Genomic DNA, 105,834 nt, shown 5'->3' with positions numbered 1-105,834 from the left:
ACTCAGGTTTTTACCCTTCAATAGTTCAGTCATGAACTCTACAAAAAAAGAGAATTTTGCCACAACCATCAGTCAGTTCATGAAGATAAGCAAAGCTTACCAGCTAAAGTAAATTCCCTTCTCTGTATCTAGTTATTCCTTAAGTTCACCTACTAATATCTCCTTAAAGTCATTCACTTCTCTTCTGAGTTTCAACTCTTCATGTGTTTTTCATTCTAAACAACCATTCGAAAGCTTGGTAATGAATCCGATTGCAAGTCAGTATATTCATCAGTTTTGACCTTGCACATCTTTATCTACTTTACCATTTCCAGTTCCATCATTCCCCATTTTCAGATCTGCATTTCCTACTAAAAATACCTTCAGACTTCTTCGTAAAACGTGATTTCGACCTTCTGGCAATCTGCATTGGAAATGCTGATAATTTAGAAGTTTAGACCTTAAGACCATAAGACATTGGAGCAGAATTAGGCCATACAGCCCACCAAGCCTGCTCTGCCATTTGATTATGGCTGATCCATTTCTCTTTCAACCCCATTCTCCTACCTTTTCCCCGTAATCTTTCATGCCCTGTTTAATGGTACCATAGTTTCTAAGTTCTCTGGGTTAAATTGCACAATAAAATTAATGTTACTAATGATTCAGCACCATGAAACACATAAAATAAAATACTTCAGAACAGGTTACAACATCGTTTTCTTGTGTAAAGTGGCAATAGAATGACTTTCAGCAGTCTATATTGGAAACATTGATAATTTGTTAGTTTCATGATACAATTGGTTCTAACTTTTCAGGGTTAAACTGTATGGAAAAAAAAAACAATGTTAGCGAGCAATTACGAGGAATTCTGCAGATGCTGGAAATTCAAGCAACACACATCAAAGTTGCTGGTGAACGCAGCAGGCCAGGCAGCATCTCTAGGAAGAGGTACAGTCGACGTTTCAGGCCGAGACCCTTCGTCAGGACTAACTGAAGGAAGAGTGAGTCAGTTAGTCCTGACGAAGGGTCTCGGCCTGAAACGTCGACTGTACCTCTTCCTAAAGATGCTGCCTGGTCTGCTGCGTTCACTAGCAACTTTGATGTGTGTTGCTTAGCAAGCAATTCATCACAATGAAATGCACAAAATGCGTAAAATAAGTTACTATATAGTTTTCTTGTAGAAAGTGGCAATGGAATCAACATTCGGTAGTCTATATTGGAAACAGTGATAGTTTGTTAGATTTGTGATACAATCGGCTCTAACTTCTCAAGGTTACGCTATTCAGAAAAACTAATGTTAACAAACAATTCAGCACTTTGAAATACATAAAATACTTTAAGACAAGTTACTACATAATTGTCTTGAAGAATGTGGCAATGGAATGACTTCATACAGTCTTCATTGGAAACAAGGATTAAGCCAATTTGGAAGTTACGTGACACCATTGCCTGTAAGAGTTAAGTTCTCAGGTTAAGTCAACTCATTCTCAGGGTTAAGTTGAACAATAAAATAAATGTTACCAAATGATTCAGCACAACAAAATACATAAAATAAGGTAGTTCAGAACATGTTACAACACAAACACAGTGGCCACTTAATTAGGTAGATCGCTACACCTGCTTGTTAATGCAAATATCTAATCAGCCAATGGTGTAATAGTAATACATAAAAGAATGAAAACATAGTCAAGAGGTTCAGTTGTTGTTCAGACCAAACATCAGAAAGGGGAAGAAATGTGATCTAAGTGACTTTGCCCATGGGATGACTGTTGGTGCCAGATGGGGCGGTTTGAGTATCTCAGAAACTGCTGATCTCCTGGGATTTTCACACACAACAGTCTCCAGAGTTTACAGAGAAGGATGTGAAAAACAAAACAAAAAAAATCCAGTGAGCAGCTGTTCTGAAGATAAACACACTTTGTTAATGAAAGAGGTCAGAGGAGAACAGCCAGACTGGTTCAAGCTGACAGGAAGGCAACAGTAACTCAAATAACCACACATTACCACAATGGTGTGCAGAGGAGCATCTCTGAATGCACAGCTTGTTGAGCCTTGATGTGGATGGGCCACAGTAGCAAAAGACCATGAGCATAAACTCAGTGGCCACCTTACTAGGTGTAGGAGGTGCATAAGGTACATTAGGTACAGTAGGTGACCACTGAGTGTAGATTTACTATAGAAAATGGCAATGGAATGATTTTTGGCATTCTGTATTGCAAACACTGACAATTTGGAAGATCTGTAATAAAATAGGCTCCAGCTTCTTTGGTTTATGTTGCACAATCAAACTCAATGCAGCTCTTCTAGATTATATATGTTCTCTGCTTCCATTCCAGCACCTTTGACCAATTATGGGCTTCCTTCTGCACTTCCTCGAACTCTTTATTTTTGTGGGCCATTTAGTGAGCTGCTTTCTGAAACTACCTCCTGAATATAGATGAGCCTAAACCATGCTTTGTACATTGAAAAGACTGCAATACTTAATTATAGGCACTTCTGCTCATCACCTATAACTTCTTTCCTACCTCTGTTTGATACACCAATCTCAATTAAAGCATCCATAGAAGTAAAACTGGCCACAAGTCCGGAATTCTTTCTGTTACAACAACAGGTTTTAAAGTCACTAATTGGTAAATTGGATATTATGATTGTCACATGTATCAAGGTGCAGTTAAAATTTGGTCTTACGTACTGTATATACAGATCAATTCACTGCAATAGTGCATTGAAAAGGTGTAAGGCAAAACAATAACAGTGCAGGATAAGTACAAGGCAGGTAGACAACAAGGTAGATTGTGAGGTACACCATACTTGGACTACCAAAATGCAGCTGGTATCTATTATGAAAAGAATATGCTGAGGAGATATGAAGAATTACAATGGAACTGAACGGTCAGGAAATGAAATTCTCACTAGTGCCATCGGAAGGAGGTTTGGGAACCTTTAGTCCCACATGAACAGGTTCGGAAACTGTTATTATCCCTCAAAAATGAGGCTCCTGAACCAATGTAGGTAACGTCACTCACCTCAACACTGAACCAATTCCACAACCTGTGGCCTCACTTTCAAGGGCTTTACAACTCATGTTCTCATCAGTATTTACTTTCCGATTATTATTTTTTACGTCTTTTTGTTGCATTTGCAGTTTGTCTTCCTGTGCACATTGACTGTTTGTCTGTCTTTGTGTACAGTTTTCCCACTGATTCTATTGTATTTATTTGTTTTACTGTGAATGCCCACAAGAAAATGAATCTCAGAGTGGTATACGGTGACAATACATGAATTTACTTCGAGCTTTGAACTTCAAGTTATTCTATGGACTTATTCAATGCAACCTATTGAACTGGACTTACTAATCAGTTACATCAGTCATGCTGAATAGCACGAAAGAGGATTGGACATAGCTGTTGCATAGTGTTAGCAGATAAAGTTCCTGAGATACCAGTACTCAGGAATGCACTATTATCAAGAAGCATATCTGATTGCTGGTATCAGGAGTGGAAGCAAACTGACCTTCGCCTTCAGCTTGCCTTTTTCCCAAGAAGTTAAAATGTTGAATCAGCTTTGATAATACTCACTTTGAAGAAGCCAAAGGGAGCCGGGAGAAAGAGTGCTTGGCTGGTAATAACCAGATGTGAACTCATCAGACTACATTCCAGTCTCACTGACTTAAGGATAAGAATGTTTCCACAAAGGTGAAATCAGAATTGGTGTTCCATTAACATGTATCATTTTTGCTCTGATGTACATAATCATGTTTTTGTTATTTTTAATTACACAACAGGCCCTTTCTAATCTCTGAAATTACTAAAAAAAAACATTCTTCACCTTTCAAGTCGTTTATTGAAATAACTACATCATTTTTGTGTGACTGCAATTTATTGATAACTTATATGTGGCTTTTGTTGTATATGACTTTTGGCAGTGTGTCTTGCACCTTGGGCCTGTAATCATGTATGATTGAGTGACACTTAAAATTGAACTTGAATTTATTATAAAACTCTCAGATATGATTTTATTTCCTATATACAGTAGATTCACTTCACTTCCTATAATTTTAAGAGAGGCATTTTGCCATTGCCATGCCTTCAACATCGAGCGATAATATTTCATTCTGAATTTCCAGTGATCTTGGTGCTGGTCTGTTGTTAGAAAAGTTACCTTTGGGGGTTGAGTTTGTAGAGTCTAGTATACTATTCAACCTGGGGGACACTGGGCAACATGAACACGGACCTTTTTATTCAGGGTGACAACCGAGCCAGTAAACATTGAAAAGCTGGCCTGATTCATGGTGAATTGTGGTCCTGGACGAGCAGATGTAAGTACGTCCATTTGGGAGCCAGGGTTTAACCAAACTTAAACTTAATATCAAACTAAATGACAAAGAGCTACCCAACGATCCACATCCAAAGTACTTAGGAGTCTCACTAGATCTAACGGTCATACAAGATCCACCTTCAAAATGTTGCAAAGAAGCTAAAATCCAGAATGGCCATGATCAGGACGATAGCAGGAAACAAATGAGGTGCTAACCAGTCAGTCCTACAAACATGTAGCCAGCACTGTTTCTCAGTTGCTGAATTTTGCACACCCAGCTGGGAGAGAAGTGCTCACACAAACAACATTAATACACAGTTCCTTACTTCCATGACAGTAATCTCAGGAGCCCAAAAATCCACACCTGTCCAATGGCTCGCAGCTATGAACTGAATAGTACCCCTGGAGATGTATAGAAGAACAGCTTCAGCAAAGTTCTACAAGCATATCCAAAACATGCCCAACAATATTCCAGTCATAAACTAATTGAAAATGCTCCACACACAAGGAAATCTGCAGATGCTAGAAATTGAAGCAACACACACACAAAAAATGCTGGTGAATGCAGCAGGCCAGAGAGCATCTATAAGAAGAGGTACAGTTGACGTTTCGGGCCGAGACTCTTCGTCAGGACTAACTGAAAGAAGAGCTAGTAAGAGATTTGAAAGTGGGAGGGTGAGATCCGAAATGATGGGAGAAGACAGGAGGGGGAGGGATGGAGCTAAGAGCTGGAAAGTTGATTGGCAAAGAATCTCTTACTATCTCTTCTTTCAATTAGTCCTGACGAAGGGTCTTGGCCCGAAGCGTCGACTGTACCTCTTCCTATAGATACTGCCTGGCCTGCTGCGTTCATCACCATTTTTTTGTGTGTGTTACTTGAAAATCCTCTGCCAACTTCCCGACTCAAATCCAGTACACCTTTTTAAAACTTGAAAAAACTTCAACTCCTATAACGAACACGGTGAATGGCACCAATACTGGCACACAAACAAACCACCCCCCCCCCCCGGCAGAGAACTGCTCGACGACCCCAACTCACTCTTCCCAGGCTTTACTACAGCTACCAGAGAAAAATTGATAGCCACAAATAGACTCAGAAGTCGACATGCAATGGGTGTACTCTGAAGCCAACTGTCCAGTGTTACGCCTTGTATCAGAGGGATAGGAAGGTAGGTAGAGGGGGTAGAGGGGGTGGCATGTCTCTGCTGGGAAAGAATGGCATTAAATCAATAGAAAGATGTTGAATCCGTGTGGGTTGAGTTAAGAAACTGCAAGGGTAAAAGGACCCAGATGGCATTTATACACAGGCCTCCGATATGAACCACAGATTACATAGCTGCGATATGAACCACAGATTTTGACAGGAAAGAGAAAGGCATGTCAAAAGGGCAATGTTATGATAGACATGGGAGATTTCAACATGCAGCTCAATTAGGAAAATCAGATTGGTAATGGGTCTCAAGAGAGAGTTTGTTGAATGCCTACGAGATGGCTTTTAGAGCAATTTGTCATTGAGACTACTAGGGGATCAGCTATTTGGTGTTATGTAATAAATCAGAAGCAATTAGGGAGCTTAAGGTAAAAGAGCCCTTAAAAGCTAGTGATCATAATATAATTGAGTGAGTTCAATTTGAAATTGATAGTGAGAAAGTGAAGTCTGATGTAGCAGTATTTCAGTGGAGTAAAGGAAATTAGTGGTATGAGAGGAGTTGGCCAAAGTAAGTTGGAAGGAGCTGCTGGCTTGAGTTTCTGTGAAAAATGAGGAAGGTTCAGGACAGATGTATTCCAAAAATGAAGAAATAGTACAACCGTGGCTGATAAGGGAAGTCAAAACTAATGTAAAAACAAAAGCGAGGGCATACAACAAAAGCAAAAATTAGCTGGAAGATAGAGTGTTAGGAAACTTTTAAGAACCTACAGAGAGCAACTAAAAGAATCATTAGAAGGAAGAGATGAAATATGAAAACAAGCCAGCAAACAATATCAAGGTGATAGCAAAAGCTTTTTCAAGTATGTAAAAAATAAGAGATGAGAGTGGATATAGGACTGGTAGAAAATGAGGCCAGAGAAATAATAATGGGGGACAAGGAGATGGAAAATTAACTCAATGAGTATCTTGCATCAGTTTTCACTGTTGAAGACAAGCAGTGTGCCAGATGTTATAAGTTTGTGAAGGAATGAGAGAGTGCAGTTACTATTACAAAGGAGAAGATGTTCAAAAAACTGAAAGACCTAACGGTACAAAAATCACCCGGACCAGATGAGCTGCACCCTAGGGTTCTGAAAGAGATAGCAGTCGAGATTGTGGAGGCATTAAACCAACCCTTAGAGCTTGAGCATGAATTAGGTTGGTTTGCCAGTGCAGCAGGCTATCAAGAAGCCAAATGGAATGTTAACCTTCATTGCTAGAGAGACTGAATTTAAGAGCAGGGAGGTTATGCTGCAACTGTACAGGGAACTGGTGAGGCCACACCCAGAGTATTGTGTGCAGTTCTGGTCTCCTTCCTTGAGGAAATTTGTTTGGTAAAATTACCACAGGCAGCTGTGGAAGGCAGGTTGCTGGGTGTATTTAAGGCAGAGCTTGCTAGGTTCTTGATTGGATACAGCATCAAAGGTTACAGGGCCAGGGAGTGGGGCTGAGGAGGCGGTTTTAAAAAAAAAGGATCAGCCATGATTGAATGGTGGAGCCGACCAAATTGCCTAATTTTGCTCTCATGTCTTAGTCTTATGCCAAAACAGCACAAACACCACCAATGGGGCACCTGAAAAACCCCAGCTTCCCCCTGTGGTGACCCAGCCCACAACGTCCTCTACTTGGTCCAAACATGCCCTATCACCAAGATCCAAGATGGCTTTGCCGCAGTCCATCGGTGTAGCCGCAAGCTGGAGGAATGGCTTAACAAAAACATTTAGAAGTGTGAAGAGAAGAACACCTGCCATATGAAACAACAACTTCCTATAATCACCTTTATTTACATTTGTTAGCAACACTTTTGTTGTGAATCTAATTTTCCCATTGAGTCTCATCAAAATCGGAGCGGGAAGCTGCTTCCATGCTTCCCACGTCATCTTTGATAAAATTCTCTAATGTATCCACTCACCTGCTCATATGATACAGTCCTAAAAAGGCTGATGTGCGATTGGTACTCAGTCCATTTCATAATTCAGAAATGCATGAATGGATGGGGGCATATTTTAGATTAAGTAAACAGAGGAGATCTGTAGAGCTTGAATATAATCAGGTTAATTTATAGAATTAGATCTTTACAACAGTAGCACATCGCAACGTGGAACCTCATTGAATATTCATTATTGGTATCTGTTACAAACGCATCAGAGTGCAAACTCCAGACACCCAAAATATGCACAAAATAACATTAGTGTTGAGCGATGGCTTCGTGAATACACAACGATTCAGAACAGAAGATTAAGTGAAAAAAAAACAGAACTGTCCTGAACTGTGTCTTAAGTGGCAGGGATATGCTTTTAACAGGGTGGCAAAGTGGAGATACGTCTCTACCAAAGGTGGTGCGAGGCACTCTTTCACTCCGCTAGGCTGCAGGTCACCCTTGGGCAAGGTGTAGTACCTGATTTACACCCCGCATGCGCCCTCCTCCCCCAACCAATCAGCGTCACATGAAGCCGTGGGAGCAGGTAATGGATGGTGGCATGAGCAGCTGGTACATATCACAAGTCCTGGTTATGCGACGAATGATGCCAGGCAGATAATTTCTGAAGAGTATTGATGATGCTGGGGTCTCCCATCTTGTAAAGATGCTGCCCAGAAGGCAGCAATGGCAAACTACTTCTGTAGGAAAATTTGCCAAGAACAATCATATTCATGGGACCATGATCGCCCATGTATTACGACACAGTGATGATGAAGATGATAGTAACACCTATAACAATGTGCCAACAGCAGGAACATTCATCTGTTGTCTTCTCCTGTGAAGTTTTACTGGGACAGAATCAGAATGTCCCACACCCAATCATTGAACTTCTGTTACTCTGTGGCTTCTGTTACCTTCTGTTACTCTGAAACCAATTATATACAGATAAAATGCTGGTGGAACTCAGCAGGCCAGGCTGCATCTGTGGAAAAGAGTACACGGTCGATCTTTCAGGCTAACACTCACAACACGTTTTGGGCTGGAACCCTTCGTCAGGACTGAAGAGGGGAGGGGCAGAGGCCCTATAAAGAAGTGGGGGGGGAGGTACCTCTAAATATTGACCGATCATTTCAACGGATGCTGCCCGATCTGCTGAGTTTCTCCAGCGTGTTGTGAGTGTTGCTTTGACCCCAGCACCTGCAGATTATTTTGTGTTTACAATGTTTCAGGCTGAAACCTTTCATTAGGAAAGGAAGGGGAGAAGTCCTTGTGAAGAGTCTTTGTCTGAAACATCGACCGTTTACTCTTTTTCATAGATGCTGCCTGGCCTGCTGAGTTCCTCCAGTAGATTGTGTGTGCGTGTTGCTTTGGATTTTCAGCATATGCAGATTTCCCCCTGCTTGTCAATTATGTACAAATTTTACTTCCTGAAGACTGGCTCTCATTTAAGTTAACCCATAATTTCATTACCCCAGAATGATCCTTAAAGTCTTCCTGGAACAAAGGAGGATATGTTAAGGATAAGCAGGGTAGTGAAAAAGTCCTTCACTGAGGACCCCCCTCCCAATTACTCACTACTATGTTTGTACATCTATGCTATCATTCCTATCATTCTCTTCTTGGATACATACTCTTAATTTAAAGAAGTCTTTAAAATGCAGCTTTGTCGTTCATAAACTTTGCTTGTTGCCTCTTTCCCTGTTGGACAACTGTGGTATACATCATATCCAATTTTTGCCCATTCAGTTTATGATAACTGAAACTATCAGATATAGTGTCACAAAGAGAAAATCTGCAGATGCTGTAAGTCCAAGCAACACACACAAAATCATGGAGGAACTCAGCAGGCCGGGTAGCGTCTATGGAAAAGAGTAAACAATCGATGTTTTGGGCTGAGACCCTTCATCAGGACTGGGAAAAAAAAGATGAGGAGTCAGAGTAAGAAACTGGAGGGAGGGGAGGTGATATTTAACCTGATCCAATGTTTCCACTGGCTGCCTCACTGCTCTGTACACAGACAGAGGCTTCATTTGTCAGGAGATCCACCTTTGGTCCTACCCACCCAGAGCAAAGCCTGCCTTTTCAGGCAGCTCGCTTACCGTGACTTGGTTGCTTGGCTGTGGGAGGACCATCTTTTTTTTTCTCTCTCTCTGTCTGTCTCTCTGTCTGTGTCTCTCTCTGTCTCTCTCTCTCTCTCTGTGTCTCTCTTTGTCTGTCTCTCTATCTCTGTGTGTGTGTCTCTCTGTTTCTGTGTCTCACTGTCTCTCTCTGTCTCTCTCTCTGTCTCTCTCTGTCTGTGCGTGTCTCTCTCTGTGCCTCTCTATCTCTGTCTCTTTCTCTCTGACTCTCTCTCTCTGACTGTGTGTCTCTCTCTGTCTGTGTGTGTGTCTCTCTCTCTGTCTCTCTGTGTGTCTCTCTCTCTGTCTCTCTCTGTCACTCTGTCTCTTTCTCTCTCTCTCCGTGTCTCTCTCTGTCACTGTCTCTCCCTGTGTCTCTCTCTGTCTGTCTCTCTGTCTCTCTCTCTCTATGTCTCACTCTCTGTCTCTCTCTCTGTCTGTCTCTGTGTCTCTGACTCTGTGTGTCTCTCTCTCTCTCTGTCTCTCTCTGTCTGTCTCTGTCTGTCTCTCTCTCTGTCTGTCTCTCTGTCCCTCTCTGTCTCTGTGTGTCTCTCTCTCTGTCTCTGTGTCTCTATCTCTCTCTCTGTCACTGCGTGTCTCTGTCTGTCTCTCTCTCTCTGTCTGTCTCTCTGTCCGTCTCTGTCTCTGTCTCTCTGTGTCTCTGTCTGTGTCTGTCTCTCTCTGTCTCTCTCTCTCTGTCTCTCTCTCCATGTCTCTGTCTGTCTATGTCTCTGTCACTGTCTCTGTCTGTCTCTCTCTCTCTGTGACTCTGTGTGTCTCTGTCTGTCTGTCTCTGTCTGTGTCTCCCTCTGTCTCTCTGTGTCTCTGTCTCTCCGTGTCTGTCTCTCTTTCTGTCTCTCTTTCTCTCTCTCTGTCTCTGTCTCTGTGTGTGTCTCTCTCTGTCTCTGTATCTCTGTATCTGTCTCTGTCTCTCTCTCTGTCTCTCTCTCTGTCTGTCTGTCTCTGTCTGTGTCTCTGTGTCTCTGTCTCTCTGTCTGTGTCTCTGTGTCTCTCTTTCTCTCTGTGTCTGTGTGTGTCTCTCTCTCTGTGTCTCTCTCTGTGTATCTGTGTCTCTGTGTCTGTCTGTCTCTGTGTGTCTCTCTCCTTGTGTCTCTCTCTCAGTCTCTCTCTGTGTCTCTGTGTCCTTGTCTCTCTGTCTCTGTGTGTCTCTCTCTCTGTCTCTGCGTCTCTGTGTGTGTCTCTCTCTCTGTGTCTCTGTCTCTCTCTGTCTCTGTCTCTCTCTTTCTCTCTGTCTCTTTCTCTCTGTCTCTTTCTCTGTGTATCTGTGTCTCTGTGTCTCTGTCTCTCTGTGTGTCTCTCTCCTTGTGTCTCTCTCTCACTGTCTCTCTCTCTCTCTCTGTCTCTCTGTGTCTCTCTCTGTCTGTCTCTCTCTGTGTCTCTCTCTCTGTCTCTGCATCTCTGTGTGTGTCTCTCTCTCTGTGTCTCTGTCTCTGTGTCTCTCTGTCTCTCTCTCTCTGTGTCTCTCTCTGTCTCCCTCTGTCTCTGTGTCTCTCTCTCTCTCTCACATCAACAATACATAGTTGCTGCTTTACTCCATCCCATAATGTGTTAACTCTTGGTTATAGTGGTCTTTCACATCTCCACAGAATCTTACTAAATTGGCATCTGTTGATTCTTTCTTTATACTCACAACTTCTGTTGTCTAATGTTTTTTTTCTATTGCTCTTTGCCCTGTAATCTGCACACATTGTATTATGTCTTCAATTGTTGCTGCCTCAGCAGGCCACTGCACTACTTTTAACACCTCTCGACTGCATTGACCCCCACCTTTGGGATCTCCAGACATGATTCAATACATTGTCCTGTCTCCTGTCCTTACTTGGGGCTGCTGTCTGTTCGGAGGATCATACATGTTCATTATCCCTGTCCACTTATTTAGAGGTACAAAGCAGCCAGACCCTTCTGGCCCAATGAAACGCACCACTCAGCAACCCACCTAATTACCCCTAGCATAATCACAGTACAACTAACTATGACCAATTAACCTACTAACGAGTATATTTTATGACTGTGGGAGGAAACCAAAGCACCGAGGGAACCCTGTGCAGTCATAGAGAGAATGCCCAAACTCCGACGCCCCTAACTAATCATGTCACACTAACCACTACGCTACCACGACACCTAATAGAGCTCTTGTGTACACCCATGGGTGACATGGTTGGAGGCTGGAGCCTGCCAGATTACCTGACTGGGATGCTGTCTTCACCAACTCGATAATCTGGTCGGCAGTCAGATTGGAAAAACGGGTGGACTGCTGTAGTTTCTGCCCATTTTGGAGGGCGACTCGCACTTTCCTTCGCTTTGTAGGGCACTGCCTCCAACCATGGCCAAAGATGCCACAGCTACAATCTCATTTGCTTTATTTTTCTGTCTACTCCAGCACTCCCTTGCTAGGTGCCCCGGTTGCTGGTGCACAGAAGTCATCCTCTGTGCCTTCATGGCTGCTAGATCTACTGCAGCCACCTTATGACCTCTCTTCCCCATCCTCTGATCTATCTACCCAGCCCATGATATTATTGTCAGGTAGGTCAATCCCACTGCTATCTCCAAGTCTAAATAATCCTGATGGCTGAGTTCAGGCCTTTCTTCAGCATTTTCAAGAAGATTCGCTGGATCTGTCCAACACTGAGTTTTCCTCATACGCTCGATATTTACACTCTGTATAATCCTTGGCAGGCTCATCAGGTCTCTGAACCACTGGCTTTGTCATTCCCTGGTTACTCTCACTGCCCCCCCACCACCAGTTGCTGCCTCACTGACCCCCCCCTCCTTAAAGCAGTGATCTCTCTCTTCATTACTGGCATTCCCACAAGTAGCCCCTGTTCCACCCCCCGCAGCCCTGAGTCCATACTGTCCCATATATTCTTAGGGCAAACGAGAGAAAATCTGCAGACACTGGCAATCCAAGCAACAAACACAAAATGGTGGAGGAACTCGGCAGACCAGGCAGCACCTTTGGAGAAGGGTATAGTTGATGTTTTGGGCCAAGACCCTTCAGCAGGACAGGAGTAAAGAAAATGAGGAGGGAGAAACACAAGGCAATAGTTAAAACTGGGAGGGGGAGATAAAGAGCCGGGAAGTTGATTGGTGAAAGAGATAGAGGGCTGGAGAAGGAAGAGTCAGACAGGAGAGGACAGAAGGCCGTGGAAGAAAGAAAAAGGAGGAAGAGCACCAGAGGGAGGTGATAAGGGGAAAAGGTGTACTCCCAGGTGTTTCAAACTCATGGGAGTGCACATCTTGTTCAACATATCATGGTCTCAGAGCATATTCTATAGAATCAAGAAAGCTGACAAACGCATTTACTTGAGGTGGCTGAAGAGAGCTGGACTATACACATTACTACAGATGCACAGTGGAGAGATTCTAACATGCTGCATCACTGCATGGTATGGAAACCTCACTGCTACGGACAGGAAGTCTCTGCTACAGGGTGGTCAAAACAGCCCAGTGCATCACTGGCACCACCCTATCTGCTATCCAGTACATATACAGCAGGGTGCCAGAAACATCATGAAAGATCCTGCTCTGTGTGGATGGCTGTCCAATTCCCATCAGGGAGGAGGCTGTGTAGTGTCCATCCCAGGACTACCAGACTCAGAAACGGTCATCTTCCCCAAGTGGCAACGCTAATCAACACCTCCGCCCGTTAACCAGACCCTTCCCCACCAATACTTCATCATTTCAAAGGTACAGTTCATTGTCAAAGCATGCACGATACAACTCCGATCTTCATCTTCTGCAGATAGTCACGAAATACAAAAAAATGTGTGTTGTCAAAAGAAAAACATCAACTCCTCCTTCCCCCCCCGACATGAAAAAAAAAACAAAACTCAGACCCAAAACCCTCGATCCCCAAAGTTCCTCCCTCGCACAAAAATCTAAGATTACCCACATGGAACATGGCAGCTGGAACATCAAAAACCCCAAGACTCCAACCTCTTCCCTTCCCTCTCACAAAAAAACAGTGATGATAATATCAAAACCCCAACCCTCTCCCTTGCAGGGGGAAAAAAAAGACATTTCCTGTCACCGACACAGTACCTTATGTACAGATACTCCTGTGTCTTGCATCACTATATGGTTCTACACTCAATGTATACAAGCTATCTTATGTACTTATATTTATTGCAGTTTTTTAATTTACTGTTGTGTCCTCCCATAGTCCCAAGGCATACCTGTTAATAGATTAATCAGTCATTGTAAATTGACCATGATTAGATAAGGATTAATTAGGGGTTGCTAGGCAGCTCAGCTCTCAGCGCTGGAAGGGCCTACTCTGCTCTGTACCTCAATAAATAAACTTCAATTTCAATTGCTTTAATCACATACTTTAACATTTAGGTTATAGTCAGATTATATACAAAACTATATGTTTAACTTGGCAGCTCATCCCAACTAGCAGAACTCCCTAGAATATTTTCTATTGGTGTCTGTTCCAAAAGCCTTTGAGTACAAACTCAAGAAATACTGTATATCCACTTTGTTAGTGATGAGGATTGGATCCATGAATATACAATTAACCAGAAGATTAAGTGATAAAACAGACCCATCCTGAACTGTGCCCTAAATGACATGGATACACCTCTAACAATGTACATCCGTTATCTTTCCCTTTGTAGTTTCAATGGGATGGTATCAGAATGTCCCACACCCAATCATTGGGTTCGCCTAGTGACAAAGTATCAGCTGGAAGCTAGCAGTCCTGATGAAGCATCTCAGCCTGAAATACCAACTGTCTAAGTTCAAAACAAATGATCAATATACATATGCCGCCATACACTAACCTGAGATTCATCTTCTTGCAATTGATACAGTGAAACATCATATAGAATCAATATTAAAATAATCCACAGATGCTGCCTGACCCGAGTTCCTCCGACAATGGTGGGTGGCGAGTTGCAAGTTAAATTATGTATAGGTTTTATTCCCTGAAGATTGGTTATGTTAGTTAATCCGTACTTATCTACGCATAACCTCCTAACTCCAGAGGGATTCCAACAGCTCTGACCCAATTGCATGAGAAACAATGCAAAAATGTTTTTCTTTAAATTTTTCAGCACCAAGGAGAACAACTCCAGCTACTTTGTGTATGTACAGCTACCATATATACACACACCAGTGTATATATTGTGGCATATTCTCTATATAAGCAAATCTCCCTTTTACACTCCAAGGCCTTTACACATTTCTTTAAATGAACCATTACTATGCATTAAAATTACACCTTGTTTCAGCTGAGAATGAACCAGTGCTTTTATATTAAGGTTTTAGAACAAGTTACCCTGCTTTGAACCCCCAAATAGATAGATAAGAATTATAGAAAGTGACCAGTATTTCACACACATCTGATGAGGCAGATGATAACTGGAGAAAGGGTAGGTCCACTCAAGGATAAACAAGGGAACATGTGCTTGGAGTCCCAAGATGCAGATGGGGTACTTTGCATCTGTAGGAGGCCATGGAGTAGTGAGGTCAGTGTGGAGTATTCTAATATGCTAGGGCATCAAGATAAAGGAGGTAGTGTGGGGTCTCTTAAAGAACATTAAGGTAGATGAGTCACCAGGGCCTGATGGGACATATCCCGGGTTACAGAGAAGAGAAGATTGCTGGGGCATTGACCAAGACATTTACATCTTCTGTAGCCAATGGTAAAGTCCTGAAGACTGGTAAGTGGCTAATGTTGTTCTTTTATTCAACCTGGGGGAAATAGGGACAACCCTGGAAACTATAGACAGGCAAGTCTCGTATCTGTGGTAGGGGAGTTACTGGAGAGGATTCTTAGGAATAAAAATCTATGAACATTTGGCCATATTAGGGACAGTTGGCACAGCTTCGTGCAGAACAAGTCTCATCTAACTAACTTGATTGAGAGCATAGGACAAAGCAGATATTGACAACGTAGATTTTAGAAAGGTATTTGACAGGGTCCCTCATGTAAGCTCAGCCAGAAAATTAAGGTGCTTGGGATCTAATTAATTGGCCTTTTGGATTCAGGATTGGCTTCCCCATGAAGACAAAGGGTAGTGGTGGACAGGAATTATTCTGGCTGGAAGTCTAACTAGTGGTGTTTAACAGGGATCTGTCCTGGACTTCTGCTGTTTATGATACATATAAATAGCCTGGATGGTAGTGTAGATGAAAGGGCTAGTAAGTTTGCAGACAGTACAAAGAATGTTAGGTGTTGTGGATAGTGTAGAGCAGAGGTTCCCAACCTGGGATCCATGGACCCCCTTTCTTAATGATAATGGTCTATGGCATAAGAAAGTTTGTGAACCCCTGGTGTAGATGATTGCCAAAGGATCAGTTGTAGATGTGGGCAAAGCAATCTTAGATGGGAGTTTAATTGAGCCAAAATATGAAATATTGCATTTTGGAAGATTAAATAAAAGGGCCAGTATATAGTTAAAGGAAGGAGCCATAAGTTTTAATGTACAGAAGGATCTTTGGGTCCAAGTCCATAGCTCCCTGATGGCTGACAAGTTGATAAGGTGGTAAAGGAAGCATATGGATTGAAAAAGCATCTAGTGCTTTCCTGGAATATATGATAAATAAACTCTTCTTGGGCTACTGGCCAAGGACAAGTATTGATTTTAACCAATGATTCAATGACAAACTGCCATCTTCATCAGGGCTGATGCCTAGGCACATCTAGTCCTAGCTATCATACCTGGCCAGATAGGGCACATGGTGGAAATCTGCATCAAGGAGCATAGGATGTGTATCCATTTGGGTTTCCTGGAGAAATCAACGGTAGCAGCCAGTGGCTTCTGGGACCGCCCGGTGAAGGAAGCCATTGAAATAAAACTAGAGGAAAGGATCTTAACAAAGACGAAGGTCTCACTCTAAGAACTGGAATTCCATTGTAAACAAGGTGGGACACCAAAAACCTGATTGGATGAGGACTAACCAATCTGGAGGGACGGCCGACAGGGGCATATATACACCACCGGACTAGACGCATCTAGGCATCATCCCTGAAGATGGCAGAATTTGTCATTAAAATGTTGCTTAAAATTGATAGCTGGTACCCCGAGAAGAGTTTGTTAGTTATTAAGCCTATGGATTATTTGTCTTTGTTATTCAAGGCATTGAGTTCAAGACAGAAGCTATATTGCAGCTTTATAAAATTCTAGTTAGGCACATCTGGTGTTTTGCATTCAGTTCTGGTCCCCGTTATAGGAAGGATGTAGAGGCTCGAGAGACAGTACAGAATTGGTTTACCATACCAAGATGCTGCCTGGGCTGGAGGGCATGTGCTGCAAAGAGAGCTTGGACAAACCTGGAGTGGAGTGGATGATGGGATAGCTGATAGAGGATTAAGATTATGAAAGGAACAGATAGAACCAACAGCCAGCATCTTTTCTCCACCCACCCCCACTCCCCAGGGTCAAAATGACTAATATTAGAGGGCACTATGCAAGGTAAGAGGTGAAAAGTTCAAAGATGTATAGGTAAAGCCATTATATAAAAAGAATGGGTTCCTAGAATGTGCCAGGGGTGGTTTAAGAGACTTAGATAAGCAGATGATGGACAAGGGCACAGATCAACACCTGGAATTGTGATATTCTGGAAATTAGTGAGAGTTAGTTGCAGGAGGGGCAGGGCTGGCAGCTCAGCATTCCAGGATTCAGTTGTTTTAGATGCAACAGAATGGGAGGGATTAAAGGAGAGTGGTGTTACTAGCCTGGGAAAATGGCAGTGAGGCATTATGGGTGAAACTGAGAAATAAAAAGAGGTATGACCACATTAAGGAGGCTATGTTACAGAACACTTAACAGTCCAAGGGATTTAGAGGAACAAATTTGCAAGAAACAAGGTTATAGTAGGCGATTTTAACTTTCCACAAATTGACTGGTGCTCCCATACTATAAAGAACTATATGGGATAGAGTTTGTCAAGTGTGTTCAGAGAAGTTTCCTTACTCAGTACATAGAAGTCCCAGTGAGAGAGTGTGCAATATTTGATCTGCTATTAGAGAATAGAACAGGGCAGGTAACAGAAGTTTGTGTATGGGAACATTTTGCATTGGTTTTAGTAAATATGCTAAAATATAGGTCTGGTCCATGGTTTGAAATTCTAAGCTGGAGTAAGGCCAAATTTAATGGTATCAGAAAGGGTCTGACAAATGTAGATTGGGACAGACTGTTTTCTAGCAAAAGTGTATTTGGTGAGTGGGAGGCCTTCAAAAGTGAATTTTTGAGAGTATAAAGCTTGTATGTGCCAGCTAGAATAAAAGATAATGACAACAGGTCTAGGCAACCTTGGTTTGAGACACTGAGACCCCGGTTAAGAAAAGGGGAACGTCGACTCAGACCATGAGAGGTCTGTGTCAGGCATTTGGTTAAGAAAAACTAGGTGCATAGTACATATAAGCAGATAGGAACAAATGAGATGCTTGTGGAGTATAAAGAATACAAAAGAACACTTAAAGAAAACAAGAGGGCTAAAAGAAAGCATGAGGTTGCCCTAGCAGACAAGGTGAAGGAGAAATCAAAAGAGATTCAACAGATATATGTTTAGAGCAAAAGGATTACAAGGGACAAAACTGGTCCTCTGGAAGATCGTAATGGTAATCCTTGTGTGGAGCCAAAAGAGATGGGGAAGATGTTAAATATTTTTTTTTACATTGTGACTGGAGGCCTGTGACAAGTGGAATGTCGCAGGGATTGGTACTGGATCTGTTGTTCATCATATCAATCTCAATGATAATGTGGTTAACTGCATCAGCAAATTTGCAGATGACACTAAGATTGGGTGTAGTGGACAGGAAGGAAAGCTATCATGGCTTGCAGTGGGATCTGGATCACCTGGAAAAATAGGCTGAAAAATGACAGATGAAATTTAATGCAGCCAAGTGTGAAACATTGCACTTCAGTAGGACCAACCAAGGTAGATCTTACACAGTGAACAGTAGGGTACTGAAGAGTGTGGTAGATCAAAGGGATCTGGGAATACAGATCCTTAATTTGTTGGACAGGTAGATAGGGTTGTAAAGAAAGATCTGGCACATTGTCTTCATAAATGAAAATATTGAATACAGGAGATGGGATGTTATGAAATTGTACAAGACATTGGTGAGGCCCGATTTGGAGTCTTGTGTGCAGTTTTTGTCACTTACCTACAGGAAAGATGTAACTAAAGTTGAAAGAGTACAAGGATGTTACCATCTGGATGACTGGAGTGAAAAGGAAAGATTGAATAAGTTAAGACTTTATCAAATCTCTTCTCAATCTTCTATATTTAAGGAATAAAGGTGTACAAAATGATAAGCAGTATAGATAAGGTAAATGCAAGCAGCTTTTCCACGGAGGTAGGGTGGGACAACAACCAGAGGTGATGGGTTAAGGGTGAAAGATGAAAAGCTTAAGGAGAACATGAGGGGAAACCTCACTCAGGTTGTGAGAGTGTGGAATGAGCTGCCAGCACGTGGTGCATGCTGGCTCGATTTCAATGTTTAAAAGAGGTTTGGATTAATACATGGATGGTTGAGGCATGGAAGGCTATGGGGTCCGGTACGGGTTGGATGGGAGTAGGCAGTTTAAATAGTTCAGCATGGAGACAGCGGGAGAATTTGAAAAGTAAGCTGATTGAGAAGGGGAAGGTCATTTCTTCGGCAGTTTGAACGGGGCACAACTGCACAAGCGTGTGAAGGTCAGCCTGTGAGACAGCGGGAGAGTTTAAAAAGCGAGCAGATTAATGGAGCGGGTGACAGAGTAGCGGGAGATAGAGTAGGAAGGCTTTGGCTCGAGAGACTTTGGCGAGCAGAGGCTGAGGACGAGCTTGCACCCAGTGAGGTAAGGCCAGGTAAGTTCCTTTAATTAATCTAATTAACTTAGAAGTAGGTAATGGAGGCAGCAGTTAGGGCAGTCGAGTGCTCCATTTGCAGTATGTGGGAAGTCAGGGCGGGCACAATTGTCCGATGACTATACCTGTAAAAGGTGCATACAACTGCAGCTCCTGACAAACCGAGTTAGGGAACTGGAGCTACAGCTGGAGACTTCGGATTATTCCTGAGGCAGAAATAGGCAGGAGTTTCAGGGAGATAGTCACCTTTAAAAGTCAGGAGACAGGTAGCTGGGTGACTGTCAGGAGAGGGAAGGGGAATAGACAGAATGAGCAGAGCACCCATGGCCATTCCCATCAACAATAAGTATACCATTTTGGATACTGTTGGTGGGGACGACCTACCAGGGACAAGTTGCAGTGGTCGTGTCTCTGGCACCGAGACTGGACCCTCAGCTCAGAAGGGAAGAAGGGAAAAGAGGACAGAAGTAGTGATAGGGGATTCGATAGCAAGGGGGACAGATAAGAGGTTCTGTGGAAAAGATCGAGAATCCTGAATGGCCTGTTGCCTCCTTGGTGCCAGGGTCCGCGATATCTCGGACCAAGTTCTCAGTATTCTCAAGAGGGAGGGTGAGCAGCCAGATGTCGTGGTCCATGTAGGGACCAATGATGTGGATAGGAAGGAGGTCGTCCTGCAAAGAGAGTTTAGGGAGTTAGCTGCAGAGTTGAAGGACAGGACCTCCAGGGTTGCAATCTCAGGATTGCTACCCACACCACGTGCTAGTGTGGCTAGAAATAAGAAGATAATGCAGCTAAATACATGGCAAAGGAGTTGGTGCAGGAGGGAGGGCTTCATGTTTCTGGACAGTTGGGCCTTGTTCCAGGGAAGGTGGGACCTGTTCTGACGGGGCGGGTTGCACCTGAACTGGAGGGGAACTAATATCCTTGCAGGAAGGTTTGCTAGTACTGCTCCGGGGGGGGTTAAACTAGATTTGCAGGAGGAGGGGAACCAGTGTTAGAGCAGATAGTGAGGTGGAGGAGGATAAAGGTCATGCAAGAACTGCAAGTATAGTGCATGGAGTAAAGCCAGATCTAACATATAAAGAGGTTTTGAGGAAAGAAGCTTGAATACATACATGGAATTATGATGTAGTGGCCATTACAGAGACTTGGCTGGCACCAGGGCAGGAATGGATTCTCAATATTCCTGGATTTCAGTGCTTTAAAAGGGATGGAGGGGGGGAGGGGAGGAGGGGTGGCATTACTGGTCAGGGATACTATTACAGCTACAGAAAGGGTTGGTAATGTAGCAGGATCCTCTTTTGAGTCAGTATGGGTGGAAGTCAGGAACAGGAAGGGAGCAGTTACTATACTGGGGGTATTCTATAGGCCCCCTGGTAGCAGCAGAGATACAGAGGAGCAGATTGGGAGGCAGATTTTGGAAAGGTGCGAAAATAACAGGGTTGTTACCATGGGTGACTTTAACTTCCCAAATATTGATTGGCACCTGATTAGTTCCAATGGTTTAGTTGGGGCAGAGTTTGTTAAGTGTGTCCAGGATGGATTCCTGTCACAGCATGTTGACAGGCCGACTAGGGGGAATGCCATACTAGATCTAGTATTAGGTAATGAACCAGGTCAGGTCACAGATCTCTCAGTGGGTGAGCATCTGGGGGACAGTGACCACCGCTCCCTGGCCTTTAGCATTATCATGGAAAACGACAGAATCGGAGAGGACAGGAAAATTTTTAAATTGGGAAAGGGGAAATTATGAGGCTATAAGGCTAGAACTTGCGGGGGTGAATTGGGATGCTGTTTTTGCAGGGAAATGTACTATGGACATGTGGTCAATGTTAAAGGATCTCTTGCAGAATGTTAGGGATAAATTTGGCCCGGTGAGGAAGATAAAGAATGGTAGGTTGAAGGAACCATGGGTGACAAGAGAGGAGGAAAATCTAGTCAGGTCGAAGATGGCAGCATACATGAGGATTAGGAAGCAAGGATCAAATGGGTCTATTGAAGAATATAGGGAAGCAAGAAAGGAGCTTAAGAAGGGGTGGAGGAGAGCAAGAAGGGGGCATGAGAAGGCCTTGGCAAGTAGGGTAAAGGCATTCTTCAATTATGTGAAGAACAAAAGAATGACAGGAGTGAAGGAAGGACCGATTAGAGATAAAGGTGGGAAGATGTGCCTGGAGGCAGTGGAAGTGAGCGAGGTCCCCAATGAATTCTTCTCTTCGGTATTCACCAATGAGAGGGAACTTGATGATGATGAGGACAATACGAGTGAGGTTGATGTTCTGGAGCATGTTGATATTAAGGGAGAGGAGGTGTTGGAGTTGTCAAAACACATTAGGACAAATAAGTCCCCGGGGCCTGACTGAATATTCCCCGGGCTGCTCCATGAGGCGAGGGAAGAGATTGTTGAGCCTCTGGCTAAGATTCTTATGTCCTCATTGTCCACGGGAATGGTACTGGAGGATTGGAGGGAGGCGAATGTTGTCCCCTTGTTCAAAAAAGGTAGTAGGGATAGTCTGGGTAATTATAGACCAGGGAGCCTTACGTCTGTGGTGGGAAAGCTGTTGGAAAAGATTCTTAGAGATAGGATCTATGGGCATTTAGGGAATCATGGTCTGATCAGGGACAGTCAGTTTGGCTTTGTGAAGGGCAGATCGTGTATAACTAGCCTGATAGATTTCTTTGAGGAGGTGACCAAGCATATAGATGAGGGTAGTGTAGTGGATGTGATCTACATGGATTTTAGTAAGGCATTTGACAAGATTCCACATGGTAGGCTTATTCAGAAAGTCAGAAGGCATGGGATCCAGGGAAGTTTGGCCAGGTGGATTCAGAATTGGCTTACCTGCAGAAAGCAGAGGGTTGTGGTGGAGGAAGTACATTCAGATTGGAGGGTTGTGACTGGTGGTGTCCCACAAGGATCGGTTCTGGGACCTCTACTTTTCATGATTTTTATTAATGACTTGGATGTGGGGGTAGAAGGATGGGTTGACAAGTTTGCAGACGACACAAACGTTAGTGGTGTTGTGGATAGTGTAGAGGATTGTCGAAGGTTGCAGAGAGACATTGATAGGATGCAGAAGTGGGCTGAGAAGTGGCAGATGGAGTTCAACCCAGAGAAGTGTGAGGTGGTACACTTTAGAAGGACAAACTCCAAGGCTGAGTGCAAAGTAAATGTCAGGATACTTGGAAGTGTGGAGGAGCAGAGGGATCTGGGGATACATGTCCACAGATCCCTGAAAGTTATCCCACAGGTAGATAGGGTAGTTAAGAAAGCTTATGGGGTGTTAGCTTTCATAAGTCGAGGGATAGAGTTTAAGAGTCGCGATGTAATGATGCAGCTCTATAAAACTCTGGTTAGGCCGTACTTGGAGTACTGTGTCCAGTTCTGGTCGCCTCACTCTAGGAAGGATGTGGAAGCATTGGAAAGGGTACAGAGGAGATTTACCAGGATGCTGCCTGGTTTACAGAGTATGCATTATGATCAGAGATTAAGGGATCTAGAGCTTTACTCTTTGGATAGGAGGATGATGAGAGGAGACATGATAGAGGTATAAAAGGTATTAAGAGGAATAGATAGAGTGGATAGCCAGTGCCTCTTCCCCAGGGCACCACTGTTCAATACAAGAGGACATGGCGTTAATGTAAGGGGTGGGAAGTTCAAGGGGGATATTAGAGGAAAGTTTTTTTACTCAGAGAGTGGTTGGTGCGTGGAATACCCTGCCTGAGTCAGTGGTGGAGGCAGATACAGTAGTGAAATTTAACAGACTAAGAGACAGGTATATGGAGGAATTTAAGGTGGGGGGTTATATGGGAGGCAGGGTTTAAGGGTCAGCACAACATTGTGGGCTGAAGGGCCTGTACTGTGCTGTACTATTCCATGTTCTATGACTGGATGGGCCAAATGGCCTGTTTCTGTGCTGTACTTTTCTATGACTATGAATTTGAAGATAATGGAAGGATATGGACATTTTGTATGCAGGACAAATTAGTTAGGCATTTAATTCTTATGTTAATTTGGGATGACATCATAGGCCAAAGGACCTGTTCCCGTGCTATACTGTTCTATGTTCTAAGATTTTCCAATGAAAACGGATAATTTATTCAGAAAGACAGCAGCCTTCCAACACAAACTTTAAAAAAATTAACCACTTATTCTTTTTTCCCCCTTTGGCCAATAATTGAAATTCATTTTTCATTACAGAAGTCAAGTCACTTTTTATTGTCATTTCGACCATAGCTGCTGGTACAGTACACAGTAAAAATGAGACAACTTTTTTCAGGACCATGGTGCTACATGAACAATACAAAAACTACACTGAACTATGTAAAAAGCAACACAAAACTACACTAGACTACAGACTTACCCATAACTGCATAAAGTGCACAAAACAGTGCAAGCATTACAATAAATTATAAGAAAGATGTCAATAAAATTGAGAGAGTACAGAGGAAGTTTACTAAAATGTTGCCTGGGTTTCATCTCCTAAGTTACAGAGAAAGGTTGAACAAGTTAGGTCTTTATTCTTTGGAGCGTAGAAGGTTGAGAGGGGACTTGATAGAGGTGTTTAAAATTATGAGGGGGATTGATAGAGTTGATGTGGATAGGCTTTTTCCATCGAGAGTGGGGGGAAGATTAAAATAAGAGGATATTAGTTGAAAATTAAAGGACAAAAGTTTAGGGGTAACATGAGGGGGAACTTCTTTACTCAGAGAGTGGTAGCTGTGTGGAATGAGCTTCCAGCAGAAGTGGTTCAGGCAGGTTCGATGTTGTCGTTTAAAGTTAAATTGGATAGATATATGGACAGGAAAAGAATGGAGGGTTATGGGCTGAGTGCAGGTCGGTGGGACTAGGTGAGAATAAGAGTTTGGCACGGACTAGAAGGGCCGAGATGGCCTGTTTCCGTGCTGTAATTGTTATATGGTTATATATGGTTAAATAATAAACAAGACAATATGCATAATAGAAGGCAATAGGTTTTAATTATAAATAAATAGAGGTGTCAGTCCAGGCTCTGGGTATTGAGGAGTCTGATGACTCTGGGGAAGAAACTGTTACATCGTCTGGTCGTGAGAGTCCGAATACTTCGGTGCCTTTTGCCAGATGGCAGGAGGGAAGAGTTCGTATGAGGGATGTGTGGGGTCCTTCATAATGCTATTTGCTTTACGGATGCAGCATGTGGTCTCTAATGGAGGGAAGAGAGACCCTGATGATCTTCTCAGCTGACCTCACTATCCGCTGCAGGGTCTTGCAATCCGAGACGGTGCAATTTCCGAACCAGGCAGTGATGCAGCTGCTCAGGATGCTCTCAACACAACCTCTGTAGAATGTGGTGAGGGAGATGGACTTTCCTCAGCCTTCATGGAAAGTAGAGATGCTGCTGGGCTTTCTTTGCTATGGAGCTGGTGTTGAGGGACCAGGTGAGATTCTCCCTCAGGTGAACACCAAGAAATTTGGTGCTCTTAATGATCTCTATGGAGGAGTCATCGATGTTCAGCGGAGCGTGGTCATTCCGTGTCCTCCTGAAGTCAACAACCATCTCTTGTTTTGTTCACATCCAGAGACAGGTTGTTGGCTCTACACAGTCGGTTAGCCGCTGCACCTCCTCTCTGTATGCTGACTCATTGCTCTTGCTGATGAGACCCACCACGGTCATGTCAGTGAACTTGATAGTATCCAAACCTAGTACATTTTACAGATTTTCACCAGCATTCATTTCGGAGTTTAATTAGGTGGCTGCTGCTTCAATACTGCAAGAACTTTTCCTCAAAGATGATACAGGGTGAATTTTCTCTCCTTCAATACAGTGGTAATTCACCTAATTTTTTACTTATTAATTAGACTGGAATTAATTTCCAATGAAGATTTGGTTTTGAACTATACTTGTTATACAGGTCTATGGTATCATTCTGATATGTTAAAGTAACCTCAGGTGAAACATTGGGGGGGGGTGGTGGTGGGGGGGGAGACAGGAGTTCTCAAACCAGGGACTTTTTAAATATCCCAGCATTCAACTTTAATTACTTCAATTACTGGTTCTAGGCAGTGTGTTCATTACAGGATAATACACCAGCAGAAAGTGTAATCACTCATGATGTGGCTGAGCACTGGATGCTTAATGCAGTTTCACAATTGGATTATGGACACTGCACTGAATATACAGATCACATGGCAATCAATTCCCACAATTCATTACCAAAGATAAATCGTGAAGACAATTCAAGCTAATCATTTCTTAGACAAGGGAGCAATTACTTACTGAAGAACTAGAACTGGAAGACACAGCTGAGGGAGAAAAATTTAGTACCACCACATGCCCACATGCCTGTCCAGGGATCAGCCTGCTACCCTGAAATGAACCAGGCCAAGCTGGAAAAAATACAGCTCAAACGTATCAACTTCACACTCTCTCCCCCCACAATATTTGAGACTTACCTCTTTATTGTGACTGAAGAAATACCTCACCAGTGTCTTGGTCCTAACTTCTAAGATTTCCCATCAAAGCATTTAAGATAAAATGACAGCTTAAATGTTACCAGTGAACAATTATTTGATGAAGTGTCAGATCACATTTTCTTGTACTATTTTACCTGTATAATATTTACATGTGCAATACTTAAAATACATTCAAGCAGATAAACTGACATTCCATACTATTAACATAAATACTGCTAATACTATTACCAAATAGTTATGGTATTACTGCATACATTTAGATGCTCTTCAACAAGTGAGACAGAACTGCCACAAATAACTCTTCATAAAAATGACAACTATTCATTCTCAGGTTGTGGATAGGTGAAGGTCGACATTGGTCTCTCCTCAGTAACCAAACAGTTATGACAAGTGTTCTATAATGTAGACGCCAGCTCTTTTTGCTGCAGCAGTTTGATACAACCTATTAGACCAGTTCTGAAGAGGGGGACATACGGGCAAGTCCAAGAGACACACATACAATACAAAAGTCTTAGGAGCTTGTAAAAAAAAATCTGTAAAGCCATGATGCTTTAAGCAATAACGAAAAGTTTTTAAATATTAAAAAATTACTATCAAGAGCAGTAAATAGTAAAAGAGTAAATCAAATCAATATTTGGTGTGATCACACTTTGCCTTAAAAACTGCATCAATTCTCCAAGGTACATTGTTGTGCAGTTTCTTAGGGAATCAGCTGGTAGGTTGTTCCAAGCATCTTTGAGAACTTGCCACAGTTCTTCTGCAGACTTCAGCTGTCTCGTTTGCTTCTGTCTCTCCAGGTAATCCCAGACAGCCTCGATGATGTTGACATCAGGGCTCTGAGGAGACCATAACATCTGAAACCATAAAAAAAATCTAGGGCAACTAAGACTTTTGCACAGTACTGTATTTCTCTTAAAATATATTAAGTCAAGCATCTGTATTTTATTAATGATCTATGAACACTTCAATGGTCATTTCTGACATTAGAATACATTTTCTTAAATTCTAATTTCTCAAAAGGTCATGGCAGCTTTGAACACCTACTTATTCAATCACAGATCACACAAGATAATTGCTCAATGCTTTATTTTTATTTGTGGATCATTAGGTCAACAGAACAAGTTAAACAATGATGAGGGCAAACATCAGGTTCATGACAATGATGAACCAACAGGATTCCAGCATGAAGTACTCCAGAAAACAGCATGATTATTAACTTATTGTACTAAATTCACAAGTTACCCCCGTCCACCATGCCCCCTTAAAGGAATTCCAATTCTGTATTTATCCCTATACACCCAAAAGTAGCAAGCATGGACTACAGCACTTGTACAAGTTATCCTTCAGTGCATCACCCTACCACTCTAACCTTGCATCAACCTCATACAAGTCTGCACAATCCTTACAGAGTGTTGACAATTGAAATGTGATTTGGATGGGTATCAGCTGAAAGGAAGGAACCCTGAACTAAAACTTCCTCTAGTCTGGACAGGTTTCTGCCAAGAGGGCACCCAGGTCGAACAGCACATTAAACAAGATTGCTAATTGGTGACAAATTAGTGTAGCAAGAAATGCCAAATACACCTTTATTAATTCATTCTTCTCATTTACATTTAGGATGCACTGTTGAAATTACCTAAAGGATCTGGCAGCTGTGCTGCAGAGGACCAAAAAAGAATAAATGCTCACATTGTTCCTTCCCCTCAACTGCAACATTCCCCCCCCCCCCCCCCACAACTTCCCTACCAAATTTATGACCAACAACATGATTACCAGAGAGGAGGCCCTAGAAATCATCCAAAAGATATTTTTTTTAATTCTGATTTGGAAGACATTTGAAAGGGTACTTGATACTTTGATTTTGCCATGCATTTAGAAAGCTTTCAATACTGTAACTATACATTAAAACAAATTTTAGTTTCTCAAATAAATAACCTAATATCCCAGGTGCAAGGAAATAAAGCCAAAATAATCTATCCTCATTGTGCAGCTGAGAGCACCAGAAGAAAGTAGCTGTCACAAACAATGCAATCTCAATATAACAAGGGAGCCAAGAGTAACATTTACAAGTGCTAACATGAAACTAACATCTTCTCTTCAGGGACATAATACCCACGGTTGCTGTGAATTTCAGTTTTTAAATTATATCTCTCCTCCAAAGGTTAATTTGTTGGAGCTTTTGCTTTGCCCTGATCCTCCACTTTTTTGATTGCTGCCTGAATAGCCTGCTGGTCACCCAGAAGTTCATGATGTTTAACAGGATGAAGGCATTCGTCAAGCTCCAAGAGGACTGGGACTCCAGTGGGCAAGGTCAAATTAACTATTTCATCATCCGGGATCCCTGGAATAAAAAGATAAAAAAACAGATTATGGAGTGGAAGCATGAAAACAGATGGATCATCCCAAGAATTCCCTGAAACAAGAGGCAAGATTAGGAATTGTATAATAGTAAATCTTCTTTGCAAAGGTTCTCTATGCGAAACAAGTACAACACCAAAAAAGGCTGTCAAGTGATATAACTGAGGCTATTTTTAGCTGCTTTTCAAACTTGGCATTGATATTCTCTTGGTCTTTGTGCAATACACATCTGCAATTAGGGCCAATTGCTCATAAAAAAAATCAGCTGTTTTCAAAAACCAAGTCCAAAGTAAAAAGGGAGAAGCTTAAATGCACAAATGTTAATACTGAAATTCAATAGTTTAATAGTCACAATCAAAAATTAAACCCATTTAGTTTCAGAAATATTTTCTGTTAAAAGTAACAAAATGAAATGCAAAGATTTATTTGCAACTATTTTGTAAATTCATGCATGGCATCTTTAACATTCAAAGTATACAGTAAGACATAACTAAAGACTAGTTCATTTTGTTCCCTCTACTGATAGTGCCGTGGAGTACACATCCAGCAGGTTTTCTCCAGATTTCCAGAATTGCAATTTTGATTTTCACCTTTTGATTTGACATACATCAAGATATTAAAGTGAATATCAAAATCTGAATTAAAGAGGAAGCTTTTGATCAAAGTGTATTCACTCTCAGGTACCAGTTACTCTCCATATAAACTCCCTGAATTTTCTCAGAAATATCCTTCTCACTTGCTCATCTGTTAATCTGTTATTCTGTACCCCAGCAGCCCAATTAGATTTTTTTTTGTTTTGGGTTACATTGTCTCAATATCATGTCAAGATTCGCTGGATTCTGGGGTTTGCAAAGTTTGCTGGATCTAATTGAGGGATTTTGGAGGTTTATATATTGAATAACAGACAAACGGGAATGAGTTACAAGCTGGATTCCAATCAAGGGCTATATGGTTAGGAAACAAGTTTCAGAGAGAATTTAATCACAGAGTTTGGGGAGGGCAAGAGACAGGGAAACATGGAAGTGATCTAATGATTTATTCTCAAATTATTGAAATAAGGACAGCAAGTTCAAGAACAAGTTTTAACCTAAACAACCATCTTAGTTGTGAGTATATCATTACATCATCTTATTTTGATTTGCGTTTAAAAGCATTTGACTCCATTTAGACTGAAGGCTGAAAGTTTTAGAGGACTACCTGACGAAGGGTCTCGGCCCAAAATGTCAACTGTACCTCTTTCTAGAGATGCTGCCTGGCCTGCTGCGTTCACCAGCAACTTTTGATGTGGGTTTATTGTACAAGAGGTCTGTTCAACAGTCTGATAACAGTGGGATAAAAAAAAATGTCCTTGAGCCTAGTGGTAGGTGCTTTCAGGCATTTATTTTCTACTCAATGGAACAGAGGAGAGAGAATGACTGGGGTGGGCGAGGTCTTTGTCTATACTTCTCACTGCCTCAGTAAAGCAACCAACATAATCAGAGTCCATGGAAGGGAGATTGGTTTCTGGGAATGTGCTGAGATATGTTCACTATTTTGCAGTTTCTTGCATCATGTGTAGAGCAATTAGCATGCTAAAACGATATGTAGTAAAACTATGAAAATTCCAATGCTCATCTATCTGGCTCACCAGGGTCAGAGGTTCTCACATCTGCTCTACTCACCTGGTTCACTGAAATTTATTACACTGTAATACTGCATAGCATCTTAAAGTGAATTAGGATACTAATATAAATAACATCCAAAAATCTGGGAAAAACTTACCGAAAAAATAAAAACCCTTAGTAGATATCAGATTTTAAACTGTATGCAGGGTCCTGATGAATGGACATACTTGAGAACAATTAAGAAATCATTAAACATAAAATAGCTGAACTATTCTATTAAGCCCCTATAGGTGCTCTATCATTAAGAATAAGCTGAGTTTTTAAACCTTAAGTTACACTTTCCTGCACTAACCTCATTCCTACATCCCTTAACATCCAGAAATCTATAATATTGTGTAAAGATGACTGAATTTGTACAGCCCCATACAATGATTCTCTATCCTCTGGGTGAGGAAATTCCTCATTTGTTGTGAATAACTCACTCTTGCCTCTGGACACTAGCTGAAGAAATCAATTCTGCATCTACTAGCCAGAATCATACAGCTCCCATCCAAGTCTACATCCACCACTGAAGAACCCATTCATTTATTCTGATGCTACACCAATTCATTTTATTCTTTGCACATTGAGATGTCCAGAATTCTTCCTAGATCTGAAAATGAGATTTCCCACTCTTCCAAACTCAAAACTATAAACCCAATCAGCTGATCCTCTGTACACAGATCTGACATCTCAAAGATTAATCTGTTGAACCTTCACTGTACTCTGCAAATGTATCCAGTTTTTTTTTTTTGACAGGGAGACCAGATCTCTGCACAATATTCCATATGCAGTCTCACCAAGTCCCAGTGAAATTGGAGCACAATATCTTTATTACTCAAATATTCTTGAAGGCTGGTTCTCCTTCAAACTGCTTACTGACTAGCAAAAAAACCTTCCACACACATTAACTTGCAATATCTCACCCTACCAAAAAAAACTCCACCTTTGTATTTGTACTTTTGTTTTTACTGAACGTAGGATGCCACATTTAGAGAAGCGTAGATGCATTTGCCATTTGTGGAGCTGGGGGGGGGGGGTTATATGGAAGAGAACAATGGCAAGAATATTTTTAAGAATCAGGCAAAATAATCTTAAAATTCAAAGATTTCCAGGTTTACTGTGTGTCAGCAAATCTATAGGCAAGTATGTTGCAGATGACAGTTTTAGCACAGATCAGCTGAAACAGAAGCAGAGTTAAAGGAAAGTTATAGAAATGAAAAAGGGTAACCTGAGTAATGGTACAGATTCAAATCCATCAGCAAAGATACAATGATTGTACACAACCTCGCTGCTGCCATGTGCAGACAGAAGGATGCAGATGTGGGTCCCTGACCAGTGCTCTAAAATTTGGAGAAGTATTGGACATGCAGCTTACTTTTAACAATGATCCAGAACTAGAAATAGTAGTTGACAACTGGTATGTTTAAACATTTGTTTCTAGCAGCTTGAAGCTATAGAGTATACACTGTGAAAGGAATAAAACTACACTGCAGACAGAGCTAGATTTGGGAGCTGATTTAGAATTTAACCAGGATTAAGCTTACTTTGTATTGAAGCAAAGCTCCAAATGCACAATAGTAAAGGAACTTCGATTCCTGGTTTGAAGGTGAGTGCCAGAACAATTATTACATTAATGTCCAACATAAATGTTATGTTGCAAATTACATATTAAATTGCTACACCATTATATACTACAAGAGTCTTCTCATAACTTCATGAGCACACAAGTTACAGAATATAGAAAGCTCCAGTCCAATATGTGCACTAAATTGTATCACATTCCAATTTGTGGCTTGTCAGGTCTATCCAAGACAAACAAGCTTGATTGACATTCTCATTTCTTGTAATGAATAATCAAATTATAAAATGTTTGACAACTTTCATGTTCTCCCCAATTTCACTTCCATATCCAAGTTGACAATTATAAATGCAAAAAATGCTGCTTTCCAATTAGGCCATAGACCTCTTCAGGATTGGCCAATGAGGTATCCAGTTACCTCTGCGGATTACATATTCTTGCAGTGGGCGATGAAGTGGTTTCATCACTTTGGCAAGTGCATTGGGCCATTAAAGCTACTTAAGTATCAAAATAAAAGCTTTCACTCAACTATGTGGACAAAATATGGTACGGTTAGCAGCAATATTCTGAGTCTGACATTAATGTTTCACTCTAAGTGGGACACAAAATATATCAAAGGCCCTCAGATGGTAGAGCAGCTTGAGTACTGGGAACCAAGACATCATGTAATATCATAGCCATAGTATTTATCTGATTTAAATACAATCAGGTTTGGTTTTTGGTTAATAATAAATCAGAGCATTGATGGCAAAGGATTCAGACAACAGCAGTGAATGCCAGGATTATGTGGTTACAGACCGTTTTGAGACAGATGTCGGCTGGCATTTGAGATGGAAATACTACTTACCAATGTTAAAATATTGTTAGCCTGTTTACATGTTGAGATAGATAGTTATTTTGAAGATTTGCGAATGTAATTGAGCATTTCACAACCAACAGCAAATGTCCCCTCTTCTGATGCAATGCATGGAAGGGCAGATCATTAAGCAGCTCATAATCAGGTCTAACAATGCCCTGTGGAACATGAGCAGTGATTTCCCAAGGCAGGGAGGACTCTCCTCTCACAACAAGCATCTTTATGTGAACCACAATTTCCTTAATGCCCTCAACTTCAGTTTTGCAAATTCTCACTGATATACTCAATTAAAGGCTACATTGATGTCAAGGAGTGTATCTCTTACTCCTGAGATTCAACTCTTTGATCCATATTTGTGAACATGAAACTGAACAAAATTTCAATGAAACTCCTCTCTGTCCCAATTGCTACAAAGACTTGGGAGAAAATAATCTCATTAAAATGGTATTAGCTTGCCAGGTTTTAGAATGCAAAATAAACCTGTTTTCTTCAAACAATTGAAAGGCAACAGACTTTTGTTCTCACAAATCTGGAGAAACCACTGAAATTTCAGTGTTTTAGTCTTTAATAAAATTACATCAATGTTTGACATTTTAAGATTAGAAAATGATTGATTGAAGTAGCACCACTTATTTAGCCCTCATATTTACACAAACCAGAAAAATTATATTGGGAGCAACACTCACAAAACGCTGGAGGAACTCAGCAGGACAAGCTGCATCTATGGAAAAGAGTAAACAGTCAATACTTCAGGCCGGGACGCTTTATCAGAACTGGAGGATAAGGTACCAGACAGGTCCATTGCAGGCAGAGAAGAGAGAATTCCGGAGCTGTGGCAGTGACTGCAACAGGGACTCCGTGGTGGAAAGTGTGGCGTGTAGAATGCAGAGGGAGGAGCAGACAATTGAATGAGTGTAACTGGGTTCCTCGGTGGGTCCGAACAGAGAAGCTTGAGAACAGATCTGGAAGCCACATTGAGTCCTAATGAAGGGTTTCGGCTGAAACACTGACAGTTTACTCTTTTCCATAGATGCTGCCTGGCCTGCTGAGTTCCTCCAGTATTCTGCGTGCTGCTTTGGATTTCCTGCATCTGCAGATTTTCTTGTGCTTGAGAAGCTATTTTGGGAATTTCAGAGCAATGGATCTCTGCCAGTCAATGCTTATGCTGACATTGCAAAAGCTTAATACTGCCCTTCATAGCAAACTTGGCAGAACAAGCCAACTGCTGCAAACTATACCAAGTTTAAGCAAAAACTGTCAAGTACATAATCAAAACTAATTACTAATGCAATACTATTCACAAATTACATATCTACACATTATACCATGATGCAGCTCACCATCACATTATGTAGCTTCGTAATTTTCCAGGTTTAGAGGTTTTAATAAAGATGGGATGTGGGGAGTTAGAGGTCAGGCTGGAGTCTAGGCTTCTACTCTGCACTGAATGGCTATCCATCTGGGCATGCAATGAAGTACATCCATGGACCAATGTTGGGCCAGCAAGCACTGAGGATGAAGACCAGTGAGGGTGAAGGCTGTTGGACCCAGATGTCTGCAAGCACCGCCCCCCCCCACCCCCCAAGCTGCCAGGTCCCGGGATTAGAGGTTCATTTTAGGCTGGAAGCATGAAAGCTGGTGACCACCAAGCCATTGAGTTCAGAATTCAAAGCCTGGAGTTTGGGTTCCTGTCACCGGCAAGTCCGGAGTTGGAGCCCAGAGACACTTGTGGGCTGACCCGAACACATCCTTAGGCTGGTTGATGTCAACACAAATGACACAATCTACATTACATTTTGAATCTGAATGCCAGTTTAGTTTAATTGGCAATTTAAACTACAACCAATAATTATGCTTAAAATAATCTGCACCGTCTTCTTCCTCACACTTGTTGATAGAAAAACAGAAAGTGCAGACAATTCAGAGGCATGTCAAGTTTAATATTCTGTCACTGTAGTCTATAAAGGCAAAAGTGGGTTGAAAGGCAAGAACACCATTGGTGGCAGCAGAATACAAGTAGTTGTTCTTGCAGCAGAGAATTAATTCTATTCCATTTGAAACAGTTTTAACCTACAATGGAATCCAAAGAGGTTACAATGTACATGAACAATGCAAGCCCACATTTTGTGGCAGTTACTTTAAACATTGGAAAATCCTCCACTCCTTCATGAATGTGGAATCCCAACGTTTCAAATTAGATGAGACCTGTCACAGAACACACAAACCCATTTATTTGAATAGAGGCTCTATGGGTACAGGTTAGGGGATTAATAAAAAGTGGGTTTCAAGAAACAATTTGACATTCATGCATCCAGTAACTTCATGCTTTTTATTCAATATAAAAATTTAATTGCTGAGAACTGCAGTGGCAGGGGTTGAGCTTGTTCACAAAGCTACTGCACACTAACGACATTCAGCAGGTGTAGTTATTCACCAGCTAATGGACACTCACATGGACTTAATTACATACCTTTTCCATCTTTAAACAAAAGCAATTTCCCTCATAGCCCTACAAAGTTTAGCATCTGATTTTCCATAGGCCTTTGTCAATATTCCCCAAAGGCAGTGCATTGCTTCATCCCACTCAGTGACAGACTAATGGTGCAAACACAATTATACAAACAGTGAGGATCCAAACAGTCATTCCTCAGGCACAATCCACTGAAATTCGTGGATCTTGTTCAGTCATTTGGGGTGATATTAAAAGAAGCACCTTCCCTCAACTCCAATGCCAAGTACTTACATACATCTAGAGCAGAGCACCAGGATGATTTTTTTTTATTACTTCTTTCATCTAAGGTGTGTGTTCAATTGAAATTTCTACTCTTTGACACTATCTGAAAGCAAGTAACACAATAAACTTGCACTCACAAGTTGTGAATTAGTTGCAGGAAGAATTATTTCAGCTTTGCTGCAATTGAACGGTAAATATACTTAAATACTTCCTGTGGAACACACTGTACAATATTTCTAGAAAACTCAATCTGTCCTAGCCATTAGACGAAGGACACATTATTTCCATAAAAGGCCACAATCACTTTATTGCCTGAAATCCAGTTGGCTGTCATACTGAAGAGTCATTATGAACCAAGGTTAACCCTTGGATTGAAAATGTGATCTGATATCTTGACACAGTTGCATTGCAAGTCTTCCTACTATATTAAAAGGAAAAAGAAGTTGCTTGAAGTTTAAGATTTTTATCATCGTAAATCAAAGTTCAAGACACAAATATTACATTTTTTAAAACTATCAGCTATTCCCATTATGGACTAATTTTACCAAAACTACTAGACAAAAACAAATTGAGCATTTTTAAAAAAAAAGACACAAGGAAGAGCAAGAGAATAAAGCCTAACTTTTTTTTCCAAAGCCAAATGGCCATGTAATGCAAACACATGGATTATAATTTTACTGTTTTTCTATTATGAAGTCTTTGTTGCATTTATTCCCAGAATATGTTAATACTGAGACTCAATGCCGGCTCCTAGTAACTCATTCATTTAGAGCAAAGAGAAATATGATTATGTATTTGACTAGTAGAAACATTTGCATTCTAAGTGAATTGCTTCTTTGACAGAAAATACTGAAGTGTAGCAAGAAAGACTATTGTACCAGTCATGACTATGGAATCAATCCAAAATTACTTCAAACTCATCTATCTTAAAGTAGAATGCTTATTTTGTTGTAAAGATATACATCAGAAATTGGCCCAAAAAAATCAATAGGGCAACCCAAATAACTGTAAATTCAAAAGTTTTAAATATGAACAGCAAGTGCTAGAAAGTCTCTCAGGCAGCACCTGAGATGAGCTCAGTAAACATTGCGACAATCAAAACAAAGAAAATCAATTCTAACTTGATCAAGGAACACTGGTATATTGTAGAATACTCATGTTGTTCACATTATGTGGAACCAAACATCCAAGGTTTACATTTCATCCAAAATTTTTAACATTCAGCAATAAGTGAGATTAGGGGTTTCTAACCTTTATGCCATGGAGCCTTAACATTAACCAGTGTCTGTGGACCCCAGGATTGGAACCCAGTAGCGTTCATAAGTCTTTGCATCAAGACCAGACCCCAAAATCTTCTTGCCCAAGAAGCAACTGGGCTACTATGATTTGCTGGAACAAAGGAGTCAAAAATCATCCAGGCAGCCAAGTAGCAGTCATCACCATAACTAGAAATATTCTCTTCAGTTGGGAAGGTGGTTGGACTGTCAGAGTTATTCATTCCTGTCCTCTAGTCAGGCAAGCATTCAGGCTCCTCCATGTCTGTACTACCAAGTTGTAGGAGAGAGTCCCTCAAAGTACAGGTGGGAGAACTAAAATAGATCAAAGGGCACTGAACCACAATTTAGACCAAGGATCATGAATGATAATCAAATTATTTCAGTCACAAAGCTCTCATTAAGAATACTTGATGTTTCTATTATTAAGAATCTTAGAATCGAGAGCTCTGCAGTTTATTAAATCCTAACAGAGGCTACACTAGCATTAGAACATGCTCACTAGAATCGTGCAGAATGCAGCTAGCTGACTCATTGCTACAACACCATTTAGTAAGAAACCATGTTAGCCAAGCTCACTTTCCAGTCCATTTTCTTTGGCAACAGTGAGAGATCAGGATTTAGCACCCTCACTCCAAACATCTGTTCTATGGTGGAGAGAATGGAATCTTATTAAACAGACTGATTTTAACAGTCTCCAATTTAAACTATATACTTGATCATCCAAGCAATGGTTTTCACTGTAACCTAAAATGTCTATTTAATACTGAAGACCATCTCAGGGGTTGTGAGTATCTCAGCAGCAATGGCAACTTTCACTCTTGGAGTATTTCAGCCTCTTGTTTCTCCAGAGGGGTAACCACAACAGAACAAAGGGAGCAGTCACTTTCCAGGACAATACTCTTCATTCATTGAGTAAAGACTATATTGTCCTCATCAATGAAGGCAAGGCATTTCTTTATTACAGAACACCTCTCAATAATACACAATTTACTTTTTCAAAAAAAAGTTTCTTGTAGTTCAGGACAATAAAAACTAACTGTGGAAATACTCTGTCACCCTCTGGTGGCAGACACTGGATCGTTTTCATCCCACTCCCACAACATTGGCCAAGACCCAAAGAGCCTCAATTCATCCTACATTCATGACCAGCTTCTGATTTGAGTTGTTGAGATTTTCATCCCCTGGACTTCTACCCATTTAAAATACTTTGTAATTGAAAAAAAATACAGAAACAGGCAAATAAAAGACAAGTATAATGTTGCAATCTCTTCAAATAGTTGACACACCCACATTTCCTTCCTTCAACTGTACAAAAGGCAAGCTCGGGATATTTGCGTTAGACTAAATATTTTCATGCTAGCCTTTTTAAATAATAAACCAAGTTGAAATGCTGCAAAACCCCTCATTCTGATGGCCGACTTGTATATTCTGAATTAAAGGACAATGCCAACGCTAGGACCGGCAACAACAGTTATTTGTATTCATAGTTTAAGCATTAAAATATCTTTGCTCAAATATTATAAGATCAACAGCTATGGCAATTATAAATTAGCAAGGGATATGCCATCTTTTCTACAACTGGTAAAGACTTTGGGTATAAAAGAGACATACCATATCCTTAAACTATGATGAATATTTTAAACAACAACAGTCCTGACGAAGGGTCTCGGCCTGAAACGTCGACTGTACCTCTTCCTAGAGATGCTGCCTGGCCTGCTGCGTTCACCAGCAACTTTGATGTGTGTTGCATGAATATTTTAAAACCAGCCTTTAGTACACCTGCTACATACTACACATTAACAATACTGAAACAAACTGTTGAACAGGTAGCAGGGATACACAGGATGGAGAATTAGATAGAATGGCAATGCAAAGCAGTGTAAAGTAATTCAGGTTGTGAAGATGTGAGGAAGCACACAAACTGAATGGTTTCATTTTGAAGAGGCTATGGAAACACAGGAATTTACAGAAAATCTTCAAAGATTAATAAAACTGCAATGCTTAGCTTATAACTAATAAAATTATACAACGCGAAGTTGATCACTTGTTGGGTTTAAGGAAGGATGCAAAGTTAATGTAGAAGAATACCAGGAAAGTTTTACTAAGCAAAGATTTAGTGAGGTATTTAAAAACCTGAGGCTGCGACAGTACATGAGCAACTGTTTTTATTGGCAGCAGGGTCAATAACTAATCTCAGCATATTTGGAATGCATTGCCTTAAAGGGTGGAAGCAGATTTGATATATTACTGTGAAAAGAAAGATCTAAAGACACCTGGAAGAAGAAATATTTGCAGTGCCAAGAGTAGAGAAGCAAGATTAAGTAGAACTTTTTTGTTTTTCTCCCTCTTACAGGGATGATAGGTTTCCTACATCATGGAATAAAAGACAGCTCACACTTGTGCAATATTTTCAATTACTTGACATCCTACAGAGAAGATAGTGAACACAAAGTTTCTGAAAACAGGAGGATAAAATAATTTGAGATTCATTTCACTTTGCTTGATCTACTGACATTAAAAATACACAAAACTGACTCTCATCCGTACCCCAACATTTTACTGTTTGGAAAGTGTAGTGCTGGCAAAATAGCGACAGATGGTACATTCCATCTTAAGAGAGAGTGCGAACAAGAGAAAAAATGCATTATTTAGATTATGAAGACACACAGTCCTCTTTTATTGTCATTTAGTAATGCATGCATTAAGAAATGACAAAATATTTCCTCTGGTGTGATATCACAAAACACAGGACAGACCAAGACTGAAAAAACTGACAAAACCACATAATTATAACATATAGTTACAACAGTGCAACAATACCATAACTTGATGAAGAAGTCCATGAGCACAGTAAAAGTTCAAAGTCTCTCAAATGTCCCACATCTCACGCAGTCGGGAGAGGGAAGAAAAACTCTCCCTGCCATGCTGACCACAATCCGACTCTGAGTCATCTGAAAACTTCGAGCTCTGATCAGCTCTCCGACACAGAGTACTGAGCTCCATCTCTGTCCGAACGATCCGACCTCCTTCTCAGTCGCTAAAAGCAGGCAAGGCTGGGGATTTTGAGGCCTACCCTCCAGAAGATTCTCAACCACGCAGTAACAACAGCAGCGAACGAGCGTTTCAGAAATTTCTCCAGATGTTTCTCTGTGCTTTCACGTCCATTCTCCATCAAATCAGAATTGTCCACGGCCCCTATTTAACAGATACGATATCATTTTTCACCGGAGGGCTGCGCACGCGCAGGCACGCCACCATCTTCTCCTAATATTTGAAATTACTAGGCAAAGATGCACATCTCACAGGATTCAATTCACACCTAGCCCATTGATTCAAACTGAGCAATGTCTACTGAATCATCATTATATAGTGCATAATGAAGACACCACACCTGTAATTGCTTGATCACACTACTCTTCATTCCCCGCGCCCCCCCCCCACCCCACACAATGGCTGGGACAGAATTTGCAATACAAACCTGCAATCCCACCTCTATAAATGACAGCAAACATTGCATCTCATCTAACATTTTCTGCAGCCCTGATTCAAAGCTGTTCAATGCGAGCTATAATAAATGATGCATCAAGTACAGAGATGCAAAAGCAGAGGGAAAATGAGGACCAAAAATTAACTCGACATATTGTGCACAGAACCTTTCAACATGCTGCAACCAACATTCCACAACCCACATATATGATTTGAAAACAAAGGTAGTTTCAGACAAACAAAATCATAACACCAGAGTCCACTGGGCCAATCACAGCCAGTCTATTCACGTTTACCACTGTTGCCTATTATGATACATTAAACACTGTACAACCCTTCCCCAGAACAGTCAACAGGATCTGCCCATTTAACAAATAAGCCACTCCATATTAGGCTTTAAAGAACAATCTCCTACCCCTCTTCAGGCAAAATAGTTGACAACACTGGTTCTTTAAAGATATGTGTTTATTTAACAGTATCCAAGTATTACTGACATTTCCAGAACTTAATATCTAAAAAGGACTGGGGAGTGAAGGGTGGGGTGAGCTGCTTTCTTGAAGCACTGCAATCCCAATCTTAAGAGCCAATTGTAAGGAAAGGAAAGAGTTAAATGCAATTCCTTCTTGGTAAATGCCAAAATAAAATGCATCTTAGAAAGACAAAATAGTGTCAGTTTGGAACGTGATAATGGTCTGTTTTCCCCTTTATTGACCACTGTTTTGTCTGTTTTGAATGCACGTCATTAAGATTAGATACCAGTAAAGAGTCTTTTCTCCCTTACATACCTGCTGTCTCTATACTTGAGTTGTGTGTCTAGGCTAAAGGTTGTGAGAGATAAAAGAGGTCTTAAAGAGTATAGAAAGGGCAATTTCTTTGTATGGGGGGGCGGGGAAGAATCTTCTCGGGCTAAGTCATGACTAGTATTGTGAGAGAGGGTCAAGGACGCTGAAAGAGAGAGCTGCGGAGTGGTTGTCAGTTCGGAGGTTCCTCTCGGGCATTGTGCGGATCAGCTCATTAAGTGAATGATAAGTATGACGTTTTCTGCACGACTACTTCCGCAATCATTTGTTTTTCCTTTCTACATTACATTTTTGCTAATTTTAATAAAGTGATATCGTGTGGCCTTCAATAAGTGTGCAGGGCATCCCTTTGTTCGCGAATACGTATGCAAATATACTGAGCCAAATTTAAAAAACACAGACAACAGGAATTCTGCAGGTGCTGGAAATTCAAGCAACACACATCAAAGTTGCTGGTGAACACAGCAGGCCAGGCAGCATCTCTAGGAAGAGGTACAGTTGACGTTTCAGGCCGAGACCCTTCATCAGGACACACAGAACACATTTTAAATTAATTTTCATTACACCAATACAGGTTCTTATGGCATCTCTATGAAAGTTTGGCAAATTGAGTGGTGTCCCACATTGGAAATGGCCACTTAACATTCACATCAATTCAACCTTATTATAAATAGCAGGGTAGGTTATTTTTTTTTTCCCTAAAATGTATAATATTTGTTCTTTTCCACCTCCCCTTCTTTCTTACACCAATATTACATTGCACAGAACCTTTGGCTTTTGATTCACTCTAATGAAGGTGAGGGCATGCTCAAGTATATACAGGGGAAAGACACTAGATACAGAAAAAATATCTGAAGTTTCTGGAAATTCATAGTAAGCTCATCAGGACAAAAATAAAAGCATTGAACTGTGATTTTAATTTTTTTTAAGAAGGAAAATCAAGTTGCTGATTTTGGATCATGAGAAAATTTGTAGAATGCCTACAAGATGGGTTTTTAGTGCAGCTTGTGGTTGAGCCCACTAAAGGATAAGCTACTCTGCATTGGGTGTTGTGCAGTGAACCGGATTTGATTAGGCAAGTTAAGGTAAAGGAACTCTTTGGAGGCAGTGATTATAATATGATAGAATTCACCCTGCAATTTGAGACAGAGAAGATAAAGTCAGATATATCAATGTTACAGTGGAGTAAAAGGAATTACAGAGACACGAGACAGGAGCTGGCCTGAGTTGATTGGCAGGGGCACTAGTAGGAATGACAGAAGAACAGCAGTGGCTGAAGTTTTGGGAGCAATTTGGAAGGCACAGGGTAGATAAATCCCAAAGTAGTACTTGCATTCTAAAGTAAGGATGGTGCAGCTCTGGCTGACAAGGCAAGTCAAAACCAACACAAGAGCAAAAGAGGGCATATAACAGAGCAAATATGTGGAAAGTTAGAGGATTGGAAACCTTTTAACAATCAACAGAAGGCAACTAAAAAGTCACAAGGGAAAAGATGAAATGCGAAGGTAAGCTAGCCAATAATATCAAAGAGGATGCCAAAAGTTTCTTCAGATATATGAAAAGTAAAGGGAAGCAACACTCACAACACGCTGGAGGAACTCAGCAGATTGGGCAGCATCCGTGAAAACGATGAGTCGACGTTTTGGGCCGGAACCCTTCGTCAGGACTGTAGAGGAAAGGGGCAGAGGCCCTATAAAGAAGGTGGGGGGAGGGTGGGAAGGCGAAGGCTGGTAGGTTCCAGCTGAAGAACCAGTAAGGGGAAAGATAAAGTGGTGGGGGAGGGGAAGCAGGGAGGTGATGGGCAGGAAAGGTGAAGAAAGAATAGGGGAAAACACAATGGGTAGGAGGAGGAGGCGGGACCATGATGGAGGTGGTAAGCAGCTGGGGGAGGAGGCAGAGTGACATAGGGATAGGGGACCTGGCACTTATCCCTGTAAGCACAAGTGCTACACCTGTCCCTACACCTCCTCTCTTGCCACCAGTCAGGGCCCCAAACAGTACTTCCAAGTGAGGCAACACTTCACTTGAGAGTCGGCTGGGGTCATCTATTGCATCTGGTGTTCCCGGTGCGGCCCCCTCTACATCGGTGAAACCCGACGCAGATTGGGGGACCGCTTTGTCGATCACCTATGCTCTGTCCGCCAAAACAGACAGGATCTCCCAGTAGCCACCCACTTCAACTCTGCTTCCCACTCCCATTCAGATATGTCCATACATGGCCTCCTCTACTGCCATAATGAGGCTAAACTCAGGTTGGAGGAGCAATACCTCATATACCGTCTGGGTAGTCTCCAGCCCCTTGGTATGAACATAGAATTCTCCAACTTCCAGTAATTTCCTCCCCCTCCCTTCCCCTATCCCTATGTCACTCTGCCCCCTCCCCCAGCTGCCTACCACCTCCCTCATGGTCCCACCTCCTTCAACTACCCATCGTGTTTTCCCCTATTCTTTCTTCACCTTTCCTGCCCATCACCTCCCTGCTTCCCCTCCCCCACCACTTTATCTTTCCCCTTACTGGTTTTTCACCTGGAACCTACCAGCCTTCTCCTTCCCACCCTCCCCCCACCTTCTTTATAGGGCCTCTGCCCCTTCCCCCTACAGTCCTGACGAAGGGTTCCGGCCCGAAACGTCGACTCATTGTTTCCACGGATGCTGCCCGACCTGCTGAGTTCCTCCAGCGTGTTGTGAGTGTTGCTTTGACCCCAGCATCTGCAGATTATTTTGTGTTTAAGTAAAGGGAAGCAACAGTAGATATCAGACCAGTGTAGAGGTAGCAATGGGGGACAAACAAATGGCGGATAAACTTAATAAATAGGGTGCATCAGTCTTCACTGTGGAAGACATTAACAGTATGTCAGAAGCTCAAGAGTGACAAGGGGGCAGAAGTGAGCACAGTTGCTATTACTAGGGAGGTGGTGCTTGGGAAGCTGAAAGGTCACAAGGTAGACAAGTCACCTGGACCAGATGTTGTACATCCCAGGGTTTTTAAAGAGGTGGTTGAAGATATTGTGAAGACAATAATCTTTCAAGAATCTGGACTGGAAAATTGCAAATGTCACTCCACTCTGCAAGGGAGAGAGGCAGAAGATAGGCCATTATAAGCCAGTTATTCTGACCTCAATGATTGGGAAGATGTTGGAGTTGATTAAGGATGAGGTTTCAGATTACATTGTGGCACATAATAAAACAGGCTGAAGTCAGCATGATTTCCTTAAGGAAAAATCTTGCTTGACAAATTGTTGGAATTCTTTGAGGAAATAACAAGCAGGATAGACAAAGGAAAGTCAGTGGATATTTACTTGGATTTTCAGAAGCAGATTTGACAAGGTGCACACATGAAGCTGCTTAGCAAGACAAGAACCCATGGTATTATAGGAAAGAATCTAGCATGGATAGAGCATTGCCTGTTTGGCAGGAGGCAAAGACTGGGGATAAAGGGAGCCTTTTCCAGAGGTTGGTGTTGGGACCATTTCTTTTTACATTGTATGTCAATGATTTGGATGATGAATGGATGGCTTTGTGACCAAGTATACAGAAAATATGAAGACAGGCAGATGGACAGGTAGTGTTGAGGAAGCAGGAAGTCTGAAGAACTTGGACAGATTCAGAGAATGGGCGAAGAAGTGGTAGTGTCAGGAAGTGCATGGTCAAGTACCTTGGTAGAAGGAATAACAGTGCAGACTATTTTCTAAATGGAGAGAAAATTTAAAAAATGGTGCAAAGGGACTTGGGACCCCTCCTGGAGGACTAAATAAGGTTAATTTGCAGGTATGAGTCAGTGGTGAGGAAGGTGAAGGCAAATGCAATGTTAGCATTTATTTCAAGAGGACTGGCAATATATACACAAGTATGCAATACTGAGGCTTTATAAGGCACTGGTGAGGCCTCACTTGGAGTTCTGTGAGCAGTTTTTGGCCCATCTGAGAAAGGATGTGCTGACATTGGACAGGGTTCAAAGGAAGCTCATGAAAGTGATTCCGGGAATGAAAAGCTTTATCACGAGGAGCGTTTGATGGCTCTGGGCCTGTATTCACTGGAATTAAAAATGGTGTGGGGTAATCTCACTGAAACCTATGAATATTGAAATGCCTACATAGAATGCATGTAGATCTGATGTTTCCTATAGCAGGGGAATCTAGGACCAGGGGGCACATCCTCAGAATAGAGGGAATGTCCATGTAGGAGATGAGGAGGAATTTCTCCTCAATGAAGTTGTGATTCTGTGGAATTATTTGCCACAGGTGGCTGTGGAGTCCAAGTCTTTAGGTGTATTTAAGGTGGCATCTGATAGATTCTTCATTAGTCAGGGTGTGACAGTTATGGGAAGACAGGAGAATGGGATCCAAGGAAATGGATCAGCCATGATGTGATGGGCCAAATAGCCTAATTGTGCTCCTACATCTTAAGGTCTTATGGCAACTGTGTCCAAATCAGCCACTCCAAAGGAAGAATTTAAATCATTCTCAAACAGAGATAATCACACAGCTTAATTCTAAATTTCATGCAGTACTATGTTTAAGTACAAGGAGAATCTGAGGTGGAACTTCTTTATTCAGTGGATGGTGCAGCTGCAGATAAGAGATGCCAGCAGGAGTGATAAGATGTGGTTTCAGTTACAGCATTTAAGAGAAGTTTGGAGAGGTTCATGGATGAGTGTGATAGGGAGGGCCATGATGTAGGTGCAGGTAGAAAAACAAGTTGGCATGGACTAGACAGGCTGAAGGACCCATTTGTGCTGTAGTACTCTACGAATCCATGTCCTTTAAACACTATGCAGATATGATGGACATTGATCCTGAAGCTCAAAATGCCCAAAAAGGGAATCATTAAAGAGCAGCTTTAAATAACCTTATCCCATCAGACTGCAACAAAATCATTTTAATCAATGTGGTACCATTGACAGTCAAAGTTTTTGTTTAAAATGCTAATGTGTCATTTCTCACAACAGCTTATAATAAAGTTTTGCTTTATTCGAAAAAAAGCAAAAGCAGTTCTCAGCCTAATCTAATCTTAGATTTATCGGCCTTTTTCTCATAGCAGTTAACTGCACTCTTACACTGATCTATTAATAAAAGGTTAAGCAAGCATAGTTTTGGATGCACGGCCATCTCTAAATGTCAAAGTTCATTTCACTTTAATCAGCTGTATGGAATATCCAAATGTTAAAATAAACACTTCAGCAATCTGTTTTGCACTCCAGATTAATACCATAGGGTTACAGGAAACTACTGACATAAACCAAAAACAATGAAATTGTGAAATACAAACTTATACAGAATTTTTTTGTTCAATTATGGTCTACATTGATTCAGCTAACCTCCATATCAATGGAAATTGATTAAGTGTTCCTGACCCAGCAGCAGAAAAAACATCCAACAGATCTGACTTTGGTTGAAAAGGGTGAATGTTAGTACACAGGTGTAAATTGAGAGTTTAATGCCTTCATATCTCCTAACTATAGAACACTCAACTATTCAAACTAATTCCACAGTCCCTTTATTCATAAAGCCATGATGGTCAATATAGATACCAGTGTCAAGCAATAACTTAAAATGATATTTGCAATATCCATTACTACCCTCCAGCCACCAGCACTACCAGAACTTTATGTGACATCTTTAGTATGATCAAACATCAAGGCATTCAGTTTTACAATATTTAACAAACTGCACTACAAGATTATCAGGAAAGATGATCAAGTCAATGCGGCAAGTTTTAAGAACCATCACAAAAGGAGAAAAATCTCAAACACTAGAAAATCTGCAGAAGCCATCTTGTGTATTACAAAAGAGACAGATTGCCTGAAGGAGTTTTAAGAGCTTTGATCTAAAACATCAAAGATCAATGGTAAACACAAGGAAATCTGCAGATGCTGGAATTTCAAGCAACACACATAAAAATTGCTGGTGAACACAGCAGGCAGGCAGCATCTCTAGGAAGAGGTACAGTCGACATTTCGGGCCGAGACCCTTCGTCAGGACCAACTGAAAGAAGAGCTAGTAAGAAATTTGAAAGTGAGAGGGGGAGGGGCAGATCCGAAATGAATCCAGGAGGGGGAGGGATGGAGCCAAGAGCTGGACAGTTGATTGGCAAAAGGGATATGAGAGGTTCATGGGACAGAAGGCCTAGGGAGAAAGAAGGGCGGGGGGGGGGGGGGGAGAGCCCAGAGGATGAGCAAGGAGTATAGTGAGAGGGACAGAGGGGAAAAAAAGAAAAAAAAACAATATTAAATAAATAACAGATGGGGTATGAAGGGGAGGTGGGGCCTTAGCGGAAGTTAGAGAAGTCAATGTTCATGCCATCAGGTTGGAGGCTACCCAGACGGAATATAAGGTGTTGTTCCTCCAACCTGAGTGTGGCTTCATCTTGATAGTAGAGGCGGCCATGGATAGACATATCAGAATGGGAATGGGACGTGGAATTAAAACGTGTGGCCACTGGGAGATCCTGCTTTCTCTGGCAAACAGATCAATGGTATCAATGGCAAAGCAATTAAAACCTGGAAAAGCAAAGACCAGAATTAGACGAACACAAATCTACCAGATGAAGGTTTGGACGCAGTGCAGTGATCAACTTGGGATGTTTGGGGTTGGAGAAGATCCTAAACTATTAAATGTAATTACGTACACGCAAGTACAAAGTGTGAAGATAAATTGGCACAAGATACATGCAGAACAACCTTGAGCAAATGTTTATAGGGTGATAGATCTGAGGCTGATCAGCAATAGAACAGCCAACTCTAAAGGTAGACTCTGTCTACCTTTCTGGTCAAAATAGCACCTGCATATAATGCTTTTTCAGTCGACATTTCCTGGACAGATCATGAAATCATATTTCACTCTCTTGTCTTTTACGTTTGTTTTCTGTCTTGGGTGTGATTCTAGAACTGTTGGAGCCTGTGAATTGCTGTTTGGAGATAGTTTACATGTTTCAGCACTCTGCAGCCTTCAAGAGAGCTCTGGGAGGCAGAGGCAGAATGTGGGAATCTCATGGCAGGCAGGCTGTGACCCAATGATCAACTCCACTTCACCGATTAAATCTTTCACTCCTCGCCAATTAATGCAACAAAGGAGATTGAAACATTGTGACGAATGCAGAAGTTTGGAGATCGTTTGGGTGCTACTGCAGTCTCTGAGGGAGACAGACAACATGCAAGACCCAAGGAGTGAAGCCTGTGGGAACCGGGTGCAAGCCATTGTTCGACTCCATTTCACTGATTAAAGCTTCCATTGCTCACCGATTAAAGCATCGAGGCGAGTGCAGAGGGTGAGCGCCAGCTGCCTGTCTTTTGATGGCTCTGCTACAGAGGGAAAGGTCTACCGCTGGGCCCAGAGAGTGTTCCCCAGGTTTTCTGTGTTTCTGATGTGGACTTGGACGAGGGAGTCTTTTTGTGCGAGGAGGGCGGTTTTTGGGGTTGATGATCATGCTGCCTTTTTCTTTTCCCTCTTGGTTTCATGGTTACCTGGAGTAGAAAAATCTCAAGTTGCATACTTTGATAATAAGTGAACCTTTGAAATAAGGGGGCTCATCAGTACAAGCAGAGGCGCCGCAGTGGAGCCAAGTGATGGAAACGTGGAGTTTTAGTGAAGGGACAAACATGGACAAAAAAAGTATCATAAAAGTTCATAACTTTGTTATCTAGCTTGGTATCAGAGATAATTCCCCAGAAAAAAAAAGATAAGTAGCCATGGAACAGTTTCTTGAACAGATGACATTTTCTCCATATAATGCATAGTTGAAGAAACTTTGTGTTCCCCGACATGGATTGTCAGATAAGGATGGTGCGTTTTTTTTTAAAGATTATGAGGACACTGATTAATGCAGTGGAAGAGACTTAGAATAGCTATGTGACAATCATGAAGAAAATATGGTGATATCATTAACACTAGAGATTCTGCTGATGTTGGAGATTGAGTATAATACATAAACTGCTGAAAGAACTCAGCAGGTCAGGCATCATCTATAGAGAGGGATAAACAGGCAATGCCTCAGGCTAAGAACATTCACCAGAACTGGAAAGAAAGGGGAAGAAGCCAGAATAAGGGAGGGGTTGGTGTATAAGCTAGCAGGTGATAGGTGAAACCAGGTGAGGTGGGAAGGTGGGCAGATACAGGAGGGTGGGATGAAGTGAGAAGTTGAGAGGCAATAGCCGAAAAAGGCAATAGGCTAAAGGAGTCTGAGGACAGAAGAGCAGACCGCAGGAGAAAGGCGAGGAGGGTAGTAGAAGGAAGTGATGAGGAAGAGAGAAAGGGTTACAATAGGCAGAATGGAGAATAGTAAAAGAGAAAAGGTGGAGGGGAGGTCAGGCATTTGGAAAGTAATTGTTGATGATATAACTGAAAGTGTATCGAAAAGTAGAAGGTTGATAAGAGTGTCAAGAACTGATCCTGGATTAACATGCACAGAGAAACCATTATGGGTGACTCCGTGACCAAGTCTAGACAAAAGCAGAACCAGGAAAAAAAAAACCATCCAGATGAATATAGAGAAGACTTGAGGAAATATGAGGTGACAAACTATGAAGGTGGCAAGTTGTTCAAGAATTATGAGGATAATTTTTTTAAATAATTGATGTTACAAAGAATATTATTTGGAATTTTTGTACTATAGCAGGGCCAAAAACCAGATTGGAGACTTTGAAACAGAATTTAAGAAAACTTGGCATAGATTTAGCAGTAGCACTGCATTTCTGAAATTTTAGATAAGAAAAAGGCTGAAGACAAGCAGTAATTTAACTTCTCTAGAGCAAACAGAACAGAGCAGGATTAAGTGAAGAGGTGAGCTACATGCAAAAGTTAGATAGAATAAGGAAAAATATCTTTTTAGGGACTGGGTAGAAATAAATACTCGGGGATGCCCAAGAAACTACAGATGCTGGACCCTGAATCAAAAAAGGCAACAAACTGCCAGAGGAACTCAGCAAGTCCGGCAGCATCTCTGGAGTCAGAGGAATATTAGACATTTTAGAAACATAGAAAACCTATAGCACAATACAGGCTCTTCGGCCCACAAAGCTGTGCTGAATATGTCCCTACCTTAACTACTAGGCTTACCCATAGCCCTCTGTTTTTCTAAGCTTCATGTACCTATCCAAAAGTCTCTCAAAAGACCCTATCGTATCCGGCTCCACCACCATTACCGGCAGCCCATTCCACACACTCACCACTCTGAGTAAAAAACTTATCCCTGACATCTCCTCTGTACCTACTCTCCAGCACCTTAAACCTGTGTCCTCTTGTGGCAACCATTTCAGCTCTGGGAAAAAGCCTCCGACTGTTCACACGATCAATGCCTCATCATCTTACACACCTCTATCAGGTCACCTCTCATCCTCCACTCCAAGGAGGGAAAACTGAGTTCACTCAACCTGTTTTCATAATGCATGCTCCCAATCTAGGCAACATCCTTGTAAATCTCCTCTGCACCCTTTCTATGGCTTCTATATCGTTCCTGTAGTGAGGCGACCAGAACTGAGCACAGTACTCCAAATGGGGTCTGACCAGGGTCCAATATAGCTGGTTGAAACCCTGCATCAGGACTTCTTTTCCTGTGGCCTCTCTTCCATCTTTTAACTCCAATATCTGGAAGCTTCATCCTGCTGAGTAAAGAGAAGGGAGGGAAGTGGAAGACGTAGATGAATGGAAAATCCCGATACTAAAGCCAAGAAAAATCTAACAAACTCCTCCTACGGACACGGATAATTTAAGGTTACAGACTATGATAAAAGTCTGGGATTATCATTCCATTAAAAACAGAAGATACTAGACTGTAAACAAGAGAAGAACTGCAGATGCTGGAAATCCGAGTAACGCACACACACAAAATGCTGGAGGAACTCAGCAAGCCAGGCAGCATCTTGGAGAAGAGTACAAGGCAATATTTCAGCCCAAAACATCGACTGTCTTTTCCTATATGCTGCCTGGCCTGCTGAGATATTAGATTGTATTCACTAGGTCAGACAATACCAACTGAGGAGAAAAACACTTCAGGTCAATGACTTTCAGAACATCCCACACTACATTTTTGATATTTAGCAATAATCATTTTTGGTGATGGATACCAGAAGCAAACAAGTCCAGCCAAAACATCTAATGCAAGCAATTTTCTGCTAAAGACATTCTAGTCTAAAATCTGAGTTTAAAGGTTTAGATTTTAGGGGATCAGGATCAGAAAAGGGTTAAGGATCTCAGTAAATTAAGACTAATCAAAAGTGCCATGAAGGGTGTGAATTATCAAATCAGTAGCTGCTGAGCTGTCATGGACAGTAGACTAAATACTAGAAGCTGGAAATTTGAATATGTAACAGGAATTCAAGTGAACTTTATTCCTTAAATGGGAAATGAAAGCAGAGCACAAAGAAGAAAATGTGGATGAAGAGCAAGGCAAAAAAGAATTTAAAGTGCCCCATCTGTAATGATTACAACCAGAATGGAAAGGTCAAGTGAAATAGTAAGGGGCAAGGGCAGTGAGAGAACAAGGGGGTCAAATAAAAAGCAGCAAATTTAGAAAACTTGATCTTAAGGTTTGAACCAAACGCTTAGAGAAAAATTAGAAAAATTTTGAAAGTTGGGAATGATGTGGCTGTAGACAGGAAAAATAGATCAAACATTGTGTAAGTATTTTTGCAAAGATCTCCGCATCATACCTATAGCTGAAAACTTGAGAAGATGATGCTCAGGCCTGTGTGGCTGCTAATCCACATCACTGTGCACATTCAGGGAGCATGTAACATTTGATTCAGAGGTCCTGGAAGAAAATTTATCAACCTTGTGTAATTCACAGCTCACCCAAAACTGCCATATTTTAGTTTTCATTGAAATCAAAAGCAACACGAAGCAGTTTCTAGGCAGAAAAGTTCATATGGGAAGGAAATGAAATAGACAGACTGTCTGAGGTACAGAACAAGACACCAAATTTATGACTTAGGGATAAGGGTACATCATAGTGGTGGTTGATTAGGCCAGTAGTAGAAAATGAAATAAAAACACCTAACAGGGGACCTTTATAAGGAGAGAAAATAAATCAGATAATAAGGTCAAGGTGGCAAAGTAATGCTCCATGCATGGATGGCAATATTTTTTTGAATGACGATTTTAGGTCTGCTCCACTCTTCCTTTTGGTTCGTTAAGGTTGCTACAGTTGGGGGGGGGGGGTGACAGTGGGGATAAGCTCCCACTACCTATTAAATGCTCAAAATGTCACGCATCTCATATAGCCTCCGACAACCAAGTCCAGCTCCTGGTCTTCACGTTTCTACTGACAGGAGAAAAGGCAAGGGCCTTAAAACCATTCACTTTGGGCAGACGGGGCTCATCAGCTACAGCTGACAGCTCAACTAGGAGAAGGAAGACTCTGCTCTCAAACATCCTTTACCTTACAGCTATACCCACTCATGGAGGGGGCTTTGGCAGTTGGCCCAGAAGACATTTGAAGCTGGAATCCCCAAGTCGTTCTACGTTGAGTTCAACGCTAAATGGCAACTCCAGTGATAACACTGGTGGCAAACTGCACCAGTCTCTGCCATTCCTCTGGATTTATCAGCTGCATGGACGGGAAGCCGCTTGGTCTCCATATCATACTGCCCCGGCTTACGTATCACGTAAACAGCTGAGATGCCACGTCCATGGTCGACCCTGACCAAGGGAGGGCCTCACTCTTCCTTTTGATTAAACTAGATAGCTCATAAAGTCTCCACCTAAGTCAGAAGCAGAATCCGGTTTAATATCATCAGCATATGTCGCGAAACTTGTTGACTTGACAGCAGTGGTACAATGAAATACATGTTAAGTATAGAGAGAAAAACTGAATTACAGTAATAATATGTATTAACTAGTTAAGTTAAAATAAATAGTGCAAAAAAGCAGTGAGGTAGTGTTCACAGGTTCAACGTCCATTTAGGAATCGGATGGCAGAGGGGAAGAAGCTGTCCCTGAATCACTGAGTGTGTGCCTTCAGGCTTCTGTACCTCCTAAGTTGTTATTAGTTAAGACAAGCCACTCATGTTTCCTGATATTACCACATGCAGAAAACAGGGAAATAAAATCTGTGTCAGAATTCATTGCTACAGGAAGCACCCATACCAATTTCTCACATGGCTGGTCTTCCACCTGGAAATGGATGCAAACACTACAAAATGGACAATTACAAATTTTGATCCATGTATCTTCCAGAACCCCTACATTTCATTGGTCTGAGTAACTATAGATCCCTAAAACTTAGAGTACTGTACTTTTAAGCTTGCTTTCCATCTATTCCATCACTTGCCCAAATTCCACATACTTTGATCCGTTTCAGAAGTTTACTTTGATGTACTTATTTAATGGCCAGCTGAAAAACCATAGCATCCACTTATTACATTATTGCCACAGATGCTAGGGAACCCAGAGAAATTAATAGTGGGGTCTTGAAGAGAGTCCATGTTACAGAAAAGGTGGTGCTGGAGGTTCCAAAACGCAGATAATCTCCAGGGCCTGACCAAGTGTATCCTAGGACACTATGAGAAGCCAAGGAAGAACTTGCAGGGCTCCTCCTACGACTATTTATATTATTGATAATGACAGATGAGATGTCAGAATACCAAAAGGTGACTAATGTTGTGCCTTAATGGAAGACTGCAAGGAAAAGCCTGGGAACTACAGATTGGTGGGTCTAGCTTCAGTGGTGGGCAAGTTATTGGAAAGGATCCTGAAAGACAGGATCCACCTGCAATGGAAAGGTGAGGCTCAATAGCGACAACTAGCATGGCTTTGTGCATGGGAAATAATGTCTCACGCATTTGTTCGATTTTGTTTTTGAAGAGGTGACCAGAAAGCCCTGGATACCAAACAATCTAAATTTCTGGACTAATCTACTTTAGCAAGGAACAATCTGGTAGACTATTCCAGAAATTTAGATTGCTTGGTATCCAGGGCAAATGAGCCAGGAGGGTATAAAATTGGCTTAACTGTAGAATATGGAGATCCAAGGTGGGAGGCTGTTTCTCAGACTAGAGTCTTGTGATCAGAAATGTGCTGTAGAGATTGGTGCTGAGCTGGGCCTGCTGATGTTCATCATTTATATTAACAGCTTGGAAGAGAATATAGGTGACATGGTTAGCAAATGACACTAAAATTGGTAGTGTAGAGGACAGTGAAGGACATTATCCAAAATTACAATGGGATCTTAATTACACTTGGTGAGTAGGGAGAGGAACAACAGATTGAGCTTAATTCAGAAAATAGTGTGTCTTAAGATAAACCAGGGCAGATAAATATCCTGGGGATTGTTGTACGAGAGTTACCAAGGAGTGCAACTCCACAGCTCCTTAAAAATAGTGAGAGGTAGACATGATGAAGGCAGTTTGACTTCAGTCACAATAGAGTACAAGAATTGGGCATGATGTTACAGCTGTACTAGATGTTGTTAAGGCTACATTTGAGGCAGTACTACAGGAAGGAGAATATCATTAAACCACAGAATGCAAGAAAAGTTTTGACCACGTTACAACTGAAAGGCTTTGATTACAAGGACAGGCTGGGTGCCACTGCAGCACAGCAGTTAGCATGGGGTGTCCAGAGTTCAATTCCAGCACTGTTCTGTAAGAAGTCTGTACGATCTCCCCTGGAATGCGTGAATTTTCCCTGGGTGCTCCTGTTTTCTCCCACAGTACAAAGAGGCACTGGGTAGGTTAACTGGTTATAGTATATTGTCCCATGATTAGGTTAGGGTTAATCTGTTTTGTCAGGGGTTGTGCAGTGTGGCTCGAAGAGCTGGAAGGGCCAACTCTGCACTATATAACTAAATAAATAATTTTTCCCCTGGCTCATTCCAGGCCCTGGGTTTTTCTTTAAAAGCAGTATACCATGAAAGGCATAGGCAAGTTGGATGTGCAAAGTGTTTTCCCTGGCATAGGGCAGCCTAAAACTAGGTTGCAAGAGAGGAGGAAGACTTGAGATGCCCAAGGGGCATCCTCCCTTCCTCCTCTCCCACCCCCCTCCCCACCCACACAGAGGATCGCCAGTTGTAGACACGAGTACAGTTATGACATTTAAAATTACATAGATAGGAAAAGTTAAAAATTAAGTGGGCAAATGGACCTTGCTCAGTCATAATCTGGCCAGTGTAGACAAGTTGGGTGAGTTGGTCAAAGGGCCAGTTTCTGTGCTGTAACTATGAATTTCTTCTCATCTATTTATCAAGGAATTTAAAAGAGTTGTCCAAATGGTACATTAAATATTTTGTTTGCAATACTACAAGCTAGTAGAAAATAAGGAAAATTAAAGTTTAGAACTTCAGAAATATTTGACTCAAAAATTTCTTCATTTATTTGGCAAAATAAAAACCCGAGACTGGGTAAAATACATTTACAGAAAGCTAAGAGAGATGGAGGTTTAGCATTACCTAACTTTAGATTCTACTATTGGGTAATTAATATTCGACATATGAAATTTTGGTTACTTGACCAGGATATACTATCCATTCCTAAATGGGTAGCATTGGAATTACAATCTGTTCAGGGCTATACACTTGGCTCTATTTTAGGTTCCTCTCTTCCTTTTGATTTGAAATGCCTCAAACAGGTCTCTAACCCGATAGTTAAATATACCCTATGTATTTGGTTTCAATTCAGAAAATTTTTTGATCTTAACCAATTTGGCCTATTTTAGGTAACATATTTTTTTCCTCCCTCTTTTACGGATCGTGCTTTTCAAATTTGGAAGACTAAGGGTATTTCACGGTTTTTGGATTTATTTTTAGATGGTTCCCTTATGTCTTTTGAACAATTATCTAATAAATATAATTTATCAAGAATACATTTTTTTAGATATCTACAAGTTAGAAATTTCCTAAGTACTATACTTTCTTCCTTTCCAATGCTTCCTCCTACATATATTTTAGATACTACAATTAACCTTAATCCACGTCAGAAAGGTGCATCAGCTATGATTTATAATATTATTATGAAACTTAGGAAAGCTCCATTTGATAAGATTAGGGCAGATTGGGAACAGGAATTGGGTTCTATCATTTCCGTGGATGACTGGGGGCAGATTTTACAATTAGTCAATACTTCCTCTATCTGTGCTAAACATTCCCTAATTCAATTTAAAGTTGTTCATAGAGCACATATGTCCAAAGATAAATTAGCTCACTTTTATTCTCATATTAATCCTTTTTGTGATAGATTTCCGGGGCAGATAGCCTCTTTAACTCATATGTTTTGGTCTTGTCCTACTCTGGAAACTTTTTGGAGAGACATTTTTTAATATTATCTCAAAGGTATTGAATATAGATATCTTTCCTCACCCTATTACTGCTATCTTTGGACTACCTAAAATTTCCAGTAATCTTTCTCCTTCAGCCCGTAGAATGATTGAATTTCTTACTTTAATGGCGAAAAGATGTATCTTACAACATTGGAAAGAGCTTAATGCTCCAACTACCTTTTTTTGGTTTTCTCAGACGATATTATGCTTGAATTTGAAGAAAATTAGAAGCAATCTTTATGATTCCTCACTTAAATTGAACAGACCTGGAGATCTTTTATTCAATATTTTCATTTAATGTAATTTTTTTTCTTCTCTTTTTTGCTCCATATTTATATACCCTTCTTGGTTTTTTTTACTGTTTTTAATGGAGGTCGGGTTTGAGGACGTGATTTTAAGTTCTTTAACTCTACTTGGTTCCAAGTTAGCCCATTGCTTTGCTTTTAGTTTAGTTGCACGGTGGGTTTTTTTGGGGTTTTTTTTTCCCTTTTCTCTATTGATATATTTAAAAATTAGTATGCTATTATGTTACCTTAGTATGTTATGTTTAAATTACATTGTTTGTATCTTTTTTTTTCTGTATTAATATCTCCTGTAATTTTATTATATTCTAACAGTGTATTAGCTTCATCTTTACAGTAGAGGAGGCCGTGGATAGACATGTCAGAATGGGAATGGGATGTGGAATTAAAATGTGTGGCCACTGGGAGATCCTGCTTTCTCTGGCGGACAGAGCGTAGATGCCTGGCCTGCTGCGTTCACCAGCAACTTTGATGTGTGTTGCTTGAATTTCCAGCATCTGCAGAATTCCTGTTGTTTGCATTTAAATTCACTACTGCGAAGCCTCTTCCGATGATGCCTACACCGAAGAAGTTTAGATCCTCTCTTCGACGGGAGCTCAGTGAAACCATCTCTCACTGCTCCCCATCTGTAATTTCTTCGGCTCTTCAACTTTTCGACCACACTTTGACTCAGACTCGCTATCACAGCCATATATCCTTTCTTGGAACGTGCCTCCGTCGCCAACTTATTTGGACCTTCTGAGGATCCCAGGTACTCACATTTTATTGACTCTGCCTCTCGCTGCTTCTCCCGTCAAGCTCTGAAGGCGACTCTCTCCGCCATGAGGAGGTACTTGGTGTCCCTATCCCAGACCCTTCCACACCTTCGGGCATCTACGCTCTGTCCGCCAGAGAAAGCAGGATCTCCCAGTGGCCACACATTTTAATCCACATCCCATTCCCATTCTGACATGTCTATCCACGGCCTCCTCTACTGTAAAGGTGAAGCCACTCAGGTTGGAGGAACAACACCTTATATTCCGCCTGGGTAGCCGCCAACCTGATGGCATGAACATCGACTTCTCTAACTTCCGCTAAGGCCCCACCTCCCCCTCGTACCCCATCTGTTACTTATTTTTATGCACACATTCTTTCTCTCACTCTCTTTTTTCTCCCTCTGTCCCTCTGAATATACTTCTTGCCCATCCTCTGGGTCCCCCCCCCCCATCTTTCTTCCCAGACCTCCTGTCCCATGATCCTCTCGTATCCCCTTTTGCCTATCACCTGTCCAGCTCTTGGCTCCATCCCTCCCCCTCCTGTCTTCTCCTATCATTTTGGATCTCCCCCTCCCCCTGCCACTTTCAAATCCCTTACTCACTCTTCCTTCAGTTAGTCCTGACGAAGGGTCTCGGCCTGAAACGTCAACTGCACCTCTTCCTACAGATGCTGCCTGGCCTGCTGCGTTCACCAGCAACTTTGATGTGTGTTGCTTGAATTTCCAGCATCTGCGGAATTCCTGTTGTTTGGCTTACCTTTTTGTATACTTATTCAATAAAAAGATTTAAAAAGGAAAAGAAGAAATATACTTCTGTGTCACTTCATACAGCAGGGATTTTTCCCTTTGTTCGTCCTTTGCTTCAAATAGCAAGCTCATTCAATGAACAATTACCAAGGAACAGGCTGGCACTCAAGAGGAAAACAAGTAGATAAAATTCTAGAACAATCAATTTTGAACAAGTGCAAGCACTCAACCTAGAGATAAAAAGTAAAAAGGCAAGGAAATCAAATCATTCAAACTAATCTTTAGAATTTTAGCATTTTATTTCTGTTTACTCACACTCTCCAGTTTCTTCATGATAACTGGAATTCTCCATAGCATCAGAGAAGTTAGAAATACAGCTAAATTTTCAGCAATCTCTTGAGGATTCGCTCCACACTCCTGTATACCCAATAATACAATTAACTCCAACACATTTGATCTCAGCAATTGTTTTGAAACTAAATTTTTGTACAGCATTTTTTTGACTGTCGCGGTAAAATTCCCAGAACACATTACCTTGCTTGTTTCTCTTACCCATGTGGCCCACTTGATCACGGAGGCCAATGGAAAAGTGGTGCAGCCTATTCTTTTCAAGGTAGGAGCTCGCCAGTTGTAAGAAAGCAATCAATGAGCCTACTTCATTCCAACATTCCATGCCAAAGCACAACAGATATTGTGATGCACAAATAAAAATACATTTTAAAAATTGCAATTTTACCTTCCAGGTGTTTGAGCAGAGCCCTGGCACTGTTTCCATGAGCAGATATTAGGATGCATTTCCCCTTTTTTACTTCTGGAGCAATCACTTCATTCCAATACGGTAGCAATCTATCAAGAACCTCTTTCAAACTCTCAGTTTTCGGTAGCTTGTCTTTCGGAACATCACAAAAATTGTATCTTCGGTCATTGTAAATTTCATGGTAGGAAGGATGTGATTCATCAATAGGAGGAGGGGTGACATCGTAACTTCTTCTCCAAAGTCTAACTTTTTCTTCTCCATGAATCGCGGCTAACTCTGCCCGGTTAAGACCTATCAATGCACCATAATGACGCTCATTGAGACGCCACGAACTTTCTATCTGTACCCATTCTTGCTCCATTTCATGCAACACATGCCATGCAGTTTGAATAGATCTGCTCAAAATGGATGTAAGTACAAGATCAAATTTAAATCCTGCTTCTTTCAGAACTTTTCCACATGTTTGGGCTTCTTTTATGCCATTTTCCGTCAATTTCTGATCAACCCAACTGCAAAACCGGTTTTCTTTATTCCAGGCACTTTCACCATGCCTTAACAATACAAGCTTGAATGTCATGTTGATCCAAAGGTCTCAAATTCAGTGCACAAATTCAAAGATCTCTGCAAAATAGGGACAATAAAACTGTTAGAGATACTGCAACACTTAAATATCTTGGATTTTAATCTTGCACAGAACTGTAATCATTATAGGTTGGATACACATCTTAATGTATTAAAATCCCAGCAAGTTTAAGACACAGAGAGCCTTCCTTATGGGGAGAATATGAGATAGCTATTTTTGCATCAGCAAATACCTTAAGTCACTATACTATATTTAAATAGTTTGCTATTTTAAATCTAGTTAAAAAAGATCAAAATTCATTCTGGTACAGATATCTAGTGCCCTAGTAGCTTAGTGAATTAAAACTCATACACTCATCCCACAATGCACTTCTCCAATTGCACTTCTCCAATTTGGTCCCCCCACAAACTTTTCCACAAAGTTATGTTACAAAGTAATTGCCAGGAAATTGAACAGAGGAAAAAAAAATGCAAAGACACAAAGGCTGCAAGTTCTGAAATCTGGGACAACGATCTGTTGGGAGAACTCAATAGATCAAGCAGCATCTGTAGAGGGTGAGGTAGAGAAATGAATTGTCAATGTTTCAGGTCATAACCTTGCATCAGATGTTGCTCAACCCATCAAATTCCTCCAGCAAATTGCTCACTACTGCTAACTTGGCCGAAAAGGTATTGGAAATAGGATACTAAAATGTGACCTGCACCATTTCCTTCTTGACCCACCTGCTCTAGTTAACTGCGCATCAATACGAGGATCTCAGCCTTTAAACACACACTTGCCTCATAGCGGCAAAACACACAGGACCACGGCAGAAGAGAGTAAGGGACAGGAGGTCCCAGATTCACTCAAAGGGACTTGGAAATCCTCAAGAGGTATGTGAGGAGTCATTGATAACTTTGTGGCCTGAGGTAGAAGGAGTCAATTTTAGAAAACCTAGCACATTTATTTTTCAACAGTCCCCTCCTACACGTACACACTTAAAGTCCAGCGGTCGTGGACCATACAGATCCCTTCTTTGTAGAAGTGGTCCATAGCAGGGGTGATTGATAAGTTTGTGGCCTAATGTAGAAGGAGATGAGTTATACAGCTCTCATCTTATGCATGTGCAGTTCAACTCTGAGTGAAAATGCAGAAAGTTTGAAGTGTTTCCTCATCTCCACTTCTGGAGGTCCAAGATGCTGACTTCTACAAAGAAGGGATCCGAATGCTCCACGACCACTGGACTAAGTGTGCAAATGTATGAAAAATAAATGTTCTAGGTTTTCTAAAATTGACTCCTTCTATCTTGGGCCACGAACTTATGAATCACCCCTCATATAGCACACACCAGGATGAAGTGTCTGTACACCAATGTGACCTTCAGACCTGGCAGTGTAATCATATTAAGAGCTGGACAAGTAATAGACACAGAACATCTGATGCCCCTTGCAACTCAGTACTTCGTCCAAATAATGTCCAATATTAAGGACCACCAATTCAGTTTCCTTATTGATATTTGACTAAATCACATGGATTAAAAAAAAGTCCAGACAGTAAACTATTATGTCACCATATCTGGTGGGGCTGTCTTGCTGAGACTGATGCCACCCAGGCATTGCAAGGGAAAACTGGGATACTGGCTGAAAAATATAATTCTGTGACACTAGCCATCATGCTATTGATTATGGTAGACCTCCCCAAATTATGCTCATCCCCAAAACATAAAAAAAAACAAAATTTACTAAATTTAAACTGAGATTACTAGCTGAAGCATTAGCATTATTAGCATTCCCAGTCAGCTGTTTAATTTAAATACACCATTTGAAAATGCAAAAATGTTACATTTGAGGTTTTGTCTTTCAAAACAAATCAGCATTCTCTACAACCATGACAAGATAACCCCCTCATTATTATAGAATAAAACTCAAACTGATAAAACAAAGTTAAATGGCACTGAGCCAACAGATAGAAAATGGTAACCTCTTCAATTTACAAGTTGATTGATAGATTTATTTTTAAAAGAGTGGAGATAATGAAGGTATATGGAGTTAATACAGGAAAATAGCAGTGGGAAACGATCAGTCATGACCTTTACAAGCAATAATTACAATTAACAACAAATTGCAAAATTACCACTTCTAGAGGAGTTATTCATTTTGTCCCATTATGAATACCGGGACAAAAAAATAAGAACTGCTTTAGAGTAAATCCCATTATTACAAGGAAAATTAGTACCTTTGATTTTATTGACACATATGCAGAAGGAACAATGTTAATAAAGAAATAGAAATGCACTAATAATGCACTAGGTCACAACTTGAGTTCTACAGAATTAAGCACTAAGAATAACAGACAAAAATAAGTTGCCAGGGAGAAGGATGGGTGTGAAGGTCAGTCAAAGGGATGAAGAGCAAGAAACAAAACATGACAAAATTTATTATCAAAATACACATATGTCACCATACACAGCTCTAAGATTCATTTTCTTGTGTACATACTCAATAATCCATAATAGAATAATAGCCATAACAGAATCAATGAAACACCACATCAACTTGGGCATTCAACCAGAGCTCAAAAATAAGAAAGAAAGAAAGAAATAATAACGAATAAGCAATAAATATAGATAACATGAAACAAAGAATCATTAAAACTGAGTCCATTGGTTGCAGGAACATTTTAATGATGGGGAAAGTGAAGTTATCCTCTTTGGCTCAAAAGCCTAATGGTTGAGGGGTAGTAACTTTTCCTAAACCTAGTTGTGAAAGTCCTGAGGCTCCTATACCTTCTCCCTGATGGTAGGAGCAAGAAGAAAGCATGACCTGGGTGGCAGGGGATACCTGCTAACAAGTGCTGCTTTCTTGAAACAACATTTTGTATAGATGTGCTCAGTGATGGGGAGAACCTATGATGGACTGGGCCATATCCACCACTTTTTTATAAGATTTCCATTCAAGGCCCCAGCATTGAAATGTTTCGATACCAAGATGTGATACAGCCAGTCAATATACTCTCCACCACACATATATAGAAGTTTATCAAAGTTTCAGAAGGCATACCAAATCTTCACAGACTCTTAAGGAAGTGGAAACACTGCTATGCTTTCTTCAACATTGCATTTACATGCTAGGCCCAATACAGGCCCTCCAAAATGATAGCACCAAAGAATTTAAAGTTGTCAACCCTCTCCACCTCTGCTCCTCCAATGAGGACTAGCTCACAAATAAATTATATTTATTATGACAATATAGTAATAGGGAGTTTACAGTAACAATATAGAAACAGGGAGAATGCAATGTTCTTAACTGAAATTTATAAGGCGATCATGCAAATAGAAAGCAAACGTTAATATATGAAAGAATAAAAGCAATGGCAGAACTGCAAGATGGATAAACTGTATCAACACATCAGCTTACTAGACCCTATCCTATCATCAATATTTCCGGTTGTTCTCTTCACCCTTCCTTCCCCCTACAAGGTAAAACACACTCACTTTCTAAATTTCCTCAGCTTGATGAAAGGATATAGAACTGAGATTAAGTAGTTTTTCTCTCCACATATCACTACCTGACAATGGGTATTTCAAGCATTTTTATTTTGTTTTATTTCAGAGTTCCAGCATTAGTATTTTGCTTTTCAATTTTAAAAAAATATTTCAACATTAAAAATAACTGTCCTTTTCTCAAAACTTAAACAGACATTGAGAAAATCGGAAACATTTTTTGGAAATTATATAAGTTTATAACATGGAATGCATACATGGAACATATTTCCCAGTTTTCACTTCTACCCCACAAGCGCTACCCTCACGCCCATCCCACCCTACCCCTTCCCCTTATTGCCATACCTCCTTCCCACCCTCATTTCCCGATTTATTTTCTCTTCCCATACCCCTTTCCTCCTCCCACCTATAAACCGCAGACTTACATGCACGTCCCTGTTTACAAGAACCTGTCCACTGTCTGGCCACCCGATCGACACTGTACTACGCACGCGCAGTCGCCGCTGCTTCTGCCACTTCTTCTACTCCAGTTTCCGTATCCCAGCAACCAGCGCAGCCAATCAGAGCTCTCTGCTCAATATTCTCCAAGCGAACCAATCAGGATGCACGTCACGTCTCGTCGTTTGCCAACTAATAAAGGTGGCTTCATTTGAAATAAATGGTGGGTGGACTGTACAGGATAAAACTGCAAATGCTGGAAATGTAAAATAAAAGTAGGAAAAGTACTGGAAATTCTCAGCAAAAAAGGCAGCACTGTGGAGAGAACCTTCGTATGATAGTTCATATCTTGAACTTGTTTTCAACATTTTCTGTTTCTAAAATGGCAAGAGCTTGTGAAGAAATAAGTGCGAGTGTGCATGATTGATGAAATATTACAGATAATTATTTATATACAATTATTATATACATAGAACAAAATGTATATAAAACAAATATAAGTATATATTGTAATTTAAAACATTTACTTGCTTTGTTTCTGACATTTTAACTTGGTAATAAGTGCATCAGGCAAATGTCACAGTTACCAGAGATCTGGACCCATCAATCTGCATGCACCATCTACATTCCCCAGTAGTTCTCTTCATGTGGCACATTTAAAAACCTGGGCAAGTGCAAGGAGGTCCCAGGAATGCTTCATTTGGATAATATTTGAGCAGGACTGACAATGAAAACTCACTGCAAGTCCACATTCTCTTGCAGTAACTTTGTATTGGACACTTTACAGCCGACATATAAATGGAAAGCACGTTTCATTTGGTGCCAGTATGGAAGTAAAATTGGTTTATCATTGTCACATGCCTGCAGGTACAGTGAAAAGCTTCTTTTGCATGCTGTGCATAGAGATCAAATCTTTACACAGTGCATTGAAGTAGGACAAGGTAAAACAATACAATACTGAATAAAGTGCAGCAGCTACAGGGAAAGTGCTATGCAGGTAAACAGTAAGGTGTAGAAACATAATAAGGTAGATTGAGGTCAAAAGTCCACCTCATGATATGGGAATCATTTTATAGTCTTATAACGGTGGGACAGAAGTTGTCCCTGAGCCTGGTAGTACGTGCTTTCAGGCTTTTGTATCATCTACCTGATGTACAAGAGGAGAAGAAAAGTGAGTGGAGACTTTGATCATGCTGGTTGCTTTTCTGTGCTGGTGAGAACTATAGATAGAGTTCAAGGAGGGGAGGCTGGTTTCTCTGATGTGCTGGGCTATGTCCACAACTCTGAAGTTTCTTGCGGTCATGTGCAGAGCAGGTGCTATGCAAAGCCATCGTGTATCCAGATAGAGTGCTTACTGTGGTGTATCAACTAAACAAGGGTAAGCGTTCATGAGGACATGCAGAATTCCTTTAGCTTCCTGAGGAAGTAGGGTCATTGGTGGGCTTTCTAGGCCACTGCATCTCAATGTAACGGATAAGAATGCTCGGAGAACTCCATTGACTTGATGGGCCAAATAGCAAGAGAAGTATTATAGTGGTGGCTGGTAATAACCATCACTGAATGAGAACTTGATGTGTTGTCAATGCTCCTGTCTATATCAATAGTGCTGAGGTAAAGAGGGTTAAGAGTCATAGAAAAGTGCAACACAGAAACAGCCCCTTCGGCCCATCTAGTCCATGCCAAAACATTTAAACAGCCTCCTCCCATCAACCTGCACTGAGACCATAGCCCACAAATACCCCTATCATCCATGTACCTATCAAAACTTTGATTAAATGTTGAAATCAAGTTCGCATGCACCACGTTCCACACTCTCATGACCCTCTGAGTGAAGAAGTTTCCCCTCATGTTCCCATTAAACTTTTCACATTACACCCTTAACCCATGACCTCTGGTTGTAGTCCCTACCATCCTCAGTAGTTGCATTTACCCTACATATACCCTCATAATAAATTTATATACCGCTATCAAATCTCCTCTCAATCTTCTATGTTCTAAGGAATAAAGTCTTAACCTATTCAAACTTCCCTTATAACTCAGGTTCTCCAGACCCGTCAACATCCTTGTAAACGCAAACATGAGGAATTCTGCAGATGCTGGAAATTCAAGCAACACACATCAAAGTTGCTGGTGAACGCAGCAGGCCAGGCATCATCTCTAGGAAGAGGTACAGTCGACGTTTTGGGCTGAGATCCTTCGTCAGGACTACCTGAAGGAAGAGCTAGTAAGAGATTTGAAAGTGGGAGGGGGAGGGGGAGATCCAAAATGATAGGAGAAGACAGGAGGGGGAGGGATGGAGTCAAAACCTGGACAGGTGATTGGCAAAAGGGATATGAGAGGATCATGGGACAGGAGCCCAGGGAGAAGGAAAGGGGGGGGAACCCAGAGGATGGGCAAGGAGTATAGTCAGAGGGACAGAGGGAGAAAAAGGAGAGAAAGAGAGAAAGAATGTGCGTATATAAATAAATAACGGATGGGGTATGAGGGGGAGGTGGGGCATTAGCAGAAGTTAGAGAAGTCAATGTTCATGCCATCAGGTTGGAGGCTACCCAGACGGAATATAAGGTGTTGTTCCTCCAACCTGAGTGTGGCTTCATCTTTACAGTAGAGGAGGCCGTAGATAGACGTATCAGAATGGAAATTAAAATGTGTGGCCACTGGGAGATCCTGCTTTCTCTGGCGGACAGAGTGTAGGTGTTCAGCAAAACGATCTCCCAGCCATTGGGTCTTGCCAATATATAAAAGGCCACATCGGGAACACCGGACACAGTATATCACCCCAGCTGACTCACAGGTGAAGTGTTGCCTCACCCGGAAGGACTGTCTGGGGCCCTGAATGGTGGTAAGGGAGGAAGTGTAAGGGCATGTGTAGCACTTGTTCCGCTTACAAGGATAAGTGCCAGGAGGGAGACCAGTGGGGAGGGATGGGGGGGGGGGGGACAAATGGACAAGGGAGTCACGTAGGGAGCGATCCCTGCGGAAAGCGGTGGGGGGGAGGGAAAGATGTGCTTAGTGGTGGGAACCCGTTGGAGGTGGCGGAAGTTGCGGAGAATAATATATTGGACCCGGAGGCTGGTGGGGTGGTAGGTGAGGACCAGGGGAACCCTATTCCTAGTGGGGTGGCGGGAGGATCCTTGTAAATTTTCTCTGCAGTCTTTTAACATTATTTGCATCTTTTCTGGTAGATAACCAAAACTCCACACAATGCTCCAAGTTAGGCCTCACCAGCGTCTTATACAACTTCAACATAACGTCCTAGCTCCTGTACTCAGTACTTTCATCTATGAAGGCCAATGTGCCAAAGGCTTTCTTTACAACCCTGTCTACCTGTGACACCACTTTCAATGAATTATGGACCTGTATTTCCAGATTCCTTTGGATTAGACATTGGCTTTGTGGAAGAAGCCAGATAACGGTAGTAGATGGTTGTCTCTCTGAATGGAGGACTGTGACAAGTGGAGGTTCGCAGGGATCAGTGATGTGTCCGTTGTTGTTTGTAAATTAGAACAATGATCCAGATGATAATGTGGTTAACTGGATCCGAAAAATTGCAGGTGACACCAAGATTAGTCCTACCGCAGATTGCTTCCAGTAGATCATTTCTGCCTTCCAACAGTATTCAAAATGGCATGCTTGTTATTGAGGGGAATGACAACAGGGGCGCTCTATACCAGCTGCCTATTTCCCTTTCCTCTCTTGACAGTCACCCATTCACCTGCCTCCTGCAAGCTAGAGGTAACCACCTCCCTGTAGCTCCCATCTATCACCTCCTCAGTTTCCCTTATGAGCCAATGGCTGTTAAGTTGCAGCTCCAGTTCCTTAACACGTTCTCTGGGGAGATGCTGTTCGGAGCACCTGGTGCAGATGTGGTTACCTGAGAGGCTGAAGGTCTCCCAGAATTCTTACATCTCACACAAAGGACAAAACACATCCCCTGTAGCCAGTCTTACTGCCCTAACTATATTCTCACAGATGAAGAATGAGCAAGAAAAAGCTTACCAGATACTTACGTCAGCCACACCAGTTATCACCCTAGCCTGTTGAGCCAAATCTAAAAGTCTCCCACAACACTGTCCTACTCACACAATGGTCGCCCTGCCTCATATTTATTGGACCTTGCTAATGAATCCCAAACTCCAAATGATCACTGTTCAAGCTCTGATAAAACACCCATGAAGCATTCATTTTTAAAGCCCTCTCCTTGACCTGGGTGTAGACACCACTACATTTTGCCTCCAAAGTCCGACTGGTTGCTGTTCAAGCTTTAAAACTGGATACAAAATGCTGATATTTAACGCTCTCTCCTCAACCTGGGTTAAGACACTTTTCCTTTTCACCTCAGTATTCTGATTGGCCGCTGTTCAAGCTGGGTGTAGCACTGAAATACATAGGCACTAAGTGTCAGAAAATGTTGAGGTTCTAACTGTTCATGGTGTAGCAAAGGGTGGGCCTGGGTTCATTGCTATTCAGTGTCTCCTTTAATTGCCCAACCGTTTGTGTACTGTGCATTTGCAAACAAAGTTCTGAAAAGGATGCAGGTGTCCAATGTCTGTGTACCAGAGGACATCCTGATCTACAGCCTGTTCCCAGGGGTGCAAACCAAGACAAACACGAAGTACTGCTGAAAGACCATCACTGCTTCCATAATTTTGCTGATGATTGAGAGTAGACTGATCAGACAGTTAAGAGGTGGGATTTCAGAGGCTATTTCTGGAAAGAACATAGCTGTGCAATTTTCTAGTTTGTTATATAATGGCAGAATAACAATTGTAGTGTAAAACCTGAATAGAAGCACATCTAATTTTGAGGCATACTAGGCTAATTTTGAGGCATACTGACTTCATAGCTTTTGCTGTCTCAGGTACACCCAGTTGCTTCCTGAATTCACATGCAGAGAGTTGAATTAGTTGTTTTTTTTTAAAATGATGGTGGCAACTAAAGGAGGAAGTATGGATAGATATTCCACTGTGGAGACAGCCTTTATGTGACGAAGCTCTGAACTTGAAATCAGACCTACTGAATGTTTTCAAATCTTTTCCTTTTCTAAAATAAATGACAAGACCTTGTGAAGAAATCAGCATAAGTCTGCATGATTAATTAGATAGTAGATAATTACATAATTATGACATACATAATATAATGTACATAAAATATATAAAATATACAGTATATGATATAATAAAAAGCTATTATACAGCTTCAAAACTGCAAGCCATAGTAGATAGCCTTCTTCGGTGTCCACAACACTCCCAGTCTTGGTGTCATGCGCAAATTTGTTGATCCAGTTAATGACATTATCATCCAAGTCATTGACGTAGATAACAAACAATAATTGACTCAGCACCAATCCCTGTGGCACTCCACTAATCACAGGCCTCCAGTCAGAGAGGCAATCATCTACTACCACTCTCTGGCTTCTCACACAAAGCCGATGTCTAATCCAGAGGGATCTGGGAATACAGGTCCATAATTCATTGAAAGTGGTGTCACAGGTAGACAGGGTCATAAAGAAAGCTTTTGGCACATTGGCCTTCATAACTGAAAGTGTGAGTACAGGAGATGAGATGTTATGTTGAAGTTGTACAAGAAATTGGTGAGGATTAATTTGGAGATTTATGTGCAATTTTGGTCACCTGCCAGCAGGAAAGAGGTAATAAGGTTGAATGAGTACATAGAAACTTTACATGGATGTTGCCAGGTCTGGATGACCTGAGTTATAAAGAAAGATTAAATAGGTTAGGACTCCATTCCTTGGAACATAGAAGATTGAGAGGATATTTGATAAAGGTATATAAAATTATGAGGGGTGTAGATAGGGTAAATGCAAGTGGCTTGTTCCACTGAGGCTGGGTGGGTTTTTTGACTAGAAGTCATGGGCTAAGGGTGAAAGGTGGAAAGTTTAAGGGGAACATCTGGAGAAACTTCTTCACTCAGAGGGTCCTGAGAGAGTGGAACATGCTGCCAAAACAAGTGATGCATGCAAACAAAATGCTGGAGGAAGTCGGCAGGCCAGGGAGCATCTATGGAAAAAAATACAGTCGACGTTTTGGGCCGAAACCCTTTGGCAGGAAACTTCGACTGTCCTTTTTTCCATAGATGCTGCCTGGCCTGCTGAGTTCCTCCAGTATTTTGTGTGTGTTGCTCAGATTTCCAGCATCTGCAGATTTTCTCTTGTTTGTGATGCATTCAAACTCCACTTCAATGTTTAATAGAAGTTTGGATATGGTTTCGGTGCAGGTTGATGGGAGTAGGTGGTTTAACTGGTTCGGCACAGAGTAGATGAGCCAAAGGACTTGTTTCTGTGCTGTATTTTTGATGACTTTATGACTAAAGATTTAATTTCATTTTTTACCTGCAGAGGTTCAACTCCTCCCCTGCCTACCTGTCTGTTCTTTTGATAGATTGTATATCCTTGGATATTAAGCCCCCAACTACAATCACCTTTCAGCCATGTCTCCGTGATACCCATAACGTCATACCTCCTAATCGCTAACTGTGCTACAGGATTATCTGCCTTATTTCGCGTACCGCATGCATTCAAATACAGCACCTTCAGGTTGTATTTGTCACCCTTTCCAATGTTGGCCCCCTTTTACTCTACAACTAATCCTACTGACTGCAATTTTCCCTGTCGTCTGCCTGTCCTTCCTGAAGGTCTCACTATACACAACCTCTGCTTGTAAACCAACATCCCTATTCTCAGCGCTATCACTCCAACACCCAACCACCTACCAAATTAGTTAAAACCTTCCCCAACAGCTCTAGCGAACCAGCCCACAAGGATATTGGACCCGGTCGATTTTAGTTGTAGCCAGTCCGTTTGTACATGTCATACCTTCCCCAGAAGATATCCATAAATCTGAAACCCTGCCCCCCCCCACACCTGTTCCTCAGCCATGCATTCACCTTCTAAATCATCCGATTCTTGCCCTCACTGACAAGTGGTACAGGCAGCTATCCAGAGATTGTTATCCTGGAGGTCCTGCTCTTCAACTTTCAACCTAGCTCTCTAAATTCTCTCTTTAGGACCTCCTCTCTTTTCCTTCCTACGTCATTAGTACCAATATTTACCAAGATGTCTGGCTGCTCACTCCGTGGCACCTGGGAGGCAACATGTCATCTGGGTCTTCTATCACGTCCACAGACTCTCCTGTCTACTCCTCTACCTATGGGATCTCTTATTACCATTGCATCCCTCCTCTGGCCACTTCTCTTCTGAGCCACAGCACTAGACCTCAGAGCCAAAGACTGGCTGATTGTGTCTCCCCCTGGTAGGTTGTTCACACCCCCACCCCAACAGTGTCAAAATGGTATGCTTGTTATTGAGGGGAATGGCCACATGGCTGCTCTATACCAGCTGCCTATTTCCCTTTCCTCTCCTGAGAGTCACCCATTCGCCTGCCTCCTACAAGCCAAGGGTGACCATCCCCCTGTAGCTTCTATCATCAACTCCTCTGTTTCCCTCATGAGCCGACGGTCATCAAGTTGCTGCTCCCATTCTTGAACACATTCTCTGAGGAGCTGCAGCCCAGCAGATGTGATTATCTAGGCATCTGAAGGTCTCCCAGAATTGCCACATCTCACACAAAGAACAAAACACATTCCCTGCAGCCATTCTTACTGCCCTAATTATACGCTAAGAGATGGAGAATTAGCAAAGAAAAGCCCACCAGATACTTATGTTGCCCACACCTGCCATCACCCTAGCCTGTTGAGCCAAACCCAAAAGTCTCCCCACTCTATCACTGTCCCACTCATACAATAGCCGCTCCGTTTGCCCCTTTGGACCTTGCCAATGAATCTCGAACTCCAATTTGCCTCTGTTCAAGCTCCAATAAAACAGATACGAAGCATTGATATTTAAAGCTCTTTCCTTGAACTGGGTGAAGACACTTTTACTTTTCGCCTCCGTACTCCAATGTTCAGGCTGGGTGTAGAACTGAGGTACATAGGCACTGAGTGTCACTACATGTTGATGTTCTACCTGTGCATGGTGTAGCAAAGAGTGTCCCTGGACTCATTGCTATTCAGTGCTTCATTTAATTGCCAATCCTTTGTGTACTGTGCATTTGCAAACGAAGTTCTGAAAAGGATGCAGGTGTCTTATGTCTGCATAACAGAGGGCACTCTGATCTATAGCCTGTTCCCAGGGATGCAAAACAAGACAAACATAAAATGCTGCTGGAAGACCATCACTGCTTCCAAGATTTTGCTGATGATTGAGAGTAGACTGAGCAGACAGTGACTAGGTTGGATTTCAGTCGCTATTTCTGGAAAGAACATAGCTGTGCAATTTTCCAGTTTGTTGTATAATGGCAGAATTACAATTGTAGTGTAAAACCTGAATAGAAGCACATCTAATTTTGAAGGACACTGGGATGATGTCTGATTCCATAGTTTTTGCTGTCTCAAATATGCTCAGCTGCTTCTTGAATTCACATGAAGAGAGTTGAATTAGTTGTTTTTTTATGATGGTGGGAATTAAAGGAGGAAGCAGAGACAGATATTCCACTTCAGATTTCTAATTGAATACGCAACAGTTTGATAAGTGCAGATAACTTTAACTATTTGCTGCCTAAGGTATGTATCAGCTTTCTTGTGTTAGCAATTCATTTGTCAGTCAGCTGGTGATGCTAATCCATATTATGGTGGGAACCCCATCCATATTCCTCACTGAACCATAGTTAGTTGCCTGACTTGAATGAAGGATGTAGTCAGTCTTGAGAGTACACACTGAAGCAAGGGTTCCCACCCTTTTTAATGCCAAAGAGCCTTACCATTAACCGTGGGATCAACGGACAACAGGTTGGGAACTCCTGCGCTAAATCAAAGTTGACTAAAATTCCTATAGTGTATGCTGTGAGGAAACAAGAGTTCTGTAAAATGGCCCGTGGGAAATGTTCATCATACAAACATAAACAGAATGGACAATCTGTGTTGTCCACTGATTTACGATGGTGTGACTATTAGCGGTTTACAAGTCTACACAGTGTCACGTGATCGGCAACAATGAGTATATCAATCGAGTCAGATTTTATAAAAACTATCAAATATTTTTTAAACTCTGCTCAATATATTAAAAAAAAATCGAAAATCTTAACTGGAAGTAAACTGCTATGCGGCCATTTAACAAACCACCACTCACTACTAGTTCTTAAAGCAATAAATGCGAAAACAGTTCTTAAAGTGGTAAATTCAAAAACAGTTCTTAGAACGGTAAATTCGAAAGTCCAAGAGATTTATACAGTCAATTAGGAGAGACTTTCCTGAAGTAAAGAATTCCTCAAAGACACAATGTCACTGCCAATCCCAGCTGGATCCTGCCTTGTCCGCAGGATTCACGACAACGGAAATAAAACGGTTTAAAGGCACTGACCTTTCCCTCTGGATACTAGATACTGCACAGCCTTTTCTGCTGCTTTTAACAGAGGCTATCTCATGCAGATCACTCTTTCTTGAACGAATTCAATAACGGTTGATCCTATCCAACTGCTGAATGACTCCTTCAGGTTCTCGTCTTCACTCTCCAATACTACTGAAAAGATACATCACAAACCTGGCAGCAATTGGTTAAACTGCTGGCCGAACACTTTTGTACCTTACAATAGAACGTAAAACTCCATTTTAAATCAAAACTGCGTCATAAGGCAAATACGCAGCGGAGTGGAGTATCTGGCTGATGTTCTAACTGGAAAACTAACTGCATCACCTTTTATACCCGCAGTGAACATGTCATCACGTGACCTCCTTTTATACCCGCAGTGCACATGTCATCACATGACCTCACATCGGCGGGAAAATTACATCAGGTGACCTCCAAAAGACCATTACATCATGCTCATCAGCTACTCAATTACATCATGGTCATAAGACAGTCACAAGATATCCATGAGGTATGTAATAATAGAAGTTCCAAGTCTGGAGTTGTGTCCATCAGCTTTTGAAAATGGTGAACCTCAGGAACAACAATAGCATAAAACCTTTTACAAAATCTCTCAGAATATATTCTGGCTGTGCCTTGCTGAAATACCTTTATTGTGCTGGTGGTTCCAGAGCAAGTGACATTTCATCAGAGGATCATTGATTTGAAGTAGTAACTCGGTCCCTCTCCAAAAGATGCTGATTGTCCTGCTGAGTATTTCCAGCATTTTCTGCTTTTATTCTAAGTGCTTATTATTTAACGCTGATTGTCTCTGACTGATATAGACTGGGGCAGAAGATTTGCAAGTTTTTCTGAGTCATCTTACTGATGCCTGCCATGATGGTTTGAGCCTAATTTAAGCACTTCCATTATATCCTTATTAGCACTGTGGCCCAAGATATATGGTTCTTAGGTAAACACAAGAAATCTGCAGATGCTGGAATTTCAAGCAACACACATAAAAGTTGCTGGTGAACGCAGCAGGCCAGGCAGCATCTCTTGGAAGAGGTACAGTCAACGTTTCAGGCCGAGACTCTTCGTCAGGACTAACTGAAGGAAAAGTTAGTAAGAGATTTGAAAGTGGGGGGGGGGGGAGGGGGAGATCCAAAATGATAGGAGAAGACAGGAGGGGGAAGGATGGAGCCAAGAGCTGGACAGGTGATTGGCAAAAAGAATATGAGAGGATCATGGGACAGGAGGCCTAGAGAGAAAGAAAAGGGGGAAGGGGGGAGAAAACCCAGAGGATAGGCAAGGGGTATAGGGAGTGGGACAGAGGGAGAAAAAGGAGAGAGAAAAAGAATGTGTGTATATAAATAAATAACGGATGGGGTACGAGGGGAAGGTGGGGCATTAGCGGAAGTTTGAGAAGTCAATATTCATGCCACCATTATTTATTTATATACACATATTCTTTTTCTCTCTCTCCTTTTTCTCCCTCTGTCCCCCTCACTATACCCCTTGCCCATCCTCTGTTTTCCCCCCTCCCCCTTTTCTTTTTCCCTAGGCCTCCTGTCCCATGATCCTCTCATATCCCTTTTGCCAATCAATTGTCCAGCTCTTGGCTCCATCCCTCCCCCTCCTGTTTTCTCCTATCATTTTGGATCTCCTCCTCCACCTCCCACTTTCAAATCTCTTACTAGCTCTTCTTTCAGTTAGTCCTGACGAAGGGTCTCAGTCCAAAATGTCGACTGTACCTCTTCCTAGAGATACTGCCTGGCCTGCTGCGTTCACCAGCAACTTTTATGTCTGTTGCTTGGTTCTTAGGTACTTGTGCCAGGATAACAGTCAATACCATAAAATTATTGAGGTCAGAATTCCTATGAAAAAGATTTTCTTTCGAACAAAAAAGGCAATGAAAATGTTAATGTGCACACAGTACACTTTTATTAAAAGAGAACAACTGTACACGTTTAAATAAATAGTAGAATTTTGTTTTTTGTTGAGATAATCTAGCTACAACAATTAACATTTACAATGAATTTCTGAATCATGGTGGTGAAATATCATCATTACTTGGTTGTAAGTTAAACACAAATTGCAATGCATTGCAATATTCCACAAATGTTTGAATTTCTTTCAGGAGACCAAAGTAACTGCTGATTTCACAATACTCTTTACACTCTGATACTAATTCATCATGAACCTTCGAAATATTACCATATATCAGTCATTATTTTTAAAGGCAGTGGATTTTTGATATTTCTCTAACATTAGGTCATTTCTCAGTGCAAAGCTACATGTTAACTTCTATGAAAGTCAAAGCATACCTATCTTCAAAATTGAAAAAGTCTTTATGCAGGGGGGAGTTAAAACCTCCTACTGTAGTCTTTCATGAATTCCGATACAGTGTCTCATTCAGTAACTCTTCTAGTTGAATATGTCTTTCACCCTCATGTATGGCATTCCATCTCAATTGGACTCTTGTCTTTCAGGTATGCTTCTCATAATGTCCACCTTCCAAAATGATCTTGAATGAAAGAGATTGCCACATTTTAGATTTATTGTAATAAATTGTGTATTATAGCTACCTATTCCAGCTCTTGTGGAATAAATGGTGTCAATACTATTTGCTGGCAAAATGTGATGCAGTTGCAGAATCAATCAGCTTTTGTTATGTAATGGCATCTGTACATATAGTAGACACAGTCACAGTAAATACTAACTTGTATCTCTTTCTTTCATTGTTCTGACAGAGAACCTCAGACTCGAAGCATGATTGTTGTTCAACAGATGCTATGTTATCCGTGTAGTTTTCCAGCATTTTAGGCTTTTATTTTCAATATCTTTAAGCCTATGCCAGTCCTGATGAAAATACAGTGGCATTATTTCCATTGCTGGGTTGGTGCAATTGCAATTGTTTTGCATCCTTGTAGAATTGACACATTTCTGGACAATTACTTAATACATGTGATGCAAAAGCCAAAAGTGTCTTATATTTCTCTATCTGAAAATACATCTGTAAAATATATCAGAGTTATAGTGAGGAATCATATGAAAAATAAGGTAAGCAGATTATAATGGTAACATCTAACCACGAATGAGAGAGAAATACATTCATCCTGTAGCGTAGGGTTTATGTAGTTAGTAGTTGTCATCAAGTCTTTCAGCAAGTTCTGACAAAGGATCTTCAACCTGAAACATTAACTCTGTTTGTTTCCTCTCAGATGCTGCCTGATCTGTTTAGCATTTCCACTATTTTCTGCTTTTTTCATTTCAGGTCTGTAACCCAGATCACCTTAGAGTCTAGAATATCACTTTCTAAGTAAGTGGTCAAACTCCAGTTGTGTTGAATTTTTAAGGGCAATATCTAGAAAAAACCTCTTCAAAATTCTACAAAGACCTTTAGAATTCCAATCAAGAGTATAGTGTTCTACAATAATATCTGGAATGAAGTTCTATGCAAATGAAAAGGAATTGTAAGACAGGTCTTCTGTAGATCTCCCAGCCATTCACAATGTGATTGCTTTGGTTTGCATTGCTCCTTGTCTCAAAGCACAGTCAGTTGGTGGATGAGAAGGAATTTGTGGCTGACTAGCCCACTAACTATGGTAAAAATGACATGACACACAGCACAGTACAAAAATTGTGATGCATGCAGCAGGATTAAACCAAAGGAAGTGTTTCAAAATCAATATTCAAAATTTTCAATTTGGTTTTACAAGTTACTTAAAATAATTTCAGTCTTGAAAACTGAGGGAATGAAGAAATTAACTTACAGATCACAAAATCATGGGGCTATAGGGGACGAATAAAAGAGTATGGCTAATTTGATACTTATTTATTCATATGACATAAAAATCGGCCATTAGTCTCATCGAGTTAATGCCAACTCTCAGAGCATCCTCATCAGTCTGATTCTTTGTACTTCCACTTAACTTGCTTTCTCATACATGTCCATCAACACCCTGATTCTCCTGCCATCTATCTACAGTCAGGGTAATTTACACCACTCAATAACCTTCCTTTGATATATGGGAGAAATCCAGATCACAGGGCGAACATGCAACCATTACTAAATGACCAAGAGTACACAAAATACTGAATATATTGCAAGGAAGAGGACCATATATTTAGTTCAAAGGTTCAAAGGTTCATTTATTATCGAAGTATACAACTCTGAAATTCTTCCTCCTGATCAGTTGTTCAATGAGATGCTTTTAGTGTATGTGTAAGGGCCTGATTTGATCTTCAGAATGTGTCCAGAGCTGGAAAAACTGGGAAAAAGGAGTAGGAATCACCTTGCACTCAAACTGTGAATTCCCAGAGAGCAAATGTTCTTTCCTTTACCCTCTTCCACTATTTCCTCTTGTTGGGACTGATGATCAGTAATGAATGGGTTGGTTGACTATGCCTTTGGTAATAATGAATTGAGGCAGCCCTCCAGTACCGGGTTGATCCAGCAAGAGAGCACAGTTAGCTATTGGATCTTTTCCAGGAATGGCATCATGTATCATTCCATGTGCCCTTTGCATAGAGTACTGAGAAGGGAGTCTCAGATACCTAGCTGGCATTGCTATTCTGAAAACTAACAGCCTCATGCAGATGAATTCCAGCCACTGCCATTACAGCAGGCATGGATAGTACATTAACCAATTAGCAGATTAGCTTCTACAAAAATGCTGGCACACTCCTGCATTTCTGCTGGTATTTGCAAGGTAGAATGAAGAAAATGAATTCAATTTGATCATTAATATCATCCAGCTGTCTGTTTATGTACCTCAGACCGAGTAACCACCCATCTATATTAACAGCCGGACTATTATGAAAAAGTAATTCCTGCAGATTCTCTTGCAGATGCCTTGTCCTTTATTGAGACCATTTGTCAAAAAAAGGCATCGCCGATTTTACTGCAGCAGTCTGTGTTTGCATAACCTTGGAGACTGAGCCCAGAGGAACAATGGAATTTGTGCCCAGTCACCTGCACTATGTGCATCTATAAATTGTAATGTTTGTTGATTCTGTCTCTGGAACCTGGCTCTATTCAAGTCAGTGGTACCAAACATTGGAAACAGAGCCCATTGCATAAGGGCCATTACATGGCACTTTTAACTCTGTGACTGAGAAAATCGTCTATGCTCTTTGAGTGTTAGTTAGTGTAGTTTGCAACAGTAGTTGTACTTCTAAACCATTTGATCAACTATAGCCATCTTTGGGATGTCCTGAGGATTATGAATATCATGATTGAATTGAAATTGATTTTTTCACACTTTCCGAGTCATCCTTTTGATGAGGAACTCTTGATCATACATATGACTCTGATGTAATGCAAGCCTATTTCTTGATGGGAAAGGAATGCAGTTCATTAATCTCTCTGGCCTGTGAAGTACCTCATGCCACATACCAATCTTCTATTTCCTATGGGTGAGAGTAATGAACCAATTGCATTGAAGTGTAAAGATAAATGATGCAGGGATGTCATTGTGAAGTGTGGGGCGGTTCCATGTTCTGCAGATTATACATACTGATCCTCATCATTTCCCTTTCATAGTAAAGAAGATAAATTCTCTCTTTCCCCCACTCATTTTCTACACCAATAGGGTATTTTTTCCCTTTCCACCATGAGAAACATCTTCATCACCATCATTATCCTCCATCGACTCGCTCTGCATTTGTTCTTCAGGAAAAGCATATACAAACTAAGGGGGCAACAGCATTAACAACTAGAACTGGAAAGCTAGAGAAAAATGTGGAGATTTTTCACATTAGACATGGTTCAGCTACTGTTTTGTGTGTAACCTGCCTGATCACCAGACTCAACTCTGTATCTACATGGCCTGTTTTTTTATGCTATATTGCAGAGTGTTAAGTTCCCGCTGATACTTCCAACATTCCCTGCATTTGGCCCTCACTGAGAGTGTGTATATTTTTACAGAGTGGAAGCAAGGCATTTGCACAGAGGGTGGTGGGTTAATGAAACAAGCTGCCAGAGGAAATGTCATAGGCAGCTACAATCACAATTTTTAAAGAGACTTGGACAGATTCATGGATAGAAAAGGTTTGAAAGGCTATAGGCCAAATACAAGCAAATGGAATTACATCTTGAGGGCATCTTAGTCATCATGGAAGAGTTGGGCCAAGTGGCCTGTTTCTCTGCTGTATAACTCTATCACTCTACCTGTTATTGAGATGGAGCACCAGTATCAAATTTTTTCTTTCTTCCTTCCATACCAGACATTGCTTCTACATTCTTCCGCCAGTCATGGACTCCAACCTGTTTGTGTTCCTTCAGATAGAATAGAACATATATAGTAAATTAAATTTCACGTCACAAATGCAAATAACTATGCCCATTTTTAAGCTGAATGCATGACTTGGGTCATGTGTACATGTGATTTCTTGAAATATCAGAAACATGAATAAAAATGGTAAATGCATTATTTACTATAATATTGGACATGATAGATATTCTTCATGGGTGTCTTTTACCATATTGGAGATTGAGCAGGCAGAATCACTCTGGGAGAGACCCAGAGCTGAATGGCTATAAAAAGCACCAAGTTTTCACCTTGTGGCATTCTACTGGGGCCTTTAGTCACAGGAGGTAGGCCTCACAGAAATGGACTAGTTGCCCCAGCACATCAATGCCAACCTCTGTCCCATCTACATGAACCCCATTTTCATGTGTTAGGGTTGCATTCTTCTTGGACAGTGACTTTGTACACTTCTTTGTCTTGCCTATTTAAGTGCATGGCTAAATGTCTCTTAAGTGTAGACATTTTATCTAATTCCACCGCCCTTTCTGGTAGAAAATTCCAGATAGCATACACTCACTGTATACATAAATTTTTGCCTCAAATCTCCTTTCAGATTCCTTCCTCTCATTTTAAAGTATGCCTTCTTGGGGAAAAAAAAAGATTCTGCTTATCTACCTTGTCTATACCTCTTATAATTTGATATATTTTTTAACCTCCTCAGACACCTTCATTCTTGGACAAATAAAGCCAACCTATCTAACCTCTCCCCAGAATTAAAATCTATCAATCCTAGACAATATTCTGGTGAATCTCAAACACAAGAAATTCTGCAGATGGTGGAAATCCCAAGCAACATATGCAAAATAACGGAGGAAATCAGCAGGTCAGGCAGCATCTATGGAATGAACATTTGACACTTTGGTCCAAGGCTCTTCTTTGGGACCTTCTCCTGAAATACCTGACCTGCTGAATTCCTCCAGGATTTTGTCTATGTTGCTCTTGGCAAATCTCTTAATGATTGAAAGTGTACAGAGAAAATTTACATGGTTGTTGCAAGGACTTGAGGACCTAAGTTATAGAGAAAGGTTAGGATTTTATTCCCTAGAGCCTAGGAGAATGAGGGGAGATTTGATAGAGGTATAAAAAATTATGAGGGGTATAAATAGAGTAAAGGCAAGCAAGCTTTTTCCACTGTGGTTTGGTGAGACTAGAACTAAAGGTCATGGGTTAAGGCTGAAAGGTAAAATGTTTGAGAGAAATATGAGAGGGAACTTCTTCACTTAGAGGGTGGTGAGAGTGCAGAATGATCTGCCAGCAGAAGTGGTGGATGTCGATTTGATTTCAACATTTACATAGGATGGGAGGGGTATTTAGGGCTATGGTCTGGGTGCAAGTCGATGGAACTAGGCAGAATAATTGTTTAGCACAGTCTGTTTCTGTGCTGTCATGTACTATCATTCTATTCCATGACCTATAAAAAAGAAGATGAATACAAATGGAAGTGAAATGAGGCTGTGAAAAGAAATTTCCTGATAATAGATGACTGTATACTTCTTTTAAATACTGATGGAATCTGTAACCATTTTTTTCAACACAATTAACCTGTAGGCAAAATATAGAAAGCATAAAATAAAACAGTCTTACCAAAACTAGCACACAAAATGTAACTTGAGCAATATTTTTCTGTAACATTACAAAAGGAGATAACAATCTTACCAGCATAAAAATAAACTAAATAAAGAGTAACCAGAAGAATGAGGAAATAAAAATATTAACGACTATTGCGCTCTATGGTAATATCGTACCTTTTCATCCTCCTTTTTCACTGATTTTAAATTTGACCTCAAATCCATTGAAGTTTTGTAAGAGGTCTCTGCTAGGGCATCCAACATTTCATCAGCAGATACTCTGACTCGACGTAGGGTGGGGCGTTTGAATTTGCCTTTGAGATCTAAGACTTTCTGGGTTAAGCCTTGGATCTAAATAAAATGAAACATATTGTGAACCATACTGTGATAACTTACACCTCCAGTTTTCTTCAGTAAAGTGAGAACTAACTAATTTACCTCTCTGGCATTTTTAGATACTTTAACTTCAATGTCATAGCGCTCTGCGTCAACACCATCGATCATCTGGTGAAATTTCTTGCACATATTCTGAAATATTCCAAAACAACATGAACAGGAAGGTGAGAAACATAAAAGAGTCCATGGAACTAACTCAAAGAAATCCAGTGGAACTATCCTGGACAATACTTAGCTCTCAACCTACAACACATGGACAAAGGTATGATTTTGTTAATATTACTTTTTTTTGTGGGAGATAGCTATGTGCAATTTGTGGGCTGTGTTTCTCACACAACAATTCAAAAATAATTCACTGGCTGTAAAACACTTGCAGTATGAACGGATCTAGTCTTCACTTCTTTATCCTTGAAAAGAATTAATTGTTAGGCCAGTTCAGAGAACAGTTAACTGTCTTGTTAGATGCACAGATTCATTTGTGAATGAGAATTCTATATTTTTATTTTCATTAACTGATGCTTTCGTATAGAATTAGCAATTAATTCAAACCACCAGATTATTAATTCACCTCATGCTTCTTCTCTGAGCATTCAAACTACTAAAGGCAGATTGCAGAAGGTCATCACTTCTAATGTTAATTTGGAAAGCAGGAATGCAGATCCAAATCTCTTAGACATTTCTGATCCCAGTGGTATCATTAACTTGCCTCTGCTCAATTTGTCATGAAGAGGCATTGGCTCATGAGGGAAGAGGACTGCAATGAGCAGTTAGTTTCCTTTAAAAGTGGACATTTAATGCATTTGTTTTAAGACTTTTAGTTTGCACTTAATTGGCCAAGCTGTGCATTTGACCACCCAATATCTGTTGTAAATCCTACGACCCGAGGACCTCGCTGTCACCGTCCCAGCTTGCTAGGCTATGGCAGATGAACCCCGGGTGTAAAGGGTGGGGCCAGTACCGCGCACACTGCACTCCACCTAAAATACCATTGCGCAGGCCGAAGGACACGCTCACGTCTACGACCTTTCCCTTGCAACTGCTGTAGCCCGACCTGCCTGTCCCGTATTGGCCTCGTCAGCCACCAGCGAGCCTGCAGAAGACGTGGGCAGCCCCCTTCCTAAACCTTCATTCGCGAAGCCAAGCCATGATGATGATCTGCTGTGTTCAGGCATTTCATTCACATGTACAAAGTCTGTTCAGTGGTGTCCAGATGTGGCAGTCAAGAACCCAAGTTATCAATGTGACCTGAATGGGCCATGCAACCAGAAAAGGTTTGCTTCACCTCATGGCACCAAGTGGCCACTGGCATGCAAATAATTTGTCCTGCTTCCTCAGCCCTAGGGGTAATGGTGAGTGGCTTCCATGCAACTCCAGCACAGCTTTATCAGAACAACCCACCAGTCAGTTCGCAAAACAAAGGTGGATCGAGTTCTCAATGGGAATCCTCTGTTGTCTTTTCTGAAAGGGAACCACGACAAAGAAGGAAGCAAGAAATGGAGTAACAGATGATCAAGTAGCTGGTAGGTCCATACTAAATGGAAGATTTCTACAAATCTTCTACAAATGGAAGATTTCTAAAAATCTAGGATAAATACTTTACAGCTCTAAAAAGACACATATACGTGTCTTTTTAGAGCTGTAAAGTATTTATCCTAGATTTTTGATGTTTATTTTCACTCAACCCTTAGTTTGGTGTATAAGGGTGAGATTACTGCTCACCAAATGATCCAAAATAATTTTGATTTGGATCTCGAAGTCATCATGTTGCATCATTTGCACCAACATCTATGATGTTCTGGGGGCAGTCTGTAAGTGTTTCTGCACTTCTGACGCCAACATGGCATGACCACTGCTTACCACCTGTAACTGTATGTCTGTGGAATGTGGAATCAAACTGGAGCACCCAAAGAAACCCACACAGTCACAGGGAGAACGTACAAACTCTGTAAAGACAGGTCTGGGAATCGAACCCTGAGTAGTGATCACAGGCACTGCAAAGCAATGCACTAACCGCTAATCTAATGTGCTGCCGTTCATTATGTGAGCCTCGTACAAAAGTAATTTCAATGTGGACTGAACACAACAGCAGGAAAGGTATAAAAGTGAGAATTATTTGTTGGAAAATGTAAAGCAACATTTTCTAAATTCAGGAAGTCCATCCTACACTATTTGAAAGTAGATTATTCTTGGATGTTGGCAGTGTAACTGACTGACTGATTCCAGAGATTCCAGCTATTCAACTGTTTATATGTTTGTATTGTTTGCAGTTTTCACTGAATAATAATTCATAATTTACTTGCAATTCTTGAACTGACAGGCTCGACGTGTTAAGTTGCAGCACAATCTCCTTAAGCACACGACTTCTCTCAGTATCTCTTTCACTCTTCTCTTTTTCCAGTTTCTTGGATGCATGTGCAAGCATCAGACTCTAATAGAAAATACAGAAATTTTAAATCTTTAAATCTTAGAACTTTAAGTACCGGTTCATAATTCTGACTGAATAAAAAAAACAGACGATTCTCAACCGCTTTAGGGAAATGATTTCTTAATCTGATTTGTCACTAGTAAGTTTGTGTCTGAAAAGCTATTGCCTGCTTGGGAACCATTGACATTGGTTTCCAAAGCAGATCGAAGATTTAAAGTGGTCAATAATATGGATACTTTATATAACTATATAGAACCATATATATAACCATATAACAATTACAGCACGGAAACAGGCCATGTCGGCCCTTCTAGTCCATGCCGAACTCTTACCCTATCCTAGTCCCACTGACCTGTACTCAGCCCATAACCCTCCATTCCTTTCCTGTCCATATATCTATCCAATTTAACTTTAAACGACAACATAGAACCTGCCTCAACCACTTCTGCTGGAAGCTCATTCCACACAGCTACCACTCTCTGAGTATAGAAGTTCCCCCTCATGTTACCCCTAAACTTTTGTCGTCTAATTCTCAACCCATGTCCTCTTGTTTGAATATTCCCCATTCTCAATGGAAAAAGCCTATCCACGTCAACTCTATTAATCCCCCTCATAATTTTAAACACCTCTATCAGGTCCCCCCTCAACCTTCTACGCTCCAAAGAATAAAGACCTAACTTGTTCAACCTTCCTCTGTAACTTAGGAGATGAAACCCAGGCAACATTTTAGTAAACCTCCTCTGTACTCTCTCAATTTTATTGACATCTTTCCTATAATTCGGTGACCAGAACTGTACACAATACTCCAGATTTGACCTTACCAATGCCTTATACAATTTCAACAATACATCCCAACTCCCATACTCAATGCTCTGATTAATAAAGGCCAGCAAACCAAAAGCTTTCTCCACCACCCTATCCACATGAGATTCCATCTTCAGGGAACTATGCACCATTATTCCTAGATCGCTCTGTTCTAAAGCATTCTTTAATGCCCTACCATTTACCATGTATGTCCTATTTTGATTAGTTCTACCAAAATGTAGCACTTCACATTTTTCAGCATTCAACTCCATCTGCCCACTCTTCTAACTGTCCTAAATCTCTCTGTAAGTTTTGAAAACCTACTTCATCATCCACAACACCACCTATCTTAGTATCATCTGCATACTTACAAATCCAATTAATCCATCATCCAGATCATTAATATATATTACAAACAACATTGGACCCAGTACAGATCCCTGAGGCACACCGCTACACACGGTCCTCCAATCTGACACACATTTATCCACCACTACTCTCTGGCGTCTCCCATCTAGCCACTGCTGAATCCATTTTACTACTTCCATATTAATGCCTAACGATCGAACCTTCCTAACTAACCTTCCGTGTGGAACCTTGTCAAAGGCCTTACTGAAGTCCATATAGACAACATCCACCGTTTTACCCTCGTCAACTTTCTTAGTAACCTCTTCAAAAAATTCAATAAGATTTGTCAAACATGACCTTCCACACACAAATCCATGTTGACTGTACCCAATCAGACCCTGTCTATCCAGAAAATTATATATATCATCTCTAAGAATACTTTCCATCAATTTACCCACCACTGCGTCAAACTCACAGGCCGATAATTGCCAGGTTTACTCTTAGAATCCTTTTTAAACAATGGAACCACATGAGCAATACGCCAATCCTCCGGCACCATTCCCATTTCTAATGACATCTGACATATTTCTGGCAGAGCCCCTGCTATTTCTACACTAACTTCCGTCAAAGTCCTAGGGAATATCTTGTCCGGACCCGGAGACCTATCCACTTTTATATTCCTTAAAAGTGCCAGTGCTTCCTCTTCTTTAATTGTCATATTTTCCATAACTACCCTACTTGTTTCCTTTACCTTACACAATTCAATATCCTTCTACCTAGTGAATACCGAAGAAAAGAAATTGTTCAAAATCTCCCCCATCTCTTTTGGCTCTGCACAAAGCCGTCCACTCTGATTCTCCAAGGGACCAATTTTATCCCTCACTATCCTTTTGCCACTAACATAACTGTAGAAACCCTTTGGATTTATTTTCACCTTACTTGCCAAAGCAGCCTCTTCAAAGCTTCTTCAAAGCCTTCATTTCTGCCACATCTATTCCCAGAATGCAGCTTTCCTTTACAGGACATCAGAAATTTCCTCCTACTTCAAAGAATGGGGTTTCCCTTCCTCTACCATTGCTGTTTCTCTCATCTGCATCTCCTTCATTTCCCAGACAACCTCGCTCACCCCATCTTCCTGCCACCTTAACAGTTCCTCGTCTTCACCTACCAAACCATGAACTTCTGCATCAAACACCTTATTCTCCACAACTTCTGCCATCTTCATCAGGATCCTACCACCAAAGACATCATTATCTCCTCCCCCACTCTCTGCTTTCTGCATGGATTACTCCCTCCATGATACACTTGTCCATTTGCCCATCCCTACTAATCTCCCTCCTGGCACTTAACCCTGCAAGCAGCTGAAATGCTACACCTGACCATTCACCTCCTCCCTCACCTCCATTCAGGACTCTGAACAGTCCTTCCAGGTGAGGCAACACTTTACCTGTCGGGGTCATCAATTGTATCCAGTGCTTCAGATGTGGCCCCCTCTACACTGATGAGACCCAATATAAATTGGGGGGCTCCTTTGTAGGGCACTCCATCTGCCAGAGGTGGAATTTCCCAGTGGCCAACAATTTTAATTCTGATTCCCATTCCCGTTCCGGCATATTGCTCCATGGCTTCCCCTTTAGCCATGATGAGGCCACTCTTGGGGTGGGATAGCAACACCTCGTAGGCCTTTACCTTTCTCCCCAACCTGGCTTTATCTATCACCTTCTAGCTGTCCTCCTTCCTCTCCCCCCACCTTTTCATTCTGGCATCTTCCCCCTTCCTTTCCAGTCCTGAAGAAAGATCTTGGCCTGAAACGTCGACTATTTATTTATTTCCATAGACGCTGTCTGACTTACTGATGTTGCACTTCACACGTGTGTCTGTTATGTGGAGGCCAGAGCCATGGTTTCTCTTAGCTTCTTAGTCCTTCAGATACATTTCAGGCTTCTGCCGTTGATCAATGCTGCACCTCTGTTTGCTTCTCACTGCTGCTTGGCAGGAGGTGAGATTCCAGCTTCAAGCTCAAGAACAGAAGACGCCACCTACTTTTTCCCCTGGGTCACAGGGGAATGCTTAGGATTTGCTAGAATTGCTCTCTTTCCTCCCAGCCCAGTGATGATTGGATGGCCCAAGGGCCAATCAGCTACCCTTTAGCACTTACGTGACCAGATCATTGTTCATGATATTTACCTTACAGACGTCAACCACCAGAGTTGGACACACACGTTGACACTGCTCAGCCCCTATGACACCCTTTGGTTTATTTTGGTAGTTCAGCTGCAGATAGCAGTGAAAAGACTGGATCTAGGATTCCAGGCATTCACCTTTGTGGTCTGTTGTAAAGGGCCATACAATAGCTTTGCCAAAAGGGACTAGAATCTGATTTTCCTGGGTGTCTTGTCAGTGGCACCCTACAACATACAGAAAACCTTGCAAAACCTGGAGCCCAGAGCTCTGCCAAATCCTCTCCAGCAAGTGAGAAAGAAATTGAGAGGAATTTCTTTAGCCGGTGGGTGGTGAATCTGTGGAATTCATTGCCACGGGTGGCTTTGGAGGTCATATCATGGGGTACATTTAACGTTAAGGTTGAAAGGTTCTTGATTCATAAGGGTGTCAAAGGTTATAGAGAGAAGGCAGGAGAATAGGGTTGAGAGGGGGAATAATTTAGCCATAATCAAACGGTAGAGCAGACGCTATGAGTCGAATGGCCTAACTACTCATATTCTGCATGGAGGTCGATCACCAATGGTGTGCCTCAGGGATCTGTTCTGGGACCTCTACTCTTCATGATTTTTATAAATGACCTGGATGAGGAAGTGGAGGATGGGTTAGTAAATTTGCTGATGACACAAAGGTTGGAGGTGTTGTGGATAGTGTGGAGGGCTGTCAGAGGTTACAGCAGGACATTGATAGGATGCAAGACTGGGCTGAGAAGTGGCAGATGGAGTTCAATCCAGATAAATATGAAGTGGTTCATTTTGGTAGGTCAAATATGATGGCAGAATATAGTATAAGACTCTTGGCAGTGTGGAGGATGAGAGGGATCTTGGTGTCTGAGTCCATAGGACACTCAAAGCTGCTGCGCAGGTTGACTCTGTGGTTAAGAAGGTATACAGTGTATTGGCCTTCATCAATCGTGGGATTGAGTTTAGGAGCCGAGAGGTAATGTTGCAGCTATATAGGACCCTGGGCAGACCTCACTTGAAGTACTGTGCTCAATTCTGGTTGCCTCACTGTAGGAAGGATGTGGAAACTATAGAAAAGGTGCAGAGGAGATTTACAAGGATGTTGCCTGGATTGGGGAGCATGCCTTATGAAAATAGGTTGAGTGAAATCGGCCTTTTATCCTTGGAGCGATGGATGATGAGAGGTGACCTGATAGAGGTGTACAAGATGATGAGAGGCATTGATCGTGTGGATAGCCAGAGGCTTTTTCCCAGGGCTGAAATGGCCATCACTAGAGGGCACAGGTTTAAGGTGCTGGGAGTAGGTACAAAGGAGATGTCAGGGGTAAGTGTTTTCACATAGAGGGTGGTGAGTGTGTGGAATGGGCTGCTGGCGACAGTAGTGGAGGCAGATATGATAGGGTCTTTTAAGAGACTCCTTGACAGGTACATGGAGCTCAGAAAAATAGAGAGCTATGGGTAACCCTAGGTAATTTCTAAGGTAGGGACATGTTCAGCACAGCTTTGTGGGCTGAAGGGCCTGTATTGTGCTGAAGGTTTTCTATGTTTTTATGTTACTCATGTGTCTAATGGTCTTATGGTCTAAATATACTGTGGAATAGAGCATGTCTGTACCTTTCTTTCTGAAATAATTGGTGGCAGCTTGTAAGATGTTGAAAATATCCACAGATCTAGCTTGAAGAATCCTGAAATGCAATGTTTCCAGCCCATATAACCTTGATAGTCACTGACAAAGAGGTCTTCCCTCAATCTGAGGTTGGCACTGGCAGCATATTTAGGTGAGGCCACTCTTACTAAGATGCAATGCCATCCACACTAGATAGGTAGGAGAATTTCTTCCTGAAGATCCTGAGTACTTGCGGTCATCTACTGACAACTCTTCTCCCCTCCTCCCTTCCTCCCCTCTTCCTTCTCCTCCCATTTTTAGCATTATTCCCAGTTCTGGTTCTCTTCTCTTCTCCATCAGGCTGCAGTACATTTGCAACTAACTCATTTGTGTTCAAACCCTTGAGGCTAAGACATAGCCCTTTATCAACTTTGAAGATATCAACAAAGAGTCAAATGTAAAATGACAACCAGAGACATTCAATCATAGAGTCAGTGAGAGATAAAATCTGGAAACAGGTCTCAATCCATCAGGTACGGATCAATACTAATCTTCCATAAATTCTAGTTTCCATTCCTCTTGCATTCTTTTCATTTCCTCACAAATTGTTCCACTTATCTCCCCACTAAGGGCAACAGGCAGTGTCGAAGTAACCTACCAACCCACAATGCTTGAGGATAGGGGAGGAAACCAGAATACCCAGAGAAAACATACCACTGATAACACTCAGTAATTATTTGCAAATAGAATGGTCTCGTGTTGGCTGGAGTTTTGAGCTCCAACTTACCTCCACTGAAGTCAAATTGTTGTTGCTTAGTGTGATTTATGTACAGCACAAATTTCCAGCCCAACCCCCACCCCAAACCTTATGGTTCTATACGCCAAACTCTTAACAATTTGAAAGCCAGAATGACTCACATCATAAGTGTTCCTGTACAAAGGATACCACATTGGAACCAAATTGACATCCATGGTGACTGAGACAGTGCTCTGTAATAACTGCTTCTGTATATTAATATAATCTTGCTCTGCAAACCAATTGACAGCTCCATACTTAGTTGAAATAACATAGTGAATCTTTGTGTGCACAAGCAAAGGAATCGTCTCATGATGCAGCTCAGGAATTAAAAACGTCTCTTTTATTTTAATATGAACAACATTGTCTGTTAAATACCAACAGGCTGATGTAATGTCTGACATGCCAGGATTACACACTGATGACAAGGAGTATTCTTTTGTGAATGTTATCTATTCATGCACTGAATAAAGTGGCTGCAATTAATTTAGAGCACAGTCAAAGGCTTACCTTGAGATGCATTTTACGTGCAATTGGGATTTTGGCCCTTCTTGGCTATAAAATTGAAAAAGTAAGAATTCATTTAATCAGACTGAAATAAGGAAACATAAGTAAATAAATCAAAAGCAAATTAGATGGCAAATTGCCAGATCCCTATACTCCAGGTTTAGAGAGCTAACTGCTTTCTTAAATATTGCACTTTATTAATTGAAAGACTCAATATATGTGGACCTACCACTGATACAATGCAAGAGCTGTTCCGAGAAACATAGCCGATAATTCCCTGTAATACTTCCTCCATAGTTGTTGCTGCAGAACCAGTTTTAAAGAATACTTAGCAACACCCACAAAATGCTGGAGGAACTCAACAGGTCAGGCAGCATCTATGGAAATGAATAAACAGTCGTTCTCGGGCTGAGGCCCTTCTTCAGGATTGGAAAGGATAAAAAGGTGGATGGAATGGAAGGAAGGTAGCTAGAAGCTGATAGGTGAAGCCAGGTGGGTGGGAAAGATGAAGGGCTAGAGATGAAGGAATCTGATAGGAGAAAAGAGTGGACCATAGGAGAAAGGACAGGAGAAGGGGCACCAAGGGAGATGATAGGCAGGTGAGAAGAGGTAAGAAGTCAGACTGGGGAATAGAAGAAGAGGAGAGGGGTAGGGATTTTTTTTAACTGGAAGGAGAAATCAATATCCATGCCATCAGGTTGGAGGCTACCAAGATGGAATATGAGGTGTTTCTCATCCACCCTGAGGGTGGCCTCATCATGACACCAAGAGGATGCCCTGGACTGACGTGCCAGTGCAATGGAAATAGGAACAGGAATTAAAATGTTTAGCCACAGGGAAATTCCGCTTTCTGGCAGATGGAGCGGAAGTGCTCACGAAGTGGTCCCTCAGTTTACGACGGGTCTCACCAGCGTAGAGAAGGCCGCATCGGGAGCACTGGACGAGTAGGCAACCCCAGCAGATTTACAGGTGAAGTGTTGCTTCACCTGGAAGGACTTTATGGGTCCCTGAATGGAGGTGAGGAAGGAGGTGAATGGGCAGGTGTAGCACCTTGGCCACTTTCAGGGATAAGTGCCAAGAGGGAAATTAGTGGGAAGGGACCCATGGACAAGGGAATCATGGAGGGAGCAATCCCTGCGGAAAGTGGAGGATGGGGGAGATGAAGATATGTTTGATGGTAGGATTTTTTTGGAGATAGTATAAGTGGCAGAGGATGATGTGTTGGATGCACAGCCTGATGGTATGATAAGTAAGGACAAGAGGAACTCTATCACTATGAAAGCAGTGGGAAGATGGGGTGAGCGCAGATGTTTGGGAAATGGAGGAGATGCAGGTGAGGGCAGCATCGATAGAATAACACAATAAAGAATAAAATAATAGCATTTGTAATTGAGTGATAATAGTACAAGTTTGCATTCTTGTCATATTGCCTTGACTTCTAGGAGGAGACAGTAATGGAAAGGAATGGTGCATTTTGAATTCTAGAGACATTTTCTAGAATTGTGTGAGTATGTAGGGTGTGATAATGTAAAGCATTACCTTTAAAAGTGCAAGTTGTTTCTGCTTGTTTATGCCAGCCTCTGTGGCTGGTACTATTTGATTAGTTGTAGAATCCAGCTGGCTGTGGACTGATTCCCCTGACTTATAAGGCGATAGTTGTTAAAAATTCTCAGCAAGGCTATTCTTTCAAGAAAATTACTTAGTGATGACCCTTAAGTCTCTGGGCAGCAGGCATTTAGATTCCAGTTCAAGCATTATTTAGACTGACCTTTTCTCCTCTCCCCTCAATTTATCTTTCATTGTTGAAGTTGTTTAATATTATTCAACATCATTCAGAATTCAGTGACCCACCACCATTCTAGAATGGGCTAAATGGCTGAACCATGGCAAGAGCATTCAGAATATTCATGACCCATATCAGGAGACTCTAACTCAAATGTTGACCAATATTTATCCATCAACTATCAATATGATGCTTGAAGAGTCCTGCTGTGTACAGATTATCAGCTCTCTATCCCATAGAACAGCAGTGACTACAATTTTAAAACTAACAAAGAGCAAATTGCCAATGAAGTACCTGAAATCCTGTAAATAGAGATTATGTCAAGGTCTTAACCAATAAGATGGCTGTTCATGGTAAGAGTAACTTCACTAGTTGCCTTAGAGTTTGTAATAAAAATGTTGTGTATTTTTGTGCATGACACCTATTTCTTTCACATTATCATAAGCTTTTTTTGCTTCCCTGATGGCTTTAACTAAAACGGTAATCAAATTGTACTAAAAATTTCTTTGCTGCATCCGGAGCGAAGCTCGAGAATATTGCACGAGTGTTCCTCCCCATCTTATCCAATCTTGGCCACTTTAGTGGATCTTAATTTTAATTAACTCACCTTTCAGGAAGGATGTCTGAGCAAGATAATGCCTCGCTCACTGATCCCACTCGACTCCCATGCATTAACCAATGGGAAACATGGACGAAGGAAACAGAGGCCTAGTTTAAAAATCCACAGGCCTGAGTGGGATTGAAGATGGGTGGTGACAGGGCTCATGACATGAAACAAAAACTGTCTGGGTCAGAAACGATCTAAAAAACACTTAAGTTTTCTTTTTCAAGTTTATCTTCATGGATATGTTGTTCTCCTACAGGGATCATAAGGAATACTCAGACTTCTCCTAACCTGCCCTGCACTGCTTCTTCAGTGGTTGCAACATTCCTAGACAACTTTCTCCTCCACAGGTCTTACTCCCAGTCGCAGCTCTGATCTCCTACACTACGACTTCCTCCTCAGCCCTGCAAACCAACTGCTTGAATGAATGCCTATGGATCAACTATCTCTCCATTCGTAGGGCAGGAGAAAACTGCGTTTTATCTGAAGGAAACCCTCCGCTTAGCTTGTCAGGGGGGCTGCCACTTCAATTGCCTTGCTGAACTCCAGGTATCCTTGCTAAACTTTCCATATCCTTTCTAAGTTTTCCATATCTTTACCTAGCTTTCAATATCAGCTGTATCATGCAATCTTGTAAAATCAGCATTACATAATGAACTAGTCTCTTTAATTACAAATTAAAGGGTCTGCTCATAATTACATTTTTAGATTTTAAATACATATAGTGTGGTAATAGGCCCTTATGGCCCAACGAGCCTGCGCCACCCAGTTACACCCACGAGACCAATTAGCCAGGTAACCCGTACATCTTTGGAATGTGGGAAGAAACCTGAGCACCCAGAGGAAACACACACAGTCACGGGGAGAACATACAAGCTCCATAGAGACAGTGACAGAATGGCACCGGGGATGTGGATGCTGTAATGGCATTATGCTAAGCTATCATAGTGCCAGCTGATATAAATATATACTTACTGACACATTACCAATTTCTCTGTTGAGAAATCAGATTATGTACCACTTTGTAATCAACATTGTTTTGTGATTGTTTCTTGAAATACCCCCCGTGTAAATTTCCTTAATGCAAGATGCAGGTACAGTAGGTTATCAAGAAGGCAAATGGAATGTTGGCCTTCATTACTGGAGGGATTGAATTTAAGAGCAGAGAAGTTATGCTGCAACTGTACAGGGTACTGGTGAGGCCGCACCTGGAGTATTGCGTGCGGTTCTGGTCTCCTTACTTGAAGAAGGATATACTGGCTTTCGAGGTGGTGCAGAGGAGTTTCTCTAGGTTGATTCCCTAGATTAGGATGTTAGTCTATGAGGAGAGATTGAGTCCCCTGGGACGGTACTCGCTGGAATTCAGAAGAATGAGAGGAGATCTTACAGAAATATATAAATTTATGAAAGGGATAGATAAGATAGAGGCAGGAAAGTTGTTTCCACTGGTAGGTGAGACTAGAACTAGGGGACATAGCCTCAAGACTCGGGGGAGTAGATTTAGGATGGAGATGAGAAGGAACTGCTTTTCCCAGGGCGTGGTGAACCTGTGGAATTCTCTGCCCAATGAAGCAGCGGAGGCTACCTCAGTAAATATATTTAAGACAAGGTTGGATAGATTTTTGCATAGTCGGAGAATTAAGGGCTAGAGGAAAAGGCAAGTAGGTGGAGATAAATCCATGGCCAGATCAGCCATGATCTTATTGAATGGTAAAGCAGGCTCGACAGGCAAGATGGCCTACTCCTGCTCCTATTTCTTGTGTTCATATGTTCTTATGCAAGGCAGACTACAAATAATACTCTAAATGTGGACCCCACTGATCTACACATAACTTTTGATATTGTTTAGTAGTTTTGAAACAATATCCCATTCAGCAACTAAATTTATTGAAACCTTCATAAAGGCTGCCATTAACTACAGATCAGTTCCACACGCTTCATGATTTCTTACTAACCCAAGTTCCTCTGTGTGGAGTTTGCATGTTTCCCTGTCCTAGAGTGAGGAACAGCATGATATTTGGAAGATTTAAATGCTGGGAAAGATTGAAAAAGCAGGGTGTCAGGACCGAGGCAAGGGTCGGGCCGGTTCTGCCCACTGCTCCGCGATGTTTACTTTGCTCTGCTCTGAACTGAGGCTGAGGTTGTGGCCTGCTTTGGCTGCTCAGGGCTTTGTGTCTGTGGAGTCACTTTCCTTCTGGATGTTATTCGCCTGCTTTTGTTGTTTGCATGATGTGCTTTTTTTCCTCCATACATAGGATCTTCGGTGGTCTTTTTTTATTATGTTTTTTGGATTTCTTTGTTTTGTAGTTGCCAGTAAAGAGATGAATCTCAAGGTTATATAATGTATACATAATTTGATAATAAATGTACTTTGAAATTTGAACTTTGTGAATTGCCTTTGGAGACCTCAGTTTCCTCCCACATATCAAAGATGTGCTGATACAATTGGGTCTTTTAAGAGACTCTTAGATAGGTACATGAAGCTATGCGGTAGGGAAATAGAGGGCTATGCGGTAGGGAAATTCTAGGCAGTTTCTAGAGTAGATTACACGGTCGGCACAACATTGTGGGCCAAAGGGCCTGTAATATGTGGTAGACTTCTATGTTCTATGTTCGATGTTAGTCTAATTGGCTGCTGTAAATTGTCCCTAGCGTGTAAGTGAGTGATAGATCCTATGAGGAGTTCATGGGAATGTAGGGTGAATAAAATAGGATTAGTGTCGGTTTAATGTAAATGGGTGCTGAGTGATTGCTGTGGACACAATGGAACAAAAGGCCCATTTCTAACTATCTTTCCACTCCAGCCTACACGCCTTCAATTCGTTAAACTTTCAGTCTTTTATTTTCAATCCTCTTGTCAATATAGCTGCGTAAAATGCTACATTGAAGTCATCCAAAGCCTCCTGTCTAATGCCTAACACAAATTATTTGATCAACAGAGGCAACTTGCTGTGAACAAATTGGCTGCTGCATTCCATTGCATTATAAAACACTTTGAGACATGCTGAGGTAACTTAAAACACTGCAGAATGCCACGTCTTGTTCCCTTACTCTGTATTGAAAAGTTATGGGCTTTATAAAATGTTCAATCCCCTGAGTAAATTAGGTTTGCAAGCTCCTGCTCATTTCGTTACCGACTGAGTTTATTTCTGTCAACTTGTGAGGTCCTAGCCTATTCCTTCTTAACTACCCTATAATCTCTCCCAAATGGAAACAGACTGCTGGAAATACTTAGCAGGTCAGGAAACATCTGGAGAGAAAGAAGCAGAGTTAATTTGAAGATCATGTTTGCATGAATATCGACTTATCTAACTTCCGGCAATTGCTCCCCCCTCCTTGCTTACTCATTCCCCTCCTCACACCTTCTTATTCTGGCTTCTGTCCACTTCCTTTGTAGTGCCAAAGGCCCAGAACATCAACTGCTTATTCCCTTCCATGGATGCTGCCTGACTTGCTGAGTTCCTCCAGCATTTTGTGTGTGTTGCTCAAGATTTCCAGCATCTGCAGAACCTCTTGTGTTTATACAGAGTTGGTGTTTTAATTCTGAATGGAATCTAATGAACCTGAAACATTAACCTCGTTTCCATTTCCACAGATGCTACCTGACCTGCTGAGTGCTTCCAGCAATTTTGATTTGATGTCAGATATTCAGCAGCTGCAGCTTTTTGGTTTCTTATCACCTCTCTGCTCTTTAGAATAACGTTGAATGTTACCTATCTATTTCCCCACTTACTGTCATTAGATAATCTGGTTTATTAATTTTTGCATCAATTTACCCATGAATAGTTAACCATGCCTAAGGGATTGTTTAATTCCTCAGACATTGCTTTAGCTATTCAGTCAAGGATTAAGTGACAGCCATACCTCATTAATATTGCAGCCAAAATCACCTGACGTATGAATTAATCTGATTTGCCAACCTAATTTCTTGATTTTCATCATGTTGAACTAAAACCAGTTTAGAAGGAGCTTCACTTTGGATTCAGATTGCTATTCATATTCATTTGTTTAACACGTACTGTGCATCAAAACGTACAGTGAAATAGATCTCATTCTGAATGCATTGCCTTATCTCTACACAGTAATAACACTGGATGCATAAAGTGGCTAAACACACAGGGTCCCAAATCCCATTTAGCATTCAGGATGGAGATTGAGCAAATCAACTCCTACATCCAAAGCTTAGAAGGAGAGTTTGGTTCTATCCTGTAGTTTTCCTCTTATCAGTTGTCATTTTTCATGAGGAAGGGAAGAGATGATTTAGCTTCTTAACGTTCTATTGTGCCAAGCATTGACTGGCTGTTTCAGGAACTCTATATTTCTCCTTCCTATATGTAGAACAATTCTCGTCAGGAGAGAGCTGTTTTAAATTCTGGTTCAGGCCTTTGAATGATCCTGCAACTGATTACTGACTACCCTTTGTCTACCCTTAGTGATAATTGTGAACTTTATTTTCTTTAAGTTTATCAAAGCTTTAGTGCATCTTGAGTGAAGCAGGTGTGATCTAATGCAGTGGTCCCCAACCTCCGGGCCGCGGACTGATACTGGGCCGCGAAGCATGCAGGGGTGCAGTGGTAGCCAGAACACACCCAGCACATCTTTAAGAAAAAAGCCAAAATAAACAAGCTAATTAATTAGGTGCTGCCTGGCACATAAATGTCGGCCCAGATCAGAGGCGATTGCCGATTTCACTTGCTCTACGTGATCGGCAGTTGCCTCTGATCTGGGCAGACATTTACGTCCCGGGCGGCACCTAATTAATTAGCTTGTTTATTTCGGCTTTTTTTTAAAGATGTGCTGGGTGTATTCCGGCTACTGCTGCACCCCTGCATGCTTTGCGGCCCGGAGGTTGGGGACCACTGATCTAATGCATCCCACAAATGCCTACAGGAAAATATGTAGAGTTGTAACCCCAATTTGACTACACGACCAGACCCATCACTTCAGACTGGAATTTGGCCCAAGACAGTTGCACTGGAGCCAGGGGGTTCCTCAGAATTTCAAACCCTTAATTTCCATTCTCTACATTCACATTAAAATGAGGGCAATAAAAACATTATATTTTATGAAAGAACGTACTAATTATTGATTTGTATACATAACTGCTCATCCAATAATTTTCAGCTATAGTTTGTAGTCACCTGGGCTTATTTGATTTCATTGCTAAAACATTCTTCACAGAGAAGAGTTGAAAGAAAACCAAAACCAACCTGGTCATTGCTGCATATTGGGAGAAAAGGAAACAAATAATTTATCGTTAATATTGTTTTTAAAACTTATGTATTCAAAAGCTGTAATTTGTACATAGAATTTCAAAAAGTAATTTGACATCTATACTTACTTTCCCTCTGACATTTCAAACCTGTATAATGATAAAATAATGACTTGTTAAACTCATTGCTATTACATTTTCATTATTTTACAATACAGTATTTGCAGTGAAGCTTTAATGGAATCTAGAAGAGTATGCTACATTCAAATATTATTGAATCGGTCCAGTTGTACTGACCTATAGGATCCTATTTTTGGAACATGAACTGCAGCAGACTGGTTCATTGTTATGTCTAGACTGTGTCTATACATACTCATTGTTGGCCTGGCTCAACATTTTCATTGGAGTTGCAAGTCCCACTCCAAAAGTTGACCATACATGCTTAAAAATTGGTGTTCACCCTTATTTGGTTCCATTGAGGTGCTAAATGGATGCCATTGGCAATGAATTGGGAAACTGGTGAAACGTCCTATTAAAATAATTTTGGCCTAGTTTTAACCCTAAATCATGCACAAAATCTTTACTTGCACATTTTGTGAAAGCATCTGCTAGTTATGCTTCCGGATGCTGCACCATTGCTGCACTGAGTGCTGGGGGAAAGAATGAAGCTCCGAAAGAACAAAATATCCAGCAGTTATTGTGGAGATCACCATGATGTAAGTGGTCGGTCTGTGGTGGAACACCGTTCCCCTGCTCTCCCTACCCACCATGCACTGGTCTGGGCTCTGTGGATTGAGTGGCCATGGCCAGGTACAGACTGATGGCATTTTGGACTGAGGTACATGACGTAGATTGCTTCTTTTTATGGTAGTGTTGTCGCTCAGTAGAAGAGAAGCATATAAAAGTATGAGACAAAGACAACAGTCCCAGTGAGGACACTTCCATTTTCATCTTTTTGCTGAATGGTTGTGAGGTTGGGCAACTTTGAGTGAAAAGCAAGGTCACACCTCTAGTAGCTAGTTTCTGTGGGTAAATGCAGGAATGGCTGCTGTGTACAGGACGATATTGTTACATGCAAATCTGACACCCAGCAAACAAGTTGAATTGCACCTGGAAGTGTCAGTTTCTTGTTGGCAACTATTTGACTTAGAAATGATCTAGTGTGAGCACAAGGTACAAAGCTCTACAATTTCAAGGTAATGAATAATAAATTCAATCAGTTACTAAAGTGAAACTATCTACTCGTTCAATTTGACATTGCACCATTTAAAGAAGTCTGCAGAGTCCTCTTAATATTTTTGTCAATGCTCCTTCCTCAAACCACAATAGCGAAACACGAAGTGTCTGTGGCATTGTACACCTTTTCGGGCAGCATTCTTATTGACCCAACACCAGCAAGTGTCATACAAAAGTAATTGGCTGTGACATACTTTGAGATGATCTGATGAAGTGATAAGAGTCTGGGAAAGTTCAAGGTCGCTCACGTATCAAGTGTTGGTCGACCCATCAGTCTCATTCATTAACATAATTGCTTCCATTCTTCAGCACAAGATAAGACATGGTGTAATTTTAGATTTGTTAGTCTTTCCCCAGCTGTAGATGTATGACTGCTTACACATATTCCAACCTCAGTTTTTAACTCAGCTTGTGCACTGTGATTCCTGCTCTGAGGTGGGTGACATTTGGCCCAGAAATGGATAATGGCACATTTTACACACCACAGTGACCGCCACCCAACACTGGTGTCAGATTTGTGGTGGCTGAGGGCGTGTTCACGCTACTGCTGGAAACCTGTGGAAATGCCACTTGGGGAGAGGAGTAAATAAGGAATCAGGAAAAATTGATGAATCAACATTTAGTGTGAGCCCAGGTCCTTGGAAGCCAAGGAACTTATAAAATGACAATTTTTAGGGTTTCCCAGGTGAAATGGAGATTTGATATGTCAGCAGTTAATGGGTTGTACATGGGGTGCTATCCCTACTTCTCTGACATGGGCACTTTCTTGCTACCTGTGGATCGAGGATCGATTTTATTCACCATATACATTCACATGTATTCAGAATTTGCTGTGGAGTGCTGGTCAGGGCATGACATGCAACAAAAACAACATTCAACGATTATAAAAAATAAAAAATTACATAAAATAGGACATTATATATATATATATCTGTGAATAAATACAGCTAATAAAGTTACATTAAAGGACAGATATGGAATAAAATCTGTATAAATAAATAAATACCAGCATGTATGTACAATGTGAACAGCATTATAAAAAGTTATAAAAAGTGGCTTAAAGTGTGTACAGTTCAGTGCAGTAACAAGGATAAAGATACAAGGCGATGGGATTGGGCTAACTAGAATTCTTAACCCAACCCCCCCCCCACCACCACCACCAAGTAAGCTCCCCACCGGAGTTCAGGATGTGGATGAAATACAAGAGTAATGTGGAGAAATTCCTTCACCTTCGTTCAACCACCTACCATGCACCACAGTTGCCATGAGTTCCACTACCCCTGTTTCTTTTTCTTTATTTTCCTGTTGGGTAATCTTCATATTTCAGTGTTAATAATAAACATTTTAGAAAAATCTCACACCTGGTGGCTGCAGATCTTATAGTTACTCAGTGAGTTTACCTTCTTTGGGTCAGAAAGAATTCATGTATTGATCTGTATCTACGTTTGTACATAACTCATTGGTGCTGAGTTAGTTTGTCTTTGAAGTGTTGTGTTCATGTTTCATGCTTGTCACTTTATTCTGGGGCCAAACTCTGCAGGTAAAAGTCATCCTCAGGAAAGTAACCTAAAGCTTGCAAGCTCAGATGCATATCAAGAGAAACAATTACCTTCAAGGGAAACAAGGCCTGGGGCTAAATATTACTTTTATATTTAGCCCCAAGTATTTTCTCCAAAAATAGTGTTGGTGAAGTTAATAGATTTTGCCACAAACTGAAGAATTCTTTTGTATTTTTTCCAAGCTATTTTGTTTTCTATAGTCCCTTCACATTCCAAGCAAATTGCAACCAAAAATGCATGTAAGTTATGTGATGATCGAGTTGTTTTAACAGCTTGTCAAACTCTAAAAATGAATAGCACCATTTTTCACTTTAATGTGTTAGTTGTAACAGATGAGTTAAAAATAAAACTGGCTTTTTTAAAGGGATAAATGTTATTAAATCTAACAAACAACAGCATTCCTTTCACAGAAGTACATCTTACCTTGTTATGCGTTGGGAAGACTAATGAAGAATTGTAATGGAGTGAGTAATAAGGGCAGCTTGTGCATTTATTATTGTTGGTCTTACCATTAACTTTCCATGAGTGGTTGGTTAAAATAGCACCACATGACTGACATTGCTTTGTCCTGACATTGACAACGTGATTTTCTCTCATGTAGTACAGTGATCTCCAAATACCTGCCATCATTTCTCAGGCCCATGCCTTTTATAGACATGATTGGCTAATACATAAGTTTACAATTCACCATGCAGAAATTTTGAAGTTGCTACAATTATTAAGGAGAACTAATTTTGTGAAGATGGTGGTGAGAAAAAGTTTTAATCTTTTGAATAATTATTTGTTTACTTAAATAAATAGTTTTAGTAGTTTTTTTGGGAGTGTAATAAATCCCTCAATGTAGCAATAATTAATTGTGTCGATGAAGCAAAACGTAATCACTCAGCATCAGGAATTGTGTGACGTTGAGCACCTCAGTACATGATGATCTAACGACCAGGTGTCTCAGTGGCTGTGACAAATCTGAGCAGATTTACCTACTCATGAGATTAGGCGTGTTTATACAGAACAGTCCTCACTCATTCCATTCTGAATCACAGCTGGTTGAGCACAGAGGACAACTCACCACTTCTCCCTCGGAACAAGCATCTTTGAATCTTTCTGCACTGGGACACAAAGAGGGAGAAACTTGTGCTTGCTCTGCAAATATAAATATGTTGGAATCATGTCCTGCACATTATGAGATATGTAATTCGAGTCGAATGAAATAGGTGAAGGTGACTGCAACAGGGAACAAATGCTCTCACTACTGTTTAGTACCAGCTGCCAAGAATAAATGTTCTGATCATTGCGACATTAAAATAAAAATTAAAGCAAACCTACATGACTTGCTGTACTTGATAGCATTTCCTTAATTTTACCTTGAGCCAAACAAATCTTCTTAAGTGCAACCTAGAAATGAGTGAATTTTATGTCCGTTTACATTCCCTTTGTTAAGAATACATGGACACTGCTGATCGATCTACAGCGGAGAAAACCCTTTTTGTCCTGTGTCAGTCAAACAACAGCTTGATCAAACATCATTGTTCTTGATCAGTTATCATGCAGCTTATCACTCTTCAAATATATATTGAGCTGCTTTCAATAATGATGAGAGTCTTTATCTCTGTTGCCTTTAAATTAATGAGTTCCAGACCCCCATGATATCCTGAGAGGAAAAAATAGTCTCTATACTCAATCAATTACTTATGTATCATTCCTTGCTTTTGACCCCTTTGCTAAGGAAAATAGATCTTTCCTATATATTCTACCTCGGCCCATGAACTTACTTGTCTCAGTAAAGCCTGTCTTCACCTTCTCAGTTCCAAAGAAAACAATCAAAATCTTTCCAACCATTTCCCATAGAAAAATATTTCTACTTCTGGCAGCAGCCTTGAAGATCTCCTCTGTATCCTCGTCCAGTCTAATTGTTCTTGTAATGTGCTGCCCAGAACTATACTCTGTGGTCAACTGTGGTCTAATTAGAGCAGAATAAGACAAGGAAAAGGAGACACAAGAGACCGCAAATGCTGGAATCTGGAGCAACAGACAAAGTGCTGGAGGTCAGGGTAGCTCTGAGCTCCTATGGAGGGAAATGGACAGCCGATGTTAAGGGTCAAGATATTTCATCTGGATAAATTGCCTCGTAGATCCATTTTAGACCTGGTGCAAGACCCAAAGCTCCAGTGGGACTTGTGAATGGGGAACTGAAAAAAATATATATATTTGAATTATTTTGCTTGAGTGCAATTATTTTTGAAACATTAAAAAATTACAAAAAATAGTAGCATAAATCTCAATTGTCATAAAGTGCTTGACATTTTTGCAAATTATTAACATCTCTCAGCAAAGCTGAAGACTGGATTGTAGCCTGTACAGTGCAGTGGCTTCTGTGTTTATTCTGGAAACTTCTGAGCTTCAGTAGCAGGTCTCTCTTGAATTTGGCTGTTTTATTAGGTAATTATTATTAATGGAATTTCCATTCTAGTCTGGTATGACAAGACCACAGTTCCTCTTTAGTCTGGTCTTTTCTTCATTCTCTTGACATTTATTCTTCTTTGCTCCAGTAACGTCCAATAAAATGATTGTAGGCAAGAAGTTTTATGCCTCATTCTTGACTTCCAAAGAGCCTTTAGACTGCAAGTTTTTCACCAGCTGTCAAGGTGCCCAGTCCCTGGGATCCATCTCTCTCCCGGCATTGCAGGATTTCTTCCTTCAGTAGAAACAGTGATGCTCATTTTGCTTGTACAGCACAAGAGGAGTACTGACTGTATAGTGTTATAGTACTGCAGCGGCAATCTGCAGAGATTGCTCATGAAATGCAAAACACTGCCAACTGTGAGGAAGACCAATAGATCTACTTACGATCACAGGAATTAGGAGCAGGAGCGCGTCTCAACTTCTCGAGTATGCAGAGCCTTCCATTGAGATTGAGGGTCATCTGCCAGTTAGCTCAGTTCCATTGTGGGTACCAAGGGCACACTGTGTATAGAGCAACACACACAAAATGCTGATGGAACGCAGAAGGGAGAGGATCATGGGATGGGAGGCCATCTCCAGCCTTGTATCCCTTTTGCCAATCAACTTCCCAGCTCTTAGCTCTATTCCTCCCCCTCCTGTCTTCTCCTATCATTTCAGATCTCCCCCTCCCACTTTCAAATCTATTACTATCTCTTCTCTCAGTTGGTCCTGACGAAGGGTCTCGGCCTGAAACGTCGACTGTGCTTCTTCCTATGGATGCTGTCTGACCTGCTGCGTTCCACCAGCATTTTATGTGTGTTGCTTGAGTTTCCAGTGTCTGCAGGTTTCCTCGTGACTGTGTATAGAGACTGTGCCTCTTTTGGCGAGTCGCGCGGGGCGGTGTCTCTCAGTAATGAATGTGGTCTACAAACGGCCATACTCTGAGAAAGCCAGCAATGGAGGATGGGGCAGCATAGTAGTGTAGTGGTTAGCATGTTCCACCTCTGTCAATAAGGAGCCCTGTGACCACATGTTCACCCTGTGACCCCATGGCCTTCCTCCAGGTGCTCCGGAACTCTCTCACTGTCCAAAGACATACAGATTAGTAATTAGTCACATGGGTATAATTGGCTGGTGCAGACTCATTGGGCCAGAAGGGCCTGTTACTGTTATGTATCTCTAACTAAATAATAAAAGAAATAAATTCCCACTCCACACTCCACCTGCTCAGATGGACTGAAGGAGAAGTAGCTGAAATCGCTTCTCTTTAACTGTACTGTACTATGCAAAAGTCTTTGGCCCATTAACATAGCTAGGACTTCTGCATAGTACTGTAGTGATTTTATGTATTGCACTGTACAGCTGCCTCAAAATAAAAACAAATGTCATGACATATATGAGTGAAGACTAACCTGATTCTGATATGGGTTTCTGTTGTGGACTGAGAGAGGAAGGGGACAGGAAGAGGGGAATCATGGTTGGGAATTGGGAAGGAAGAGAGAACGGAGAGGGAAGCTCCAGAGAGATGTTCTGTAATGATCAATAAACCAATTGTTTGGAATCAAATCACCTTGCCTGGTGTCTCAGGGCTGGGTGAATCTGCACCCATGCCACTCCCCGCCCTTGGCACTCCTTCTCTGCCACCTGTCCCACACCCCTCCCATGACACTCGACCCTCGCCATTCCCAACATCCTTTGCTCCTGCCAGATTTACAAACTTGCACTATGCTCCACATTGCCAAATACAGTACTGTGCAAAAGTCCTAGTGCTGTAGAGTTTGGGTAACCTAGCCAAAGCTGCAGAAAGATGGAATATAGAGCATCCACAGCCATCTGGAATGATCCTGGGGTAGGATACTGATGGTGCCTGAGATGTTGTCTTCACAGGCAAAGGAGTCAAGGTGGACTTGCGAGATTTTCCCTGAGGTCCACCAGTACACAGCTTTCTGTCAGGGTAAACAATACAGTCTGAGTGTTATCATTTTCAAAGGCACTGTTTCAAGGGAATCAGGATTTAGTAACAACAACTTTTTTGTGAGTAAATAAGAAATGTTTTTGAAAATCTCATCTAGGTTCAACTTGTGTTTTTGGCCTACAGCTAACGTCATTAGGGGAGGTTTTCATTTCAAAACAGATGCCAGAAGAACAAAAACCTCACCAGGAAACAACCTTCCTAGTATAAAGTATCTCAAAATGTAAAGCAGATCACATTGTCCAGTTTTAAACCAACGTTCAACTGCATGGTGCCACTTCTTTTGACGATACATAATGGAGCTTCCAGGTTCATGTATTGAAGGAACTTAAAATTCTGATGGATCCTGATGCTTCTGTGATCCAAAGGGTTTTTGGAAATCAAGAGTGAGGCATAAACCTTGTTGTTTACAATCGTTTTATTAAAATGTTACAAAAGCAAAGAAGAAAAAAAGAAATGTCAAGAGAATAAAGAAAAGACCAAACGGAAATGTAGTTGCGGTCTTTTCATACCAGAGCGGAGGTAGTAGACATTCCGTTAATAGCAATTAACCAATAAAATATCCAGATTCAAATGAAATCTGCTGCTGAAGTTCGGAAGTTTCTAGAAAAATGCAGAAGCATCATAGGCATATAGGTCACCATACAAAAATACAAGCAAGCACAGGAGAGCTAACCTACAAGAAAAATAACAATTCTACACCCCAATCCAATAGTTCCTTTCACTTCTCCACCCCCCAAACAAAAGCTATATACTCTGAAAAACCCTTATCCATTTCTCTGTTTACACCCCTTCAGATGGATGATCTATGAAGATGTGGACGACACCAAGAACACCCAGCTAATCTTGATCTCCCGATTACACAAACAGCATCTTTATTCTTTCCACCCAACCCCAGCCAGTGCAACTTAAATCACATCTGTGTTCTCATTTTTGTAGCTCTGATGAAGGGTCAATGACCTGAAACTTTCAATCTCTTCACACATACTGCTCGGTTTGATAAACATTCCCAGCACTTTTTTTTGTTTTTATTTCAGATTTCCATCTGTGTTTTGTTTTGCTTTTGAATATCCGATTCATCTTGTATAAATCTTGCAATCCTGGGCCATGAGGCTGATTCTTTCTAGCTATAAATGCGTTGAAAATTTCCAGTCACAAATATATTTCTGGAAATTTTCAACATATTTACAACTGGATAGAATCAATCTTATGGTCAAGAATTGCAGGACTTAAACACAATTAATATAGGTTAATGGAAAGTGTTTTCTTTAATTGTTTGTCAAATGGAAGTTGATTTTGAGAAAGTGCATGCTATTGAGTCCTGATGAAGGGTCCTGGCCCGAAACATGACTGTTTACGTTTTCCATCGATGCTGCCTGGCCTGCTGAGTTCCTCCTGCTTTTTGTGTGTGTTGCTTTGGATTTCCAGCATCTGCAGACTTTCTCTCATTAGTGTTCATATTATTATCAATGATCACTGTCTAAAGCACTGCATGCCTAGAAAATGGATCACAAAGGAATTTTACCTCCATTTTATTTGTAAAAGAGGACATCATGAATGTTCACCCATCTGATTTACTGACTGAAATTGAATCAAAAGGGGGCAACCTACAACCTTCATTATTCACCCACAACAAAACAAGCTTTCATCAGAAACCATGCAGAATTTAAAAGTTAATTCTTTAACTTCCACCGTCTTTCTTCCTTTATACACTGATTTATTTACACCACTGGTTTGCAAATGAGAGGAATCACAAAAAAGCACTAAATACTGTGATGTTTGGTCACATTGACAATGAGATGATCACAGCATGAGGCCTGTTCTATAGATGGGATATTAATATCCAATGTTATTACATTTAACAGACTTCCCCCCCCAT

The 105,834-nt window shown here is 41.2% G+C and overlaps 2 protein-coding genes across 3 annotated transcripts; both read right to left on the bottom strand.

Annotated features, from left to right (window-relative positions):
* Positions 1-27,523: 27,523 nt before the first annotated feature.
* Positions 27,524-62,912, bottom strand: bpgm (2,3-bisphosphoglycerate mutase). Of its 2 annotated transcripts, XM_072241874.1 has the most exons (4): positions 62,830-62,912; positions 58,320-58,961; positions 36,224-36,361; positions 27,524-28,140 (listed from the first exon to the last, which is right to left on the bottom strand). In XM_072241874.1, the coding sequence occupies exons 2-4, from the start codon at positions 58,915-58,917 to the stop codon at positions 27,962-27,964; spliced, it is 915 nt and encodes a 304-aa protein (XP_072097975.1). In that variant the 5' UTR covers positions 58,918-58,961; positions 62,830-62,912; the 3' UTR covers positions 27,524-27,961. The 2 variants fall into 2 exon arrangements, with proteins under 2 accessions (XP_072097975.1, XP_072097976.1); XM_072241875.1 differs by lacking the exon at positions 36,224-36,361.
* An 11,260-nt stretch (positions 62,913-74,172) lies between these two features.
* Positions 74,173-89,241, bottom strand: LOC140187010 (troponin I, slow skeletal muscle-like). The gene is made up of 6 exons (XM_072241876.1): positions 89,154-89,241; positions 82,778-82,909; positions 80,524-80,613; positions 80,263-80,436; positions 78,379-78,486; positions 74,173-74,730 (listed from the first exon to the last, which is right to left on the bottom strand). Exons 1-5 carry the CDS (start codon positions 89,163-89,165, stop codon positions 78,382-78,384), a joined length of 513 nt encoding a protein of 170 aa, XP_072097977.1. The 5' UTR covers positions 89,166-89,241; the 3' UTR covers positions 74,173-74,730; positions 78,379-78,381.
* Between the last annotated feature and the right edge of the window lie 16,593 nt (positions 89,242-105,834).

Source organism: Mobula birostris, chromosome 23, assembly GCF_030028105.1.
Source record: "Mobula birostris isolate sMobBir1 chromosome 23, sMobBir1.hap1, whole genome shotgun sequence".
Taxonomy (NCBI): domain Eukaryota; kingdom Metazoa; phylum Chordata; class Chondrichthyes; order Myliobatiformes; family Myliobatidae; genus Mobula; species Mobula birostris.
Note: the sequence above shows the minus strand (reverse complement) of the source record. Positions and strands in the feature narration are given on the sequence as shown.

What these genes read in the sequence shown, in the direction of transcription:
- bpgm (XM_072241874.1), bottom strand. Translation starts at nt 58,917, where the DNA reads ATGACATTCAAGCTTGTATTGTTAAGGCATGGTGAAAGTGCCTGGAAT. An exon ending in TCTGCTCAAACACCTGGAAG is followed by an intron (nt 36,362 to 58,319) that starts GTAAAATTGCAA and finishes CCTTTGTTCCAG; the next exon opens with CAAATCATAGTAGCCCAGTT. An exon ending in TAAGGCTCCATGGCATAAAG is followed by an intron (nt 28,141 to 36,223) that starts GTTAGAAACCCC and finishes TTTTTATTCCAG; the next exon opens with GGATCCCGGATGATGAAATA.
- LOC140187010 (XM_072241876.1), bottom strand. An exon ending in TGTCAGTTCAAGAATTGCAA is followed by an intron (nt 80,614 to 82,777) that starts GTAAATTATGAA and finishes GGAATATTTCAG; the next exon opens with AATATGTGCAAGAAATTTCA. An exon ending in TATCTAAAAATGCCAGAGAG is followed by an intron (nt 80,437 to 80,523) that starts GTAAATTAGTTA and finishes CATTTTATTTAG; the next exon opens with ATCCAAGGCTTAACCCAGAA.